Source organism: Eptesicus fuscus, chromosome 3, assembly GCF_027574615.1.
Source record: "Eptesicus fuscus isolate TK198812 chromosome 3, DD_ASM_mEF_20220401, whole genome shotgun sequence".
In the NCBI taxonomy this organism is placed as follows: Eukaryota; Metazoa; Chordata; class Mammalia; order Chiroptera; family Vespertilionidae; genus Eptesicus; species Eptesicus fuscus.
In genome coordinates, this window is record NC_072475.1 from 57,565,153 (window position 1) to 57,687,048 (window position 121,896).

The following is a 121,896-nucleotide window of genomic DNA, read 5'->3' on the forward strand; positions in this document are numbered from 1 at the left end:
AAAAAAGAAGGTCAGGGGGAGGCACAAGATTTTAAAGAAAAACAAACACCTGTATGATAAAGAGTAAAAAATTAATATGTAGGTAAAATACTTCATACTTGATAATGATGAATATTAGAAAAAGACTAGTATTGATTTTTTAATAGTAGTAAAAAAACAAATAATATAAAGTTTGTCACCTTTGACATTTTCAAGAGTACAGTTCAGTAGTGTTAAGTATATTCACATTATTGTGAAACAGATCTCCAGAACCTTTCATCATGCAAATCTGAAACTCCCTGTCCCCCTGACCCCCACACTCCTGCTCCCATCAGCCCTGGTAACTGTCATTCTACTTTCTGTTCCTATGAATTTGCCTATATTAGTTCTTTGTATAAGTGGAATAATACAGTATTTATCTTTTTGTGACTGATTTCTTTCACTTGGCATAATGTCCTCAAGGTTCACCCATGTTGTAGCATGTGACAGGATTTCTTTCCTTTTTAAGGCTGAATAAAATTCCACTGTATGTGTCAATATTTTGCTTGTCCATTCATCTCTCAATGGACATTTGGGTTACTTCCGTTGTTGGCTATTGTGAATAGTGCTGCTGTGAATATGGATGTGCAGATATCTTTTCATGACTCTCCTGCTGAATATTTTTGATGAAAATTGAGATAAAATAATCAGGTGGTGTTTTTTTTTTTGTTTTTTGTTTTTTATGAAGAATTTACATAGTGAAATCTGAAGAGATGAAAACATTTTGGTAGAAATTTAAAAAATATTTTGGAACATTTTGAAGAGCTTTATTGAGACACCATTTTTTCTAGTACTAACTTCACTTAAAATATAGATTTACTATTCCTTGCTTTAGGTTTAAGACCAGTATTACTTTTGAACTTATAACTAGTATTTATGAGCCACTTTCTGGTTAATGAATGGATTAAAGTAGGGAAGAGGGGTAACTGGGCAAGAGTGTTAAGTGTAAGAAGATGGGACGAGGATGGTAGCTGTCCAGCATGTAACTGTCTCCCATCCCCAGGTGAACTTGCTTGGGAGTTCACTACCAAATCAAGTATTGTTATTGGCAAGATGAAGTCATAACAGCCTCAACATTTCTGCTTGTGGTATCTTCAGTGGCACCATCTTCTAGGCCTTGAAATTCAAAGGGTTTTTAAACTATACATCAGTTTACTTAAGCATTATGTTACGTTTCAGGAGAATTATCTTAGTTTGTATTGACATTTTAAAATAGTGACTATAAAATGAAAAGTTACCTTTGGTGTAAATTTTACCATTTGGTATTTAGTCATTTTGTTAAGTAGTACTTGCATAATTCCATTAGTGTTCAGTATTTTTCTGACATGGCCCAATGTTCATGATTTGTTACCCTAATATCTACCATTTCTAATATCTACCATTCCAGAGGTTTTAAAGTTTCCTGTATGTATATACAGTAGTTGTCAGGCTGATGAAACCGTCATAGGTGTGTGTGTGTGTGTGTGTGTGTGTGTGTGTGTGTATCATGTGTGTATATATATGTGTGTATGTATATACATATACATTATATCTATATCTATCTATATATATATATGTACTGTACCACTACAGTGAGTCTGTGTATTGTAACTTTTTAAAAAACATATTTTTATTGATTTCATAGAGGAAGGGAGAGGGAGAGAGAGAGAAACATCAATGATGAGAATCATTGATTGGCTGCCTCCTGCACGCCCCCTACTGGGGATAGAGCCCACAACCCGGGCATGTGCCCTTGACCAGAATCAAACCCAGGATCCTTCAGTCCACAGGCAGACGCTCTATCCCAGGGGTCCTCAAACTTTTTAAACAGGGGGCCAGCCGAAACCAGTTTGGCTCAGTGGATAGAGCGTCGGCCTGCGGACTCAAGGGTCCCAGGTTCGATTCCAGTCAAGGGCATGTACCTTGGTTGCGGGCACATCCCCAGTAGGGGGTGTGCAAGAGGCAGCTGATTGATGTTTCTCTCTCATTGATGTTTTTAACTCTCTATCCCTCTCTCTTCCTCTCTGTAAAAAATCAATAAAATATATTTTTAAAAAATAAACAGGGGGCCAGTTCACTGTCTCTCAGACCGTTGGAGGGCCGGACTATAGTTTAAAAAAAACTATGAACAAATTCCTATGCACACTGCACATATCTTATTTTGAAGTAAAAAAAAATAAAAGGGCAAAAACACCCGCATGTGGCCCGTGGGCCGTAGTTTGAGGACGCCTGCTCTATCCACTGAGCCAAACCAGCTAGAGCTGTATTGTAACTTTTGATTTACTCTGATATCACCTTCTGAAAGTTTTTGAATAAGATTGAAAACTATTAAATTTAATAGTTCTTAAATTTTTTATTAAAATTTATATGTGAGTTCATTTTAATTTCAGGATCTTTGTCTTTGTTGTATTCTATTAACATTAGGAGAGTATTCTGGAAACGTGTGTTAGTACACGCAGACCGAGGTAAAGGCCCCTGACTGAAAATCTACCTCTGTAAGCAGAGGGCAGGGAAAGCCTGAATGCTACCAGGTACAGAAAATTACTTTATGTGCTCAGAACTATGGCCTGTTCCAGGAACCAGCACCAAGTGGGAGGCAGGGGAGGGGTGCTGACTTACATCAGAATGAACATGGATTACAATCAGACGGCCTCTAAGGGGGGGTCTGTGCTAAGCAATCTGTGTTCTGGCCCATGTCCAGCTCTCAGGTCCTGCAGTGGTCACATCATGGAGCAGTCTCTCCTCCACCACGTGGTATATTTTCCTCATTCTTGTCTTGAATTCTAAATCTCAGGTACAAATCCACGCCAGCTATTGACTGAAGCCGAATTGCTAACAAATTCAGAGAAATTAGATTTCAAATTATTTTGTACTTTCCATTAACTAAAGAAAAAAATTATTGAGAAAAAGGCATTTTGCTTTTTGATGGTGTATCATTATCTCCAAAAAATTAGTTATTAACCACGCTGTAATAAATTGCCTGAATAACATGCTACATTTAGAGGGAAGAGAGACTGTTGTGCAACACCTAGATCACTGATCTGCTTTTTCAGCGGTTTCTAAGCCATCTAATTAGACATTGCTGCTTCCTAGAATTTTAGACTTAAACACACTTATCCTTTAAAGGCTGTCAAGGTTGCTTCACAATTTATATAGCTCTTTGCAAATACTGTTGGCATGGAGTAACTGGTGCATCCCTAACTGTTTAATTAATACAGTATAGATTGCATTCTTCTGAAAGGAGATTGTAATACTTAAATTTGTTAATTTAATGGCCCGGTTCATTGTTGATTAAACTATCAGAAACCAAAGTAGTTTTATCTCACAACGAACTGGTTGTCTTATTTCACTGATAGGCCTGAAATTCTGTAAATATGCTGATTTCCTATTACAGGGAGCATCCTATTGCTCTGCACTGTATACGTTTTATAGCACTTTTCATTCATTTAGCAAATATTGGAACATTTAATCTGTTCCAATCACTGGGCCAGGTGTTTTAGTTTTTAGCGTCTCCTATTTAATAGTTTCTGGGATTTTTTTTTAGATCAGATCATTAAATAGTTTAAAATTTTTTAACATTATGTTAGAGATAAATGTACTTATTTTCTTTGAAACTGTTCTGTCAAAACACTAGACATGTTTTGGGAACTTTCAAGCCATATGATCTATCAGCTCTGATTTAAGATAAGCAGAATTAATAAAAACCCAACCCCAAACAGACTGGTGCTTCTATTTATCTCTGTCCTTTAAATTCCTAGAAGTAAAATGTTCAAAGCTGGAATATCTTATAACCTTAGAACTGACAGAATGCTACCGTGGGTTAGACCAGCCATGATTCCTCCAACTTAAGCCACAGAGCACTTTATAGGAATGTTAAAAAAAAAAAAAAATGAGCTTAGTAAAGTGTAAAGATCTTATTGGTTTTATTCAAAGATTCATGAGTCGGGCAGCATCCCATCTAGCAGATAGAAAGGAGCTCCAAGAAGCTGTACAAAATGAAAGACTTTTATAGGCACAGGGGAGTGGGAACAAGGAAGTTACACTAGCAAAACGTGGATTGGCTGTGGCAAGGTCATTTTCCTTTAGAGATGTCAGGGTCTATCATGCAGATTGCCTTGCCAGTACTAACCAGGTGATTCTTTTTTTTTTTTTAAATATATTTTATTGATTTTTTACAGAGAGGGATAGAGAGTTAGAAACATCAATGAGAGAGAAACATCGATCAGCTGCCTCTTGCACACCCCCTACTGGGGATATGCCCGCAACCAAGGTACATGCCCTTGACCGGAATCGAACCTGGGACCCTTGAGTCCGCAGGCCGACGCTCTATCCACTGAGCCAAACCGGTTTCGGCAACCAGGTGATTCTTGATTGGTTCAATGTTCCATTTCTATGAGAGCTGAAACTGTAATTAAGTTTGAGGTTGGTGACTTGGGGCTTAACATAAGCAACTCCATTTTGAGCCTGGTGTCTTGTTTTTAATAGAGAATATATGGTTGTCCTTGAAAACGATAGCTTCAGAAGGCGAGATGTTATACCAGTTATGAGCTAATAACAGTGTATTGACTATAAGAGTTAATTTTTTTTAATATGAAAGGATTCAGGAAGTGGAATTTGGCTGGTGGCTCAGTGGCACAAAGATGGACATCTTTGCATTCTTTCAGCTGACATTGCAATTTCCTGGGCTGTTCTTTTATCTCTCAAGATGGCTAACCCTTACGCTGTTTCCCAAGCCAAAGATAGGAGAGGAGGATAAGGGCAAAAAGGATGACTCGCAACTTCCAGATGTATCTCTGCAAAGGGGTCTAAGAAATGTAATTTTTCAGCTACTCCCAATGACCAAAGTTCTGCTAGGAAGGAAGAAGAGAATGGTAAGTTAGGCAGCCAGCAGCCTCTACTATTAACACCTCCCCCAACACATATACGATGCAGGAACCAAACCATTCCTCCCTCCCCAACAGCTCATACGGATTTATTATCTATCAGTCGATCTAAAGCTTTCCTGCACCTATTTATCTTTTCCGCTTATATTGTCTCCTGAGATTTTGGTGCCAGTGTAAGTCCCTCCGTTTTAATTCTCTGGTATCAGGATTGTGCAGTGGAAAGAGCCCCGGACTGGGAATCGGGAATGGGACCTATAGTTTCAGTTCATCACCAGGGTGTTGCCCGTTGACATCTGAGCTTCCATTTCTTCCTTCGGGTAGTGGTAATAAAATATCTCCTCTGCCTTCTTAGAGGATCAGATGTGCATTTTTATTTTAATGTATATAGAACTATGTGGCATATTTCTCCATCTTTACCATCTCTGCCTTCCTCATTGCCACTTCTTGTTCAGGGCCTTGTTATCACACTTCTCTCTTGGCTATTGCAATAGTTCTCTGAGTCAATTCCAGTCCTTACAACTCTACAGATTTCTACATAGCCCTCATTTTTATTGTTACTGGACATACGTACCATGGGGGAAATATTTAGTTATACTTTTTACTCTTAGACACTAGGTTTATATTTTCCGATTTATTTTGCGGTAGTAGATATTTTATATGTATGTACATACATATATTACAAATGTTTATCTCATGATTATTTTGTTAAAAGTAAATTCCTGAGTTACTAGGTTAGTGGGTGGTTCTTTGAGACTTCTGCTTCATTGTCCCAGTTATTTCTCAAAGGATAGTTCTAATTTTTATGCCACAAATGAGAGAGTATTATGAATGTATTAATAGCTTTTCATACATAGTCTAGCAAAACTTTAAAAATATATAATAGCCCTAGCTGGTTTGGCTTAGCAGATAGAGCATCAACCTGCAGACTGAAGGGTTCTGGGTTTGATTCCAGTCAAGGTCATATGCCTGGGTTTCAGGCTCCATCCCCAGTGTGGGGCATGCAGGAGGCAGCTGATCAATGATTCTCTCTCATCATTGATGTTTCTCTCTCCCTTTCCCTCTCCTTTCCTCTCTGAAATCAATAAAAATATATTTTTAAAAATTGTTTTAAAATATAATAAAAATGCAGCTTGTCCATTTTCATGCACATGGAATCTGGCCCTACAAGTCCTGGAAGATTTGGTGCACTGCAATCTGGTAACCTTGTATGTATAGGCCAGTATGAGTTCAGACCTTAAATGTGCATTTATCATACATGTCAAAAGTGGTAAACATCTCAAGGAAAGATAGAAACATTTTTTTATTCCTCGTAACATCCTGTTTTCTTTAACAGGGTACTTCAAGGTCATTTGAAGATAAAGTTGGGGCCTGGCTGCTATGGCTCAGTGTTTGAGCATCGACCTATGAACCAGGTGGTTATAGTTCGATTCCTGGTCAGGGCACATTGCCGAGATTGCAGGCTCGATCCACAGTATATGGGGCGTGCAGGAGTCAGCCAATCAATGATTCTCTCTCATCATTGATGTTTCTTTTTTTTTCTTGTAACAGCTTTATTGAGATATAATTCACATACCACACAATTCACCTATTTAAAATGTATAATTCAATAGTTTTTAGTATATGTAGAGTTGTGCAACCACTAATCTACTTTCTATTTCTATGGATTTTCCCTATTCTGGACATTTCATATCAATGAAATCAGACAATATGTGGTGTTTTATGACTGACTGACTTTCGCTTAGCATAATGTTTTCTTCAAAAGTTCACCTATGTTGTACTATGTATTAGTACCTTGTTTCTTTTTTTTTTTCTTTGTTGACTAAGGTGTTACATATGTGTCCTTACCACCCCCCCCCCATTGCCCTCCAACTCCCCAGTCATGCCCTTACCCCCCTGGTGTCTGTGTCCATTAGGCTTATATGCATGCATACAAGTCCTTTGGTTGATCTCTTCCCCTTACCCCCACCCTCTCCTACCTTCCCTCTGAGGTTTGATGGTGTGATCGATGCTTCTCTGTCTCTGGATCTGTTTTAGTTAATCAGTTTATGTTGTTCATTATATCCCACAAATGAGTGAGATCATGTGATATTTATATTTCTCTGACTCTGACTGGCTTATTTCACTTAGCATAATGCTCTCCAGTTCCATCCATGCTGTTGCAAATGGTCAGAATTCCTTCTTTTTTACAGTAGCGTAGTATTCCATTGTGTAGATGTACCACAAGTGCTGACAAGGATGTGGAGAAAAAGGAACCCTCTTGCACTGATGGTGGGAATGCAGACTGGTGCAACCACTGTGGAGAACAGTATGGAGTTTCCTCAAAAACCTAAAAATGGAACTCCCATTTGACCCAGTGATCCCACTTCTAGGAATATATCCCAGAAACTAGAACCACCAATCAGAAAGGATATGTGCACCCCTCTGTTCATAGCAGCACAGTTTACCATAGCTAAGATTTGGAATCATCATTGATGTTTCTATCTCTCTCCCTCTCCCTTCCTCTCTGAAATAAATAAAAATATATTTTAAAATCAAAATAAATAAAATATATTTTAAAAAGATAGAGTTGGGGCTTTTTTTACATCGAGACCTAAGAGTGTCTCTCCTTCCTCACTCCATGTAGTCCCCAGCTCTTCTACCTGCCCTTACCTCTCTAAGCTTCCATACCGATTTCCTCCTCACTTGGAAGCCCTGAGTATGGAGAAGGTGACACACTGTTATCAAATGTCAGCTGCTGAAGGCTTAGAGCTTGCTCACTTTCACCATGGGTTTAGGAAAGGATTCTGAGTTTTTGCCCTTGTCTAAGAAAGGAAATCAAATTGACTTAAATTTTCATTTTCTTTCAAAGTAAGTCTTATATTCAGACAAATTACTCAAGTTCCTCAATGAGTCCTGCCCCATTCCTCATTCTTTTATCAGAAAGTTTATAAAAAGTTGGATGATGGGAGAATTTGGATTAGTTATGAGCTTTTCTAAATTTTTTTGAATTAAGTGTAATTACAGATTACTTAACTGAAATACACAATTTAGCTGATTCAGAGAATCATAAATATATGTTTTGGGGGTCAAAGTATGAAGCATTTTTTTACCTTTCCCAGAACACTTTCATCTTAACACATTGCGGATGGATCTTGAGAATTCTCGATTCATATTACACAGTGTTTTACAAAGTATCATTCTTTAAAAAGGTATTAGCTTGTAAGCACATGTAATAACTTCAAAATGCAATGGGTATTTAATTTTAAAGCGTGCCTTTAACATTTATGTAAAACGTTTTTGTACTTGTTCAATAGAAATTTATCTGGCTACTGGGTAAAGCTAGCAATAAAACTACTGATCCGCAATGTGTTTAACATATCTTTAAAGATAAATTTACTTACTCTTTTATTTAGCAAACTAGAGGCCCAGTGCATGAAATTCGTGCACGGGGGGTGAGGGGGGGTGTGTCCCTCAGCCCAGCCTGCACCCTCTCCAGTCTGGGACCTCTTAAGGGATGTCCCACTGGGATCGGGCCTAAACGGGCAGTTGGACATCCCTCTCACAATCCAGGACTGCTGGCTCCCAACTGCCCTCCCCTGTAGCCCTGGTCTCCGCCCCCCCCCCCCAACTGCTCTCCCCTGCAGGCCTGGTCCCCTCCAACTGCCCTCCCCTGCTGGCCTGGTCCCCCCCAACTGCCCTCCCCTGCTGGCCTGGGTCCCCCCCAACTGTCCTCCCCTGCTGGCCTGGGTCCCCCCAACTGCCCTCCCCTGCAGGCCCGGTCCCCCCCCAACTGTCCTACCCTGCAGGCCTGGTCCCCCCCAACTGCCCTCCCCTGCTGGCCTGGGTCCCCCCCAACTGTCCTCCCCTGCTGGCCTGGGTCCCCCCGACTGCCCTCCCCTGCAGGCCTGGTCCCCCCCCAACTGTCCTCCCCTGCAGGCCTGGTCTCCCCCAACTGCCCTCCCCTGCAGGCCTGCCCCCCCAACTGCCCTCCCCTGCTGGCCTGGTCCCCCCTCCCTAACTGCCCTCCCTGCTGGCCTGGTCACCCCTAACTTCCTACAACTGCCCTCCCCTTCAGGCCATCTTGTGGTGGCCATCTTGTGTCTTGGTATGATGGTCAATTTGTATATTACTCTTTTATTAGATAGGATACTAATATTTACTGTCCTATCCAGAATTAACATCATATAATTCTGTGGAATTTATTGAAGTACTCAGTTCTTAGCACCTATACTCTTTATAAATGTAATTGAAGCCAATGATTATTTTTTATTTTTACAAATATTTTATTTATTTAGTTAGTTAATCCTCACCCAAGGACAGTTTTCCATTGATTTTTAGAGAGAGTGAAACATCTATGTGAGAGAGACACATCGATTGGTTGCCTCTCACACACACCCCAACTGGGCCTACAACTGAGGTACATGCCCTTGACCAGTGTCAAACCTGTGACCCTTCAGTCCATGGGCTGACACTCTATCCACTGAGCCAAACTGGTCAAGGATTAACCCTGATACTCTTCCTAGCACATTTTTAAAATTCTTTTAAAATCTTTCAATAAAAGTAATTTCTCTTTTCCCACTGACTGATATATTTTTATTAATTCAGTTGGTTTTGGGGGCATAGATATGTGATAGGGCATGTAGAATTGTTGCTGACTCCAGCAATTCTGGTTGTTCTAGAGTAGTTTATATCAGCTTTTCTTGCATTATCCTCTGTTTAGAAAATAATATTTTCAAAAAAATTGCATCTTTTAAAATTTAAATAGTTAGAAAGCCTTTTTAAAAAACATTTTGACATTAAAAATTGTATTTTCTAACATTTAAAATTTAATATAATTCATTGATGAATTATGGTTGTTTGATATTCATATTTATACTAGAGGCCCAGTGCACAAAATTCATGTATGGGGGCAGGAAGTCCCTCAGCCCAGCCTGCACCCTCTCCAATCTGGGACCCCTCAGGGGATGTTCGACTGCTGGACATCCCTCTTGCAATCCAGGACCACTGGCTCCTAACCACTCGCCTGCCTGCCTGCCTGATCACCCCTAACCTCTCTGCCTGCCAGCCTGATTGCCCCTAACTGCTCTCCCCTGCCAGCCTGATTGTCCCTAACCGCTCTCCCCTGCAGGCCTGATTGCCCCTAACTGCTCTCCCCTGCTGGCCTGATCGCCCCTAACCGCCTCTGCCTTGGCCCCCGCCACTGTGTCTTTGTCCAGAAGGATGTCCGGAAGATGTCCAGTCTAATTAGCATATTACCATTTTATTAGTATAGGTTTATATGATCAGTAATAAGTGAAGTGTAATTACACAAAAGATTTGCTATAATAAAAACGATACTAGCTATTTTTCCTATTACATGAAATAACTATAGTTACTTATCTGTTGCTCTATTTATTTCTCTTCCTAGATGAATATGTCAAACCTTTCACACCAGAGAAAGCAAAAGAAATTATCATGTCTTTACAGCAACCTGCAGTCTTCTGTAATATGGTTTTTGATTGGCCAGCACAACACTGGACTGCTGAGCACCTTTCCAAGGTCCTTCATGGCAAGCAGATACGATTTAGGATGGGAATGAAAAGTACAGATACAGGTAGGTATGATTACCACAAGTATTCATAATAATAATGTCTCTTCAATAGCATTTCCACATTCCCAGCAGTGTGTTCTTTATCTCTAGAAAATCCTTTATTTCTAATTCTCCTTTTGACCATTTTCAGATAGAGAATATTTTATTAGAAGTTTTAGGACAGTTTGTGTTAAGATTTTTTTTTTTAACCCTTTGCACTCGCTTGCTTTTTTCTTGATTCCTTTATTCTAATGCTAACCGTGTCGAGTCACACTCGACATCCAAGTGCAAAAGGTTAAAGAATAAACAACCTATCCTCATCTACATATATAAAAGCCTAAGTGATCGTCTGACTGACTGCCCATCCGACCTGTAGCTATGACACGCAATGACCACCAGAGGGTAGATGCTTAATGCAGGAGCTGCTGAGCTGTGTTGACTTGGCAGCTGCAGTTCTCAGATGATACACCCGGAACCGGAGAGGAGGGAGCCCGATTCCGGGGTGCATCACCCGAGAACCGCCCTCTCGCAATCTGGGACCCATTGGGGGATGTCAGAGAGCTGGTTTTGGCCCGATCCTCACAGGCCATACTGAGGGACCCCACCAGTGCAGGAATCTGTGCACCAGGCCTCTAGTATAAAATGTTTTTGTTCAAGTATGTGGCAAGTGCTTAATAAATATTTGTTAATCTGCTATTATTTCTGTTCCCACATGACTGAAATGACCAATAGTAATCTAATAGTTGCTCCCACTTTTGACTTGCATAGAATGTGTCCTTTTATGTGTGGCTTCAGGCACTATTTTATAGTGCTCAGTCTTGGTTGAAATTTTATCTCTCTGCCTTATCAGCTGCCTGACCTCCATTGCAGCTAATATGTAAAGCTATTTTCTTATTCTCTTAAGCAATTAGATTTTGCCAGCTCCCTCTTCTTCCCTGAAGACTTGTAATGTTTTGATTTGTTTGCCTTATGGTCAGATTGCACAATTATTGTTACCTCTCAGAATCCTATATAATAAAAGGCCAATATGCAAATCGACCAAACGACAGAAGGACCGGTGGCTCTGAAGCACACTGACTGCCAGGGGGCAGACGCTCAACGCAGGAGCTGCCCCCTGGTGGTCAGAGCTCTCACGGGGGGAGCGCCGCTCAGTCAGAAGCCGGGCTCACAGCTGGTGAGATCAGTGGTGGTGCCAGGAGCCTCTCTGGCCTCCACAGTAGTACTAAGGCTGTCTAACTGCCAGCTTAGGCCTGCTCCCCCTGGCGGGCCTAAGCCGGCAGTAGGACATCCCCTGAGGGCTCCTGGACTGCAAGAGGGTGCAGGCCAGGCTAAGGGTGCAGGCCGAATTTCGTGCACTGGGTCTCTAGCAGTTAATGTAAGAGAAGGATATCATTTCTAATTAAAAGGAGTCCACAACATTGTCTGGCTTCAGAATGTGTGTTTAACTTATATTTAAATATGGGCAGGTTTGGTAGTCTAGAAATTGAGCGTTTTAAGTATTGCTGTGAGGTGACCTATGAATCTACTAATTGAGACAGAGTTTAAAAAATTATCCATCTTCTCAAAGCATCTTTCTTTCATGTTGACCTTCTAGTAGATCTCATAGAATTATTCGGTTTTTGGTGTCTAGACTCTCCTTGTATTCCTATGACAGAATGAAATGTTTTTGCTGTATTTTTTAAATTAAATGCTAGACCAGCAGCAGCCACATAAAAATCAGCATGTGCTTTTTCCTTCTTGATTGTAGTCAAATAAATCTTCCACTCATTGAAGACAATAATTTGGAGAGAAATAGGATGTAATTTTAATTTTTTCCCCATCCTGGTTAGACTCCAAATACAATACTACTACTAATAGCTAACAGTTATTTAGAGCTTTTATGTCAGTCACTGGTCTAAGTGCTCTATGGATATTAACTCTTAATCTTATTCAGACTTATAGATGAGTCACAGTAATTTGACATTTTCAAGTTGATAATTAAGCATAAAAGAAAATAGAAAGTCTTTGTGGTTGTGACAACTCCTTTGAGTTTTTACTAAAGATATTTTGTTCTTTTTAAAAATTAAAATAAAATTCACATAATGAAAATTTCACCATTTTAAGTATACAGTGGTTTTAGCATATTCACCATGTTGGGCAACATCATTACTATCTAATTAATTCTAGAACATTTTCTTCGCTCCATAACGAAGCCCAGTACCCCTTTAGTAGTCACCCTCTATTCTACCTCACCGCCAGTCCCTGGCAACCACTAATCTTTCTGTTTTTATTGATTTGACTATTCTGGGCACATCATATAAATGTAATCATACAATATTGTGGCTTTCTGTGCTAGTTTCTTTCACTCACATAGCATGTTTTCAAGATTCATCCTTGTCGTAGCATGTATCTGAACTTCATTTATTTTTATGACTGAACTAGAGGCCCAATGCACAAAATGCGTGCATAGGTAGGGTCCCTAGGCCTGGCCAGTGATCAGGGCTGATGAGGGCCTTCCAGCTTCCAACAGGGGCCTTCCTTTGTTCCACGTTGCCCCCTGGTGGTCAGTGCACGTCATAGTGAGTGATCAGTCTCCTGGTTGAATTTCCACAGGGACAATTTGCATATTAGGCTTTTATATTTATAGGTATTCCATTATGTGTATATATCACATTTTGCTTATCCATTAATCAGTTTCTGGCCGTTTGGGTTGTTTCCACTCTTAGGCTATCATAAATTAGGCTGCTATGAACATTTATGTACAAGTTTTTGTGTGGACATATGTTTTCAATTCTCTTGGGTTTATACCTAGAAGTGGAATTGCCAAGTCATACAGTAACTCTGTATTAAACCTTTTGAGGGACTGCCAAACTGTTTTCCAAAGCAGCTGAACCATCTTACGTTCCCATCCCAATAAAATGAGTGTCCGAGTTCTCTGTCCTTGCCAACACTTACTCCATTTTTTATTCTGGCCATTCTAGTGGGTGTGAATTATTATCTCATTATGCTTTTGATACACATTTCCCTTGACTAATGATGTTAAGCATCTTTTCATATGCTTATTGACCACTTGGGTATCTTTTTTGGAGAAATGCCTATTCAGATGCTTTGCCCATTTTCTAATTGAGATGTTTTTTGCTTTTGGGTGGTTTGTTTTTTTGTTTTTTGGGTTTTTTTTTTTTTTTTTTTGGTCTTTTATTGTTGAGTTATAAAAGAGTTCTTTATATATTCTGGATACTAAATCTTAAAGTTATTCTTTGAGTATAAATGCAATTCTGCCATCTGCCTCAAGCAATAAGAGAGCTGACTCGGAGTCAGCTTGCATGGATTCAAATTTTGGCTTACTGTGTGATTTTGGGTAAGTAACTTAACTTCTCTGTAATAGATTAAGTGTGTTCATATACATAAAACATTTAGAACAGTGCCTAGCACATAGTAAATGCTCAATAAATGTTATTTAAAAATAAATAATTTAAAAATAAAAATATGACTCGTTTATTGTAGAGAATATTGAAAAAAAATAGGAAGATCCAGAGAAATTAAAAAGCACTTGATCCTATTACCAAAGTGTACATATGTCCATATACGCCTTTTTGTCTTTTAAAAATAATGTATTAATGTTCATAGCCTGCTTTTCTTTTTTACTTACCATATTCTGAGCAGCTTCTCTTAACATTAAATGTGACTTTTAAATGGCCACCTAATATTCCATTATATGATAGTACCATGATGTATTTTTTAAATTCTCTTATTTTGATATTTAGATTGCTTAGAAGTTTTAAATTTTTAAATAGGACTGTAGTAAAAACTTTGAAAATAAATCTTGTCCACGTTTGTGATTATTTCTCTAGAATAGATTTCTAAAAGAATCATGAAAGGGATATGACCATTATCATCAGTAGCAACAATACTCATGAAGCTTCTTAACACAAGAACCCTCTGAGTCATTTGGAATGCCTCTCTTAAGTGGTGTCCCGTGATTTGATGACTTACACCCTAAATATCTAGTAGCAACCTGCTTCTCTCTTTCTCCATGGCCATCCTCTAGATGGGGTTACCCTGCTTTCTCTCCTCCCAGAAGCCTCATCTATAGTACCACTGCACCTCCTGCTCTCCCTACCTAGGCTATTCTTCTTCATACTGAAACCAGAGACAGTTTTTGTTTTTTTGTTTTTCTTGAAACTCATCTTATTTCTCTGCTTAAACACTTAAATGGCTTCTCATTACCTTTAGGCTAAAGGTCAAAATTTTGTTTTGGTGTAGAAAGCAGTATTTGTCTCATCAGCTTAATCCCTCTTCCTGAGCTCAAGCCAAACAAGCATTTCTGCATTTTTTGTATTTCCAGAGATTTGTTTCTTATCTCAGGGCCTTTGTGTCTGTAGTCTAGCCATGCTTCTCTCTGTTCCTCTTTCCCCTTACTCCACCTTTACCTAGTTAATTTCTCTTCTTCCTTCAGATATTAGCTCAAATGGCATTTTCTCCTGGAAGTCTTTCCTGACCACATCTCCCCCCTTACCCCCAAATGTGTGATTCTTAAATTATCTCAGAGCACCCACTATTTCTTAGTAACATTTAGCATAGTTATAATAACTGATTAGTTATGTCAGTAATGAACTGTTTTAAAGTCTCTCTTCCCATGAAGAAGTTCACTTTCTCATGGTGGACTGAGCTCCTAATGGACATTCAGATATTTGTGTGGGGTGAAGAATGAAAGACCTCTGATACTACGGCCCAGCTCTTTGCAGACGGCACTTTTTAAAAAATAATCTTTCTTGGGATGGTATACACACAATACAACATACAGATGATATATTATAGACTGTATCCTGAATAATTATTTTTAATATATTTTTTTATTGATTTCAGAGAGGAAGGGAGAGGCAGAGAGAGAGAGAGAAACATCAGTGATGAGAAGGATTCATTGATTGGCTGCCTCCTGCACACCCCCTACTGGGGATTGAGCCCACAACCCGGGCATGTGCCTCCGACTGCAATCGAACCCTGACCTGGTTCATAGGTCAACCACTGAGCCATGCCAGGCAGGCTGAAACCTATATAATTTTATTAACCAATGTCACCCCAATAAATTCAGTTAAAAAGAAATGAAAACAATTTTGCTGATAGGTGAAAAATAACATCTCATGAGTTTAATTAACATTTCTTTGGTTGCTGGTGATGTTGAACATGTATTCATGTTTAGTGGCAATTGTATTTTCTTTCTGGTAATTGTTCTTTGACTATTCCTTATTGGGCTTTCATGTTTTTGAGGGTTGTTTTTTTTTTTTTTAAATAAATTCCTTACATATTAAGAACACTGTATTTGTTACTGATCTTACCAGACTAAAGGGGTCCATTTGCCAGCACCCATCAAAACCCAATAAGATGTGACCAAGAGTTTACAGCAAAGAAAGTAAAGATTTATTTAAGGAAATGGCACAAGCCCGCAGTCACAGGTAAGCTAGTGCTCTAAAACCTGGCTCCAGGAGGCACCACACAGGGACAGATTATGTATGGGGAAAATTAGTAATCATGGTGATTTGGGGAGTTGGGGTTGTAGGCTCTTCTGATTGGTTGGGGGCAACGTAGGGAGTAGTTGATCATTGTTTCAGGTCCTGAGGTCAGCCATTGTGTTGTTCTGCCTAGCTCAGTGAGGGTGTGGCCAGTGGAGTCCTCCTGCTTTTATGGGCTGGGGACTGAAATACAACTGAGGTCAAGATGTGTGGATGGTTTTACCACAGCTCTGTTTCTGTGGTCAACAGACTTGAGGCTTCATTCTTAAGACAGTTGATGCTGACTGGAGTCTGATGTCCTAAGGGCTTAAGCATTAGAAAAAGAGAGAGGATTGGCAGAAAGGAGAATGGATCATGTTAAAGAATTGCAGTTTCTACCTGGATACACTAATGTGTTTTCCACGTTATTATTTGCCTTCTGATTTTGCTTCATTTTTTTTTACCTTTTTTATATAGTCAAATCATATAATTCATTAATATTTTTAATCTTATTTATTTAGAAATTTCTTCTTGTATCCTGAAAATAAATATTTTTTAAAATATGTATATTTTTGTATTTCAGAGAGCGAGAGAGAAATATCAATGATGAGAGGGAATCATTGATCAGCTGCTTCCTGCATGCCCCCCACTGGGGGATTGAGCCCCCAACCTGGGCATGTGCCCTGACCAGGAATCAAACCGCGACCTCCTTGTTCATAGGCTGTCGCTCAACACTGAGCCATGCCAGCCAGGTCTGAAAATAAATATTCTAATATTTTTTAATAGCTTAATGATTTCTTTTTATATCTTACTCAATAAAAGCTTTCTTTCAGAAGAGCATTTCACTTTGTTGTTTAACAACTGAATCAGCCAATAGTAAGGATAGTTTTTAGTTTTAAGGTTAAAACTGTGTCTTTTTATAAAAAAAACTTAGAATATTTTACTATTTTATTTAAAAATGAGTGATTACGCCCCTGGGTCTGGGTGAGGCCACGCGCCCCTGCGTCCGGGTGAGGCTGGGTCCCGGGCCCGGGTGAAGCCGCACGCCCCCGGGTCTGGGTGAGGCCGCGCGCCCCAGGGACCGGGTGAGGCCGCGCGCCCCTGGGTTCGGGTGAGGCCGTGCGCCCCTGGGTCCGGGTGAGGCTGGATCCTGGGTCCGGGTGAGGCCATGCGCCCCTGGGTCTGGGTGATGCTGGGTCCCGGGTCCGGGTGAGGCCACGCGCCCCTGAGTCCGGGTGAGGCCACGCCCCTGGGTCCGGGCGAGACCAAACCAGAGGGAGTCAGACCTGCATTACCACCATTTGTCCACCATCCAGAACTGAAAAGTCAGTGCTGACATGTACACATAAGGAACTGGTGGACATTGAAATTGGGTCTCAAAAGAACTGTTGGTCCAGAAAGAAACTCACTACAGACTGATTCATTTGCCTGTCAGCATAACTATTATTGCTCGTCTCACATTCGGTCCTTATAAGTATATTTCTAGTAACACATGATCTCACTCATCTAGGGGAAATGATGAACAACATAGACTGATGAACAAGAACAGACCCAGAAACAAGGAGGCATCGATTGGACAGTCGGGCCTCAGAGGGAGGGTAGGGGAGGGTGGGGGTAGGGGGGAGAGATCAACAAAAGGACTTGTGTGCATGTATACGAGCCTAACCAATGGTTAAGGACAACAGGGGGTTGGGGGCATCCGTGGGGAGGGGTGTGGGATGGGAATGGGGGGATGAGGACAAATATGTGACACCTTAATCAATAAAGAAATTTTAAATAAATAAATAAATAAATAAAAATAAAAAAAATAAAAATGAGTGGTTAATTTAGTAGTGTTTTTAAACATTTTTTATTAAATTTATTGGGTGACATTGGTTATAAAATTATATAGGTTAATAAAATTATACAGATTACAATTCTATAATTTATCTGCATATTGCATTATGTGTTTACCACCCAAAGTTCAATCTCTTTTATCACCATATGTTTGATCCTCTTTATCCTTTGATACCTCCCCTTTACCTCCCTTTTCCTCTGGTAACCACCATACCATTGTCTGTGTTTTGAAGTTTTTGTTTGTTTGTTTTATTTGTTCATTTGTTGCTTCCAGTTTTATATCCTGTACTAGAGGCCCAATGCATGAAATTCATGCAAGGATAGGCTCTCGTAGTCCCGGGGCGGCCCCGGCTGCCTCAGAGGCCCTGGCTGCCCAGCCACACCCGCTTTTGCCTGGCGCTGCCTGCATCCGCCGCCACACCCCCCTGGTTCCCCAGTTCCGCAGAGTCCCCCCCGCCCCCCAATCAATCATTCCCACAGAGGATAGCCTGGGCCTCCCTCTTTGGGGCGATCACGGAGCGCGCCCCCCCCCCCCCCCATCGATTGTCCCACAGTAGGTGGCCTGGGCCTCCCTCTTTGGGGTGATCGTAGGGCGATGATGGGCCCCCGACCAATCACATCGCACCCGCTTTGGCTGGCCTGGTGCCAGTGCGTGTTTAGCATGGTCATCTGGAAGGTCGTCTGGACAGTTGTTCTGCTGTTCGGTCATTCGGTCGATTTGCACATTATGCTTTTATTATTATAGATATGAGTTAAATTCATATGGTTCTTGACTTTCCTGTCTGACTAATTTCGTTTAGCATGATATTCTCAAGACTCATCCATGTTGTTGCAAATGACAGTATTTTATCTTTTCTTATGGCTGAGTAATATTCCATTGTATATATGTACCACAATAGTATTGTGAAAGTTGTAAGTGATTTTAATTATATAGCAAGTGCAAAATTAATTTTTTATTAATTGAAAAGATAGTTAACATTTTTGGTTGAAATTATCTTTATTTTTTAAAAAACAATTTTGGAAAACTGTTTCAAATACATTTAAAGTTTGGTTCTCTTACTTTGCAGTTCCTCAATTTGAAACTTCATGTAGTTACGTAGAAGCTACACTTGAAGAGTTTCTGACCTGGAACTGTGACCACTCTAGTATTTCTGGACCATTTATAGATTATGATTATTCCAAATTCTGGGCTTATGCTGACTATAAATATGTTGTCAGTCTATTTGAAGACAAGACAGATATTTTCCAGGTAAGTCAACACATTCCTTTTAATCATGATATTAATTTGTTCTTGAGGAAAGATCACAAATTAGAAATTCCCTGGTCCCATTTCCCTCACTGTCATTTTCTCTCAAAAGAGGTTCACTGTGGGTGTTGAGTATTTTATCCACTCTAGCCAAAAATATTTGTTCAAGAGAAGCCGAATATTGGGCACACACACGAGCAGCCTTCTCACTGTTTTTCTACTCAACAAATTTCCTATGCACTTTCTCCTGTGCCTTTAAACAGCTCCTGAGCTAGTTTGGAGTCAATTAGAAGCACAGATTATGTATAACACTTCATTTCCTCTGACCTACATAGAAGTTTTCGTTCTGTTGGTGAGACAGAGGTACAGAACTGATTACATGAAGAAGCATTCCAAGCTGCTGCTTCCATCTCTCCCTGTTTGGAGGGTTTAGTGCAGATTTAAGGCCTGGGTCAGGTGCTGGGCTCCCACTTTATTGTTGTATTTGATTGTAGGAGTCCTGCAGAAGTGTGGGCGTACTTGCAGAAGTAAGAATGTGGAAGTTCTTTGCCATGTGTTGACATAATTGACAGCAGAGTTTGCAGGCTACAATATCTTTTCCTTTTAAGTGTTTTCTACTGCCAGTTTATTTTGTGGAGTGATTTTGCAAACTCCCTGCTCTGATTTCTGGGTGTCTTATGCCTCGGGCATGAATGGGAGTAGTCCCTGGAAGTTGTTAGGATGACTTTGCCTTGCCCACAATCAGGTCAAGGCTCCAGAGTCCTTTACCCTGCCCATCCTTTGTGGAGAGAAGTCTTAGCCATCACTGCAGGCTATTCACCCCCCTCCTCCCTTCCTGCCCATTACCACCACTCCCTCTCTGGACTTCCCTCTCACATAGGCTGTAGCCCTTGGACTCGTGAGAAGTTTTTAATTCAGCCTGTGTGTGTGTGTGTTTTTTTCCACTTTGAATCAAGGTGTAGATGCTGATGCTTACATAATTACTATGATACAATTGTTAATACTTTGTAGATTTCTTTATTAAATTTTTAAATGCCTTTTGGTTTTTATTTTAAAAATGAAAACTATATCAGCTGTTTCATAATTGTTAGGTGAGGATATATTTTTATTCTCATAACCATGAAATAAATCCATCAGTTTTAAAAACATTTTGTAGATGCTGTCTGAATCCAAAGTCTATACCAAATCTACTCTTTACTCATTTTTAAATGATAATTTTGAGGTAATTTTTTTCTTACAATTTTAGTTGTGATCGCTTTATGGATATTTAACCCTAGACCTTTTATATATCATAGTGAACTTTTAGAGTATTTCATTATTATTTCTCATATCCCCCACCCAATCTGTAGATTAGATTAGTACTTTTTTACTCTAAATTTCAGGCGAAATGTTGTGTAATAGTAATACTTCTCAAGTACTTATAATTGATGCTTTTCTAAGTGCTTTACATTTATAATCCTCACAGTAACCCTATGATATAATAATTATCTTTATTTTAAGAAAAATGAGGCACAAAGTGGTTAAGTGAAAAAGCTTTTGAAAATATACAACTAAGAAAAGAATAACCCAAGCTGTCTGCCCTCCAACCTTTAACTGCTTCACTGTATGCCTCCAGAAAATACATTCAGTTCAGTGGGAACTCTACAGAATTTAGGAATTCCATTTATGCTCAGTCTAGGCTCACTCTGCCTTGGATAAATCTCTGATCTGACCCCATCAGTTGTATCTGTCTCAGCCCAGGCATAACAGCACTGGGCATACATGTATCCAGTCCATTAAGTGTGGACATAAAAGCAGTCTTTTGGCAATGTGCTGGAATTCTAATTGAGCCCTTATAAAATCTGATCATTTTAGTTGAATGAGTTTTCTGTCAGCTCACATTATGGTGATTAAGTCTCTGGATTAGAACAGGCAAATCTGCTATGAAAAACCAAGTCTATTGAGATTATATTATTTTTTAGCTCAGTTTTCTGAGTACCAAGTCTTCTTACATCAGATACCAAAGTTGTTACCATTTTTCTTTTACCGCTATAACTCATTTGGCCACTTAGTCTTATTTTTTTTTTTTTTTTTTTTTTTTAATTTCTTTATTGATTAAGGTGTCACATATTTGTCCTCATCCCCCCATTCCCATCCCACCCCTCTCCCCACGCATGCCCCAATCCCCTGTTGCACTTAACCGTTGGATAGGCTTATATGCATGCATACAGGTCCTTTGGTTGAACTCTCCCCCTCCCCCCTCCCTCCCCCTACCCTCTTCTATCCTCCCTCTGAGGCCCGATAGTCCGATCGATGCCTCCTTGCTTCTGGTTCTGTTCTTGTTCCTCAGTCTATGTTGTTCATCATTTCCTCTAGATGAACGAGATCATATGTCACTAGATATATACTAATAAGAACTGAATGTGAGACGAGCAATAATATTTATGCTGACAGGCAAATGAATCAATCTGTAGTGAGCTTCCCCCTGGACCAACAGTTCTTTTGAGACCCAATTTCGATGTCCAGTAGTTCCTTATGTGTACATGTCAGCACTGACCCCTCAGCTCTGGATGGTGGACAAATGGTGGTAACGGAGGTCCGACTCCCTCTGGTTTGGTCTCGGCCGAACCCAGGGGCACGGCGTCACCCGGACTAAGGGCACGTGGCCTCACCCATACCCAAGGGGCGCGTGTTCTCACCCGGGCCTGGGACCCAGCCTCACCCGGATGGATCCAGGGGTGCACGGCCTCACCCGGACCCAGGATCTGGCTTCACCCGTACCCAGGGATGCTTGGCCTCTCCCAGACCCAGGGCCACTTGGGCTCACCTGGGCCTAGGTGCACGAGGCCTCACCCGGATCCAGGGACACATGGTCTCACCCGGACCCAGGGACGCTTAGCCTCTCCCAGACCCAGGGGCACGTGGCCTCACCCGGGCCTAGGTGCACGAGGCCTCATCCGGATCCAGGGACACATGGTCTCACCCGGACCCAGGAACGCTTGGCCTCTCCCAGACCCAGGGCCACTTGGGCTCACCCGGGCCTAGGTGCACGAGGCCTCATCCGGATCCTGGGACACATGGTCTCACCCGGACCCAGGGACGCTTGGCCTCTCCCAGACCCAGGGCCACTTGGGCTCACCCGGGCCTAGGTGCACGAGGCCTCATCCGGATCCAGGGACGCATGGTCTCACCCGGACCCAGGGACGCTTGGCCTCTCCCAGACCCAGGGCCACTTGGGCTCACCCGGGCCTAGGTGCACGAGGCCTCACCCGGATCCTGGGACACATGGTCTCACCCGGACCCAGGGATGCTTGGCCTCTCCCAGACCCAGGGCCACTTGGGCTCACCCGGGCCTAGGTGCACGAGGCCTCACCCGGATCCAGGGACGCATGGTCTCACCCGGACCCAGGGATGCTTGGCCTCTCCCCGACCCAGGGCCACTTGGGCTCACCCGGGCCTAGGTGCACGAGGCCTCACCCAGATCCAGGGACACACGGTCTCACCCAGACCCAGGAACGTTTGGCCACTCCCAGACCCAGGGCCACTTGGGATCACCCGGGCCTAGGTGCACGAGGCCTCACCCAGATCCAGGGACACATGGTCTCACCCGGACCCAGGGACGCTTAGCCTCTCCCAGACCCAGGGGCACGTGGCCTCACCCGGGCCTAGGTGCACGAGGCCTCATCCGGATCCAGGGACACATGGTCTCACCCGGACCCAGGGACGCTTGGCCTCTCCCAGACCCAGGGCCACTTGGGCTCACCCGGGCCTAGGTGCACGAGGCCTCATCCGGATCCAGGGACGCATGGTCTCACCCGGACCCAGGGACGCTTGGCCTCTCCCAGACCCAGGGCCACTTGGGCTCACCCGGGCCTAGGTGCACGAGGCCTCACCCGGATCCTGGGACACATGGTCTCACCCGGACCCAGGGATGCTTGGCCTCTCCCAGACCCAGGGCCACTTGGGCTCACCCGGGCCTAGGTGCACGAGGCCTCACCCGGATCCAGGGACGCATGGTCTCACCCGGACCCAGGGATGCTTGGCCTCTCCCCGACCCAGGGCCACTTGGGCTCACCCGGGCCTAGGTGCACGAGGCCTCACCCAGATCCAGGGACACACGGTCTCACCCAGACCCAGGAACGTTTGGCCACTCCCAGACCCAGGGCCACTTGGGATCACCCGGGCCTAGGTGCACGAGGCCTCACCCAGATCCAGGGACACATGGTCTCACCCGGACCCAGGGACGCTTAGCCTCTCCCAGACCCAGGGGCACGTGGCCTCACCCGGGCCTAGGTGCACGAGGCCTCATCCGGATCCAGGGACACATGGTCTCACCCGGACCCAGGGACGCTTGGCCTCTCCCAGACCCAGGGCCACTTGGGCTCACCCGGGCCTAGGTGCACGAGGCCTCATCCGGATCCAGGGACGCATGGTCTCACCCGGACCCAGGGACGCTTGGCCTCTCCCAGACCCAGGGCCACTTGGGCTCACCCGGGCCTAGGTGCACGAGGCCTCACCCGGATCCTGGGACACCTGGTCTCACCCGGACCCAGGGACGCTTGGCCTCTCCCAGACCCAGGGCCACTTGGGCTCACCCGGGCCTAGGTGCACGAGGCCTCACCCGGGTCCAGGGACGCATGGTCTCACCCGGACCCAGGGACGCTTGGCCTCTCCCCGACCCAGGGCCACTTGGGCTCACCCGGGCCTAGGTGCACGAGGCCTCACCCGGATCCAGGGACACACGGTCTCACCCAGACCCAGGAACGTTTGGCCACTCCCAGACCCAGGGCCACTTGGGCTCACCCGGGCCTAGGTGCACGAGGCCTCACCCAGATCCAGGGACACATGGTCTCACCCGGACCCAGGGACGCGTGGCCTCTCCCAGACCCAGGGCCACTTGGGCTCACCCGGGCCTAGGTGCACGAGGCCTCATCCGGATCCAGGGACGCATGGTCTCACCCGGACCCAGGGGCGCTTGGCCTCCCCCAGACCCAGGGCCACTTGGGCTCACCCGGGCCTAGGTGCACGAGGCCTCACCCAGATCCAGGGACACATGGTCTCACCCGGACCCAGGGGCGCTTGGCCTCCCCCAGACCCAGGGCCACTTGGGCTCACCCGGGCCTAGGTGCACGAGGCCTCACCCAGATCCAGGGACACATGGTCTCACCCGGACCCAGGGACGCTTAGCCTCTCCCAGACCCAGGGCCACTTGGGCTCACCCGGGCCTAGGTGCACGCGGCCTCTCCCGGATCCAGGGACACATGGTCTCGCCTGGACACAGGGGTGTGTGGGCTCTCCCAGACCCAGGGGCGCTTGGCCTCGCCCGGGCACGGGATCCAGCGTCATCCGGATCCAGGGGCACTTGGCCTCACCCGGACCCGGAGTCCGGCCTCACCTGGACCCAGGGGCATGTGGCCTCACTTAGACCCAGGGACGTGAGGCCTCACTTATACCCAGAGGCGTGTGACCACACCCGAGCCCAGAGGCGCGCAACCCCGCCCGCACCCGGGTCTCAGCGGGGCCCCGTCTTCCCGATCCCAATTCCTGCCGGTCAATCCCCCCTCAGCAATTCCCCTGGCCATCCTTCCAGAGCTCCAGTATGGCTGCTTCAGAACTCGTCGGGCGGCGGCTCGGCGAAGCTCCGGTGCACCCGGTGCATGGCGGTGGGCCAGTCTGGCGTCGCTGCGTCGGCCCTTGGGTCTGCATCGGTGGCTGGTCGCCGAGCATGCGCACCTGGCCGCTTCCGGGGCGTTGAGATTCTTGACGGACTCAGAGGTCAGCAAGCGCGGAGTCTCCCACCCCATGTCTCATAGGGGTTCGTCTGTCCGTGCTTGGCTGCCAGTGGAGCCGTCCCCTCAGCCGGAGACCGCCGGGGGATCTGCGCCGAGCACGTTCCAGGCCGCTGTTGTATCGCCTGAGCCTTAGTTCTTTTGTGTCGCCTGAGCCGTAGTTCTTAAAGTGTGGTCTTTGGGTCACCGGCATCAGCATCATCCCACATCCCCCTCTTTTATTCTAGTTGTAGAGCATCTACTCAGCCAGCCCTATGGTGGTCTTGGATGGTGTCTGCTCTGCTCTCTTGTCGTAGTCTCAAAGTTGTTGTGGTAGGCAACAATCAGGCTTCCGCCCTATGCCTCCATCTTGGTCCTCCTTTGTATAGTTAAGTCTTGATTGTTGTTGGTGTCACTGGGGGGGCTCTCTTTGTCTATAAAGGAAGAGTTGCTGTGTAGGAGACACGTTTATGGGCCGGGTCTTGGTGCAGCAAAGCTTTGGCGCTCACTGAATATTCCCGTTGAATGTGTCCCTTATGCACGTGGTTGAAATCTGGTGTCATCTCCCACAGACCACCAGATGCCCTCGTTTCTGGGTCTCCAATGGGGTGTAGATCAGCTACTGCCTTAGGCACTCAGCAAGGGTTACAGCAAAAACTGTAGTTTCTTCCTCCTGTCTGAGTGGCCCTGGAGCAGTCCGACTAGAACAGCAGATCATCTGGTCCGCTGCCAGAGGGCAGGCCATCCACATGCATAAGCCGTTGCTTGGGGCGCAGGTGTGCCTGCAAGATTTGCGGGGCAGGTCTTCAAAACGTGCGGGGCGGGTCCCAGGGCGGGGCGGGGTCTCAGGGCGCCCACAGGCCATGGTGCGGCGAGCCAAGATGGCTGTGAGTCTGGTCCTTCTGCCTTCCACGTATCTAAGTCCCCGCGTTCCGCACTCCAGCGCAGCAAACACTGATTGCTGGGCGCACCTCCGCAAGAGTCCCGCCTCTCCCCGCAGGCATCTGGGTCTCCCGGGGTTCGCCAGAAGATGGGTTTCAGGGTGATGGAGAGCCAATCTCCCCTAGGTTTGGAACAAAAGCCCCTCTCCCCCGCCACCAGCCAGACCCACGCACCTCCACACCTCATCCCCTCCGATTTCGCTGGGTGCGAGGCAACAGAACAGCCCCTAACCTCCGCCGCCATCTTTTTCATACTTCCCAATCTGTACCTCTTAATCCCTTCATTTCAGTCAACTCTACTGAAGTCTAGCGCCGCTGGGAGGTGCACGGAAAGGGCGCCCGGGCCTCCATCCAGTGCGCGGTGCGCGCGTCCCGCGGAACCAGGCGCGCGAGGGCCACGCGGCTGGGACGGGCGCTGGGCGGCCGCCGAGCTCCAGGCACCGCCATCGCCGCGTTCCGGACGTCGCCGCCGCGGCGTCCCCCCAATTTATACTTCTTAATCCCTTGAAATCAGTCAACTCTACTGAAGTCTAGCGCCGCCGGGAGGTGCACGGAGAGGGCGCCCGGGCCTCCGTCCGGTGTGCGGGGCGCGCGGCCCGCGGCACCAGGCGCGCGGGGGCTGCGCGGCGGGGACGGGTGCTGGGCGGCTGCCGGGCTCCGGGCGCCGCCGCTGCGGCGGCGTCCCCAGCGTCCCGGGCCGGGTGGCCTGCGGGGGCGGCAGAGTTGCGAAAGTGAGTGAGTTTCCCAGGGTTTCGCCCGGAATGGGGTTCAGTGCAATCGGAGCCGGTGCTCAGTGCACTCCGGAGCCTTTATCTCCTTCCTGCCAGTGAACTCCGGCCAGGTCATCAGCCGCCCCCTCCTCTCCGGTTCCATCCTCCCCGCAGGCGCGTGTGCTCGTGTCTCCGCCCGTTTCTCCATACCTCAGGCTTTTACGGCTTCCCCGACTGTCCCCGTGGCCTTCTCCTTCCCCCCAGCTGTGGGTATTTCAGTCCGCCAGCTCTCCTGTGGTTCTGGACAATGTCCGTTCTGACCTCTAGTTGTATTTTTGAAATTGTTGTGCCCGGCTGCAGGTTAGGTGTTTAACCTATGCCGCCATCTTGGTTTCTCCCCACTTAGTCTTATTACTTATTATTTCAAGCATTCATCTGTCTGTCATGGTAGGTAGGTAAACATTAAAACTCATCAATTTTTAAAGTATTAATTCATTTTGAATAAACTCATTTGTGAACATAAGTAACATTTTAATGAAAATAACCATATTCAAACTTTTTTTAGTATGTTCTGAGAAGAGTGGTATTATTTTACATTTTTGTAAGTCTTTTTAATGTCTGCCTTAATAGAAGACAGCTGGATTCTTCTATCTGTTTCTTCATTCAGTCTTTGGTAATTTTTTGATTTGAAGAATATCTTACATCATGCATATGCAGTTGAAAATAGTTTTTTAGCAGCCTTTTTAGATATTGTGGGTTTTTAAAAATACTCTACCAAACTTGACAAGGAGTAGTTTCTCAAAAGATTTGTTTGTTGCAGTAGAGTCTGAACCCATAATCACTGAACTCTTTGCACTCTCACAATAAACTCCATTGGTCTATCTTGTATAGAATGGAGCTTTTATAATACTGTTCATCAGCCATTTGGAAGATACTGGTTTATTGTGTTATGTAGATGTTCCAACTATTGACACATTTCTGTATGCATCATCAAAAAAAAAGTGATTTGCTAATATTACCATTCTCATCAGAAAGACTTTTAAGTATTAGGAAGCTTTCAAGTTTATGGGTTTCAGGATACAAGTTTCCAAAATCATTATCATTCTGTTCATAATATTTCCTTTTTCTTTTCTTTTTTACATGTTAAAATTTTATTTACAAAGCTGATTTGTTGTACAAAAGGTAAAAATGCTGTTACAATTTTGGTGTGACTGGAAGCCACAGACGGTTGACTCACCAATCACAGCTATCCACACTACAGCAAGAGTCTTACTCGAAAACCTAACAGTGCTTACAATTTTGTTGGTATGCAGTCCCCCAGTTTGGTGGTGAATTTCCAAAAAGGAATAAATGGAGGAAGGCAGTTATTATTCAAAATATTTTCTAATTTTCCTTGTGATTTATTCTTAGACTTATGAAGTATAATGTTTAGTTTCCAAATATTTGGAGGTTTTCTAGCTTTCTGTTACTGATTTCCAATTTAATTCCATTATAATTAGAAAATATACTTTGTATGATTTCACTCCTTTTAAGTTTATGGTTTTATGGCCCAGAATATAGTCAGTTTTGATAAATGTTCCAGGTGAACTTGAAACTAGTGTGTATATTGTTGTATTTTATAAATATCAGTTACGTTGATTGTTCAAGTCTCCTGTATCCTTACTAATTTTCTGTGCACTTTTTCTGCCCATTACATAAAGAAAGGTGTTGAAATTTCCCAACTGTAATTGTATATTTGTTTCTTTTTCAATTAAGATTGGTCAGTTTTTGTTTTGTGTATTTTGAAACTATTAGATTCATGCACATTTAGGATGATTATTTCCTGTCAATAGATTGAGCTTTCATCATGATGAAATGACCGTCTCTTCTGGGTTCTTCCTTGTTTTGATGTCTACTTTGTGTGAATTCAACTTTGTTTGATTTGCCTTTGGATTAATGTTAGCATCAAAAAGGAGTACTTACTATACATTCCATTTATATGGAACTAGAGGCCCAATGCACGAAGATTCATGCAAGAATGGGCCTTCCTTCCCCTGGCTGCCGGCACCACTTTCGCTCCAGCCAGAGCTGCCTTTCTGCCTTCCCACGCTGCCCAGAGGCCTGGAGCAGCTGGGGCGGTGCAGAACACCTGCATCGTTGCCATGGCGATAATGAAAGCGTCCTGCCCACCCCCGCTGCTTGGTGCCTGTGTATGCAAATTAACCCCCCATCTTTGTTGGGTTAATTTGCATACTCCTGATTGGCTGGTGGGCGTTGCGAGGGTATGGTCAATTTGTATCTTACTCTTTTATTAGTGTAGATTGTAGAATTCACAAATAAATAGACAGAAAGCAGATTAGTACTTGTCTAAGAATGAGGGAGTAGGGAGAGATGGGTTACAAAGAGTCACTGGGGAACTTTTGGACATGATCAAAATGTTTCTCATCTTGATTGTAGTAATGGTTTCATACTAGTATATATATATATATATATATATATATATATATATATACACACACACACATATATATATATATATGTATATATATATATATATATATATATATTCGCCAAATGGTACACTTAATATATATTCTGTTTATTGTATATCAATTATATCTCAACTAGAGGCCCGGTGCATCAGGTGGGGTCCCTAGGCCTGGCCAGCAATCAGGACCATTGGGGTCGTCTCGCCCAGTCCCGATTGGGGCCAGGCCGATTGGGGTCTGCCAGCCTGCAGGGGAGGGTCAGGGGGAGGGACCGTGGGAGGTTGGCCAGCTGCGAGAGGTTGGCTGTGGGAGCGCACTGACCACCAGGGGGAAGCTCCTGTGTTGAACATCTGCCCCCTGGTGGTCAGTGTGTGTCATAACGACTGGTCAACTGGTTGTTCCGGTTGTTCAGTCGTAATAGGTGCTTAGGCTTTTATATATAGACTAGAGGCCCAGTGCACGAAATTCATGCATGGGGGGGTGTCCCTCAGCCCAGCCTGCACCCTCTCCAAGGGATGGAGACTCCTCGAGGAATGTCCGACTGCCCATTTAGGCCCGATCCCACCAGACATCCCTCTCACAATCCAGGACTGCTGGCTCCCAACTGCTCGCCTGCCTGCCTTCCTGATTGCCCCTAACCACTTCTGCCTGTCAGCCTGATCACCCCCTAACCACTCCCCTGTCAACCTGATTGATCTCTGAATTCTCCCCTGCCAGCCTTTTTGCCCCCAACATCCCTCCTCTGCCGGCCTGGTCAACCCTAACTGCCCTCCCCTGCAGGCTTGATCGCCCCCCAACTGCCCTCTCTTGCAGACCTGGCCCCACCCAACTGCCCTTCCCTGCTGGCCTGATCACCCACAACTGCCCTTCCTTGCAGGCCTGGTCCCTTCCAACTGCCCTCCCCTGCTGGCCATCTTGTGGTGGCCATCTTGTGTCCACATGGGGGCAGGATCTTTGACTCTTTGACCACATGGGGGCAGCCATCTTGTGTGTTGGAGTGATGGTCAATCTGCATATTACTCTTTTATTAGATAGGATAGAGGCCTGGTGTGTGGGTGGGGGCCAGCTGGTTTGCCCTGAAGGGTGTCCCAGATCAGGGTGGGGGTTTCCTTGGGGCATGGGGCAGCCTGGGTGAGGGGCCTGTGGTGGTTTGCAGGCCGGCCACGCCCCCCAGCGACCCAAGCAGAGGCCCTGATATCTGGGATTTATTTATCTTCTACAATTGAAACTTTGTAGCCTGGAGCGGAACCAAGCCTTCTGCTTGCTCCATGGCAGCAGCCATTTCTGTGGGGATTTATTTATCTTCTATAATTGAAACTTGGTAGCCTTAAGCAGAGGCCTTGGGCTGGCCAGGGTGTGCAGAAAGCTTGGCTTCCTCCATCGCCAGGGAAACCCAAGCCTCCCTCCTGCTCTCTCCGTGGCTGTAGCCATCTTGGTTGGGTTAATTTGCATACTCGCTCCTGATTGGCTTGTGGGCATGGCTTGTGGGTGTAGTGGAGTGGTGGTTAATTTGCATATTGCTCTTTTATTAGATGGGATAGATAAAGCTATTAATAAAAGAATGCTGGACGAAACCAGTTTGGCTCAGTGGATAGAGCGTCGGCCTGCGGACTGAAGAGTCCCAGGTTCGATTCCGGTCAAGGGCATGTACCTTGGTTGTGGGCACATCCCCAGTAGGGGGTGTGCAGGAGGCAGCTGATCGATGTTTCTCTCTCATCGATGTTTCTAACTCTCTATACCTCTCCCTTCCTCTCTGTAAAAAATCAATAAAATATATTTAAAAAAAAAAAAAAAAGAATGCTGGAGACACTTTGGTTCCACTTCTTGATCAGCAGTTTTATTCATCATTATTTTTATGCCCTCACTGTCAACACACTGAAATAGCTAAGTAACACCTTAGTAGTATGATGAAAATAATTTTAACCTTACAGATCCTGTGGAAGGATCTTAGGGACCCCCTAGAGGGTCTATGGGCCACTTTGAGAACCTCTGGTCTACATCACTTCTGAAATTACTCTTTATTCCTTCAGTTCTGACTCTTTCTCTAATTACTTCTAAAACAGTTTCTTATGAAAATACATTAAAATAAATATTGAAATATGTTAACCCTTTGCACTCCCTTGCTTTTTTTCTCGATTCCTTTATTCTACTCGGGATTTAATTTTTTAAATACCCCAGATTTTACAAAGCACGGCAGTAGAATAAAAAACAGGAGTTTCTTTTCATACAAACTTATTTATTTGGATTTTTTTATATTTCAAATTATTGATACATTCAAAGAGTAATTTTAATCTTGATGCTAACTGTGTCGAGTCACACTCGACATCCGAGTGCAAAAGGTTAATCATGTTCACAAATGTTTCATGACTTAAAATTAAGGATAGAATTTAAGACTCTCCCCAACGTGACTGATGCAACCTTTCTGTCTAGTCCCTGTCTAGTCTCCTCGCTGAGTGCTGGGCCACTATGTTCTCTCTCACCTTCTGGCCTTTGCTCATGTTCTTCTCAGTTTCTCCTTATTAAAACTCTACTTCTTAGGGTCTGGCTAAGGTTCGGCCTTGGCTATAAAGCCTTCTCGACCACTTGCACCCACATCCATTCATCCCTTGCTTTCATTCCTGTTTTATTTGGATTGTTATTTAAATGGTATATTACATAGAATTTCTCTAACAACATTGTAAGCTCTTTGAGAACAGGGACTGTGTTTTGTACTTTTTTATTCCCCAAGAGTGTTATCATAGTGCTGAATGCAGTGGTCCTCCTTATCTACTGGGGATATGTCCCAAGACCCCCAGTGGATACCGAAAACTACAGATAATACCCCATATATACTATTTTTCCTAATCATACATACCTCTGATAAAATTTAATTTATAAATTAGGCACAGTAAACATTAACAATAATAATAATAAAAGAGAACAGTTGTAAAGTATACTGTAATAAAAGTTATGTGAATGGCTTTGGAGCCATTGTTAAGTTATGTAAGGGTTACTTGAACACAAGCATTGAACACAGTCTGATAACCCAGAAGGCTACTAGGTGTTTAAGGGTGGAATGGATAGCTTATGGAACGAATATACACTGGACAAAGGGATGATTCATGTCCTGGGCAGAACAGAGCCATTCTGTGTAAGATTTCATCACGCTACTTAGAAGGGTGTTTAATTTAAAACATGAGTTGTTTATTTCAGAAGTTTTTCAGTTAATATATTTGAACCATGGAAAGTGAAACTGCATATAAAGTGGGGTGGAACCACTGTACGTAATAAGTAATTGAACGATTACATAAATGTATTTTTTTCTTTTCTTATTTCTTGTTTTGATATTTCTTTGGTCTTTAGGGCCCTTCAAAGAATGTTTTAACTTAAACCCCTAGCTTCACCCTTGTCAAATTTCCTGTGGCTTCTAGTTAATCAATTATAGCATTTGTTAATTTTAATACAAAATTCTTAGCTCTCTTCAGCCTTCTATATGTTTTATAAGTTTTTACTTAGCTCTACTTAAAGTTTCCATGTATTAACCATGTTATTTCACAAATTAAAATCATCCACTGATAAACATGCAATATACATACTGTTAAGTACACTGGCAAATATACTAATATGATTGGAAAATGTCCAGTGATCAAAATTAGGATTTTGAGCCGAAACCGGTTTGGCTCAGTGGATAGAGCGTCGGTCTGTGGACTGAAGGGTCCCAGGTTCGATTCCGGTCAGGGGCATGTACATTGGTTGCGGGCACATCCCCGGTAGGGGGTGTGCAAGAGGCAGCTGGTCGATGTTTCTCTCTCATCGATGTTTCTAGCTCTCTGTCCCTCTCCTTTCCTCTCTGTAAAAAGTCAATAAAATATATTAAAAAAAAAAAAATTAGGATTTTGAACCTTAACTGACTTTCATGAGCAGCAAATGAAATTAATAAGTCTCACTATTTTTTAATTATGTATCATATCATTGACTAATCTAAGTAAATCATTTATTTGAAACATTTTGTGTTCTACTTCCCAAGGAAGGTAGGGAATTTGTGACATTACCATATAAAATTTCTTTACCTCTGATTCATTAGGTAAGAATGACAGGTGTGTTACCTTTTATAATTATCAATATGTATCATCACAATTGAAGCTATTAAGAATCAATATATAGCAAAAGTGATTTTGCCCCAAGAATGTTTTTTAGGTAGGTTCCATGTTATGTTGTGATTCAGATTAGCTATTGAGAGTCCGGAAGTTTGTTAAGTCACCAGGACACAGAATCCCAAAATGCAATACGTGGAAGATTAGTTCTATCTAACTGTCTTGGACTTTACTGTATAACATAGTTATGAGAGTATGTTGAAATTGAACCAGGCAGTTTAGTGATGATTAAAGGGGTTTGTTTGATGGCCAGCGATGCTTTCTGATGAAACAAATTGGAATGTAAGAATTTGGGTGTTTACCCAAGCCTACCTGTTTTCTGTTTATGTTACTTAAGGTAATTTCCTAAGGAAAAAAAGAGCCGTAAGTACTTGCTAATTTGTAATGTCCATTTAAGGGTTGTTTGAAATTTAAATTGAAATATTTATTCTTTATAAGTTTTACATAGTTTTTATTGTTAATTAAGAGGTCAAAGGGGGAAAAGGGAACATATGTAATACTCTCAACAATAAATATTTTTTTAAAAGTTCCATTCTTATTGTTTTGGCCAGTATTAGGGTTTTTTTCTTTATTTTATTTAGATGTAAGTTCATTACAGAATTATGTATAATCAGTTTGCCTACATGCATTTATGATCTAGACATGGAGAAAAATAGAAGAAGACAAGTTTTAATTGATAGACTCAAATTAACCGTGATCACAAGTTACCCAAATAGCAATGGTATAAGTTAAGAACAAATATTTTTGAATTGTGGTGTTCTCAGAACCTCTATTTGGTATGAGCTATTATAAGCTCATTTAACCTGTTTGAACCTTTAGCTTTCTTATATGTAAAACAGGAATGAAAGTAATAATACATATGTGAAAATATTGTTCAAATATTTTATGAAGTACTGTATCGTCTTCTAGAACTAAACAATTTAAGAATTATTTTTGGTGATTGGTTTACATGGTAGGCCAAAAAAGCCACCTTCTCTCTATAAGCATCTTACCAGTTTTTCTTCAGTTCTCTGGTTAAAACTAAAATTATGAAATATTTGGTTACGTGCCAACATTTTCAAGTGATTCTGCAACAATTATTTAACTTAACTGGAACAGTTATAGGAGATACTAAGGATAAAAATAGACCTAGTTACCTACATCAATGACTGGGCAGTTTTTTAGCATTTGCTGTGCTCACTGTTAGCTACTAGAGATGCCAACTTGAATGAAGTTGGGACTTTAATGTCGATTGCAGAAGCCAAGCCTTAAGGTAGAAACGTAGTAAATGTTCTATTAGAGTTTAATACTGTTTTTGACATTACTCTATCACTTTAATGTTGTAATACTTTTAGGATATTATACATGATCAAGAAAATTGAAGCATATACATTTTCTTGAATTTTATTTATTACAACCAGATTTTTAGTCTCTTATTTGTTGATGGTGTTGGGGGATATTTTTAATTAAACCATGTTATAAAACTTTTCCTCGTTATTGTTATGTAGAATCCAGTTTCAAAATATTGTGATAACAGAAAGTAGGTCAGTGGTTGCAGGGGCTGAGAGTGGAGGTATATAGATTAACTGCAATTCTTCATGTAATTTAAGACAGCAATTTTTGGCAGAAGAGAAAATAAACTTGTCTATATTGTAGGAAGAAAATATAGGTTCTTTTGGAAGTTATAGGAAAACAGATAGTGTTTTTGTAGTAAGCAGTTAACATGATACTTGCTGTTTTCAGGGGGCGGTGTTACAATAGAATTTTCTGGATAAGATGATTTCTAAAGACTTCTCTGGCCCGATTGGCGTGACTCAGTGGTTGAACGTCATGGTTCGATTCCCAGTCAGGGCACATGCCTGGGTTGTGGGCTTGATCCAAAGTGGGGGCGTGCAAGATACAGCCAATCAATGATTCTCTCTCATCCTTTATGTTTCTGTCTCTCTCTCTCCCTTCTTCTCTGAAATCAATAAAAATATATTTAAAAAAAAAAGACTTCTCCGGTGCTTGAGGTGGATGTGAGAATAGATTCCAGGGTGGATCACCCCATCAATCCCCTGTGTTGGTTTCACTGATGTCGTTCGTGACCTAACTGGGTCACTTGTTTTTAGCAAGACTTGAGGCTGATTTCTCCTGGGTCTATATTGATTTCAGGCATTTGGCTACCTGTAAGTAGCTGAACTCAATTGGTAAGAAAGACCCAACTCTCAAGAGCATGTGGGAAAAGAAACAAAATGCTGTCCGTTTCCTGACAAATTTACTTTGATTCACACTCGCTCTGCAACCCCATCACCCACCTCCCCAACTCTTCCTCCTCTGGTTTTTCCCAGCCAATATGCTGCTGAAATTTTAGATAGTTTAGGTCACCTTGATGTAATCCAGTGGTTCTCAACCTGTGGGTCTCGACCCCTTTGGGGGTCGAATGACCCTTTCACAGGGGTCGCCTAAGACATCCTGCATATCAAATATTTACATTACAATTCATAACAGTAGCAAAATTACAGTTATGAAGTAGCAACGGAAATAATTTTATGGTTGGGGGTCACCACAACATGAGGAACTGTATTAAAGGGTCGTGGCATTAGGAAGGTTGAGAACCACTGATCTAATCATTCCCAAACAATTTTCCTTTTTTAGTCATTATTATGGTAGATAAGAGGTCAGGGAGACCTCTTGTCAGTTTCTCGTATATTAACTCCCCTCAGCCCCCATCCTTTAGAAAATCTTTTTTCTGTGATTCTTTCTGAAGCAATGCTGTGGAACAGAATTTCTCACCTGCAGTCAGTGCTTCGACTCCCTCAAAGCATAAGAAATTTTATGTGTGCTTGCATTTCTCTGTGGATAGGGGTGTTGGCATTCATTAGATTCCCAAGGGAGTGTATCTAGAAGATTAAGAATCACTTAAACCAGCTGCTTCTTAGCTAAGGCAAAACCCTGCTTTTTGTTTTTATACTGCATGTCTTTAAGCTGCCTTTAGCTAAATTCCAGACTGAGGTGTGGTGACTTGTTCAGCAGGGACCCAGGTTCACTGGAAGCCTTCCCCAAGCTCCCTGCTGGGGACCAGGCATCCTTCTTTTGTTATCTGCTCACTTCTGTCAGAGCATCTGCCACATTATAGTGAAAGGTTCCACTTAAGGGGCAACTTTCTTTATTAGATTTGAAGGCTGGGCCTGTGTTGCATTAATGTTTGTATCCCAAACACCCAGTGTCATACCAACTATGTGATAGATGCTTATAAATGTTCCTGGCCTGAACCATTTACTCATAATCAGGCCACAGATTCTTCTCTTCTTCCCAAGCAGCCAGACTTATGAGCACTTACCCTGAGGCAGGTGTAATTTTAGGCTCTGGGAATGCAGAGCTGAGTCACTGCATGGAGCTTATGGGCTATAACCAGAAGACACATGACTTTTGCCACTCCCTGGAGCGGCTGCACGTGAGCCATAGGCATTTACAGTGGTGCTGACCTTGCAAAAATTCCCCCTTCTGTAACAGACGTTAGTTGTATTCTCATGTTCCGCTATTTTCATCACTCAGAACAAAAATGGAAATGCTCATTCTAATCTTCCTCAAAACCATCCATTAAATGTCTCCCCAAAATATTCTTTCTCTGAATACAGCTGTTAGTGGTTTGCCTCTAAAAATAGAAAACATAGATTGAAGATACTGATAAAAAGAAGTGTCAGCATTTAGGACCATGTTCTGTCCATGGAAGTGTTTTTTCTTTTGTTTTCTTAAACTCAGTAGGAAATATTCATGATTGAAAAAATGAATAAAACCAAACCTGCAAGCAGGTTCACTAATTTGCTCTCTTCTAGCTTATATATATTTTTTAATTCCATGGATTTGGTTTTATGTCAAACTAATGTGCAACACTACCATAAGAGGAATTGGTTGGTTCTTCATGGACTATAACTTTATTTTCAAAACAGGATGTGATATGGTCTGACTTCGGGTTTCGTGGAAGAAATGGACGGGAAAGTACATTGTGGATTGGCTCTCTGGGGGCTCACACACCCTGTCATCTGGATTCATATGGTTGCAACTTGGTATTCCAGGTACAAGGAAGGTAATACACATGCCCATGCATGAGAGAGTGTGTATGACTGTGTGCCTAGTGTACCTCTGTGTGTTGCACAGGAAGAGGAACCAGTACAGAGTGGGCGGTAGGACCTCAAGGTTTTAGTCCCAGCCCCGTCCTGTCAGCCTGCCTCATGACCAGGGCAGATCTCTTGACATCTGTTTGTTTCCTCCTTTGTGAAGTGAGGGGAGCAGTTGAAATGGTGGTTTCCATGTGAGTCTCCCAGCCATGTTCAGGATAGCCTTCAGAAAGCTGATCCTAGCGCTAGCCGGTTTGGCTCAGCTGATAGAGCGTCCGCCTGTGGACCAAAGGGTCCTGGGTTCATTCCGGTCAAGGGCATGTACCTTGGTTACAAGCTCCTCCTTGGCCGGGGGCTCATGCAGGAGGCAACCAATCAGTGTGTTTCTCTAACATTGATGTTTCTCTCCCTCTGTCTTTCCCTCTTTCTTCCACTCTCCCTAAAAATCAATGAAAAACTATCCTCTGGTGAGGATTAACAACAGAAAGCTGATCCTAGAATCTCAGTTCAGTGAGATAGTGCTCTGCTTAGCTCTTTTACATAAGAGTCGGCATGATGTTTAAGCTTTTATTTAAAAGCAGGAACACCTTTCCTTCAAGCCTAAACAAGTAAGAGCTGAGCAGTTTGCTGAAAGGAAGAGATTGCTGCCACCCCCAGGCCCCTGAGGCAATGCCAGGGAGCCTGGTTTGAGAACTGCTGGGCCAGAACTGCCTCTTAGTTTGTGCCTACCTGTAGACACAGTGAAGTATTTTTTTGAAACTTGGGTCAGTTTTATATCTTCATCTATCTGTGGACCCTAAGAGACGTAAGAGCTAAGTCAGGTAATATTTTTGATAGCCCCTGGTTCTAGGAGTTATGTAGGAATGTAAGTGTTCCTGCCGTTGGGGAGATGTATTCCGGCTGTTGTATGTGCAGCCTTATCCTCCTAGTTAATGATTCCCCATTCTCTTCTCCTGGCCTTTCAGGGCTTTTATAGGGCAGCACAGAGGGAAAAGCAGAAAGAGTCATAAGGGTCTTGCCTCCCAGGCAAATACTGCTTATTCTCTGTTCTTTCAGCATGCCGAACCACGAGAGCTTTTTGAGCAGGGTTTGACATGCTGATTGATGTTTTCTGATTAGCAAAAGAAGGATGCATATGTGTTACAGTTTAAGCCAAGCCAAGCAAATTGTATGGCATGGTTATCATTATCGCTCTTCCTTCGGTAAACACAGCTATGGAGCAGAGCTAGGAGCTGGTACCGGGAGAGGTCAGGAGAGCTGTGACCTAGTTCTGGCTCTCCCATTGACACTAGCCCAGTGGAAGATCCGAGCACGTACTGGGTCCCTCTTCCACTACTTTGCAAGTGAAATTAGACTGATGATCTCTTAAGAGTCCTTCCAACATTCTAATCATACTAAATACCCTACATTTTTCTAAACTAGTCCTAGGTCCAATGGAATGGAGCAGCTTTATCATCTCTAAGATAAACTGAGACCTGAGTGTATACTCTCTAGTTTGAAAATGGCAGACAACTGTTTCCCAGTTCTTTTTTGTTGTTGTTCTTTTTAATATCTCTTTATTGAATTCAGAGAGGAAGGGAAGGAGAGAGAGAGATAGAAACATCAATGATGAGAGAGAATCATTGATTGGCTGCCCACCCGCAACCCAGGCATGGGCCCTTGATCAGAATCGAACCTGGGACCCTTCAGTCTGCAGGCTGATGCTCTATCCACTGAGCCAAACCAGCTAGGGCTGCTTCCAGTTCTGAAAGGACATGACGGCCCCAGTGGAACTGCATTGGGTCATGAAAGGGCTTCAGGCTTTTCTCAGAACTCGTGTGTTTTTCTACCTGTCTTTCTCTTTACTTCCCCACCAGTGTATTTCTGTCTCTCTTTGTTTTTGACACTTGCTCCTCCTTTACCTCGCCTGTCTTCCCTCTATTGGCTGGAAGTATGGGTGTGTCTGGTGTGTAAGTTAAAATTTATCATCACTATTTTTTTTTAAATATATTTTATTGATTTTTTACAGAGAGGAAGAGAGAGGGACAGAGAGCTAGAAACATCGATGAGAGAGAAACATCGACCAGCTGCCTCCTGCACACCCCCCACTGGGGATGCGCCCACAACCAAGGTACATGCCCTTGACCGGAATCGAACCTGGGACCCTTGAGTCCACAGGCCGATGCTCTATCCACTGAGCCAAACCGGTCTCGGCTATCATCACTATTTTTCAAAAATGTTTAAAGTGACTGAAACTTCTTACAGTTTTCTCTTTTTGAAAACTCCTTTGTTATACTATACTATATTAGTTATGTGGCATCATTTATGCATTTGTCTTCCTTAATGGATTAACATAACAAATGTTTAACTTAAAAAATTTACAACCCAAACAGGAAGAAGTCTGGAAACTACTTGGAGGATAAAACTACAGGTGGTTACTCTGGATAAGATAAGAATACAGATATCTGAAAGGGTGGGGATTGTTGTGAGTAGCTCTAGAATGAGGAATAGGAACAATTTCTGAGGACTTGGATTTGGGATAAGAAAGAATGACCTTTCAAACTAGATCCTGTCCCAGGAAAGGGCTGCCTCAGGGCATCATGAGATTATTCTTTGCTTCCTGCCCTCCCTCCACCAGGTTCAGCAGAGATGCCAGCACTTGCTGAGAGGTGGGCCAAGTGACCACTGACATTGCTCCTCTATTGCTTTATGGATTGTATGAAAATGAGTAAAAACCAATATTTACTGCGGCCTTCTTACATGTTTTGTCTCAAGTTCAGAGTTCTAATTTATGTCTTCTTTGTTTAAATTAGGAAAAGATGGCATCTCTTTCCCCCTGAAGACACTCCTCTCCTTTATCCAACTAGAATCCCTTATGAAGAATCTAGTGTGTTTAGTAAAGTCAATGTTGTCAATCCTGATGTAAAACGTTTCCCTCAGTTCCAGAAAGCTCGAAGACATGTGGTTACACTGAGCCCAGGACAGGTAATGCGGACGCTGAGACTTGTCTCAAGTCCTAGGCCACGTGCCTCTCCCTTTCCTCACCTTCCCCTCGTACTGGTACAGATAAGAAGGGTTTCTTCCTTGGTGCTCTGCTATTGGAAGGTAGCTTTTCCAGCTGTAGGCTTCACATACACACTTCTTTCCTTCTCAGGGCATGGAAAGATGGGAGGGATCACAGCTCCTCCTACTGGTAAAGAAGAGAAAGTACTTTGGAGGAAGACAGCTCTCAAAGTCCTTTTCTTTTTTTTCATGTTAAGAGCAAGTGTCAAGGCATGGGTATTTGAGCACTTCTGGAACCTTTATTCACGGTTCATATCTGTTCAACCGTGCTGGAACCCAGACACATACCGTTGCAGTGCATCTAGGGGCAGGGGCATTACAGAGGCAGAATGATGTGCTTTTAAGCAAGAGTGGATGTTGCTTTTGTAACTGTCTCTGAAACATTTCCAAAGTATGGTACCTGGTGCTGCTACCCAGTAGGGAAAATCACCTTTACAACACTGGCATTGGCTGTCTGATGTCTTATTAACAACTTGGAAGGTCTGCTTAGTCTCTTACAGAGTTTACTCCCTCCCTTTTCCCTCTCTCCAGCCTGTTTCCCTCCGTTGTCCCTTTTCCCGGCTCCTTTCCTGCCTCCTTCCTACGTGAGTACTCCAACGCAAACAATGTCACTAAGTTGCTTCCACCCACTGGTGGTTACTCCCCTTCACCTTACCCCCCACCCCAACCCCTGACAACCACTTACCTATTCTCTTTCTGTATAGATTTACCTGTTCTGGACACTTCACATAAGTGCACTCATGCAGCATATGAGCTTTGAGAACTGGCTTCTTTCACCTAGCATAATGTTTTCAGGGTTCATCCATGCTGTAGAATGTTATTAGTACTTCATTCCTTTTTATGGCTGAATGTATTCCACTGTATGGGGATCTATTTTGTTTATCCACTAATCAGTTGATGGACATTTGGGTTGGTTCCACTTTTGGGCTATGATAAGTAATGCTGCCATGAACATTCGTGGACAAGTTTTTGTACATAACTACTTTTCAGTTCTCTTGGGTACATATATAGGAGTGGAATTGCTGGGTCATATTAATAACTCTGTGTTTAACTTTTGGGGGAACTGCCAAACTTTTTCCCACACCATCTGCTTCATTTTATCTTCCCACCAGCAACATCTGACGCTTTCAATTTCTCTACATCCTCACCAATACTTGTTATTTCCCTTTACTGTTTTTATTATTGTTATAAAGATGCTAGTGGGTGTGAGTGGTTATAATTCATTTTCTTCTTTGATTTTAATAGCCAAATTTGAATGAGTGTTTTTGTCTATCATATCCATTTTCCTTACATCCTGCTTATTTCTTAATCCACTACAAACTGGCTCTCTCTCTTCCTACCTTACTGAAAGTATACTCTGTGATGGGACATTCATGACCTCCTAATGACAGAATCCAGGGGTTGTGTTTAGTCCTGTTCCACTGAAAGGGGCTCTCTTCCCACCTCCCAGCTCTGCTTGGCCACAGCGAGTGCCACCACTTTCCTAAATCGGAAGCCCACAAGCTTGAGGCCCTCTCCATGTGTTCTATTCAGCCTTCCGGAGGAAATCTCGTACTGAGTCTGGACAAGTGCAGTCCTCCTTAACTCTTCCCGTTGCTTTTTTCTATTATACTTCCTATTTAAATCTTAACATTTAATAATTGGACTATTGCAAGAATCTCTCCTCCTTCCCAGACTCTGCCATAATGTCTCTGTTTTAACCATCCCCTTACTCAGTTTCTCAGCCACTGCCAGTGCCAATAGGATAAAATCCAGACTGTGTGTTCTCATTTCAGAGCCCTCCACAGACCCTCGCCTAACTAGCTCTCCCACCTCACCTCTCATTACTCCTCCTGCAGTGGTAAGACAGGCCTACTTGCTGTGCCTCAACAGCCCCACCTCCCTTGTCTGTGCCACTTCCTCCTCCTGATACGTCCTCATCCTTTTCTCTGTCTAAACTCTCTACCAGCCCTGGTTCAAATCACACTTCCTCCATCCGGGATGCCCCTGACCTTAGTTCGTGCCTGCTTCTCCCACCTTTGAAGTTCCCTTGCACCAGTGTCCACTCATCTAATTCACCACTTACTAGTATACCACCTTTCTATGTACTGCTTTTCCACTGGCTAGGTTTTAGACTGAAGAGGCAGAAACTATGTCCTATATTTTTACCTAGGCCCATTCTCAGAATTCATACCATTACTTTGCAATGGAAAGGAGGAAATATTAGAATCTCAGAATTCTTTACTAAGTCTTAGATGTAAACAGATAAGGTCTTGGATTAAGGAGAGTAGAAACTGGAGGAGCTAGCAGTGTCCTTTGTAGAAAAGATGAATTTGTCAATAAAAAAGGAAATAAAAGGATTGTGGGTTTTTTCTTGTTTTCCTTTATCACAGAAATATCACTATAATTTCATTTGTATTACTTCCTTTTTTTAGTATCTTCAGTTGGGCTTTTATTTTGATTCTGATATAAAAATAAAATGTCCTGGGCTTGTGCTAACCATTCTTTATTTGGTTTTCAGGTTCTGTTTGTTCCCAGACACTGGTGGCATTACGTAGAATCCATTGATCCTGTCACTGTCAGTATAAACTCGTGGATTGAATTGGTACTTTTTTTTTCTTAATAATTGTATTCCCTGCTTTTAAGATACACAAAGCCTGTTTCTAAAACGTGGTGATTAATTTTAACCAATATTCCAGTATTGCTTTGTGTTGCTGTATCATAAATTACATGTTCTGTGCTCTGTGGATGGATGTTGAGGGTGGAAATAGGATTGTTAGTGATGTACCATTCTTTCTTTTAAGGGCACACACTGGGCCTTGAGGTTGGCTTGCAGGGTCTTTTCCCTTGACCAGTGTTGTTAGATTGTGTGGGCCTGGCTGGATCTGCCACGCATGTCTCATGTTGCCAGTCCCATCTCACACCATCTGGACCAGAAATACTGCTTCTTGATTTCAGGGCTCTCATAACTAGTTGGATAGTCCCCAGTCCTGGCTTATGCATTTTCTCAAAGCAGAGTCGTTCGGTGCTAGGTTTTTATCATTTCATTTCTGCCTGAAGCCTTTCCCTCCAATACGCTATGCTTAGTCCTGGTTGCCTGTTCTACTTGACAATTAAAATGGCTGCCCATTTGGCTCAAGTCTATCTCTTCTACCCAAGGCCTTGATTGCATCTATACGCTCTCTCACCAGAGGATTTGACTGCACCTGTGCCCTCTTTAACCTCGGCCTTCACTCCATCCCTGCTGTGCTCTCCAACCTTGGTTGCACCTCCCCTCTTTGGCAGTTGCATTCCCCCCTCAGTCGGGCTCTTCTTACCCTTTGGTAACGGAAAGGGCTCTGGTGGAACACACATTAGTAGGAAGCTGTGTTGTGTGAGCTTAGAGCAGAGCTGTCACCCTTGGGAGTTAGGTGCGAGGTGGGGCAGGAGATCAGTAGACTCACCGAAGTTCTGCTTGTGGCGTGCTGAATTGGAGTTGGAGCACATGCCAAGGCAGAGTCCACGGAGTCCGCGTCCACTCCCTGTTCCAGTCACATCTGCAATAGCCCCAGCAGATGCTGCTTCTCCCGAGGCAGCTCATCCTGTTGTTGAACAGTGGGCTTGTCATCTGCCTGCTTATAGCCATACCCATTATTTCTGAAACTATACACACTTTTTTCTTTTCTAAATATTTGAGGATACATGCGATGCGTCCCCTTAATTTTTTCAAGGCTCAAGAGCTCTGCTTTATTGCACGATGTTTTTATGTGACTTTCTTTTCAGACGCTCCACCATTTGGGCTGTAGACTTGGAATTAGGTAGACTTAAGACACAGGTCTATACCTCTGTTAGCTGTCTAACCTATATGGTTACTGAATGCCATGAAGCCTAAGTTTCCTCACTGGTAGAACAGGGAATATAATTGCACTCACTTCAATAGGGTGGCTGTGAGGTTTACCTAATAAATTGGGCAAAACATGTATAAGCATCTAATACAGTGTATTAGATGGGAAGTATTTAAAAATAGAAATTGCCGTGAGGAGGAGAAAGAGCTGCTATGCCAAGCCTAGCCCTCTTAATGTTCGGCACCTAAAACTGAAAACCAGTGGGCCTCATTTGGTACAGCATAAGATTTCTACCTCACCTGACTTAGATCCTCAATTTCTTCAGTACTGCTGATCATACTACACTAACTTTTTTAGTAATCTTATCTCACTTGCGGTTCATATCCAGCTCTACAATACCCATGCTTTTCCTTACATGATCAGTTGCCACATCAGATTGCCCTTCATCCTGAACTTGTAAAGCTGGTTCTTTAAACCTAAGTCCTATTCTTTAGTCATCTCTCTTGGTTTTCATCATGTCGATTCGGTTGAGCATTCCAGCTTCCCAAGATAATTTTGAAATTGAGTCTTATTTATGCTTTTAGTGAAACTCCTTCAGGCTGGCTTGTGCCCTTTTGGTATGTCACCATTAATCTTTGCAATTATCCTTGCTCTCTGGTACATAATAGACACCCAAGGATTGCTTTGTACTTGCCGTGCCCCAAACTTGGAAGTCAATAATTTCTCCAAATGGCCAAGGTTCCTTTTAGGGGGAATGATATTTAGAAATCCAGATTTGCGCTCTACGGCTGCTCATTGCTACTGGTGTCACTGTTTCCAGACTCTTTAAGTGGCGAAGCTAGTATGTGATACAGGTAGATAGATGATTGATTAGTTGATTGATAGATAGATAGAGATATACCTATACTTCTAATTCAAAGTTAACATTATAGGGATTTTTCTTATTTTATTTCTTTACTTTTATCTCTTCTCTTATGCTGAATTTCTGGGTCCTTAATAACAGTAACGTATTTACTTCTTTGTTTTATCCACCAATGTTTTTTCAGATGTCAAATTTACAATTCCAAATTCTAGTACTCATATGTGACTTTCTTTTCAGAAACTATAAAACTTGTCAGTAAAATTTAATATTTTCTTGCATCCTTTTTATCGTTAGACTATATCCTACTAACTGGGTACAGAGTACTATTTTTAGTAGCCATCATGACAGAATCCTTTTCATTTGTGATTATGTTACTGACTTCAGTTTTTGCTCTTAAGGCCTGCAACTGATTGGATGAGGTCCACCCACATTGTTGAGGACACTGTTCATTATTTAAATTCAACCAATTATAAATATGAATCACATCTAGAAAATATCTACACAGCAACATCTCTGCCAGTGCTTGACCAACACCTGGCACCATAGCCCAATCAAGTTGACTTATAAAAATAACCATCACATATGGCAGCTCTTATGTTGAACCTTTTGAGGGACTGTCAGGCTGTTTTCCAAAAGCAGCAGCACCCTTTACAGTCCCACCAGCAGTGTAAGAAGACTCTGGATCCTCCACAATTTTACCAATCTTCTTTATTATACCTATCCTAGTGGAAAGTGGTGTCTCATTGTGGGGATTTGCTTTTTAAAATTTAGTATTATGGTTCTAAGATTCATCTGTGTTGTCACATGTAGCTGTTCATTCATTTCACTGTGGTACATTTTCTTGTGTTAATATACCACAATTTATTGGTTCATTGTTCTATTGGTGGATACTTGGGTTGTTTACAATTTTTTACTTTTATAAATAGAATATTCTTGTACAAAAGTACAAGTTTCTCTAGAGAAAAGTGTGTATCTCAAAGTGGAATTGCTGATCTGTAGGGTATATAATACTCAAGCTTACACGATAATGCCAGCATGTTTTCCAAATGGCTCTTATCAATTTGCACTTCCATCACCAGTGTGTAAGATTTCTGTCTGTCTGTGCACATTTTTCTACCACTTGCAATTATCAAACCCTCTTTTACTAGTTTCATAATTTATATTTCCCCTGTTTTTAATGAGGTTAAGCATATTTTTATGTTTATTAGTCATATAATTGTTTTTTATTGAAATGCTTATCTTCATGTCTTTTGCCATTTAAAAAAATTGGGTCGTTTTCTTTTTTTTTCAACTGTGCAGATTCTTTATATATTCTAGATATTAATCTCATATCGATTATACTAAATGTTACAGGCATCTGGTTTGTTTTTTCTTTTATGTGTTTGAGGAACAGAAGTTAATTTTAATACAATTTCTCATTAGTGCTATAGTTTATATTTATTGTATCTTTACATTTTTACATTCTTGTGGCTAAGCAAGTTTATATGAAATTTTCTCCCATTCCTCAAACAATTAGCATATCAACCTCTATAGCAGGGGTCCTCAAACTTTTTAAACAGGGGGCCAGTTCACTGTCCCTCAGACTGTTGGAGGGCCGGACTATAGTTTAAAAAAACTATGAACAAATTCCTATGCACACTGCACATATCTTATTTTGAAGCAGGACAGGCAGCGGCGGCAAAAACACCCGCATGTGGCCCGCGGGCCGTAGTTTGAGGACACCTGCTCTATAGGGATTATTCCTCCATATGTAACACTCTTTTTTTTTTTGCTTGAGACATGTCAGAGAATGGAAAAGATTGGAAAAAAAAACATCACAAGGCAGTTCATACTCAAGGCCTATGCCTTATAGACAGGATATATACTTAAATTTGGTTAGTGAAATATTCTACAGCTCTTCCAGATGTCAGATGATAGTGAACTCATAAAAAACTGCGGTCTGCCATTCCTTCTGCAACAAAGCTTATGTTGACGAGAACAGAACACACAATTAAGGGACTGGACTCTCTGTTGTAAGCCATGAGATAGAGAGACAAATGAAAAAGTGATGTTTTTATCTCAACTTAGGAAGAGGACCACCAGGCTCGGGTAGAAGAGGCGATCACCCGCATGCTTGTGTGCGCCCTGAAAACTGCAGAGGACCCACACAGTACCAGGGCTTGGTTAAACCCAACCGAGGTAGGCCGCTCCTGGTTTCCATCGTGGCAGTTGGTATTCTGTAATAAATCAACCCTGGCTAGATTTATTTTCCAATTTATGTAACCACTCTAAAAGACTTCTCTTTTTCCTTAGGTTGAGGAAACATCCCATGAAGTCAATTGTCGCTACTTAAATAGAGCCGTTTCTGCCCTTTTTGATCATTACAGAACATCTAAGACAGCAGAAGTCCAAGCACTCAGAACAAACGGGGAGCACATGAAAAAGGAAGAATTCAACGTGCACACCCTCGTGGAGGGAGAGCAAACAGGTAGCCAGAACGTAGCCTTGGGAACAGTAGGAGAGCAGGCAGCAAGTCCCTTTGGCCCTGATCTGGTTCCCGTACTCCCGAGTTCTGAAGCACCTCCCGCAGAAACAGGAGGCATGTTTAAAAACGATGGCAAAGGCTTTGTTGGCAAAGACGGAGAGCACTTTGACAAAGTGCACTTTACCAAGAAGCAGCGGATGGTGAGTGGACGTGAGAATGAAATGGTTGAACAGATTGTTTCAAATAGTACTATGGCCCCTTCCCAAACATTCATTTCTACAGATGACTTACTGGACTGCTTGGTGAATCCACAAGTAACCAAGATAGTGGCACAACTTTTGATACAAGGAAGAAGCTTGTGATTGTAATAGAAAATGACTTTTTAAATAATATTTTAAACATATTTTTAAAATAGTATAATTTTTAAATAAAAGATGAAACAATGAAAAGTCTGTTTGCATCGGCTTGTAAATGTACTTGTTCTTACCTAGTTAAATTTCAACCTCTTGCCACCTTCTTGCATGCACATTGCTCTTTGCCCAAACTGACTCTTTGTTATTTGTGAGGCCTTCTTTCTGAGCCTTTTTTTTCCCTCTCCCATCCCTATTTCTCCTCAGCCTATTTCAAATGTAAGCCCCAAGTGTTCTCAACAGGGAATAATCTCTCCATCAGCCTTAAGAGGGATAGCCTGCTGCTTGTTTTGTAATAAAGTTTTATTGGAACACAGCCATGCGATTTGTTTACATATTGTCTATGGTGGTTAGGGTTGTAGCGGCAGAGTTGAGTAGTGACAGAGACATTATGGCCCACAAAGCTGAAAATCTTCACTATCCCCTTACAGAAAACAAAAATTGCCAACTCCTGGCCTAATGCATCCACTGGGTAGATTCTAGCCTTGACCTGAAGTGATCACACTTCTAACACCTGCAGAATTCTCGCAGTTAATCCCTGTCATCCAGGGCAGGATACCAGTCGGGAGAAAAGTAGGTGGGGGTCCAACATGGAAGGAACTGGGACATGTAGGAACACCAGTCCTGGGAACAAAAAGGCCTGGATGCTACTGATGCCCAAAACTGACTAAAAGCTCGGTTTGGTGAAATTGATCCCATTCATTACATTTGCAAGATCTGGGGATAATTATTGTCATTACTCTCTTAGTAAGAATTTACAACTTAGAAACCATATTGATCTCTGCGTAACCACTTATGAAATAAATACATAACCAAAGATAAAGTCACCTTTTTGATGAGCTCACTACTGGTCCCATCCTTCTCAGTCTTCAGATTGAAACTATCAGTAAATCAAACAAACAAAAAAACTGCCTTCCAGGAGAGAGCCGGGGAGGGAGGTGTTGTGTGAACATGACAGGAAAGGAGGATCTGGAAAAAACCCTTCTGTAGCACTTGCCACCATCTGCCACTTGCCACTTGCCACTATATATTTACCTATTTATTTGATTGTTGTTTATCTTCCCCAACCAGAACCTCACAGCATGAGGGTTTAGACTTTGATTATTGCTGTATTCACAGATCAGTGACCAGAATATGGCAGGTGTTCATTAAATATCTGACTAAGTGGGTTATTCTTAAAAGGATGCCTTGTTGGCAATAATTCCTCAAATACAATGGGTTAAAGAATGTTTTAGTCAAGGGTATGATGTCCATGAACTTTAATAGGTGTATCTCTATTTTTAAAAAAATATATTCTATTGATTTTTTACAGAAAGAACGGGAGAGGGATAGAGAGTCAGAAACATCAATCAGCTGCCTCCTGCACACTACCTACTGGGGATGTGCCCACAACCAAGGTACATGCCCTTGACTGGAATCGAACCTGGGACCCTGCAGTCCACAGGCTGACGCTCTATCCACTGAGCCAAACAGGTTAGGGCGATATGTGTATCTCTATTGCAGAAATAAACATATCTTTGGCTTCAAAAATTTTATTTTTTATGTTTGTTACTCCTTTGACCACTGTTTTTCAAGTTGCAGGCTGTGACCCATTAGTGAGTCATAAATCAATCTAGGGGGTGAGAGCAGCGTGTGTTTTTTAAATGGGACATAATAGATAATTTCAGTGAATTCAATAGTAAATGCAAGTATTTTGTGAAACTTTGCAGGAAAAGTATTTTTTTCAGGGTAAATATATTTCATAAAACTTTTCAGTTATGTCTGTGTGTGTACTGAGCCTAATATAAAGTGTAGTTCTTAATGTAGGTCAGAAACATTTGAAAGTTGTTCTGAGACAAAGCATTTAACTCAGAGGTTATAGTGTTTGACATGCAGAGCTGGAAACAGTTAAGACATTGGGCCCAGATGGTGTGGCTCAGGAGTTGAGCTTCGACATATGAACCAGGAGGTCATGATTCGATTCCCGGGCCAGATTGCAGGCCCGATCCTCAGTGTGGGGTGTGCAGGAAGCAACTGATCAATTGATGTTTCTGTCTCTCTCTCCCTCTCCCTTCCTTTCTGAAGTCAATAAAAAATACAGTTTTAAAAAAATACATTTGTATGAATGGACTGGAAGTGTAAATAGGTAATGGGAGATAATTTCCTGACTTCAAATAAAGATACTATGATGCAGCAAGAGATCCTGGCTATCTGCAAAAGGGTAGCCTGAGAGAGAAGAGAGTGAAGGGGGAGGCTGTCAGCCACCTGGATACCTCAGTCCCGTTCATCCTCTGTTTCTCAGGTGAGCTGCCTGTGTGAGTGAAATCAATTATTAAAGCACTGACCCTGGAGCAGTGGTTCCCAACCCTTTTTTGGACATGCCCCACCTCAACATCTCTAAAACCTGATACCCCCCCCCCCATCGTGACATATTATTATTCAAAAAGTGAACTCCTATTCACATGGAGGAAGCTTAAAAAGCCATTAGCTTCCAAAGAACATGGCATCCATGAAAGAGAAAAACAAAAGAATGAAAGGACAATGGAAGTACTGAGGAAAAAATCACTAAGAAATTGTTTAAAAATAAAAATAATATGAAGTGATATGAAAAAAATAGCAAATAAAGTTTCAAAACAAAGACAACTGAAATGCATAAATATGTCACAATATATATTTATATACTGTGTATGAGGCCCCTAGAACCATAAGAAATGCAAAAAATTCACTGTCAATAACTCATTCTCGAATTGCCCCCTCCCCTAAAAATCAAATTGCCCCCCTGTGGGGTGTGTGCCCCACGTTGAGAACCTCTGCCCTAGAGGCTAGAGGGATAAAGGAATACAAGCTCATCCTGTGCCTAAAGTCACAGTAGGCACAGTGGCTACAGCCTCTGAGCTTTTAGGGGCCCACAAAAATGTTTAGTTTCTTTAAAATATATATATATATATAATCCATCTTCGATTACATTCATGTTTATATCAATGCAGTTGCAACGTACAAGTTTTAATTCTTAATAGAGTAAGAGACGCACAAAGGCTAAAGTGCCTGGGCCCATGAAAGTCCTAAGTGGCTGTGGGAACCCGGGGTTGCAGAAGCATTTGAGGTGCTTGCTGAAAATGCAGATTTCTGGGCGCCCTCTACAGCTACAGAATCTGACTCCTTTGGGATGCGCCAGGATTTACAGTCTCAGCAGACACCCCAGGTGACTTAAATACCAAAAACCTCTGACCAGGAGTTGGCCACTGTGACCTATCTCAGGCTCAAGGTGGGCTTCTCCAGCGGGGGCCCCTTGCTGGGGTCAGTTTGCCCTTCAGGTTTACTGAACTAAACCTGCGCTGGGCCCTCCCTGTAATTTTTAGCCGATTTATTTTTTAAAGAGAGACTGTTTTGTTTCAATCCTCACCCGAGGATATGCTTTTTATTGATTTTTAAAATTAATTAATTAATTATTTATTTATTTTTTTAGAGAGAGAAGAGGGAAGAGAGAGAGAAACATCGATGTGAAAGTAAAACATCAATCGGTTGCCTCCTGTATGCACCCTGACCAGGGATCGAACCCACAATCTCAATATGTGCCCTGACTGGGAATCAAAACGGGAACCTTTTGGTACTCGGGACGACACTCGAACCCATTGACCCACCCTGCCAGGGCTCAGCCGAATAGTATTACTACTCTGAGGACCCTCTGATGCTGTCATATTTAACTGTGGTCTTTCTCAGCCGTGGCCTGTGTTCATCATCAAGCTCTCCTGTATCTGCCCTTGAGGATAAAAATGTTCACCACCAAATGACATTTTCCAAGTCTTTTATTCAAAAAGCAGATACATGACATATTTCTCTTCATTGGGGATAACTTAACATTTACTGACTGGATCATTATACCTTGATTCAATGCACCCTGACGGTCAGCCTTGCCCTAAGTTAACCAAACCACTGGAGGAACAGCAATAGAGAGCGGGCCTCTCCTTTTTTCTTTCTTACATTCATGGTCAAGCCCTAGTTGAGATGCCAGTGCCCAATCCCCTTACCAAACAAAGAACAACAGCAAGAGAAATGCCCAGATGTCTATGTTAATGAAGCAGCCACTGTGGCCCTCTCAACCACCTACCTCTACTTGAAGCTCAGGTGCTGTTCCCCTTGGTCAGGGAAGAGCGACCCCTGGTGTCGGAGTGCACCATCTGCACAGGCTTTGCTGGCCTCAGCTGACCTCAGCCTACAGAGCTTCAAATGAAAACTAGGATAGAAACCAGAGCCAGAAGGAAAAAGTGAAGGAAACATAAAAGCGGTTCGCAGATTAGCTGAGATGTTCCTGGATTAGTAACATTCATCTAGAGGCCATGACCTGTCATGAGAAGCTTGATGACACAGGGACCTGATTCTGCTGGCTCTGAGGGCCGTTACCTAGGTGACTGACCTCAGGCAAGGAAGCTGCTTGCACTCTGAGCATCAGTTTCCTCAGCTTTAAAATGGGGATATAATTCTTACCTCACATGATTGTTTGGGGAATAAAATTAGTACTGTATTTGAAAGCATCTATTATACTATCTGGTACAAGCTAAGTGCTCAATAAGCAGTGTTTGAGCCTGAAATTTACCTAGGGAAAAGTTAAAAAAGAAACTTTCCTTTACCGTCCAACAGATCCTGAGTTAGCAAATTAGCATTATATTTCATTCCTTTATTGTGTGTATTTGCTGTAAATCATCAAAAGCTAGGCTTCCAAAGAAAATATGCCATTTAACAATCTTAGAATTCATTTCATCTTAACGTAACAGAGGGTTTCACACTAAAAATGTAGCAGGCATTATCCTACTGTTTCCACTGGGACAAAATGTGCACCAATGAGGAGTTATAAGAAGGCAGATTTGGACTCAACATTGAAAGGACCAACTGAGGCCAGGCCTGCTTGCTGCACAACTCCAGGGGCCACGATTCATCTACACAACAAGGCAGACCCCAGCCCTGGGCTGGGCAGGGCCCAGCTGCACTGCAGGCCCAGAGCCCCAACTACAGTCCCTCTGTCACGGGCTGGCTCATGAAAACGAAGTTCCCTATCACGGAATCTGTTCGATTTGAGGCAACATGACAATAAGTCAAGGATGTAGAAGAAGTGGTTCCTACTTGGATAGGAGTCTGACTAGACATTTTCAGTCCTTTTGTTTATTTGTTTGTTTTTTTGTTAATCCTCACCCAACCAGGGCCTGGGCCCGGGAGGAGCCTGCAACTAAGATACGTGCCCTTGACTTGAATCAAACCCAGGGCCTTTTGGTCTGCAGGCTGATGCTCTATCCACTGAGCCAAACTGACTAGAGCGACCTTTTTACTCTTAATTTGTTTTTTTTTTTTTTTAATTACATATATTTTATTGATTTTTTACAGAGAGGAAGGGAGAGAGATAGAGAGTTAGAAACATCGGTTAGAGAGAAATATCGATCAGCTGCCTCCTGCACGCCCCCCACTGGGGATGTGCCCGCAACCAAGGTACATGCCCTTGACCGGACTCGAACCCGGGACCCTTCAGTCCGCAGGCCGATGCTCTATCCACTGAGCCAAACTGACTAGAGCGACCTTTTTACTCTTAATTTGTTTATGAAATATTTCATTGGAAAATCCATAGGACTTCAGACCTCACTCCAGGAATAAAATAAATTGAATAAGACACCATCTCTGCCCCAGGAAAGAATGCAGTCCACTCACTCAGGAAGTTGTGCTCCCCACAGTAATATGGCATCCTGACATGGTAACAGCTGTCCCCTTCAGTGGCAGCTGAAATTGCATAGCTGTGCCCTCGGCTTTTAAGATTAAGGCTTTCCTTCCCTTCCTAGAAATATAAACCTGTTCTCTTCTTCTACAGTTTTGATGCCCATGGTTGTGGACAAACAGTTGTAACTAAATTAATTTAAATTCTAAAATTTATTGAATTCAAGAAAAGGTCGCTGCAGTTATGAAAGCGAAACTGAAGAAAGTCTGATTTCAGTAACAAGGATCTTTTGATCTTAGAATAATCGGTTAAGAGAAACAAAATCTAAAACGTGTGTACGTAGTATAGATCAGCAATTTTCAACTGGTGTGCCGCAATACTTTTATAACATGCAATACCTGACTAGTCAGGGACACTGACCTCATTTCCCTTTGATTGTCAAGTTAAAAAATGACAACAGCCACCCAGTTGGTGTGGCTCAATCACTGAGCATCAACCTATGAACCAGGAGGTCATGGTGGTTCGATTCCTGGTCGAAGCACATGCCCAGGTTTCAGGTTCGATCCCCAGTGTGGGGCGTGCAGGAGGTAGGCTGATTAATGATTCTCTCTCATCATTGATGTTTCTCTCTCTTTCTCTCTTCTTTCTCTCTCTATTTCTCTCTTTGTCGCTCCCCCTCTGCCTGCCTCTTTGAGATCAATAAAAATATATTTCTTAATGACAATAGTCAACCCTATAGCTACTGGTGTGAATGAATAAAAATTATACTGGGTGTTGTTGTTGTTTTTTTGTCAGTTCAGCCAAAAATATATATTTTTGGTGTGTCATAGAATTTTAGTAATTAGTTTATTGTGCCATGAGATGAAAAAGGTTGAAAATCGCTTGTGTAGATAAATAATGTCTTCAGTGAAGGATACCAAAATGTTATGTTTTAAAAGTAATCAGGTATTCTGGGTAAGCCTGGTAGTCATAAAATACCACAAATAAATTTGGAGTGCTCACATTATCTGTGACAGTATCATACAGGTCAAGGGGATTTTGAGGATTCTTTGGAGGAGGCACACGTAATGAATGATTTCCACGTGCGTACAATCCAGTAAGCACACGCACATAATACACATGCTTTTTCCCATTTGCGTCTGGTCTGGAGTAAGTATCATTGGCAGAATAAAGGGCCTGGACAGCAAAGTAGGTTCCCTTTCCATATGCCACAGCTGTGAAAAGAAAAACAACATTTTTAATATTGGTCTATAATTGGATGTATTGACTCAATATGTCAAATAATGTTAATATAATGTTCAGTTCTCTCTAAAGCCTCTTAAAAAATTGTGTGTGTTTTAATTTTAATAAATCACTCCTCCACCTCAAAGGGCCAGTCAGTCCCTTTGGGATGAAACTTAGTGAGTCTGACCTGAACCGCTGGCTGTACCCTGGCCATGAGCCATGAGGGACACAGTGCAATCCGCGGGATCCCTGAGCCAGCTTGGCTTCTCTTGGATGACACCTCCTTTGGAGCAGCCACGTGACGTACTTTCTTACCATTCTTTCCTGCATAACTGCGGTTAAAGCCATGTTGATTGACATGTGGCAAGGAGTCAGCATCTGTCCCATGGAAGAGCAGCTTCTCATTTTGTATATGGCCATTCTTGTCATCCATGGTTTTTTTCTTTGTCTGGTACTGCTTCCAGAGACTTGGATTCTGGATTCTCTCAATCTGCAAATCAATAAGGAAAAATATTCTGTCAGTGCCAAGGTCCTAACGAGGAATCAAACAAAAAACCATTTGGTGTTCCGGATGGCATTCCAACCAACTGAACCACCTGGCCTGGGCATGATCCTATTTTTTATCAGTAAAAATTAAACAGCAAATTCAATGCCAGATGGCAGCTCTCTGCATTCGGAAATCTTTTTACATCCAGTGCTTCACAAATCAGGCCTTGGGGAAAATGTTGTTTTAATTTTTAACATATTTTCTGCACCACATGCAGCAAGCAATATTTAGGATCTTGGGCGACCAAGGCAGTAATCACTGCTCCTGTTGCAGTGTACCCCACTTTGTCCCTTTGCCTCTCTCCTCTTCAGTCCTTTTAAGATATTGGTTTACCTAGCCAAGGTCTAACCACGAGAGAAGCACTAGAGTGTCTAGACAAGAAGGAAGTTAATTAATGAAAATGAATCTCTCATCCAATTGGAAGAGTGGGGCATGAATCCTGGTGGCAGGGAATCTGGCTGTAGACCAAAGTGGCCATGCTTGGAACATGGTATTGGGCTGGGTCGTCTTGCTCCTCCTGGGAATCCTCCTCAACCAAGATATCCCTCCCTCCCAATTAAAAGCATGCCACACGTGGGTGTCAGACCAGCCCATTCTGCACCTCACCCCTCCTACCAGTCTCAATGTGCTTTCTTCTTTAATTCTCTAGTTGTAGGACTTCCATTCAGCCAGATTTCAGGTGGTTCTGAATGATGGTTTTTCTGTACTTTAGTTGTAATTTTGATGTGGTTGTGGGGGGATGTAAGTGCCAGCGTTCTCCTTTGCCACTATCTTGGTTTCTCTCTGGTATATATCTCTTAGGACATTTCAAACCTGTTTGAATTATTATGTGCTTAACTACATGAGTAAACAGAATGGGGGAGAGTACCACAACTGGGGCCTAAAGGCACTGGCACCCTTGAGTTGGCAGCAGAAGGGTGACAACATAATGGAGGAACCCAGGATTCCAGGCCAGGGCAGTGAATAGCAATGTAGTCTGGCTGCACAGCTCAGGGAGGCCAGACTGAGAACTAGGCCTCTGACGTCTGGAGCGATGCTGACTTTGGTGCTCTCTAGTCATTTAATATATAAATGCACTTGTCCCAGGTTCACTCTCATTGGACCGAATCTCTTGGGAGAAGCAACTGGATTTCATCAGAGCATCCCCTCACATGGGTGTTTGGGGCGTGTCCCCAGTTCTGAAGAGCAGTTGTGGCAGTGCAAATAGAAAGTAAAAGAAAGTTTGCAAAGAAAGAAATTGTAGACCTTATTGGCACAATCATTATTATGGATGAACAGAAGGAACTCAAAAATCTCTAACTTTGGGGATCAATAGGGTAAAAAGGAGACATAAGTAAAACTTTAGACAATAAAAAAAAATCTCTTGCTTTACTCAGGGAGTGGTGAAACCAAGGTCAGAAAAGAGAAGGAAGGGGAAGATAATTACTTAGAGATCATGAGTTAGGTTTTAGGAAGTTGATTTAGCAGACAGATAATCAAGTGGAGATATTTTTATTTTACTGCGAATATGTTCTAGAGCTAGAGTCAAAGTTACAGGTTGGTGATATGTTGATTTGAGAGCTATTTACATTGACATAATAGCTGCATCCATGAACGTAAAAACATTCCCTGGTGAAGTGCAGAGACAGAAGACCAAAGTATAAACCCTGTGGGTAAAGCTAGGATGAGGGTTTTGGAGTAGAAACAGATACCAGTGATAATTAAAGGAAAATTAATTAATAAAGAAGAAAACATCAACATATTATTGCCATAGAAGGTGGGAAAGAAAGAAAACAAATTTCAAATAGCAATATTAATTTTTAAGAGTAGGAGATGCCAAAATAAATGAGATGAACAGTGAAAGGACTAGTGGGTTTACTAAGGAAGCAAGCACTGTTGGCCAGTGAACAGTGGGGCAAAGGCACATAACCCAACCCTGAGGAGCCTTCGCCGGTCTCTCTGTGGTGGTTTGCTTCTTACCAACTCCAACTTTGAAGCCATATCTTTACATTTTAATTAGCTTGCTTCACAAAGAAAGTATATGTCGTTAGTGTACTAATATCATATTGCAATCTATTATTTACATTATAAAAGGCCAGGGGCAATTACATCCTAAATGACCAGACAGATGACTGGTCACCAGGCAGGCAGGGAGGCGGGGGGATGGGTGGGGTAGCGTGGGGGGGAGGGGCGGGGGAAGGAGCAGGGCAGGGCAAGGCGGGTGCAGCGAGGTCTTTAGCCTCTGGCCTGGGGCCGTTGGAGGTCTAATGACTTCGCTGCTGCCTCAGTAGCTATGGGTCAGGCCCAGAGAAAGGCCAGGAGATAGGCCCAGAGACGCTGACTGGCATAGAAATGGAGCAATCAGAACCTAATTTGGGTGAACTGCGAAGGCAGAACCTAAGGTGGGGGCTGAGGAGGGGTTTTAAGGGCAACAGCTGTTTGGTGTAAGGTGTAAGAAAGTAGTTCAATTTTTTAATGACCAGTTTGGAAGTACACTGAGTGGCCAGAATATTATGATCTCTGAACGCATAATAATCTGGCCACTCAGTGTATATCCTATATAATAAAAGGCTTCGACCAGGAGGCAGGCCAGCCAACCACCCATGTCCCCTCCCCATTGCCAGGCTGGCCAGACCCCACCCATGCACGAATTCAAGCACTGGGCCTCTAATATATATACATATAGTGCACATGGCTAGCTATCAGTCCAGATATAGGGATTATGTATTTTTGTCTGCCAAGAGCATCTCTTCCTGCTGAAAAATGCTTTCTCTCCCCCCCATTTAAGCAATCTATTTATACTAATAAAAGGGTAATATGCTAATTAGACCCGGTCAATCGGCCATCTTCTGGACATCCGAATTCCTTCCAGAAAAAGCCATGGTGGTGGGGGCTATGGCAGAGGCAGTTACGGGCGATTCGGCTGGCAGGGGAGGGCAGTTGGGGGCAAGTTCAGGCCAGCAGGGGAGGGCAGTTAGAGGCAAGATCTGGCTGGCAGGGGAGGGCAGTTAGGGGTGATCAGGCAGGCAGGCAGAGGCAGTTAGGGTCAATCAGGCAGGTAAGCGGTTAGGAGCCAGTGGTCCCAGATTGCGAGAGGGATGTCCAATTGGAGAGGGTACAGGCTGGGCTGAGGGAAACCACCCCCATGCACAAACTTTGTGCATTGGGCCTCTAGTTTTATAATAACTGACTCAAAAATCTCAGTCTTAATGTCTCAGGAATTTTGGGGAGATGAGTAAAATCTAGAATTTAAAATCTAATTATCATGAAATATTCTAATTCTGTGTTAAAAATATGTTAGGAAGTAAATATAAATGTATTTATCCAGGAACACGATACGCCTTATTTCCACCATTAAGAAACTCCATGTCATCAGAATGCTTACCTTCTCTATCTTGAATTGTGAGCAGGTCAGATTGAAGGCATCTGCCACTTTTCTGTATTCTGGTTGACCAGGCTTTAGCTCAACCAGACAGACACGCTGCTGCTTCATATCACTCCAGTGTCCAGGGATCTCAACTGCAAAGTAGACATTTGAGGGCACTCTGCACCCGGGAAGGCTCATCTACACAGTCCCCCTCCCTGGTATGCTTCAAAGAACTGAGTATCATGTGTGCTGTTGTTTTACAATCTCCTGATTCAATGTATTTAATACATTAATTATATTTCGAGGAGAATGTTTTCCAAAGCATGGACTACAAACCACCACAGAACCAACGGTAATGCTTATTAAAACACACACACACACACACACACACACACACACACACACACACACATCTATCAAATCAAAATCACTCAGGAGTGAAACCTGTGTGCCTACATCTTTACAAGTCTTGATCATGCCCAGATTTGAAAACTGCTGGTGTAGTATGACTAGACTGCATATTCTGCTCAGTCTCTAATCTGTCATCCTACCTAATAAAACAGTAATATGTAAATTTATGCGTCTGGGTGAGGCTGGGTCCTGGGCCCGGGTGAGGCCACTCGCCCCTGGGTCCGGGTGAGGCCATGCGCGCCTAGGTCCAGGTGAGGCCACGCGCCCCGGGGCCTGGGTGATGCTGGGTCCCAGGTCCAGGTGAGGCCGCGCCCCTGGGTCCGGGCGAGACCAAACCAGAGGGAGTCGGACCTGCATTACCACCATTTGTCCATCATCCAGAACTGAAAAGTCAGTGCTGACATGTACACATAAGGAACTGGTGGACATTGAAATTGGGTCTCAAAAGAACTGTTGGTCCACAAAGAAACTCACTACAGACTGATTCATTTGCCTGTCAGCATAACTATTATTGCTCGTCTCACATTCGGTTCTTATAAGTATATCTCTAGTGACACATGATCTCGCTCATCTAGGGGAAATGATGAACAACATAGACTGATGAACAAGAACAGACCCAGAAACAAGGAGGCATTGATCGGACTGTTGGGCCTCAGAGGGAGGGTAGGGGAGGGTGGGGGGAGGGGGGAGAAATCAACCAAAGGACTTGTGTGCATGCATACGAGCCTAACCAATGGTTAAGGACAACAGGGGGGTGGGGGCATTTGTGGGGAGGAGTGTGGGATGGGAATGGGGGGATGAGGACAAATATGTGACACCTTAATCAATAAAGAAATTAAAAAAATAAAAAATAAAAAAACAAATTTACTGCACCTTTGCTACACACAAGCCACGCCCACTGACCACGCCCACTAACCAAGCCACACCCACCATCCAATCAGAGCGACTATGCAAATAAACCCGACCAAGATGGTGGCTAATTTGCATACATAGGCGCCCTGAGCTGACCCCCTGCATCGGATTGCAGGGAGCTGGGGTCTGCTCTGGCACCAGACCGAAAGCTTCTGCAGGAGGCTTTTGGCCTGGAGCCGGAGCAGACACCCAGCTCCCCGCTTTAGGTGGATGATGGGCATGGCGGACACCCAGCTCCTCGCTCTGATTGGATGGTGGGCATGTCGAGCGGACCCCCTGCCATCGATTGCAGGGAGCTGGGGGTCCGCTCCTGCCCAAGAGGCTTTCGGTCTGGGCAGAGCAGACCCCAGGTGGGGGGAGGGGGGAGGGGGCAGGGGCTGAGCCGGTGATCAGAGGGAGCTGGAGAGGCCTGCCCAGGCCTAAAGCTTCGGCCAGAGGCTTTAGGCCTGGGCAGGGCCCAGCCCTCCATTGGTGTGAACTATAGAGGAAACACCTTTTCTGACTGCACATTGGCTAAGCTTCCTGTATGCCACTGGTAATATTCTTAGTAACTTGGGTAATAAGAATCCAAAAGGTTGATCTAGGGTTTTTCCGCCACACTTCTGGAGAAAAAAATGAAGGTCCGCTGCTGGAAGGCTAAGAAATGTCATACCTGCCCTAGCCGGTTTGACTCAGTGGATAATGCCTCAGCCTGCAGACAGCAGGGTCTGGGTTTGATTCTGATCAAAGGCATGTACCTACGTTGCAGGCTCCTCCCTGGCCGGGGGCCAGATCAGGGCTCATGCAGGAGGCAACCAATCAAAGTGTTTCTCTCTGTCTTTCTCTTTCTCTTCCACATTCTCTAAAAGTCAATGGAAACATACCCTCAGGTGAGGATAAAAAATAAAGAAAGAAATCTATATCCTATGAAAGACACATCTTGAAAATGCCTAAAGAAAGTTGTCATTTTTTTCTTGGTGAAGGGACTGGAGTCCATGTTGATGAAAACACCTTGGTGGCTGCGGTGACTGACAGTGGCTGCAGCAGTGGGGTGATGGGGCTGGTGCCTTCCCCTGACCAGCCCGGTTGCCTCCCACAAAGGGAGGCCAGACTGCAGCTTAGGTACGCTCCCTGTGGGGCGCGGGCCTAAGCAGTCAATAGGACATCCCCTGAGGGCTCCCAGTATGTGAGAGGGGGCAGGTTGGGCTGAGGGACCCCCGACCCCCAGTGCATGAATTTCGTGCACCGGGCCCCTAATAACTCAATAATTTAACAATCAATTATTTCCCTGTGATGTTTTAAATAGTCACTATTGTCTTCTTTACAAATGCAAGGATTTTTGCTAGAGCTCCCACCACAATGCCATCCACATCGGTTCTTTTGTTATTCTCCACAACATCCTTAAGATTTCAGTGGGTGGTGAGTTTTGCTATGTGGCAGCTCTATCTCCTCTTCTGTTAAAGTTTTATTCTTGAGTTCTCATTGTCCCAGGGTTGGTCAGGGTGTGAGGAATTCATTCACACTGATCTCCCAAAAGATGGAGAGAAGGTACTGAAAGGGAAGCCACTTTTACTAGTGTTCAGTGGGGGACTTCTGTGGTTTGAAGTCTGTCTCACCTCCATAGGAGACAAGCATTCCCTTCTCGGAAGCAGATCCAGTCACAGAATCTGAGGCTGCTTCCTATGTGTGTGTCTAGGAACTTTATTCTCAGGGCAGAGGAGGAAGTGACTTCTGGGAGATCCCGCAGGCTCCTGGGCCTCTCTGGGTACCAATCACAGAGGCAGAAAGTGCCCACTTTCTGACAGGCTGTCTTCTCCCTTTTCTTCTAAATAAAACCTTGGGCCACTTTTCTTTTAAGCCCATGGCTGTCCCTCTCCTGCCTGGAGCAGCTATTACCTCCCAGAAGAACTGGCTCTAGGGAGCTTGTGAACTACAAACAGGCGAGGTTTGGCTATGGTACCACTAAGATGGCCATCCTCAGGATGTTGGGCTCACCCAGCCTCTATTTTCCCCACCTTAATGTAAACTCCATGAGTTTTCTATCTTAATACAAAAGTCACTTGAATTTTATCGACTTGACTACAATTTTGATAGATATACAAGATAGTGTTAAGCTCAAAGTAAGTGTAAAATAGTGGAAAACAAGCATGAAAGTTTGACTCACCTTGAGGTTTCGCGATGCGCTGAATTTGTAAAGTGTGTCCGTTTGCACCTGTAGCAATGCAGGTTTTCATGTCCACCGTATAGTTCTGATTATTAATTTGGACATCAACTGTTTTTCCCTGTTTTTTTCTTGCCTCCTCCAATTTCATATTGGTTATTTTGTCAAAACTACGAGAAGTGTTGTTGTCGTCATATTGCCATTCTACAAAGTCAGTGATACAATCTGCTCTGGATTCCTGCTCTTTGGCTGATCTAACTGTCTTGATCATTTCCTCTACAGCATTTCTAGCCTGTTCCACATCTCTGATAATTCCTGAAACCTTAATCAAAGGTTTCTGATGGTCCAATTCCACGAAAATATTCAAGTCCTTCTGCAGCTTATTCAATTCCTGATATTCCTTTTCATCAAAGTCTTTGATACATTCCTCTGCACTGGTGTAAAGACTCTGTTCCTTTTCCATCAGATTCTGTAGGCAGGAGACGGCGTTTTGTACACACGTTTCATTTTCACCACACACCTGAAAAATTGCTGATTCCGTTTTCTTCTCCAAAACCAAAGGCTTTCGTTTGGGGGGAGGTTGCTTTGAGAAGCCCAAAAATGCTAAAAAAGGAACACAAGGGAACGCAACAATTGTTTTGGATTTAAAAAGAAAAAAAATATTTAGCTCTTAGCTATTTCTCCCTTTCTTTCTCCTTCCCTCTCTCCCTGCCTTCTTCCCTTCTTTTATAGTTGCTGTGCTGTATATCGAATTTCTAGGACTTATTAATCTTATAATTGGAAGTGTGTACCTTTTGAGTACCTTCACCCATTTGCACACCTCCCACCATCCCACTTCTGGCAACCACCAATCTGTTCTCTGTTAGAGTCCACATATTAGATTTATTATATATTATTTGTCTTTCTCTGTCTGACATTTCATTTAGCATAATTCCCTCAAGGACCATCCATGTTGGTGCAAATGGCAGGATTTCCTTTTTTATGACTGAATAATATTCCATCACCAATGAAGGATTAGACCAAAGGAGGTTTACAGTTGCTCATATGGAAAATAATACCATAATTTATAAGTAATTATTCAAGAATAAACTTCACTTTCACATACTCACAACTATAAACCTACTTTTCCCCCACCCTGTATATACCACATCTTCTTTACCCATTTATTTTGCCAATGGACAGTATGTTGTTTCCATGTCTGGGCTATCTCAATAATGTTTCAATGAACATGGGGGGGGGCAGATATCTTTTAGAGATAATGATTTCATTTCCTTCAGATAAATACCCAGAAGTGTAACCACTGTATCATGTGTTATTTATAGTTTTAATTTTTTTAAGAATCTTCTACTATTTCCTATAGTGGCTGTACCAGTTTACATACCCAGTGCACAAGGATTCCCTTTTCTCCACATTTTTGTCAACATTTATTTCTTATCTTTTCCATAATAGCATTCTAACAGGTGTGAGATGATATCTCATTATTATTTTGATTTGCATTTCCCTGATGATTAGTGATGCTAAGCCCCTTTTCATGTACCTGTTGGCTAATTGTATATATTCTTTGGAAAAATATGTCTATTCATATCCTCTGCAAATTTTTTAATTGAATTGTTTGGTTTTTTTCATTGAGTTGCATGAGTTCTTTATATATTTTTTATATTAACACCTAATCAGGTATATGACTTGCAAATAGTTTCTTCCATTCAGTAGTTTGATGGTTTTCTTTGCTATACAGAAGCTTTTTTGTTTGATATATTCATACTTGTTTATTTTTGCTTTTCGTGTGTGTGTTTTTGGTGTCAAAGCCAAAATATTATTGTCAATACTGATGTTAAGAAGCTTACCCCTTATGTTTTCTTTTAGAAGGTTTATGGTTTCAGATCTTACATTCAAGTCTTAAATCTATTTTGAGTGGATTTTTGTGCATGGTGTAAGATAGTGGCAAGTTTCATTCTTTTGCATGGCTGTCCAGTTTTCACAATACCATTTATTTTAGCATATGTGCTACTGAAGTGAGTGCCCAACACTATTTATTAAACAGACTATCCTTTGCTCATTGTATATTTTTGGCTCCTTTGTTGTAAATTAATTGATCATATATGCATGGATTTATTTCTGGGTTCTCTATTCTCTTCCATTGATCTGTGTCTGTTTTTATACCAATACCCTACTGTTTTGATTATTACAGCTTTGAAATATACTTTCAAATCAGGAATTGTGATGCTTCTAACTTGATTATTCTTTAAAGAGAATTTTTTGTGTGCTATTTTTGGGTCTTTTGTGATTCCATACATTCTTTGCAATTGTTTGTTGTATTTCTGAGAAAATTGAATTTGAATTTAGCACTGAATCTGTAGATTGCTTTAGGAAGTATGGATAGTTTTACAATAATAATTCTTACAATACATGAGCAAGATAAATAAGTACCAAGAATATAATGTACAGCATGATGACAATAGTTAACACACCTGTATGATATATATGAAAACTGTTAATTCTAAAAGTTCTCATCACAAGGAGAAAAAATCATTTTGCTTTCTCATTTTAAGAGATGTATGAGATGATGGATACTAACTAAACATATTGCAGTAACATATGTAAAGTCAATCCATTATGCAGTACACCTTAACCTGTGACGTATATCCATTATATCTCAATAAAACCAGGGGAAGCTAATAAACTACCACAAAAAATATTGTAGAATATTAGCTATTTCTCATGTGACCTCATTATTAGAAACATGCATTTCATAAAAATCAACAACTCACATGCAATTTTAGACATTATAGACTGTGAGGGAACCTGGGAGCCTTCTCTTTGTTTCATGTTGGCACAAAAAACATCCATTATTTGAGGTTGAAAGATAACAACTTTAACTTTTTTCACAGACCGGGCAAGTCCTTTCTGGATAAAGTCTTCAATGGCATCCATTATGGCTTCAGCAACCTTGTCTGGGTCTTGTTGAGCACTTCCTGGAAAGGCAAATAAAAATGACTAGCAAAATAAAGATCCAATTGAAAAAAGCTGAGGATTAAATTAGTGATTCTAATTCTAAGAGAATGAATCCACACACCCCAAATTTTTCATCTCCATGGACTTTTCTAACAATCCATCAGCAAACACTTTTGAAGCCCTAGATGCACTGGAGAGTTTTTGTTCCAAGGATGTCAAGAAGCCAACAGCCCCACAATGAAAAAAGGAAATCTAACTTTTGATGTCTGATGTTCATATTTGCTCTATTTACTGGATTCCAGCTCATTCTGTTTCTCTGTGTTACAAAGCACAGTTTATCTTTCTTGGCTCTCTAGTGTTCTCAAAATATCCGAAGTGAAAGATACTAATACATATTGAAATATCATGCTCTTTAAAGACCACAGCAATTTTTTTTTTCTTTATCATCACTTGACTTTACACATGTGTCCATTTTCTTTGGGGACTTGATTTATTCTAAGAGAATTTTGTAAGACACCTAGAGATCTAAGCTATTTGTTATCATCTATACTCTTTTACATGCAAGTTATCCTTGAACCTCCAGGAAGTCTTTCTTCCCACACTTGGTGAGATTTTAGCTGAGTAGCAGGATTCAAGGTTACCATCTGAGAGGGTCATCTCCTAATTAAGCATGCTCCATACCTTTTTTCCTCCAGCTTACTGCCTTGGTAAGATCATGGCAAGTTCCTTGAAAATTCTCATAAAAAACCATGGTAGCAGTCCCATATGAACAGCAGCTATCACAGTGGGTGGGGGAAGGGCAGGTAACAATGTAAAAGTCCCCTAACAAACCTGGTGTGAGAAACTAAGGGCCCACTAGGTTTATCCCCATTGATGGTGCCCACCATTATCGCAGAAATAAGATAGACTTGGCTCCGTGGACAATTGTGGGAATGTAGACAAACCCCACATAAAACTAACCAAGAAGGTTTGTTCAGGTTTTTGTTTTTTGTTTTTAATTAGATGAGCAGGGAAAAAGGGAAATTCTCCTTTGCAAAGCTATGGTTATCTCATGATATTTGGAAGAATTCAAATAGGAGTGTTTAGATATAGTCACTCACTTTCAACAAATATTTAATGTGTCCCATCAAAAGCTAGAAGCTCATCTAGGCACTTAGGATACATGTCATATAATATGTAAAGATGAATGGTGTTCAATAGGTGAAGTATGGAAAACTGAGGGAAAGTCTACAACTGTGTAATAGGCGTGTGATATGTGCAACCTCACCTGGTGTGTTCAGGGAAATAGATCTGTTTTTGAGAAAAATAAGTCTGCAAGGCCTACCATGCCAGTGGTGGGGGGATAGGAGGCACTGGGGTACAGAGCGCAGGTCTAGATAGGAGGCTATAATAAAAAGTTAGGCAAAGACAAGAATTGAAGAAAAAGGGGTCAGAGCAAGGAGATATTTAGGAAATAAAGTCAGGAAGACCTAGGGACCAACTGCCTGTATACCTGGCATATTGTTGAAGTATACATGTACCTTCTTTTCCCACCCGCACACCTTCATCTGTATATCATGGGCACACAGTACTGCGGTTGTTTCTTTACATGTCTGTCTCACTATGAGCTAGGTGCTTCTTGTGGACTGGATCCTTTTCTTGGGCATCTTTCTATCCTCCAGGCTTCTGCCTGGTGCCTGGCACATAGCAGTCACTCAGAAAACATTTAATCAAACTAATTAATAAACTAATAAACATGGGAGCGATAAAGAGGGTAGAGACAAGGATTCTAAGTAGAAAGTGATGTAATCAGTGATATAACAGGAAGGGAAGGTTTTCTAGGGAGAAGGCAGTGAATTGGGTTTGGAGTTTTCATTGAACTTGAGGTGCTTGCAGGAATCAGTGACCACCCATTCTCTCCCTGAGGCCAGATATCTGAAGGTACTAGGTAGAGGGCTTCCTTTTGGGCCAGAAGCTGTCTTGATCCCTCCCAGCCAAACTCAACTCATAAACACAACTAAGGGAGAAAGCGTCCCCATCTGTTTGTCTAGGGACCAGCTCAGGTGGTGATAGAGATAAGTAAAGAAGATAAGCAAGGAGATCTTGCTAATGTGCTGTTATTTGTGCAGAACAACACTGCCATCAGGTCGATAGAAGAAACAAAAGGTTTGCAGTAATGCAGAAATACTCAAACATGCATACATATGTATACAAAACTAAACCAGCCTCATTTGCTTGTTTCTTTTTTGACTCTATCTGGGTACTCCCTTGGGCAAGTCTATGCTAACCCTGGGCTGCCTGCTTTTTTGGCCCAAATAAAGTTAAGATAGAAACACAAGACCAGAATAAAGAGGAAATAGTAAATGGAGACAAAGACTAGACAATCATTAAGGGGTATTTGCAAGACATGATAGATGATAGAGAGATAGGTAGAGATAGAAAGAGAGGTAGGTAGGTAGGTAGGTAGGTAGGTAGGTAGGTAGGTAGGTAGATAATTAGATAGATAAATAGATAGATAGATTGACAGATGATAGATTACATGTTGGCTGATGTGAAAGTGACAAGGATGGGTAAGTTTATTGAGGCTAAACTTTTGGAGGGCCTACCAGACCAGTGCAGACATTCAAACTTCGATTCCTGAGCAATGGAATGATCAATCCAGTGTTGAGTGGTCCCTCTCTGGAACCAGTCAACTCCATTCCACATCAAGCCAGATGGAATTTGCCTCCCTGGACCACCTCTCTTAAGGGAGATCAAGCAACAATTCCTATTCAATGCATACTAATAGAACTCAGATTCCTGGGAAAATAGCTAAAAAAACCAACAACAACAAAAAAAACCTTAGTAATGATAAACCAAAGCCCATCTTTTTATATGGAGAATCAATCACACAATCATTATATAGTCAGAGGAAAACAGGAAACTTGAAAGAGGCAAGGAGGCTGAGAAGAGAAAGGTGGTGAGTTGAGTGTCTGACCCATTAGAACCCATTGGGTTAAGGTGACTGGACTGAAAGGTTTCTGTGCAGAGATGCCCTAAGGCCAACCTGCACAGCCACTGCTCAAGAGGTGAGAGAAGAGGCTTGGCAATGCTCACCTGGGAGTCAGTTACAGGGAGGTGGAAGTCGATGCACTGATGTTCTCCATGGAGAGGGGATGGAGGGGAAGGTTAAATACTAAATAATGGGGGATATAGAAGAGATGAAAAAAGAGAAAGGAACAGGTGAAAAGAGAAGGAGGGATGGCCATTCTTTCTCTTTGCTCCTTTCCCTTCCTCTCTCTTCTCCTCCATATTAGAGCGCAGATGCCTTGCTCCTTCCCTCAGTGACTGCCTTGGGGTGAGGAAGCTGCCATTCCTCAGACTCAGCATCAACTACATTCTGATCAGCAGGAAAATTAAGGGAAAAGGGACACCTAAGAATTTAGCCTTGAGAGGCTACCAACCTGTCCCAATGGCTGGGAGGCAAATGGTGGAGTGATTCAATTTTTCACACTCTTGCAAAACACAGGTAACTGATCTCTTGACATCAGCTCCACCATCGACATGAATAATATTCTTGCACTTCAGTGCTCCACCATCAGTAATTATATAACCATTGTTGTGCTGTTGAGCTAAGAAACAAAACAAAAAGTTGAAAAATCAGATGCTAAACTTACTCTCTGACTGTTTACAAAGCAAAATGTGTGCTTTGGCAAATAAAGCATTTTGTGCCAATAAGAGACTCCTGAAATATTACCTCTGATGAATCTTTCTTGCTTACCTTCTCTTTTTAGCCATGATCTCACTTTTCACTCCTCTTCATTTCTAATTCTCTATGAGTGGAATTCTTTAGTAAAATGTATGATTTTAAGATTAATATGTTGTTTCCCTCTCCACAGCCTCCCACATTCAGCCTTCCACTTACTCTTTAGGACCGAAAAATAGCATAGTGCCTTACCTAGGCGAGAACATTCTATTTCCACATTTTGTCCAGCCTTTTCCAAAATTGCTTTGGAGACCCCTACATGAGAACATCAACATATTTACAAACATGAGTAAAAAATCAGTACAGTACACTTGGATCAGAATGATTGCCTCATTATCTAAAGGCTTTCCCCATCATTAAAGGATTCTTACAACCTGGGCATTTCTGATCACAAAGAAGGAAAATTCATGAAAAAACAGTTACCAATTATAAGAAACCATGTCGAAATAATTTCAAACTTATTAATTCATATTATTAAGCCAAAGTTGTAGAAACCAGTTTGGCTATAGCAACTGTAGAATGGTTTGGTTATAGAAACCCTCCTTCATGGGATCGACTGTGACCATTACTGTAGCAAAAATCCTACAAGTACCTGCTTTGTGATTAAATGTCTTTGTTGTTGAATTTACAATCACATCTGCCTCTTCTTTAGCAATATCTCCAGTGGCCACCTGGAAGGTGATGGGGCCAATTTTCATTTCATGCACTCCTGAACCAGGGCTGGTAACAGTCCCATACAAACCTGAAAGAAAAGAAAAAATGGAGTTAATAATCAAGTTAACAATAGCAAGAATGACTTAAGTCTCATGCTCCTCACATGTGTCCCTCCTATACTTCTCTCCCTCTCCATCCCAAGCCCTGTATCTCTGGCCTTTAACATGGTTCTCACCCTTAGCCCCAAGGACAGTCTGTTTCTGAAAAAGCATTATAAAACACTAGAGCCCTGGTGCACAGATTTGTGCACATTGAAAGGTAATTAATTAGAAGGTGGCTGGGGGGCCAAGACTGGGCAAGATGTGCTGGACATACCCTGGAGCCAACCTCCCGAGGTCCCTCCTAGACCGGCTCCACCTGGGGTAGCGCTGTGACTTGAAGGGCATCTGTAGAGTGAGCGGGGTCCCTTTGGTCGGTGGGGTCCCGCAGCCTGGCCTGTGGGGATTTGGTCCAAAGCACTCTCTCACATATCCCAAGGGGTCCTAGATTGTGAGAAGGCAGTTCTCGGGTGACACACCCGGAATTGGGCTCCCTCATTTCTGGTTCTGGGGTGTGTCACCTGAGAACCACCACTGCCAAGTCACTGCAGCTCAGTAGCTCCTGCATTGAGCGCCTGCACCCTGGTGGTCATTGCACGTCATAGTTACCAATCGGATGGTCGGACAGTCAGATGGTCACTTAGCCTTTTACATACATAGAGAAAACATATCAAACGTGGCCTTCTGGTGCTGGCCAAGGTGAAGTCAGCCCACTAGAGCCTATCTCTCCAACTGAGTACAATTAAAACAAGGGGCAAATACAGTATCTACTGACTGAGGACTGAAAAGTAAGAACAGCAGGCAGACTGGGGAGGGGAGACAAAACCTGAAGAGGCAACCTGGAAAGCGGGGAGTTTTGAAATTTTCCTCTTTTCTCTCCCAGCTTTGGAACTGCACAAGGAGCACAGGTAGCAAAACTCTCAGAGGATCCTTGTGTGGGGCCAGAGAATCAAGAAAAGTGGGAACTCTGAGCTGAAGTGTATGGCAGGGATCTTCCTTATTTTCCATATTTATTTTTTTAAATCCAGGCCCTGCCCACAAGGTGACCCCAGTTGCAGAACTCCATAGTGGCACCACAGGGAGTTAAAGCTCTTAGAGATGTTCTGTATTTCTGTCCAGAACATCCAGGAAAAAGGGCCCTTGTGGTCTGAAAAGTGTACGTGGCTGGGTGTGGGAAATCCCTGTTATTTTTCTCTCTCTCTCTTCTCTCTCCCCACTTTGCCCAAGGACAACCCTGATCACACAAAGTTATGTGGCAACAGAACAGGCAACTTAAACTCCAAGAGAACACTGTCTCTCTGGGGAGAGGCCTAGAGAATGGGCTCCTGCGAGCCAAGAGTGTCTTTTCCATAATAGCATTTTAACATGTGTGAGGTGATATCTCATTATTATTTTCATCTGCGTTTCCCTGATGATTAACGATGCTAAGCACCTTTTCATGTACCTATTGGCCATTTCTATATCTTCTTTGGAAAAAATATGTCTATTCATATCCTCTGTGCATTTTAAAATTGGATTGTTTGGGGTGTTTTCTATTGAGTTGTAGGAGTTCTTTATATATATTTTTTATATTAACCCCTAATCAGGTATATGACTTGCAAATATTTTCTCCCATTCTGTAGAAAAATATTGATGGTTTTCTTTGCTCTGTAGAAGCTTTTTTGTTTGATATATTCCCACTTGTCCAGACGGATGTTAAGAAGCTTACCCCTTATGTTTTCTTTTAGATGTTTTATGGTGTCAGGTCTTACATTTAGGTCTTTAATCTATTTTGAGTGGATTTTTGTGTGTGGTGTAAGATAGTGGCCAGATCTATCCTTTTGCATGGCTGTTCAGTTTTCCCAACACCATTTATTTTAGCACTAGAGGCCCGGTGCATGAATTCATGCACAGGTAGGGTCCCTTGGCCTGGCCAGCGATCAGGGCCGATCAGGGCCTTCTCACCCAGTCCTGATCAGGGCCAATTGGGGCCGGTCCCCATGGGGGAGGCCAGACGCAGGGAGGGACTGCAGGAAGTTGGCCTTGGGAGTGCACTGACCACCAGGGGGGCAGCTCCTGTGTTGAGCGTCTGCCCCTGGTGGTCAGTGCGCATCATAGCAACTGGTCAACCAGTCATTCAGTGGACCAGTCATAATGGTCACTTAGATTTTTATTTATATAGATATGTGCTACTGAAGTAGGTGCCCAACACTATTTATTAAAGAGACGACCCTTTCCCCATTGTATATTCTTGGCTCCTTTGTTATCAATTAATTGACCATATATGCATGGGTTTATTTCTGGGCTCTCTATTCTTTTCCATTGATCTATGTGTCTGTTTTTATACCAATACCCTACTGTTTTGATTACTGTAGCTCTATAATATACTTTCAAATCAGGAATCATGCCTCTACCTTTTTTATTCTTTCTCAAAATTGCTTTTGCTATTTGGGGTGTTTTGTGGTTCCATACAAACTTTACAATTGTTTCTTGTATTTCTGAGAAAATTCCATTGGAATTTTGATAGGGATTGCACTGAATCTGTAGATTGCTTTAGGAAGTATGGATAGTTAAACAATATTAATTCTTACATACATGAGCACATAATATCTTTCCATTTATTTTGTCTTCTTTAATTTCTTTTATCAGTGTCTTATCAGTTTTACCTTCTTGGTTAAATATATTCCTAGATATTTTATTCTTTTTGATGCAATTGTAAATGGGATTGTTTTCTTAATTTTTCTTTCTGATAGTTCATTAAAGATTAGCCGATGCAAGGTGGACAGAAAAAGACAAATACTATAAGATTTTACTTACAACTCTAGCCAGTTTGGCTCAGTGAATGGAGTGTCAGCCTATAGACCAGAGGGTCCTGGGTGGATTCCAGTCAAGAGCACATGCCCAGGTTGTGGGCTCGATCCCCAGTAGGGGGGCATGAAGGAGGCAGCCGATCCATGATTCTCTCCCATCATGGATATTTCTCTCTCTCTCTCCCCCTCTCCCTTCCTCTTTGAAATCAATAAAAATATATTTCTTAAAAATCTCACTTATATGTGGAAGCTAAAAAAACAACAACTCACAGTCATAGAAAGAGATATCAGATTTGTGGTTACCAGAGGTGGATTGGGAGAAGGGGAAATTGAAAAAAGAGGTCAAATGTACAAACTTCTAGTTGCAAGATAAATAATTACCAAGGATATAATGTACAGCGTGATGACTATAGTTAACATCTATACTAATAAAAGGGTAATATGTTAATTAGACTGGGAGACCTTCCAGGAGACATTCCGGATGTTCTTCTGGACAAAGCTATGGTGGCGGGGCCAAGGTAGAGGTGGTTAGAGGCCAAGAGGGGAGGGCAGTTGTGGGTGATCAGGTTAGGATGGGACGGCAGTTGTGATCAGGCTGGTGGGGGGTGGGGCCATTGGGGGTAAGCAGAGCAGCAGGGGGCCAGTTGGGGGCTAGCAGGATGTCAGTGGGGGTCAGTTGGCAGTTATCAGGATAGCAAGGGGGGCAGTTTGGAATGAGCAGGCCAGCAGCAGGGCAGTTGGGGGCGAACAGGCCAGTGGGGAGGGGAGGTGAGGGCGAGCAGGCTAGCAGGCAGAGTCGTTAGGGGCAATCAGGCAGGCAGGCAGGCAGGTGAGCGATTAAGAGCCAGCAGTCCTGGATTTCGAGAGGGATGTCCAACTGCCAGTTGAGACCCGATCCCTTTAAACCGGCAGTTGGACATCCTTTGAGGGGTCCCAGATTGGAGAGGGTGCAGGCCTGGCTGAGAGACACCCCTCCCTTCTGTGCAGGAATTTCGTGCACTAGGCCACTAGTACCTGTATAATATACATGAAAGCTGTTAATTCTAAGAGTTCTCATTATAAGGAAAAAAAGATCATTTTGCTTTCTCATTTTAAGAGATGTATGAGATAATGGATACTAACTAAACATATTGCAGTAACATATGTAAAGTCAAACCATTATTCAGTACACCTTAACCTGTGACGTATATCAATTATATCTCAATAAAACCAGGGGAAGCTAGTAAACTACCACAAAAAATAATGTAGAATTTTAGCTATTTCTCATGTGACCTCAATATTAGGAACATACATTTCATAAAAATCAACAACTTACATGCAACTTTGGACATTATAGACTGTGAGGGAACCTGGGAGCCTTCTCTTTTTTTCATGTTGGCACAAAAAACATCCATTATTTGAGGCTGAAAGATAACAACTTTAACTTTTTTCACAGACTGGACAAGTCCTTTCTGGATAAAGTCTTCAATGGCATCCATTATGGCTTCAGCAACCTTATCTGGGTCTTGTTGAGCACTTCCTGGAAAGGCAAATAAAAATGACTAGAAAAATAAGGATCCAGTTGGAAAAAGCTGAGGAATAAATTAGGGATTCAAATTCTCAGAGAATGAATCCACACACCCCAAATTTTTCATCTCCATGGACTTTTCTAACAATACATCAGCAAACACTTTTGAAGCTTGAGATGCAGTGGAGAGTTCTTGTTCCAGGATGTCAAGAAGCCAACAGCCCAACATTGAAAAAAGGAAATCTAACTTTTGATGACTGATGTTCATATCTGCTCTATTTAGCGGATTCCAGCTCATTGTGTTTCTCTGTGTTACAAAGCACAGTTCATCTTTCTTGGCTCACTAGTGTTCTCAAAATATCCAAAGTGAAAGATACTAATACATATTGAAATGCTCTTTAAAGACAACAGCAATTTTTTTTTTCTTTATCATCACTTGACTTTACACACGTGTTCTTTTTCTTTGGGGACTTGATTTCTGCTAAAATAATTTTGTAAGACACCTAGAGCTCTAAGCTATTTGTTATCATCTATACTCTTTTACATGCAAGTTATCCTTGAACCTCCAGGAAGTCTTTCTTCCCACACTTGGTGAGATCTTAGCTGACTAGCAGGATTGAAGGTTGCTACCTGAGTGGGTCATCTCCTAATTAAGCATGCTCCATATTTTTTTTCCTCCAGCTTTCTGCCTTGGTAAGATCATGACAAGTTCCTTGAAAATTCTCATGAAAAACCATGGTAGCAGTCCCACATGAACAGCAGCTATCACAGTGGGTGGGGGAAGGGCAGGTAACAATGTAAAAGTCCCCTGACAAACCTGGTGTGACAGACTAAGGGCCCACGAGGTTTATCTCCATTGATGGTCCCCACCATTATCGCAGAAATAAGATAGACTTGGCTCTGTGGACAATTGTGGGAATGTAGACAAACCCCACATAAAACTAACCAAGAGGGTTTGTTCAGGTTTTTTGTTTTTGCTTTTAATTAGATGAGCAGGGCAAGAGGGAAATGATCCTTTGCAAAGCTATGGTTATCTCATGATATTTGGAAGAATTCAAATAGGAGTGTTTAGATACAGTCACTCACTTTCAACAAATATTTAATGTGTCCCATTAAAAGCTAGAAGCTCATCTAGGCACTTAGGACACATGGCATATAATATGTAAAGATGAATGGTGTTCAATAGTTGAAGTATGGAAAACTGAGGGAAAGCCTACAACTGTGTAATAGGGGTGTGATATGTGCAACCTCACCTGGTGTGTTCAGAGAAATAGATCTGTTTTTGAGAAAAATAAGTCTGCAAGGCCTACCATGCCAGTTGCGGGGGGATAGGAGCCACTGGAGCAGAGAGCGCAGGTTTAGATAGGAGGCTATAATAAAAGGTTAGGCAAAGACAAGAATTGAAGAAAAAGGGGTCAGAGCAAGGAGATATTTAGAAAATAAAGTCAGGAAGACTTAGAGACCAAATACCTGTAAACCTGACCTTTTGTTCAAGTATACATGTACCTTCTTTTCCCACTCGCACACCTTCATGTGTTTATCATGGGCACATAGTACTAAGGTTGTTTCTTTACATGTCTGTCTCACAATGAGCTAGGTGCTTCTTGTGGACTGGATCCTTTTCTTGGGCATCTTTCTATCCTCCAGGTCTCTGCACCGTGCCTGGCACATGGCAGTCACTCAGAAAACATTTAATCAAACTAATTAATAAACTAATAAACATGGGAGTGATAAAGAGGGTAGAGTCAAGGACTCTAGATAGAAAGTGATATAATCAGTGATATAACAGGAAGGGAAGGTTTTCTAGGGAGAAGGCAGTGAATTGGGTTTGGAGTTTTCATTGAACTTGAGGTGCTTGCAGGAATCACTGCCCACCCATTCTCTCCCTGAGGGCAAATATCTGTAGGTACCAGGTAGAGGGCTTCCTTTTGGGCCAGAAGCTGTCTTGATCCTTCCCAGTCAAACTCAACTCATAAACACCACTAAGGGAGAAAGCGTCCCCATCTATTAGTCTAAGGACCAGCTCCGGTGGTGATAGAGATAGGTAAAGAAGATAAGCAAGGAGATCCTGCTAATGTGCAGTTATTTGTGCAGAACAGCAATGCCATCAGGGCATCAGGTCGATAGAAGAAACAAAAGGTTTGCAGTAATGCAGAAATACTCAAACATGCATACATATGTATACAAAACTAAACCAGCCTCATTTCCTTGTTTCTTTTTTTACTCTACCTGGGTACTCCCTTGGGCAGGTCTATGCTAACCCTGGGCTGCCTGCTTTTTTGGCCCAAATAAAGTTAAGATACAAACACAAGACTAGAACAAAGAGGAAACAGCAAAGGGAGACAAAGACTAGACCAGGCGTCCTCAAACTACGACCCGCGGGCCACATGCGGGTGTTTTTGCTGTTTTGTTTTTTTACTTCAAAATAAGATATGTGCAGTGTTCATAGGAATTTGTTCATAGTTTTTTTTAAACTATAGTCCGGCCCTCCAGCGGTCTAAGGGACAGTGAACTGGCCCCCTGTTTAAAAAGTTTGAGGACCCCTGGTAGACAATCATTAATGGGTGTCCACAAGGCATGACATATGATAGATAGGTAGAGATAAAGAGATAGAGAGATAGATAGATAATAGATTACATGTTGGCTGATGTGAAAGTGACAAAGATGGGTAAGTTTATTGAGGCTAAACTTTTGGAGAGCCAGTGTACACATTCAAACTTCACTCCTGTGCAATGGAATGATCAATCTAGTGCCAAGTGGTCCCTCTCTGGAACCCGTCAGCTCCATTCCACTTCAAGCCATAGGGAATTTGCCTCCCCTGACCAGCTCTCTTAAGGGAGACCAAGCAAAAATTCCTAATCAATGCATAGAACTCAATGCATACTACTAGAACTCAGATTTCTGGGAAAAGAGCTCAAAGAGCACAACCTTAGTAACGATAAACCCAAAGCACATCTTTACATATGGAGAATCAATCACTCAATCATTATATAGTCAGAGGAAAACAGGAAAGTTGAAAGAGGCAAGGAAGCTGAGAAGAGAAAGATGGTGAGTTGTTTCTGACCCATTAGAACCCACTGGGTTAAGGTGACTGAAAGGTTTCTGTGCAGAGATGCCCCAAGGCCAACCTGCACAGCCACTGCTCAAGAGGTGAGAGAAGAGGCTTGGCAATGCTCACCTGGGAGTCAGTTACAGGGAGGTGGAAGTCGATGCACTGATGTTCCCCATGGAGAGGGGATGGAGGAGAAGGTTAAGTACTAAATAATGGGGGATATAGAAGAGATGAAAAAAGAGAAAGGAACAGGTGAAAAGAGAAGGAGGGATGGCCATTCTTTCTCTCTGCTCCTTTCCCTTCCTCTCTCTTCTCCTCCACATTAGAGAGCAGATGTCTTGCTCCTTCCCTCAGTGACTGCCTTGGGGTGAGGAAGCTGCCCTTCCTCAGACTCAGCATCAACTACATTCAGGTCAGCAGGAGATCAAAGGGAAAAGGGACACCTAAGAATTTAGCCTTGAGAAGCTACCAACCTGTCCCAATGGCTGGGAGGCAAATGGTCGAGTGATTCCGTTGTTCACACTCTTTCAAAACACAGGTAACCGATCTCTTGACATCAGCTCCACCATCGACATGAATAATATTCTTGCACTTCAATGCTCCACCATCAGTAATTATATAACCATTGTTGTGCTGTTGAGCTAAGAAACACAAAACAAAAAGATGCACAATCAGATGCTGAACTTACTGTTTGTTTACAAAGCAAAATGTCTGCTTTGGCAAAGAAAGCATTTTGTGCCAATAAGAGACTCCTGAAATACTACCTCTGATGAATCTTTCTTGCTTACCTTCTCGTTTTAGCCATGATCTCACTTTTCACTCCTCTTCATTTCTAATTCTCTATGAGTGGAATTCTTTAGTAAAATGTATGATTTTAAGATTAATATGTTGTCTCCCTCTCCACAGCCTCCCACATTCAGCCTTCCACTTACTCTTTAGGACTGAAAAGCAGCATAGTGCCTTACCTAGGCGAGAACATTCTATTTCCACATTTTGTCCAGCCTTTTCCAAAATTGCTTTGGAGACCCCTACATGAGAACATCAACATATTTACAAACATGAGTAAAAAATTAATACAATACACTTGGATCAGAATGACTGCCTCATTATCTAAATGCTTTCCCCATCATTAAAGGATTCTTACAACCTGGGCATTTCTGATCAAAGGAATAAAAATTCATGAAATAACTGTTAGCAATTATAAGAAACCATGTCAAAATAATTTTAAAATTATTAATTCACTAGAGGCTCAGTGCACAAAATTCATGCACGGAAGGGGGTCTCCCATCCAGCCTTCACCCTCTCCAATCCAGGACCCCGTGGGGGATGTCCGACTGCCAGTTTAGACCTAATCCCGGGGATCGGGCTTAAACCAGCAGTCAGACATCCCTCTTACTATCCTGGACCACTGACTCCTAATCGCTCACCTGCCTGTCTTCCTGGACATCCCTAACTGCCCCTCCGCTGCTGGCCTAATAGCCCCTCACTGCCTCTGTGTGCTGGCCTGATTGCCCCTAACTGCCCCTCCCCACCAGCCAGATGGCCCCCAACTGCCCCCTCTCTGCAGGCCAGGTTGTTCCTAACTGCCACTTCCACCAGTCTGGTCATCCATTACTGCCCCCCTCCCTGCTGACCTCATTGCGCCCAACTGCCCCTCCCTCGTCGCCCCCAATTGCCCCGCCTGCCGACCTGGTTGCCCTTCACAGTCCACCCACCAGCCTCATCGCTGCACGCAGCCTGTTTGTTCAGTCATTTGGTCATCCCTCACCGATCCCTCTGCAGGCCTGGTCATAGGCAGCCATCTTGTGAGGGCATGAGGGTTAGTTTGCATATTGCCTCTTTATTATATAGGATATTACAAAGCCAAAATTATAGAAACCAGTTTGGCTATAGCAACTGTAGATTAGTTTGGTTATTGAAACCCTCCTTCATGGGATCGACTGTGACCATTACTGTAGCAAAAATCCTACAAGTAAAGTACCTGCTTTGTGATTAAATGTCTTTGTTGTTGAATTTACAATCACATCTGCCTCTTCTTTAGCAATATCTCCAGTGGCCAGCTGGAAGGTGATGGGGCCAATTTTCATTTCGTGCACTCCTGAAGCAGGGCTGGTAACAGTCCCATACAAACCTGAAAAGAAAAAAAAAAAGGAGTTAATAATGAAGTTAACAATAGCAAGAATGACTTAAGTCTCATGCTCCTCACATGTGTCCCTCCCATACTTCCCTCCCTCTCCGTCCCAAACCCTGTATCTCTGGCCTCTGACATGGTTCTTACCCTTAGCCCCAAGGACGGTCTGTTTCTGAAAAAGCATTATAAAACACTAGAGCCCTGGTGCAAAGATTCGTGCATATTGAAAGGAAATTAATTAGAAGGTGGCCGGGGGAGAAGGGTGCAAGACTGGGCAAGATGTGCTGGACATACCCTGGAGCCAACCTCCTGAGGTCCCTCCCAGGCTGGCCACACCTGGGACAGCGCTGTGACTTGAAGGGCTTCTGCAGAGTGAGTGGGGTCCCTTTGGTAAGTGGGTCCCTCCAACTTGCCTGTGGGGATTAGGCCAAAACCAGCTCTCCCACATCCCCCAAGGGATCCCAGTTTGTGAGAGGGTGGTTCTCGGGTGACACACCCCGGAATCAGGCTCCCTCCTCTCTGGTTCTGAGGTGCGTCACCTGAGAACAACTGCTGCCAAGTCACTGCAGCTCAGCAGTTCCTGCATTGAGCGCTTGCCCCCTGGTGGTCATTGCACGTCATACCCACCGATCGGATGGTTGGACAGTCAGATGGTCACTTAGCCTTTTACATACATAGAGAAAACATATCAAATGTGCATTTCTGGTGCTGGCCAAGGTGAAGTCAGTTCATGAAAGCCTATCTCTCCAACTGATTACAATTAAAACAAATACAATATCTACTGACTGAGGACTGAAAAGTAAGCAACAGCAGGCAGATTGGGGAGGAGAGTCAAAACCTGAAGAGGCAACCTGTAAAGAGGGCAGTTTTGAAATTTTCCTCTTGTCTCTCCCAGCTTTGGAACTGCACAAGGAGCACAGGTAGCAAAACTCTCAGAGAATCCCTGCGTGGGGCCAGAGGAGTGAGAAAAGGGGGCCCTGTGAGCTGAAGAGTATGGCAGGGATCTTCCTTATTTTCCATATTTATTTTTTTAAATCCAGCCCTGCCCACAAGGTGGCGTCACTTGCAGAACTCCATAGTGGCACCACAGGGAGTTAAAGCTCTTAAAGACATTATGTATTTCTGTCCAGAACATCCAGGGAAAAGGGCCCTTGTGGTCTGAAAAGTGTACATGGCTGGGTGTGGGAAATCCCTGTTATTTCTCTCTCTCTCTTCTCTCTCCCCACTTTGCCCAAGGACAACCCTGATCACACAAAGTTATGTGGTAACAGATCAGGCAACTTAAACGCCAAGAGAACACTGTCTCTGGGGAGAGGCCTAGAAAATGGGCTCCTGCAAGCCAAGAATGTGAGGGGAGTTCTGCTGAGGGGATAGCTGGAGAAGGTGACCCCTGTCCTGTGACAAACGGGAATAAATCCTAAGCCCACCCCGGAGCTGCACATGGGGGAGCCGTCCCCAGCAGCACAGCAAAGGCCATGAGAACTGAAGTGACATGGGAACGCTGCCCATAGAAGGTGACACAGAACTGTTAGGATGAACTTCACTGCCTGACTGTCTGCTAAAACAATTACCATTTTCCAGGAGATTTTTAACAAGACCCAAGTGTCACAACATAAAAATGAAAATAACCAGCCTATTATCCAAAACTGCTTGTCATACAAAGAACCAAGAAAATGTGAGCAGTTCTCAAGGGTAAAGAAACTCAATATAGATGCTTTTGTCAAGATGATCCGGATGTTGGACTTTTCAAAGACTTTAAAGTATCTACTATAAGTATGCTCCCTGAGGTCAAAGTAAATATATTTGAATGAATGGAAATGATTTTGAATGAGTGGAAAAATAGGAGTCTCTGCATAGAAATATAAATTATAAATTAAGAATTAAATGAACATTTTAGCACTTAAAAATGCAATATCTGAAATTTTAAAGATTCATTGGATAGACTCAACAGTAGACAGAGAAATGAGTCTTGGAGGTAGATCAATAAAAATTATCCCATCAGAAGAACAGAGAAAAGAAATATTAAAAGGAAAAAAACAAACACAAAAACAGATCCTCTGGGACTGGCAGGATATTATCAAAACGTTTAACATTCATGTTATTAGAGCACCAGAGGAGATGAGAGACAAGTGCAGGGAAAGTATTTGAATAAATGACTGAAAAATTCCCAAATTTGACGGAAGACATACATAATGAGATTCAAGAAGCCTCAGAAAACTCCAAATAGGATAAAGCCAATCATGTAACAGCAAATTTGACAGAGAAGAAGCATTTGGTTGGTATTGTCTCTTTAAATGTGTCTATTTTCAAAAACACAGGTCACATCATCCTTAGAAAATAGTAGCCTCATCACTACTTAAAGCCCTCTGTACAGATCATCTACCTTGGATTGCTTAATCTTCTGTTCAAGATTGTCAATCATGGCCAGTGTCTTGCATGCCTGGGTATATGGAATATGATTTAATATCTCCTTTCTCACAAATAGATTTTTTTTTCATAAAAATCATCACTGCCATTTTTCACTTATCACTATAGTCATTTAACAACTAGAAATAATTTCTTAATTTAATATTTTTTCTGAACCCCAAAAAAGAACAACAAAAAAAATTAAAAGAAATATAGGAAAAATGAAAAGATATCTTTACTGAACCTTGTGTGTTCTGAGCCTTGGGAATGCTGTCACTGATGGAATTTCCATTAGCCCTTCTGTGAAATTCATCTGAAAATGCCTGGAAACACAAAGACAGTTTTCATTACTACAATCCTTAGTAGATGAATGAATTTGATTCATCACAGCTTTTGATCATGCATGCACAAATACTGATGAGAGAACAATTCTCAAAGTATTGTTATTGAGGGAGGAACCAAGATGGCGGCATAGTTAAACAACTAATCTGCTGCCTCACACAACAATTTCAAAAATACAACTAAAAGACAAAAACGTCTACCACCCAGAACCACGGGAAAGCTGGCTGAGTGGAAGATTTACAACTAAGAAGAGAAAGAAGCACAATCGCTGAAAAGCTGAGGTACGGAGGCACGCGAATCTGGCCGGTGGCGGGCGGCTGGGTGCGCGGCTTTTCTTCAACCCGCAGGGAGACAAGCTCCCGATCACTCTGAAATCCAGTTTCTGGGGACACTCGGGGGACCCAGGCACCTACGGGGAGAAGCTGGACTCTCGGCCATCGGGTCGGAAAGTGAGAGTGACTTTTTTGCAGTGGTGCGCCCAGCAATCATTGTTTACTGCGCTGGAGCGCGGGGCGCAGGGACTTGGAAACGTGGAAAGGCAGAGACGGCTGACGGCAGCCATCGCTGTTGGCCACGCCCCAGCCTAGTGACGCCCTGAGACCCCACCCAGCCCTGAGGCCCCGCCCTGAGGCCCCACCCCGCACATTCTACAAACCCGCCCAGGCTCCACACAGTGGCTTTTGCATATAAATGGCCTGTTCTGGAGCAGCTTAACCAACTGCAGCTCCAGTCAGACTGCTCCAAAACCGCCCAAGCAAAGGAGGAGAAAACTAGCCCTTGCTGTAGCTCCTTCTGGGGGACACAGTACACAAGGGTACACCAAGAGTGTCCACCTCAAGTAACTGGGAGGCTGACCCGTTGAACCAATAGGACACCTAGTACACAAAACTACCCTACCAACTTAGGGAAGCAGAGAATATGAGAAGGCAAGGAAACAGATCACAAACCAAAGAAATGGAGGAGAACAAGCGACTGGACATAGAGTTCAAAACCACGGTTATAAGGTTTTTCAAGAATTTCATGGAAAAGGCCGATAAATTCAATGAGGTCCAACTAGAAATTAAACATACACTGACTGAGATAAAAAATATTATACAGAGACCCAAAAGCAGACTAGAGGATTGCAAGAATCAACTCAAAGATTTGGAATACAAAGAGGCCAAGGACACTCTTCCAGAGAAGCATGAAGAGAAGAGAATTCAGAAAGTTGAAGATAGTGTAAGAAGCCTCTGGGACAACTTCAAGCGAACCAACATCAGAATTATGGGGGTACCAGAAGAAGAGAGAGAGCAAGATGCTGAAAACCTATTTGAAGAAATAATGAACGAAAACTTCCCCCACCTGATGAAAGAAATAGACTTACAAGTCCAGGAAGCACACAGAACCCCAAACAAAAGGAATCCAAAGAGGACCACACCAAGACACATCATAATTAAAATGCCAAGAGCAAAAGACAAAGAGAGAATCTTACAAGCAGCAAGAGAAAAACAGTTAGTTACCTACAAGGGAGCTCCCATACGATTATCAGCTAATTTCTCAACAGAAACCATGCAGGCCAGACGGGAGTGGCAAGAAATATTCAAAGTGATGAATAGCAGGAACCTACAACCAAGACTACTCTACCCAGCAAAGTTATCATTCAGAATTGAAGGGCAGATAAAGAGCTTCACAGATAAGAAAAAGCTAAAGGAGTTCATCACCACCAAACCAGCATTATATGAAATGCTGAAAGGTATTCTTTAAAAAGAGGAAAAAGAAGAAGAAAGATAAAAATTATGAACAACAAATACATATCTATCAACAAGTGAATCTAAAAGTCAAGTGAATTAAAAATCTGAGGAACAGAATAAACTGGTGAACTTAATAGAATCAGGCATAGAATGGGAGTGGATTGATAATTCTCAGGGGGAAAGGGGTGTATGTGTGGGGAGTATGGGAAGAGACTGGACAAAAATCATACACCTATGGATAAGGACAGCGGGGGGGGGGAGGTAAGGAAAGAGGGGGGGGTAGGAACTGGGTGGTGGGGAGATATGTGGGGAAAAAGGAGAAACAACTGTAATCTGAACAATAAAGATTCAAAAAAAAAAGTATTGTTATTATCATTATATATTTTTAACCTTTTGCACTCGGATGTCGAGTGTGACTCGACAAGGTTAACATTAGAATAGAGGAATCGAGAAAAAAGCAAGCGAGTGCAAAGGGTTAAAGTTATGAAAATACATATATTATTTCTACAAATGCATCCCATGAAAATTATCAAAGATGGGAACAAAGATATAAATACAAAAATATTCATTACAGTGCTATTTATTAAAATCAAGAAGAAAATAAAACAGTTTAAAACCAGTACAGAAATAGTTAAATACACTTTAGTATATCCCTGTGTTAAAATATTTAGCAGCCAGCAGGAATTACATTTTCAAAGAGTAGTTACTGGAATAGGGAAGTACTCATTTTACATTATTAAATTAAACTCTCCTATTCCAGGAGGTAGGGGGTATGCTGAGTTCATTCTTACCACATCCTTCAGTTGTATTTCATCCTGACAATCTTCTATTTATAGGACCACAACTGTGCTTTTATATTATGTATTAAAATTTCTGTGTTCATATGGAAGGAAATCCTATAGATTAAAAGAAGGTTAAGGAGGAACCAAGATGGCGGAATAGGTAAGCACCTAAACTGCTACCTTGCACAACAATTTCAAAACTACAACTAAAAGACAGAACGGACATCATCCAGAACCACAGTATAGCTGGCTGAGTGGAAATTCTACAACTAGAAGGAAAGAGAAAAGCTCACGGAGAATCAGAGGAGCTGCAAAGGGCGGAGGTACGGAGACACGCGCGCAGAGAGGAAGGGCGGCTGAGTGCCTGGCTGGCTTTCTCTGGCAGGAGGGAGAAGGAAGCTCCCAACTGCACTGAATGCCAGTTTCGACTGCACTGAACCCCAGTTCTGGGAAACAGGCTCATACAGGGGGAGTCTGGACTGTCAGGTAGAGAGAAAGGCACACGGAGACTCGGGGGAGCCGCGGAGGGCAGGGGTCTGGAGGTGCGTGTGCAAGTGCACGCAGAGAGGACTGACTGCTGAGGTTGCCACTGGCTTTTCTAGTGGGAGGGAGTCGGAAGCTCCCGACTGCACTGAACCCCAGTTCCGGGCAAGCCCCTGGGGACCCAGGCTCTTACGGGGGGAATCTGGACTGTCAGGGGGAAACTCAGGGGAGCCATCAAAGACAGAAGTCTGGAGGCACACGTGCAAGTGCGCGCAGAGAGTACTGACTGCTGACTGTGCCGCTGGCTTTCTCTAGCTGGAGGGAACTGGAAGCTCCCAAATGCGCTGAACTCCAGTTCCAGGTGAGAATCTGGGAATCCAGATTCATTGGGGGAGAAACTGGACTGTCTGGCAGCGGGCAAAACTCAAGGGCGGCTTTCTCTCAGAGGTGCTTGCAGCGATTACTGAGGGACACTGAGACCCAGGGGCTTCATAGGGCAGGGCTGACGGGAAGCCAAGACTGTCTGCTCAGGCCTGAGAGTCCGCCCCATCCAAGCTGAGCACAGAGGCTTTTGCAATTTTGTAAGTCTTGTCTCATAAGGCTGTCTCCAGCACAGAAGTTCTCCCAGTGTAGACACAGCTGATCCTCACAGCCAACTGGCCTGGAGGTCAATTCCTCCCAGCGATACCAACAATAATCAAGACTTAATTACAACAAGGCTGTACACACAGTCCACAAAGGGGTGCACCAAGAGTGTCCACCTCAGGTAACTGGGGAGGCCGAGCCACTGGGCCATATAGGACACCTAGCACACAAAGCTGCCCTACCAACTCAGGGAAGCAGCGGAAATGTGGAGACAAAGAAACAGATCACAAATGAAAGAAATGGAGGAAATCAAACGACGATATAGAGTTCAAAACCACGGTTATAAGGTTTTTCAAGAATTTCCTAGAAAAGGCCTATAAATTTAGCGAGACCCTCAAGGATATGAAAAAGGATCAACTAGAAATTAAGCATACACTGACTGAAATAAAAAAATATTATACAGAGACCTAAAAGCAGACTAGAGGATTGCAAAAAGCAAGTCAAAGATTTGAAATATAAAGCAGTAAAAAACACTCAACCGGAAAAGCAAAATGAAAAAATAATCTAAGGGGGGTCCCAGAAAAAGAGAGAAAGCAAGATACTGAAAACCTATTTGAAGAAATAGTGACCGAAAACTTCCCCCACCTGGTGAAAGAAATAGACTTACAAGTCCAGGAAGCACACAGAACCCCAAACAAAAGGAATCCAAAGAGGACCACACCAAAACACATCATAATTAAAATGTCAAGAGCAAAAGACAAAGAGAGAATATTAAAAGCAGCAAGAGAAAAACAGTTAGTTACCTACAAAGGAGCACCCATACAATTGTCAGCTGATTTCTCAACAGAAATTATGCAAGCCAGACGGGAATGGCAAGAAATATTCAAAGTGATGAATAGCAAGAACCTACAACCAAGGTATAAACTTAAATAAAGAGGTAAAAGACCTATATGCAAAAAAATACAGGACACTGAAAAAAGAGATAGAGGAAGATATAAACAGATGTAAGAACATACTGTGTTCATGGATTGGTAGAATCAACATCATTAAAATGTCCATACTACCCAAAGCAATCTATAGATTCAATGCAATCCCCATTAAAATACCAATGGTATATTTCACAGACCTAGAATGAACTCTCCAAAAATTCATCTAGAATAAAAAGAGACCCCGAATAGCTGCAGCAATCCTGAGAAAGAAGAACAAAGTAGGGGGGATCTCAATACCAGATATCAAGCTGTATTACAAAGCCACTGTTCTTAAAACAGCCTGGTACTGGCACAAGAACAGACATATAGACCAATGGAATAGTATAGAGAACCCAGAAATCAACCCAAACCACTAATGCTCAGTTAATATTTGACAAAGGAAGCATGAACATACAATGGAGTCAAGACAGTGTCTTCAATAAATGGTGTTGGGAAAGTTGGACAGATACATGCAAAAAAATAAAACTAGACCACAAACTTACACCATACACAAAAGTAAACTCAAAATGGATAAAGGTCTTAAACATAAGACAGGAAACCATAAAAATACTAGAGGAATCCACAGGCAGCGAAATCTCAGACATATGCCAAAGGAACTTCTTCACTGATACTGCTCCTAGAGCAATGGAAAATAAAGAGAAAATAAACAAATGGGACTACATCAAAATAAAATGGTTTTGCACAGCAAAAGAAACCATTAACAAAACAACAAGAAAGACCACTACATGGGAGAACATTCTTGCCAATGTTATCATTGATAAGGGTTTAATCTCCAACATTTACAGGGAACTCATACAACTCAACAAAAGGAAGATAAACAATCCAATTAAGAAATGGGTAACGAACCTAAATAGAAACTTTTCTAAAGAAGACAAAAGGACGGCCAAGAGACATGAAAACATGCTCAAAGTCACTAATTATCCGAGAGATGTAAGTCAAAACGGCGATGCAGTACCATCTCACACCTGTCAGAATGGCTATCATCAACAAATCAATAAACGACAAATGTTGGCGGGGATGCAGAGAAAAAGGAACCCTCGTGCACTGCTGGTGGGAATGCAGACTGGTGCAGCCACTGTGGAGAACAGTATGGAGTTTCTTCAAAAAACTAAAAATGGAACTCCCATTTGACCCAGTAATCCCACTTTTAGGAATATATCCCAAGAAGCTAGGAACATCAATCAGAAAGGATATATGCACCCCTATGTTCATAGCAGCACAATTTGCCATAGCTAAGATTTGGAAACAGCCTAAATGCCCATCAGCAGATGAGTGGATTAAAAAACTGTGGTACGTCTACACAATGGAATACTATGCTGTGCTAAAAAAGAAGGAATTCCTTTTTGCAACAACATGGATGGAACTGGAGAGCATTATGCTAAGTGAAATAAGCCAGACAGAGAAAGATAAATATCACATGATCTCAGTCATCTATGGGAAATAATGGACAACATAAACTAATGAACAAAAACAGATCAAGAGACAGGGAATCATCGATCAGACTGTCAAACCTCAGAGGGAAGGTAGGGGAGGGTGGGGGTAAGGGGGAGAGATCAACCAAAGGACTTGTATACATGCATATAAGCCTAACTGGTGGACACAGACAACAGGGGGATGAGGGCATGAATGGGAGGGGGGAGATAATGGGGGGATGAGGACAAATATGTAATACCTTAACCAATAAAGAAATTAAAATGCAAAAAAATAAATAATGATATGGGGCCCTGGCAGAGTGGCTTAGTTTGTTGGAGTGTCGTCCTTACACCAGAAGTTTATGGGTTGGGCACATACTTAGGTTTCAGACTCGATTCCTAGTAGGTGTGTGTATGATGTTTCTCTCTCACATTGGTCTCTCTCTCTCTCTTTCTCTCTCTCTCTCTTCTCCCTTCCTCTCTCTCTCTCAAAACAAAACTCAATAAAAAGATTAAAAATAAATAAATAATTTTAAAAATAATATGGGAAGAAGGGCAATAAATGGAGATAGAGATAAGACATATTAGCCATAGGTTAATAATTGTGAAGATGAGTGATGGCTATAAGAGAGTTTATTATACTATTTTGTTTATGTTTGTACATGCTTGAAATTTTCCTAAATAAAAAGCTAAATTTTTTTCTATATCCATAACTGTCCTTGAAGATTGCCATGCTACACCTAGTCTACAGTGCTCTTTTACTTTCCTGCATGGGAAATACATGAAAGAAACAACCTGTTCAACCAAGAAGACATTGGATACCATTAGGGCTCAGTTGACGAAATAACCAGAAAAGAGTGAAGCGGTACCTGAATATTCCCGTGATCGCTCGGGTGCAGCAGAAAGCAAACCTCTTGTAAAACTGTTGATTGATTGTTGCTACTATATTTGAACACTTCCGAAATGATCAATTCAGCAATAACAGTCTTAGGAAACCCCAAATTGCCTGTTCCTATGGCTAGAAACGCAATTGAGTTTAAGTGCATGTTCTCAGTGATTTCCAAACATTTTCTGACTATGTCTCGCATGATCTGAAAAGTACAAAGCACATCATTATACATTTTTATTTTTATTTTTGCCTAGATATGGGAGTTGGGACCAAAAAAAGAGAATTTAGCAACTTTGACTGTGATCTCTTTCTGCTTTTGCTTTCAACAAAAGGCAGGCTACGGGCAGTCAGAAGGGGAAAGAAAAATACAGGAAAAGGAAAAGAGAATGTAAGAAACCCTTCAAAAAGATTCACATGCACTCAGCAATGAAGGAAAGAAGCAAAGCAACTACTGTTCTAATCCTTCAGGCTCTTCCATTCTTCATGCCCGCACCCTGCCTTGCTCACTAAAGATATGCTATCTTTGGCTGGCCAGTGTGGCTCAGTGGTTGAGCATCGACCTATGAACCAGGAGGTCATGGTTCAATTCCTGGTCAAGGCACATGCCTGCATTGCAGGCTCAATCCCCAGTAGGAGGTCATGCAGGAGGCAGCCGATCAATGATTCTCTCTCATCATTGATGTTTTTCTCTCTCTCTCCCTCTCTCGTCCTCTCTGAAATAAATTTTTTTTAAAAGATGTGATATCTTCAATAACTCTTCCTTATCTTCAATGACTACTCTTCAGAAGCAGTCAGCTACACTAAAAGAAAGGGCCATAATGATGGAAACTGCCAAGAATGTGAAGTTATTGCAGAAGAGAAATAGGGTGCAATCTACATTTTATTGAAAAGAGAACAAAAAAGGTACCCAATTTCGCGGAGAATTTAAAACCAGGCCTCACCTTGTATGAAGATGTATCGCCATCTTTCCAGCTCGGAACCACCACGTGAAGCACTTGGTAAGACACACTCTGACCAGTGGTTTGAAGAATCGTGCCCACATCAACAGCTATCCCTTGTGCAGCTTCGTACAATTCCTTCTGGAGATTTGGCCCAGCTTTTGCCAAGAGGGCCTGAGAAAGGGGCCCACTATTAAGGTTGAGATCCCAAGGAATGGAGTTGACAAGAACATCAGCCTAAAATCAAAACCAACAATTTGTTTCAAATTCTAACAAAAAGCATTCATCAAGGATTACTGTATTTGAGCCATTGGACTTGGCACAATGGGGACAACTAAAGATGACTGTTTTCAGAGACAAATACCACCCAAGACAATGTGTTATTAGATACTTATTTAAATTACACTCCAGGACAAAAGAGAGCTGTCAAAAAGTGGGGTCACTGAAGGAGCCAGAGGAAGTGCCATCGGTGGCCAGTGAGGACCCGCTGCGTGATGGGGGCCCTTTGGGAATAGTTGGAGCAGGCAGGGAGAGACGGGGAAATCATTCAGAAGGGGGAACGCATGCATGGAGGATGTGAGCTGTTGAACTGATAGAGTGGTTCTGCAGCAAAATGGTGCAAGCCAGGCTGGCAATGTTACCGTGGGGGTAGACTGCAGAGGACCTCAAGTGCCAGGCCACCTGGACTTCCCGACAGACAGTGAGAAGCTATGGAAGCGTTTCCAGCAGGACATGTGAGCAGATTAATCAGCTAGAGTAGGACACCAAGAGAAGAGAGGAGAAGGCATGTGACTAAATCCTTTTCAAAGCTGTCCTGCATGGGTCACGGACGAGCAACACACGGCAGGTACTGTGGCATTGGAAGCCAAACCTCTATGGGAGAAAAAGGAATGGAAGAAATATCTTACTACTTAGTGTTCAAGATGGAAAAGGAATGCAACTCATCCCATTACTGACTCTCGGACAGAGTTTCTTGTGTATGTATGTGTTGTTGTGGGGTTTTTTAAAATGAGAAACAAAATCATTTTATAATATTTTTGAAATAGTGCCTGAACAAAATCCCATCGTGCCTCTACCATTTGTTAGCTGTGAGAGTTGGGCCAATTACTTAGCCCCTATAAGTCTCATTCCTTAATCTCTTAGAGGAGAATAATAATCCTGAAATCTACCTCATGGCGTTGAATGAGAAAACACAAGCCAAGCACTTAAATACTGCCTGGCACATACTAAGTAATCATTATTAGCAATTATTCTTGTAATTATCATTTAAGCTTATTATATAAAGAAGATGACCCACAGAATGAAAAAATATTTGCAAATGATAATCTGGTAAGGGATCCAAAATACAAAAAGAACTCTTAAAATTCAGTAATAAAAAAAGAACCCAATTGCCCTAGCTGGTTTGACTCAGTGGACAAAGTGTCAGCCTGTGGACTGAAGGGTCCCAGTTTTGATTCCAGACCAGGGCACATGCACAGGTTGCAAGCTCCATCCCCAGCAGAGGGAATGCAGAAGGCAGTGATCAAGGATTCTCTCTCATCATTGATGTTTCTATCTCTCTCTCTCCCTCTACCCTCCTGTCTGAAATCAACAAAAAATTTTTTAGAAAAGATAACCCAATTTAAAAGAGGCCAAAGGATCTGAGTAGGTATTTCTCCAAAGAAGATAGGCAAATGGCCTTCCCTAGGAATCTCTCCCCAGGCCTGCCCACAATCCTCAAAGTAAGGAAGGAACATCAGGCACAGCAGGGGCTTCCAGGGCTATTCCCATTACTTAGAGCCTGTATTGAAAAGGTTGTTAAAAATGTTTTTAAAAAACACATCCCACCCCGGCAGACCTACAATAACTGTCCCCACATAATACTCACACCACTTCCAGGTGCAGTTTGGACTTTCCTTCCCACAGTTTCTTACTGGTGCTGGGTGCTCATTGGCCCTCAGACTCAGGCCTCCAGGCTCAACCTGGTTCAGCTCCATTGACAAGATTCCTTTCTTCTGTCCCCACTCTACACTCTAACTTTCTATATCTGCTATCAGTAAATTTGATAGGAAATTAACCTCAGATTTGCCAAAATATGACAGGAACGAAGGCCCTGAATAAATATAGAGAGCCTTGTAACTGTAAGCTATTATTGTGGATTTTCACATTTACTGGGAACCTGGTGATCTGAATACACTTCCAGGTCCCACACATAACTGGCCACTCTCTATCAGTAAATGCTGTGGTGAAGTGGCCCAATTTTCTAAGGAAACTTGTTTCCAGGTCAGCATGGAGAGCATGGGGTTCTCCCCCTAATTCTCCCTTGATCCTAATCTTCCTTTGGCAACAGACTCCCTAGAGTTGCAGCACCTTGTGGGTGTTCTGTAAAAAGGGACACTCACCATAGCATATTGCACATCTCCTTTCACCAACAGGATCCTCAGACCGCCTGGGCACAGCAGCATTTGTCTGTTCCCATCATCGTTTCTCGGGCCCGGCTGGACTCCTGCTGGTACACTGGGCAGGGAAGCAGTATCAGGCTTGTTGTTTTTAAACACAGTTTTCACAGTTTCAGCAAAGGCCTCAACAGTCTTCTCAGCTAAATCCACAAGGTAAACCTCTTTCAAGGTGCATCCAGCCGAGTTATACTGGAAGGTTTCCTTGATGGCCAAAACAATGGTCTCCACACACTGGGATAAGGGAAAGCCACCGTCTCCAGAACCAATGGCAGGGATGGCTATGGATTGGTACTGGAAATTATCAGCCAAATGGAGACTTCTTTTCACGGCATTCTTTAATTGTAACAAACACCCCAGGACATCATTGCTGTCCCACTTGGGTCCTACTGCGTGGATCACCTGGTGGTATGGGAGCTTCCCTGGTTTCGAGATGGTGGCATGGCCAGTTGGGACCTTACCCTTTTTCTTCACTATCCGGTCACAGTCTGCTTGGAGCTCAGGGCCAGCTGCCTTTGAAAGAGCAGCAGCCAGGCCCCCACTGAGACGGAGGTTCTCATTTGCGGCATTCACCACCACTTCAACAGGAAACCGTGTCAAGTCGCCTTGCTGTACAATCAGGGAGACTCCAGGGGCCAATTCTGTCCGACAGGAGCATTTCTGCCCATCACTGCCACCTCCCTCCTTCTGTTCTTCATTCTGCAGTAGTTCCACAAAACAACCAAATGACCGTACCTCACGTTTGTAATACCATGATTTCTCCTGGAAGGACTGGCTGGCTCCTGGCTTATCAATACTGATGCTTTTAACACAAACTGAATCCCTGGCTTGCTTGAGGATGTTCATTCCCTCTAGGACTTCGGCCTTTGAGCCAGTTAGTAAAATGCCTTTTGGTTTGTTCCTAGAATTGAAATCTACCTGAACATTTAGCTTGTTCACCTTTATCTTTTGCAAGAATAGCTTCTTCTCTGCCTTTAAATAATCAATAACTAAGGGAGGCTTTACTTCAAGGAATCTCTCTATTTTCATGTTTTTTTCCACAAAGTCAGAAAGGATGTTGTAGATTTCATTTACTTCTCTCACACAGCCTGCAATAATGACCTCAGCTGTGGTTCCTGAAGTTAACTCATTGATCATTACAGTCTTTGAGGAGGAATTATTTTTCTTAGGCAAATTATTAGTGATGGCTTTCCATCTCTTGCTGTTAAGAACTTCCCTGTCCTCAATGTCTATGCGCTTATAACTTAGGGCACTGACCATTTGCTTTTCAGCTTCTACCAGAACTTCAGAAGAACAGCCGGTTAAGAAAACAGTTGTGCCCTCTAGCTCATAAACTGCAAGTATTTTCTTAGCTATCAAAAGAGACTTGGAGAGTTCTGAACAGTCGACCTGTTGCAAAAACTGGAAAACCTCAGGGGGAAGCTGAATGCTTTTCTGAACCATGGTGTACATCTTTTCCTGGACTTCACACTTTGCTTTAAACACATCTATAGCGAGTCCTTTAAAGCACATGTGTTGGGTGGCTTTGTCATAAAAAATCTCCATCTCTGGGTACTCCCTGCGGAGACGCTCCTGTACACCGCTGTGGCACAAGAGAGAATACTTTCTTGGAGAAATGGCCACTTTCTCCTTCAGACTTTGCTCTTCTCTTTTAATTTTTTGAGTGGCGTTTTCTATTAATTCCTTGATTTGTGGCTCAATGTTTTCTACATCCTCTGATTTCCCCACTAAGGTTACAATCCCCATATCTGTATCAAACTCAATCAAAACTCTTTCATTTCCTAAATCATTTTTCATGATGTCCCACACTACTGCTTCCACTTTAAATGGGGTGACTTTAAATCTAGACCTGATGCCGAAGAAGGCTGTGGAAGCGTCTTTCTTCCAGTTCTTGATTCTTTTTCTTCCTTGATTGACTAAGGTGGCTGCAGGTCTGATGGTAACTTCACAATTGAGTGGGGACCATGTTAGCTCACAGTGAGAATGTCTCACTTCTTCATTTATCTCCTCAATCAGATGACTCCTTTTGTGTATGAACTTCCATAAAGAAAGATCCAAAGATTCTTTAAATGGTGCTGGAAGCTTGATGAGAGGCTTCTCCGTTCCATACAAAGCTGTGCCCAAAGAGGTATAGTATGGGAACACGGAGAGCGGCATATTATTGAGGTCAAGCTTCTTGGTCATGATGGTGTCTAACACTTAAAAGGAAGGAAATAAAATAAAGTAATTCCAGGGTAATATGTTTCAAATGAAAACAAACAAACAAAATTCTCCTGTGTATGTGTGGGGGTCAGGGAGGGGGAATCCTAGTGTCTGTAGAACTTTGCTGTTACAACATGGTATTAAAAGAGCAGCTCTACTCTCAAAGTGCTCAAATGTAAGTTGATATGTATTAACACTGCACAGGTTCCCTTGTGTAATGGAGTAATTACTTTCTGGCCAAGATCACTGTCTGGTGAAACTCTGTTATGTAAATTCTATTTTCTGTTTTTCTGATAACACTGATGTATCACCACCAGGTGAAGAAATAGATATGACTTTGGTCACCAGCATGGGGGTACTGTTTGCCCCAGTGTAAAGCATATTCTGGTGCTTAAAGCCAACCTTGTCTAAGAATCATGCTATGTGCTGTTTCTTGTGCCTCTCACAATGTTAGGCTTCATAGATGACTCAGATTCCATTATTACTTCCAAGGGGAGGAGCATAATAATAATTTTCATAGCTTACTAAGTGTCAGACACCATTCTAAGTGCTTTACATATATTTAATTAATTTTATCCTCATGACAACCCTTTGAGATAGAGACACTATTATTATTATCACTATTTGCAAATGATAAAACTCATTTTTTAGGCTACTAAAAATTAGATAAATCAAATAGGGTCCTGTAGACGGTAAATGTCTGAGCTAAGATTTCAATCAGTGTCTGTTTGACCCCAAAGCCCACACCTTTGCCCTTCTACCAGGGGTTCCAAACCAAGGTCATCTTCAAAATCATCTGAGCACAGCCCAGAGACTGATTCAGCAAGTCCTGCACCTCCCCCATCCCTGCTACAATCAGTCTCTTGATACTTTTACTGGGCATGTCTGTGTGTGGGTGGGAGGATACTCATCTCCCCAAAACTCATTTTGTGGTAGTTATTAGACAGGTACAAGGAATCTAAGAAAGAAAGGAATTAGAATGAATTCCAGTAACAATTTGGATTAAAATAGCATCCTTGTGAAAAGATGTAAAAATAACTTCACTTGTGATTATTGGATCCTAGGCTTTGAGCCAGACATAATAAAAAGAATATGGCTCAGAGTTCCAGACACATAGCCTCAACTTCCCCATGTAGCCCCGTACACGCTACAAGCCTGGGCAGTTCCAGTGACCAGAAACTGACTGAGCACCCACCATCTGCCAAGCACTTTGCAGATATAATTTCATTTAATCCTCAATGTTCCTGTGAGATAAGTAATAGCAGGAACTTTGTTTTACTCATTAGAAAACAGAGGACTTGGTGGGTTAAGTAACTTGTCCAAGATCACAAAGCTAGTAAGCACCAAAGCCAGATTTGAACTTGGATCTATCTGATCCAAGAATCATCAAAGAGACCTTAATTTTCCATCCCATTTCATCTTCTGTAAAGAAAGAGTAACTAAATCTAACCATGCAGATTATTATGGGGAATCAGTCAGATACTATGGCAGAAAACAGCAAAAAATCTCACGTTCAACAGGTGTTTAATAAGGGTCCCCTTCCTTAAGATTTTGTGAATCAGATTTGGGGAAATTGAACCAAATAATTTCAGAGTGAAGTGCCTAACATTCATCTCAAATAATCTACATATAAAACAATGCTGCTAAGTAAGTTCTTTTCTTAACCTATCTTTATCTACAGTTTGCCTCATTATTGATAACCCACCGTAAGTAATGAAATATCCCACAAGAAAAATTCGTGTTATAGGTGAATAGGAAACTGGGAAAAAGTGGAGAACTTAAAAGCATTGATTATGGGCTCAGACTGCCAAGGTTCAAATCCTGCCTCTGCCACTTACTAGGTGTGCAACCTTGGTCAAGTGATTTGACCTTTCTGTACCTCAGTTTCTTCATTTGTAAAATAAGGATTACAATAATAGAAATGCCTGTAAAGCTATGTCTATAAATCCACTTTGTAGCACTCTGAGAGCTCTGCAAATGTCCAGAGTGAGAAAGGGAAAGTCAGGGTATCTCAGACCCTGGAAAACTGGGAATGAGCGAGGTTAGGGAGGAGGCATGACCAACATAGTCAGATGGTTCAAAGATGTCAAATGAAATGGAACCTTTGAGAGGATCCTACTGTTCACAGATGTAGCTTGGGTGTAAAATAAGCCTCGCCCTAACCGGTTTGGCTCAGTGGATAGAGTGTCGGCCTGTGGACTGAAGGGTCCCAGATTCAATTCCGGTCAAGAGCATGTACCTTGGTTGCGGGCACATCCCCAGTGGGGCGTGTGCAGGAGGCAGCTGATCGATGTTTCTCTCTCATTGATGTTTCTGACTCTCTATCTCTCTCCCTTCCTCTCTGTAAAAAACCAATAAAATATTTTTAAATAAGCCTCAATTAAATACTTTCTATTATTAGTGGTACCCAGGTAACTAGGCATTCTGAGGATACACCCAACTACTCCATGCCCTCAAGATGTTCAAAAGCCCCAAAGTTGTCAACTCCCACTATTGGTTGGGAGCTAAGTTCTAGGGTAGACAGCTTTATGTAGCTCTCTACCTTTGCCCAAGGAACACTAGGTCTTTCATTCAATTTAAGCTAAACCATACCTTCACCCCACTTTCTCCAACTTATAAAAGCTAAAGGGAGGTTCCTCCAAGCACCCCATGAAGCAATTTATCTTAAGTGGGTGGCATATCACATGATCCTATCTCATGCTCCCCCATTTAATCCCAAACAGGTTTCTTCTTTCCCTAAAAAGTCAGGTTCCCTGATTCCTCAGCCTTGATCTCTGAACATGAATGGAATCTCCAAGCCGACTTTCCAAGTGTCTCAGAGAACTGTCAATTTATGTCTACCAATCCCTCAGGAGTGCTTCTCTAAGGTTCAGGTGGACAAAGTTTCCACAAGGTCACTGCACCCACTGATCATGTGAAATCGTCCTTATTAACTTCTGAATGATGACCCTGACAGGGGAAAGGAGAAGTAGTGATACTTTCTAGGAGCTTATGCGTTTCTGAATATTTCTTTACCTAAACTTGTTGAAATTAACTTGAGAATTTTTGCCAAGTGTACAGATAAAAAGCAGATAACCTCTTTTTTTAGCACAGTATTTCCAGGATTCTAAGAATTATGTATTTTTCAGTTGTCATAATTACAGACTTATGAAAGAAACTTTACATCTTTCAAAAATGTGACATTACTTCTTTAATGTTTGAATCACAGGACACATTAAGTAAAATATCCCAGATGAACAGGATGCCTAATTGGATTACCAAGGAAATATATGAATAAAAATAAAATAATCAGAATTCAACTGATAACTATAATAATAAGATCTGCTAACATATTTAAATTATGCCAGGTAAAGTGTACAAAATCAGGCTTTTAGACATTACCTTTTCTGTCAAAAAATTCTATCAGAGCTGAACTCTCTTCAGGAAAATATTCAATACTGACAACTCTTCCCCCTCCATTTTGAGGATTTTCAAATAAACATTTCAAATTATAGGAGTCAACACCAGGTGGCAGGTTTTCAACTCTGATTGTTTTTGTCATTTCCAAAAGTCTTGGAGAGAGCTGAAGTTGAGTCACTGAATGGTGCATAACACAATCTTCAACAAATTTCATGGCATCTGCAAACCAAAATTAATCAATCAGAAAATTATGATTATATCTTTACTAGAAGCTAGAAGCCCGGTGCATGAAATTCATGCATGGGGTGGGGGGTTTCCTTCAACCCAGCCTGCACCCTGTGCAATCTGGAACCCCTTGAAAGATGTCCGACTGCCCTCTCAGAATCCAGGACTGATGGCTCCCAACTGCTCACCTGTCTGCCTTCCTGATTGCCCCTAACCACTTCTGCCTGCCAGCCTGATCACCCCCTAACCATTCCCCTGCCAGCCTGATCAACACCTAACTGCTCCCCTGCCAGCCCGATTGCCCCTAACTGCCCTCCACTGCTGGCCCGGTCACCCCTAGGTGCCCTCCCTTGCCAACCTTGTTGCTCCTAACTGCCCTCCCCTGCCGGCCTGGTTGCTTCCAACTGCCCTCCCCTGCAGGCCTGGTCTCCCCTAACTTCCCTCCCTTACCAGCCTGGTTGCCCCTAACTACCCTCCCTTACTGGCCCAATTGCCTTAACTGCCCTCCCCTGCTGGCCTAGTCGCCCCTAACTGCCCTCCCTTACAAACCTGGTCATTCCTAACTGCCCTCCCCTGCAAGCCTGGTTGCCTTCAACTGCCCTCCCCTGCAAGCCTGGTCCCCCTCAACAGCCCTCCCCTGCAGGCCTGGTCAACCCCAACTACCCTCTCCTGCAGGCCTTGTTCCTCCCAACTGCCTTCCACTGCTGGCCTGATCGCCCACAACTGGCCTCCCTTGCAGGCATGGTCCCTCCCAACTGCCCTCCCATGCTGGCCTGATCTCCCACAACTGCCGTCCCCTACTGGCCATCTTGTGGCACCAATCTTCGACCACATGGGGGCAGCCATCTTGTGTGTTGGAGTGATGGTCAATTTGCATATTACCTCTTATTATATAGGATATTATACAAAAAACTATCTGAATATATAGAGATAAAAAGGGGAGCTAAGCACTCAATTTTTAGGTGCAAGATTTTAATTCCTAAATGTGAATTTACTTGCCTAAAATTCCCAGTCTCTGAACAATGATGCATCTATGAATGTCTTACCACAGAGTTGTGTCCCTACCTCTGCTCATAGCCTGCTCCAACCCTCCTTGATATAACCACCTGAGTACTCTCTACTATTCAAATTCCTCACTTCACCACTTTCTCAAGTCTTTCAATGGCTCCCCATTACCTGCAGGCATGAGTTCACACTCCTGAGCTAGGTGAAATATGTCCTTTGCTATTTGACTCCAAACTAATTTCTAAATATCACTTCTGGTTATTCCGTGCCATTCATTTTATTTTCATACTGCCACAGAAACTAGTCATTATTATGAAAACCCATTCTCCTTTGCCTTTGTTTATATAGTTTCCTGTGCTTGAAATGCCCTCCTCCAATTTTTTATCTTGGTCCTATTCCTCTTTCAGGACTCAACCCAATTATCTCTTTCAAATAAATAAATATTGATGCTGGGCCCACATTGTATCAGGCACTGTGCTAGGAGCTGGGGAGAGAGAGTGAGGAATATAACAAGTTCTTGAACATTCACCTTCCAGGAGGGAGGAAGTCTTGAAAGCAAGCAAGTGGTCTATTGTGGTATCACATGAGGCCGGAAGACTAACATTGGCACTCAGACAAGGATTCCCAGAGTAAGTAGTCACCAATCTGAGTTTTGAAGGATGAAGAAGAGTTTACCAGATAGATAAGGGAGGAAGCATTTCAGGCAGAGAGAACAGCAATGGCACGGAACATAGTATATTTGGGACCTGACAGCCTGGTACTGCTGGAGTCTAAGCTTCATAGAAGGACATAGGCAGGGCAAAGCCACGCTGCCTTGTTTGGGTCCCCTTTCCTCCCATTCCCCACAGCCTGCTGTTCACAGCCAAGGGAGGCAGCTTTTCTTGATCTTCACTGTTCATTAATGTATTGGTTTCCACCCTGCCCCATAGGAGTTCCTCAGAAGCAGGGACCAAGAATTTTTCATCTCGGCAACATCAAAATCTCGTATTACTACTACAGCACCTAGACATGTGCACATAGTAGGCATTCAATATTTTTTGCTCAAAAAATAAAACCCCAAAATCAAGTCCATCTACTTTTACCTGTATGAGAAATAATCACAAAGTTGAATTCAGAATAACTCCCTTATTTAGTCCTTACCATGTTCTTACCAGGAACTATGTTAAGAGCTTCTCAAACATTATTTCTTTAATTCTCACAGAAACCGAATAAGGTAGCTATTATTATCCCCATTTTATAGGTGAAGAAAGAAAAGCACACAGGTGATAGTAACTTGGCCAACCCCAGATAATTACTTAAATGTTGAAGCTAGAATTTTTACTTAATGGCCTTGCTCTTTCTTTTTTTATCTTCACCTGAGATACGTTTTTGTTGACTTGAGAGAGAAAGGAAGGGAGAGAGTGAGAGAAACATCAATGTGACAGAAAAACATCAACATCGAACCCACCTTTTGATGCACGGGATAACATTCCAACCAAGTGAGCCACCTGGCCAGGGCATGACCTGTGCTCTTAATGAACCATTCCACTGCCACAGCTATGGAACAGTGAGGGCTTGGAACTGGAAAATGTCCCCATTTGTCTGGAGATGGCTCTTCCAACTCACAGACTCCTCCCACAGACCTCAAAGAGCACTCATTTTCTGCACCACATGCACGTACTCTCCCTGCATATGCGGATGACCATGAAAACACTGAGAAGATATATGGTAAAGGGGATAACAGTACAGGCTGGATAGAGGTATGCTGCCAGGGTTCAAATCCAGTTCTTCATTTATTAGCATCTCTGAACCTCTGTCTCCTCAGGTGTAAAATGAGAAATAATAACAATCATCTCAAAAGATTGTTAAAAGGAACAAATCAGTTAATACATGTAAAGAGCTTAGCATAGTCCCTGACTTAGAGTAACAGCATTTGAGTATTTGCTAGTATTATAATTATTACTTCATGGTAACACAGATCAATATTTACTTCTCTCAATGAGGTAACACGTGGAAACACTCACTTTAAGATCCTTGGACTTCACTTAGATTTTCATTTGGGTGTATCCTCTTTCTCTCTCTCTCTCTCTCTCTCTCTCTCTCTCTCTCTCTCTCTCTCACACACACACACACACACACACACACACACACAAACACACACACACAAACATACACACACACATACACACAAAACTCATACAATAAATTTAATTTATTAAACATGCCATAATTTGGATTCACAACAAAATTGCTTCTCTTTCAAATAAAAAAGGATCTATATTGACTTGGAGTCCTCTCTTACCAGCTCCTAACAAGAGTCAAACTTTCAGAGACATTCCATTAGCTGGGTGTCCCAAATCCCAAAGTGCTGTGCAAAAAAGACCGAAAAGAAGGGTCACTTCATCTTACCTATGTATTTTCGAAAGGTAACTACGCCAACATCAAAATCTCGTATTACTTCCACTTGGAAATCATCACTGGACAGGCCACTTATGTTCTCCACCAACAAGGTTAGCGTAATGTCAGTCACATTTGCTTTGAGATTTTCAAACGCAACCAAAGAGGGAATATTTTCACATCGCTCTGGGATATCTTCCTTTTTTTCTGATCTTCTGTTGACAGACATTTGTGTATCTTCTGATGCATCTGATTTTAGGAATAAAACAGAGGTCAAGATGTTATATTTCTCTACCGTGATTTTAACAAAGTAAATTATCATAAGACACTGTCTTCTTTCCTTCCCAACCTCTTAGCTAACTCAAATAAAAACAGATCTTAAAAGGTTTTTAGCATAAAGGAATTATGATGATGATGTTCAATTTCATTACACCTTTTTCTGCTGACATATACTTCTATCACAGCACCATAGTATAATTATTGAACTCAGTTTCTCAAAAGCAAGGAACATGTTTATGCATCCTGGTATTGCTAGCACAGGGTATATACTTGAGGCTCAATGAATGTTCGTTGAATTGGAGATTTAGTGTTTGGACCACTGGAAGAAAGCAAGAATATCTGATGATGCCGAACATGAGCACGATCTAACACTTTATGCTCTGAAAAGCAGTACTTCCCATCACTGAAGAGAAAAAAGATGCTTGCGCTGAATGACTAGGAGATACACAGAGAAATTAAAATGGCTTAGAGGGCTACATGTGCACATCAAACTCAGTGAATAGCAATCACTCCAGCCAGCTTGTTCCTCCCCGTTGTTGACCATAAGTGAGTTATACATATACATAAAGTCAGTCTCACTTTATGCTTAATCCAGTGCAGTGAAGCATGATGGGTATAATAGGATCTTTAGACATTCTCTGCACAACTATTCAGTTGGAGCCCTTGTTATGTTGAAGGTACTGGATATGTGGAGAGGGGTACATACAAAAAGCATTAGCTAAGGAACTTATTTTTCTAATGGAGGTTTTCAAGAAAAATGAGAAGAGAAACTGATATTTGTAAATGTTTATTATGGCAGAGTAAAATGTCATATGCTTATCAAATTCATTTTGTTTTCTTTCTGGAATATATTGCCCAGACTTCCTATAGTTAAATTCCTATAGTAGGGTTGGTGTGGCTAATGGAATATGGGAAGAAGGGGTGAATTCCACTTCCAAGCATAACCAATACGTGTCTCCTTCATATGGATCTCCATTCTCTCTCTTCTTTAAAATTTTATTTTATTGTTTAAAGTATTACAAATAGTACTACATATATCTCCTTTTTTTTCCCCATTGACCTTCCCCCAGCCTCTCCTATCTCCTGGAACATGCCCTCATCTCCCCGCCTCCCCCAACCCCTCTGCCCAGTGTCTTGTGTCCATTAGTTGTGCTTATATGCATGCATACAAGTCCTTCTGTTGATCTCTTTCCTCCACCTTCCCCAACACTCCCCAGCCTTCCCGCTGTAATTTGACAGGATGTTTGATGCTGCGTTGCCTTTGTATCTATCTTTTTATTCATTGGGTTATAATATTCTTTATTTTCCATAAATTAGTGAGATCATGTGATGTTTTTCTTTCATAGTATTCCATTGTGTAGATATACCATAGTTTTCTAATCCACTCATTTGCTGATAGGCATTTTAAGCTGTTTCTAAATCTTAGCTACTGTAAATAGTGCTGCTATGAACATAAGAGTGCATATATCCTTTCTGATTGGTGTTTCTAGTTTCTTGGGATATATTCCTAGAAGTGGGATTACTGGGTCAAATGGGAATTTCATTTTTAGTTTTCTTAGGAAACTCCATACTGTTTCCACAGTGCCAGCACCAGTCTGCATTCCCACCAGCAGTGCACCAGGGTTCCTTTTTCTCTGCATCCTCGCCAGCACTTGTTGTTTGTTGATGATAGCCATTCTAACAGGTGTGAGATGTTACCGCATTGTCATTTTGACTTGCATCTCTCAGATAATTAGTGACTTTGAGGATGTTTTCATATGTATCTTCTTTCTCTCTTCTTTCGTAAAGTATCTATTTAGGTCAGTTGCCCTTTTTTTATTGAATCGTTTATCTTCCTTTTGTTATGCTGTATGAGTTCCCTGTAAATGTTGGAGATTAAACCTTTATCCGTGATAACATTGGCAAATATGTTCTCCCATACAGTGGGCTTTCTTGTTGTTTTGTTGGTGGTTTCTTTTGCTGTGCAAAAGCTTTTTATTTTGATGTAGTCCCTTTGTTTATTTCCTCTTTAGTTCTCATTGCCCTAGGAGCAGTATCGGTGAAGAAATTGCTTCAGCATATGTCTGAGATTTCTCTGCCTGGGGATTCCTCTAGTATTTTTATGATTTCTTGTCTTATGTTTAAGACCTTTATCCATTTTGAGTTTATTTTTGTGTATGGTGTAAGTTGGTGGTCTAATTTCATTTTTTGCATGTATCTGTGCAATTTTCCCAACACCATTTATTGAAGAGACTGTCTTGACTCCATTGTATGTTCATGCCCCCTTTGTCAAATATTAATTGAGCATAGTGGTTTGGGTCGATTTCTGGGTTCTCTATTCTATTCCATTGGACTATATGTCTGTTCTTGTGCCAGTACCAGGCTGTTTTGAGAACAGTGGCTTTGTAATACAGCTTGAAATCTGGTATTCAGATCCCACCTATTTTGTTCATCTTTCTCAGGATTGCTGCAGCTATTAGGGGTCTCTTTTTATTCCAGATGAATTTTTGGGGAGTTCTTTCTAGGTCTGTGAAATATGCTGTTGGTATTTTAATAGGGAGTGCACTGAATCTATAGATTGCTTTGGGTATTATGGACATTATAATGATGTTGATTCTACCAATCCATGAACATGGTATGTTCTTCCATCTGTTAATATCTTCCTCTATCTCTTTTTTCAGTGTCCTGTAGTTTTCCGTGTATAGGTCTTTTACCTCCTTAGATAAGTGTATTCCTAGGTATCTTAATTTTTTTGGTGCGATGGTAAATGGGATTGCTTTTTTAGTCTCTCTTTCTGTAAATTAACTATTGGTGTATGGAAATGCCATAGATTTCTTGGCGTTAATTTTGTATCCTGATACATTGCCGAATTCATTTATTAAGTCTAATAATTTTTTGATGGAGTCTTTAGGGTTTTTTATGTACAGTATCATGTCATCTGCGAATAAGGACAGTTTTACTTCTTCTTTTCCAATTTGGATGCCTTTTATTTCTTCTTCTTATCTAATTGCAATGGCTAATACTTCCAGTACTATGTCAAACAGGAGTGGTGAGAGAGGGCATCCCTGTCTTGTTCCTGTTCTTACGGGAAATGGTTAGTTTTTGCCCATTGAGTACGATGTTGGCTGTAGGTTTGTCATATATGGCTTTTATTATGTTGAGGTATGATCCTTCTATTCCCACCTTGCTGAGAGTTTTTATCAAGAAAGGGTGTTGGATTTTGTCAAATGCTTTTTCTGCATCAATTGATCTGACTATATGATTTTTCTCCTTCAATTTGTTTATGTGATATATCACGTTTATTGATTTGCGAATATTGTACCATCCTTGCATTCCTGGGATAAATCCTACTTGGTCATGGTGTATGATCTTTCTGATGTACTGCTGGATCTGATTTGCTAGAATTTTGTTGAGGATTTTGGCATCTATGTTCATGAGGGATATTGGCCTATAATTCTCTTTAATTGTGTTGTCTTTATCTGGTTTTGGTATTAGGGTGATGCTGGCTTCATAGAAGGAGCTTGGAAGTGTTCCTTCCTCTTGAATTTTTTGGAATAATCTGAGGAGGATAGGTTTTAGTTCACCTTAAATGTTTGGTAAAACTCCCCTGTGAAGCTGTCTGGCCCTGGGCTTTTGTTTGCCGGAAGATTTTTGTTGACTGCTTCAATTTCTTCCATAGTTATTGGCCTATTGTGATTTTTAGATTCTTCCTGATTGAGTTTTGGAAGGATGTATTTTTCTAGAATCTGTTCATTTCCTCCAGGTTGTCCAATTTGTAGTAATAGAGTTGTTAATAGTATTTTTTTTAAAACAATCCTTTGTATTTCTCTGGGGTCTGTTGTTATTTCTCCTCTTTCCTTTCTGATTTTGTTTATTTGGGTCCTCTCTCTTTGCTTCTTGGTGAGCCTGGCTAGAGGTTCATCAATCTTGTTTATCCTTTCAAAGAACCAGCTCTTGGTTTTGTTGATCTTTTGTATTGTTTCTTTGGTCTTTATGTCGTTTATCTCCGCTCTGATCTTTATTATTTCTTTCCTTCTGCTTACACTGGGCTTATCTTGTTGCTCTCTCTCTAACGCTTTGATTTGTAGGGTTAGGTAATTTATTACCATTGTTTCTTGTTTTTTTTGCAGTAGGCTTGTAGAGCTATGAACTTCCCTCTCAAGACTGCTTTCGCTGTGTCCCATAGATTTTGGATTGTTGTGTTTTCATTGTCGTTTGTTGCCATGATGTTTTTTATTTCTTCTTTGATCTCTCTGGTAACCCAGTCATTGTTTAATAGCATGCTATTTAGTCTCCAGGTGTTTGGTTTTTTTAGATTGTTTTTATTGTAGTTGATTTCCAGTTTTATGCCATTGTGACCTGAGAAAATGATTTATATGATTTCTATCTTCTTGAATTTGAAGAGACTTTGCCTGTGGTCTATCTTTGAATATGACCCATGTGCACTTGAGAGAATGTATATTCTGCGGCTTTGGGGTTAAATGTTCTGAAGATGTAAATTAATTTCATCTAATCTAGTGAGTCATTTAGGAATGATGTTTCTTTGATGATTTTTTGTTTTGAGGATTTGCCCAATAGTGATATTGGGGTATTATAGTCCCCTAATATGATTGTATTGCTGTCATTCTCTCCCTTGATATCCTCCAGAAGTTTTCTTTTATGTATTTGGATGCTCCTGTATTGGTTTACGTATATGTTTACCAGAGTTATTTCTTCTTGTTGGATTGCTCCCTTTAGTATTATGAAGTGGCCTTCCTTATCTCTTGTTATGTCCTTCACTTTGATATCTAATTTGTTAGATATAAGTATTGCTACCCCAGCTTTTTTTTCATTTCCATTTGTCTGAAAACCTTTTTCTCTCTCTTCACATTCAGTCTGTGTTCAACTTTTTTTCTGAGGTGGGTTTCCTGTAGATAGTTGATATATGGGTCATGTTTTCTTATCCACTCAGTTACCTTATATCTTTTGATTGGGATATTTAATCCATTTACATTTAAAGTTATTATTGATAGGTACTTTTTTGTCAACATTTTTATTCTTTACCCATGTGTTCCTTCTTCACTTTAAATTTCTTCTTTTTACAGCAGACCCTTTAGCATTTCTTGCATTGGTGGTTTGGTGGTAATAAACTCCCTTAGTCCTTTTTTGTCTGAAGGTTCTGATTTCACCCTCAATTTTGATTGACAGCCTTGCTGGGTATAGTATTCTTAGATTGAGACCCTTCCTTTGCATCATGACTTTGTATATTTCATTTCATTCCCTTCTGGCCTGATGTGTTTCTGTTGAGAAATCAGTCACTAGTCTGATGGAGGATCCTTTGTATGTAACTTTCTATCTCTCTCTGGCCACTTTTAAGTTTCTTACTTTGTCATTCGTGTTTATGATGTGCCTTGGTGTCGGTCTTTTGGGCTTCATTTTGTTTGGGACTCTGTGACCTTCTTGGATTTGTGTGAGTGTTTTCTTCCCTATATTGGGGAAGTTTTCTGTCATTATTTTGTCAAACAGGTTTTCTGTTCCTTGCTCAGTTTCCTCTCCTTCTGCCACCCCTATTATGCGGATATTGTTTTGTTTTGTGTTGTCCCAAAGTTCCCTTAGGCTCTCCTCCTGCTTTTTAATTATTTTTCTAGAAGCTGCTGTGCTCTGGTATTTTTTCCTAACTTGTCTTCTAGCTCACTGATGCGGTCCTCTGCTTCTTCTAATCTACTGTTGATGCTTTCTATTGAGTTCTTTATAGTAGCAATGTCATTTTTCATTTCTCCTTGGATCTTCTTCATTTCCTCTTGGTTCTTGCACATATTGTTGAATTTGTCTTCCATTCTTTTCATACACCTTATGACCATTTCTCTGTATCCTTTTTCTGACAGGTTGCTTGCCTCCATTTTGTTTACTTTCTTTTCTGGTGATGCCTGCTTTTCTGTTATATGCAGGTTGTTTCTTTGTCTCCCCATGATCTCTCTTCTCCGGTGTTTGGTTATGTAGTTCTCTCTCTTCTGCATTGATTTAAAGGCACAAAATACAACACAACAAGGCACAGCACACAAGGCACTGAATACAAATGTATTCATGATACTAATATTTAGCAAATAAAGGTGACCACCTGAGAAAATAGAATTAGAGGATAAGAAAGAAAGAAGAAGAGAAAAAAAAAAGACAAAATAGAGAAAAAAAATGAGTGCAAAAATGAAATTGGGAAAAGAGAAAAAAGTAAGAGAAAAGAAAGAGAATAAAAAGAACAGGGAAAAACTATTTATATGGGGAGAAAACTCCAATAGAACAGCCAGTAATCCCAACAAATGTCAGCAACAAATACCTAGAGATGAATGCAAACTACAAACAGCAACTAATATCAAATGAGGCGAGGGAAAACAGAAGCAAAAAACAAAGAAAACCAAAACAAAAAAAAAAACAAAAGGAAAAAGCGAAACAATCTCACTAACAAGCATAAAATAAACCAATATAATCAACAATCAAGCAAACAACAACAAAAGGACAGAGAGAGGAAAATTTTGGTTAGTGGAGAAAGAGAAGAGAGGGGTGTGTATGGACTTAGAGCAGGGGATTGGAAATTAGATATATAAGTAGGGTGAAATTTAACAGGGGGTAAAAAGAAGGAATAGGGAAAATCTAAAGCAGGAATAGAATAAGAGAAACAGGACAACAAAAGGGGAAAAATGAGGAAGAGAGTGTTGGCATAAAGGTAAAGTTGAGATGGAGTAAAATGATGCTAAAGGAAAGTTGAAAATAGAATGTAGAGCACTAATCCCAAAATAAAATAAAGAGAAAATAAAATGACACTTTAAAAAAAAGATAAAATAGTAGTAGTAATAATACTGATTAAAAATAAAAATGTAATAATTAAAAAGGTAAAATCAAGTGTGGTAAAAAGAAAAAAAATAGTTTCTTAAGCAAAAGCTGAAAAAAATAAAATAAAAACAAAAATATGCAGTAGTGAAGGTCATTCACTTCCTCTACTGTTCTGTTTGGCACATCTGTTTCCTAGTCAGGACAATATTAAAGTTCCCTGTCCTCCACTGCTCCTCAGTGTTGTAAGCCACTGTCCTGATTTTCATGCAGGCAGTACTTCTTTGTTTCTTATACTCCTTCATTTGTGTTTACGCAAGAGTCAATTTGTGATTCAACCCCTGGGTGGCAGTGTTTCTGGGTGGACCTCCAGGTATAAGTCCTCTCTAGCTAGTGCTTATATTTTCTTTTCCCTGTCACACTTAATACTGGTTTGAGGGAATGGGCTACCACAGAGCTGGTTCTCTGATTGTTCTTCTCCGCTCTAATCCCCAGGTTCCTCAAAAACAACTTTCTCCTGCAGTCTCTTAGAGTGTCCCCAATTGGGTGATCCTATGTTCTGGGCTTAGTAATCAAAAGCAAGGATTTAAAGGGGGGAAAAAAAAGAAAGAAATAGAAAAAAGAGCCAGAGTAAGTGCGTGACTTTCACCCTCGGGCGCTGCTCAAAAGTCTGTGCAGTCTTTCCCCCCTGGCTCTAAGCTGCCAGCACACTGTTAATATTTTTAGGCTGCCATTTTGTGCCCAGTTCAGCTATGGGTCTCTTTTTAGAGTTTCCTACTGTTAGCAGCCCTACAGATCCCCGTCCACACTTACGGATCACACTAGCCTCAATGGCCACAGATTTTTGTGGGCGAAGTCTTCCCCAGATCCTCTAGCTCCCATGGTGTGCGTTTCTCTCTCCTGCCTGCATCACAGGCCTCACCTTTTCCTGGGTGAACTATGACCTTTCCATAAGAAGGTGCAGAGCTCCTCCGAGTCTGCATATTCGCGTTGCTTGGGGACCCGTGTTCCTGGTTTCACAGCTGTTCCCTGGGTGGTGTTGTTGTAGATTCCGGGATTTTTAGACTTCTGATAACAAACACTCTCCCCTCCAAGATGGCGCAGTGTCCGCATCAGAGCTGGTTACTCCGGGAGGGATTTCAGTAGCAGTGGAGGCTGCCCGGTCAGGGAAACCCTGTCTGGCAATCCCCAACAGTCCCTTGGCGTATAGCTTTCCCTCAAATCACAAATAAACATTCCCTGTATGACCACACACACTCCTTTCGTTCTCTCACTCACGCACTTTCTTGCTGTCTGCCTTCCTGTCAGCAGCCATCTTCCCAATCTCCATTCTCTCTTGCAGTGACCTTAGAGGCCATGTGTCAAGGAGCCCTGGATTCCCAAATGACTGCATAAAGCACTCTGGACTCCACCCACCACCCTAGCTGCCAACTACACTGCACTGTGATCTGGGGAGTTGTTTGTTAGAGCAGTTAGATCACGCCAACAAATACACACACACACACACACACACACACACACACACACACATGCCAAATAAAAAATAGCTTGAGGATTCAATAGCAACATAAACTAGCATGCAATGAGACAGGTGTGACAAACCAGAATGAGTACTAGGCTGGGGGTGAGGCTCTATGAGTTCAACCCCTGACTCCACCACTCTTTAGCCAAGTCACCTTGGGCACATCTCTTAATTTAAAAGTGAGACTACTGGATTGAGTGAATGATAAGAGCCTTGCTAGCAATATAGTTTTATCATCCCACTATTAGAAACTTTGTCAAGAGAGGCATTGCCATATAAACAGCACCAATAATTAAGTCAAGATTCCAGGAAAGAGAGATAAAGGGATTGGCTGGCTTGGAAAGGCTTTAGAGAAGAGGAGGAATCTGAGTAGATCTTGAAGGGTCTATTGAATTTAGGAAGAGAAAAGTGGGGTAGAGAGTAAGTACTGTGAGCAACAGAGTACAGGCAGAGTATCGTGTTGTGCCAAACTATTTAGGAAATGGTGTTCTGACCAATAAAGCTCAAGGAGCTCTCATGTACAGAGATGTAAAAAATGAGGCCAGAAAAGTCAGCTTCAGCCAGAATGTGGTCTGGACTTTATCTTGCAGTTGGTGGTAAGGTGAGCCAGGGAAGGTTTCTGTGAAAAAGATGACCAGATATCCAGCAATACACAGGACTGGTCAGATTTAAGGAGAAGAGAGACATCAGGTACAGAGAGACTAAGCAGGGTATCCCTGCCATGCTGGATTTGTAAAGTAATAATGGCGGCCTGGGCAGAGGGAGGAATGAATGAGACCAACATTTTTGAAAGCTTAAAGAAAAGACAAATTTCTAGTAGGTGATGGGCAAAGTGGTTATGTACTTGAAGAGAAGTCAAAAAGACAGAAGAGGGCACTGGTTTGGAGGCAGATGACACACATGGCTTCAGACACGTTGGCGCTAACAAATTTTCCAACAGAAAGGTCAGACACAGCTCTAGGATTTAGAAGAGGGTCCAGGCTTGAAATACAGACTTGGAATAAACAGAATTTGCTGAACACAAGTGACCAGTATTTCTCTGCACTTGTTCGTCTCTTTTCTTCTAGTTCTTCCACTTGCTGGTTTCCACCTTTGAGGCCCAACCCAGATCAGCTTGGCCTGAAACAGGACCCTGGCTTAGTGCTCATATCCCCTGATGTTGGTGTGTGCCTTTCCCTGCTCTGTCACTGCCTGTCAATCTTTAACTTGAAGCTATGGGTTTCAGGCATGCCTAGTGCCTTCATGGTGCTGTGTCCTCTGCTCTCCTCATCCCTTATATGTGGGACCTACAAGGTAACCACCCCCCATGCTCATTTTGCTCACCATTCCAATGAATTTCTAGAGTTCTGACAATGGCCCCATGTTCTCATCCGAGTGCCATTTTCAAAAAGAGGAAGTTGCAAAAATCTAAACATGTTCTCAATACAACTTCCACTTTAGAAGAACATATTTACACATTTTTTGGAATTTTCTTTTCCCTAACATCTGAATATGTATCACTTTATCTCTCTTGCTCAGCCATTCAACACATTTCACCATTTTCTCCCCTTTATAACACCATGCTTAGCCCAGAAAACCAGTTGCTTCTTTAGTAAATGTCAGGTGCTACAGGCTAACACCCAGTCACTAGTTAAGCAACAGACTCCACAACAGCCACTAGGTGTCGGGCTCTATCTTACAGCAGATGGGACAAGAAGAGCTGCTGCTGGTCTGGAGGGTTGCACCCCAACCTGCACCCAGCATCAGAAGCTTTTATCCACGGAGGACCCACACCTTCCTGTAGTGGCTCCTGAGGACAGCACTTTCCACACCCAGTGCTCAGAAACTGATTTAGCCACACACAGCACCCACTGATACATCATGTACTTTCTTCTCAATAGCTGCTTGGGCACAAGGGGTTCTAAAGGTCAGTTCATCACCTTCCCCCAGGCATCTCTTGGCCCTCCCCTCAATTGCAAGTTGTCTCCCAGTCCCCACAGAGAGACCTGTTTCCATCCTCCTGACCTGAGCCTTAGAGCTCAAGTGGCTGCGAGTACTGTATAAAGAGGATGCATCCCAAGCCATCGCCAAGCTGAGGAAAACCTGCCTGGTGAAGTAAAGAAGGTAAGGATGATGTCTACAAGTGCCATCTTTAATCAAAGCAAAACTGCCTCATGAAGGCCAGTCATCTCAATTGAGACTTTACCTGGTTTTTTGGCATGTTCTTTGGTCTTGGATTCCTGAAATTCAAACAATAAAGTAGCATTAATAAATTACCAATAATGCAAAATTTTTTTATATTAAGAAAATGTGCCTGAGACCAGCATAGAGATATAGGGTCAACAAACACAATAGTGAAAAATTCCAGCAATAATGCTTTTGAATGTCCCCCAGATGTAGTGGCACCTCCACTTACTCAGAACAATGTATACCAAGTGTCCGGGGCATGGGGTAAGATCTACATCTTTCCCCCATTTAACATTTATTGAGTCTTTCCTATGAACACTGTACCATTTGCTTTACACAGGTTGTCTCATCCAACCCTCACAACAATCCTACAAATCAACAAGGTAGATACTATTACTATACCATTTTAGGAAATACTTAGTACATGCAGTATGAATTGCTATCTCCTCAAAACAATGTAAAAGTAAAACAAATACAGCAAGTTCCAGGTTAAGAGCAACCCAAAATTTTATGTCTCAAACCTCCCTTATTATAACCCCAAATCTTGACTTTTCCAAAAGTGTCTAACATCGAAGAAAAAGTGCCTCCTCCTTCATTATCCCATACCTATCCCACCACATCTGTAAGTTGCATTTCTCACAGCAGTTTGATTTATATTTTTTGTTCCACTAGGTGTTCCTCATTGTGCTTCCCATCCCGCACAACTTGGGAGAACAGCCTACTTCCTGGCTACTCGCTCCTTTACTTACATTTGCTGGAATTTTCTCCTTAGAGGCATCATGGACTTCATTTGGAGCTGGAGGCAACTTGACGGTTAACTTCAATGTTCCTTTTCCTGGCCATGCTAACTCGTGGTTCTCTCTCTCCAGAACGTTCTGCCGAACTGAAATACCAAAAAAAGAAGAAGGAGGAGAAAGAGAAGGATAACTGTTAAGCAATCTTTATTAACAAAATTATTATGTATTTCCAAAGGCTTTGTCATCATTAATCAATTACTCAGTCATTTCCCCAAGAGAGGCCTTATGTGATAAAAAAAAAAAGAAAAAAGTTTAGCAAACAGACATGGATTTGAATTCTATCTTTAAACTTATTTTTTTTTATTTTATAAATCTTTATTGTTCAGATTGTTACAATTATTCCTCTTTTTAGCCCCCATAGCTCCCTTCCACCCAGTTCCTACCCCACCCTCTGCCCTTACCCCCCCGCACTGTCCTCATTCATAGTGTACGATTTTTGTCCAGTCTCTTCCCGCACCCCCACACCCTTTTCCCCCCGAGAATTGTCAGTCCACTCCCTTTCTATGCCCCTGATTCTATGATATTCACCAGTTTATTCTGTTTCTCAGAGTTTTAATTCACTTTATTTTTAGATTCACTTGTTGATAGATATGCATTTGTTGTTCATAATTTTTTCGTTACCTTTTTCTTCTTCTTCCTCTTCTTAAAGAATACCCTTCAGCATCCTATCTAATAATAGACAAATATGCAAATTGACCACACCTCCGACAAACCCACAAACCACGCCCACAAGCCACGCCCATCATCCAATCAGAGCAAGTATGCAAATTAACCCAAACCAAGATGGCTACAGCCACAGAGAGCAAGGTTTCCTAGGTAACAGAGGAAGCCAAGCTTTCCATCTGCCCTTGCCAGGCCTAAGCCTCCACTCAAGCTACAAAGTTTCAATTATAGAAGGTAAACAAATTCAAACAAATGGCGGCAGAATGGAGCTTGAGAGAGCAGGCCAGGGTTGCCGCCAGCAACAGGGGAAGCAAAGCTTTCCACACACCCAGGCCGGGCCCACCCGCTTAAGGCAACAAAGTTTCAATTATAACCCCAACACAAATGGCTGCCGGCCTCGGAGGGAGCCCCAGGCTTGGCTCCGCTCCAGGCTACAAAGTTTCAATTGTAGAAGGAAAATAAATTCCAGATACCAGGGCCTCCGCTTGGGTTACCAGGGGGCGTAGCCAGCCTGCAAACCACCACAGGCCCCTCGCTCAGGCCATCCCACGCCCCGAGGGAACCCCCACCTGATCCGGGATGCCCTTCAGGGCAAACCAGCTGCCCCCCACCCCTGTACCAAGCCTCTATCCTATCTAATAAAAGAGTAATATGCAGATTGATCATCACTGCAACACACAATATAGCTGCCCCCATGTGGTCAAAGATCCTGCCCCCATGTGGACACAAGATGGCCACCACAAGATGGCCAGCAGGAGAGGGCAGTTGGGAGGCACCTGGACTGCAAGGGAGGGCAGTTGAGAGGGACCAAGCCTGCAAGGGAGAGCAGTTGGAGGTGATCAACCCTGCAGGAGAGGGCAGTTAGGGGTGACCAGGCCAGCAGAGGAGGGAAGTTGGGGGCAAACAGGCTGGCAGCAGAGTGGTTAGGGGGTGATAGGCTGGCAGGCAGAAGCAGTTAGGGGCATTCAGGAAGGCAGGCAGGCAAGCAGTTGGGAGCCAGCAGTCCTGGATTGTGAGATCGGGCCTAATCGGGCAGTCTGACATCCCTTGAGGGGTTCCAGATTGGAGAGGGTACAGGCTGGGCTGAGGGACAACCCCCCTCCGTGCATATATTTCGTGCACCGGGCCTCTAGTCTAATATAATAATAGACAAATATGCAAATTGACCGCACCTTCACTACACCTAAGCCACGCCCACCAGCCAAGCCACGCCCACCAACCAATCAGGACAAGTATGCAAATTGCCCCAACAAAGATGGCGGCTAATTTGCATATCAAGACAGTGTCGAAAGAAGCCAAGAGCTGCAAAGGGGAGTAAAGCTTCGAAGAAGCAAGCAAGCCAGGGGGGCGGGGGGAGGAGAAGGGAGGAGCGAAGTCAGGGCCGTGGGCGAAGGGAAACGAAGGCGGGCTGGAGGAGAAGGCGGGGCCGGCGGCAAGGGCGGAGCGGAGGCGGGGCCGGGGGCGAAGGGAAACGAAGGCGGGCTGGAGGAGAAGGCGGGGCCGGTGACAAGGGCGGGGCGGAGGCGGGGCCGGGGGCGAAGGGAAACGAAGGCGGGCTGGAGGAGAAGGCGGGGCCGGTGACAAGGGCGGGGCGGAGGCGGGGCCGGGGGCGAAGGGAAACGAAGGCGGGCTGGAGGAGAAGGCGGGGCCGGTGACAAGGGCGGGGCGGAGGCGGGGCCGGGGGCGAAGGGAAACGCGGGCGGGCTGGAGGAGAAGGCGAGGCGGGCGGCAAGGGCGGGGCGGAGGCGGGGCCGGGGGCGAAGGGAAAAGCAGGCGGGCCGGAGGAGAAGGTGAGGCGGGCGGCAAGGGCGGGGCGGAGGCGGGCGACAATGGCGGAGCAAAGGGAAACGCGGGCGGGCCGGAGGAGAAGGCGAGGCGGGCGGCAAGGGAGGAACGGAGGCGGGGTAGAGTGCAGCAGGAAATCCCATTGCAGGAATTTTCCTGCAACGGGAAAGCTAGTTTCATATAATACTGGTTTGGTGGTGATGAACTCCTTTAGCTTTTTCTTATCTGTGAAGCTCTTTATCTGACCTTCCATTCTAAATTATAGCTTTGCTGGGTAGAGTAATCTTGGTTATAAGTTCTTGCTATTCATCACTTGGAATATTTCTTGCCATTCCAATCTGGCCTGCATAGTTTCTGTTGAGAAATCAGCTGACAATCTTATGGGTGCTCCCTTGTAGATAACTAACTGTTTTTCTCTTGCTGCTTTTAATATTCTCTCTTTGTCTTTTGCTCTTGGCATTTTAATTATGATGTGTCTTGGTGCGGTCCTCTTTGGATTCTTTTTGTTTGGGGTTCTCTGCACTTCCTGGACTTGTAAGTCTATTTCTTTCTCCAGGTGGGGGAAGTTTTCTGTCATTGTTTCTTCAAATAGATTTTCAGTATCTTGCTCTCTCTCTTCTTCTGGCACCCCCATAATTCGGATGTTGGTATGCCTGAAGTTGTCTCAGAGGCTCCTTACACTATCCTCATATTTTTTGGATTCTTTTTGCTTTTTGCTTTTCCAGTTGAGTGTTTTTTGCTTCTTTGTATTTCAAATCTTTGACTTGGTTCTTGCGTTCCTCTAGTCTGCTATTAGATCTCTGTATATTATTTTTTATTTCAGTCAGTGTATGTTTAATTTCTAGTTGGTCTTTTTTCATATCCTTGAGGGTCTTGCTAAATTTATCAGCCTTTTCTAGAAAATTCTTGAAAAACCTTATAACTGTGGTTTTGAACTCTATAGCCAGTCGTTTGATTTCCTCCATGTCTTTCATTTGTGCTCTGTTTCTTTGTCTCTGCATTTTGGCTGCTTCCCTGAGTTGATAGAGTGGCTTTGTGTGCTAGGTGTCCTATGGGGCCCTGTGGTTCAGCCTCCCCAGTTACCTGAGGTGGACACTCTTGGTGCACCCCTTTGTGGGCTGTGTGCACAGTCTTGTTGTAGTTAAGCCTTGACTGTTGTTGGTGTCCCTGGGAGGAATTTCTCTCCAGGTCAATTGGCTGTGAGGATCAGCTGTATCTACGCTGGGAGAACTTCTGTGCTGAAGACACCCTTATGAGATAAGACTTGCAAAAGTCTCTGTGCTCAGCTTGGATGGGACAGAATCTCTGGGTGCAGCAGACAGCCTTGGCTTCCTGTCAGTCCTGCCTTAATAGACCCCTGGGTCTCAGTGTTCCGCGGTAATCACTGCATGCACCTGTGAGAGAAAGCCACCCTCGAGATTCGCCCGCTGCCAGACAGTCCAGTTTCGACCCAAATGAGTCTGGGTTCCCAGAGTCTTGCCTGGAACTGGAGTTCAGTGCAGTCAGGAGCTTTTGTCTCCCTCCTGCTTGAGAAAACCAGCTGCATACTCAGTTGCCCTCCCTCTCCTCGCCTGCGCCTCCAGACCTTGGCTTATGCAGCTCCTTTGAGTCTCAGTGTGCTTTTCTCTTTCCTGACAGTACAGTTTCACCCCGTATGAGTCTGGATCCTCAGAGTCTCACCCGGAACTGGAGTTCAGCGCAGTCGGGAGCTTTTGTCTCCCTCCTGCTTGAGACAGCCAGCTGCATACTCAGTTACCAATCCGCTCCGCATGCGCACGTCTCCATACCTCAGCCTTTTGCAGCTCCTCTGAGTCTCAATATGCTTTTCTCTTTCCTTCTACTTGTAGAATTTCCACTCAGCCAGCTTTCTTGTGGTTCTGGATGATGTCCGTTTTGTCTTTTAGTTGTAGTTTTGAAATTGTTGTGCGAGGCAGCAGTTTAGGTGTTTACCTATGTCGCCATCTTGGTTTCTCCTCTAAACTTATTTTTTTAACCTTGAGTATTTCCAAAGCCTCAGTCTTATTGTATAATAAGCAATTAATAAAGATTGTATTATATGGGTGTTACGTGGATTAAATTGAAGAAACATAAAAAACTTTAATATAGTACCTGATACTCAGTGGGCACTAAGAAAAGGAGCAATATTTATTGCACAGTAAAGGAAATAAAGTTGTTTACATCATGGTGAGCAGTGGAAATTAGCTGCGGGGACATGGCATGATGAAAGCTAAGTTTTAAGAAGGTGACTCGGGTAAGCAGTAGCAGAATGGCCTGGAGCATAGTTTAAAAGTTTTTCAATCAATTCTTTAACTTGTGAAGGAAAAAGCCTTACATCTTATAATAAAAGGAAAAGGAAAAAATGGATGGAGAGATTAAAAATAAAAATAGCACATCAGGCAGCTGGACTGTAGTGAGGAAAAAAAACTGAACAGTGAACATAAGCAATCAAAAAACCTGGATCAGAATTCCAACTCTAGGTGAGTGACATTGAGAAACTATCTGAACTTCTCTTAAATTAGTTTTCTCACTCAAACCAGTGGTCTGTGAATGAATTTTGTAACACACACAAGAGGTATGCAAATGTACGTTATAAGAAGAGGCAGGCAGAGAAAGAAAGGCAAAGTTAGTGTATCTCAGACTGTGGAGAATGGAGAGTGAGTTTAGAAGAGGAGATGTGGTCGACATAGTCAGATGGTACAAAAATGTCAGGGTGAAGGGGAACCTTTGAGAGTTCCCTACTGTTCACAGTGCAGCCCTGCCATGCATGTTGGGTTACCATGTTGCATTCTGATATGGTTGGCCTGATGAGGCCAAGGATACAGGTAGGAATCTTTCAAAAAGAGGGGCTTAAATAGCTTTCCCACCTCAACCATCCATGGAAGGGTAGGATGCCAACTGGATGAAACAGTCCCCCAGAAACAATATAAGAAGAAATGCCGGACTCCAATTTCACTCTTTACGGGAGGGAAGATACCTTCACTGAGACTCCTAAGGGGCTGCCCTAAGCTTGAGTAAGGACTGGAGAATAACCCGGTTCCAGAGAGGAAGCTAAGTTGTGTAAGCCAGGTTGTCCAGAGTCATGGACCTCTGTGATTGAAACCCTCCTTTTATTATCCCCCACACTTTGGTAGTCATATCCATATCTGGATATCCACATTTAAATGTGTCAGCCTGGCCCTGGCCAGTATTGGTCAATGGTTAGAGTGTCAGCCCTCACACCAAAGGGTCATGGGTTCGATTCCCAGTCAAGGGCATAGGTTGCAGGTTTGATCCCCACAGTCAGGGTTGAATGCAGGAAGCAACCAATCAATGTGTTTCTCTCACATTTATGTTTCTTCCTTTCTCTCTCTCTTTCTCTTTCTCCCTCATTCCTTCCAATCAATGAAAAAAATATCCTTGAGTAAGGATTCAGAAAAATAACAATAAAGTAAAATAAAATAAAAGTGCTAGCCTGGCTCGGGCTGGTGTGGCTCAGTGGTTGAGCATCGACCTATGAACCAAGAGGTCAGGGCACATGCCTGGGTTTTTATTCTAGCTCCTCATTAATATGTCTATCTCCCTCTCCCTTCCTTTCTGAAATCAATTAAGTTATTTTAAAAATAAATAAATGTGCCTTCCTGTTTGTGTGCAATATGCATGGGCACCACTACTTCAAGAGGGCAGATGGCAGCAAGATCAGTAAGTGCTCCCCAACAAGGAAAAGGTGAATCTGGGAGGAATAAGGCTGAATCTCTGATGTCCAGCCACCCAGACCTATGTCCTTTGTGCACTCATCTCAAACCATCCACATTTGCTTTTATTAATGGGTTTCCTCACCCCAAAGAGACTGACAATAATCAGGAGCCAAATTATGACCAGAGAGAATGATAAATGTACACATCCAAAAATCTTCCAAGTCAATTTACACTCATCTTTTCAAAAATTCAATCAACTATATAAAAGTAAGATGCAGCTTCTCAATAGTTCGGGTGTGCTCTACCATAATTTCCACAGAGAAATGCTGGTGGGCTCAGCCTGATTATGTGAATTATATGACTAAAGTCGTGTTACACGACCAGCCTGCACCTGCTGAGGCCACTTCCTGGTGTGGAGGGGATGGGTCTCCCTGTAAAGACAAGCTCTCCTGCCCTAGGACTGCCAGGGCAGGTCATTCATTGTTAATAATTTCCTGGCAACTTGCTGCTGAGAAGGCTGTCTTCTGATAGTAAACCGAAACTGACTGGGACTTTCCACTCCCCAAGAACTTTGACCATAAAAGGTCATCAGCTGCACAGATTATGAGATGTCTGTGCTGGGGGTAACACAAAGGGGTCATTGGGGCAGCCTGGGGGTGAAGGTATAGGGTCGTGGGCTGAACAGGTGAAGGAAGAAGCCTGGCAGGAGACTGAAATTGGTTCTACTTTGAGGGCTAGAACAGAATGATGTTATCATCACAGAATTATATTTTGCACTGGTTATATTTTTATGCTGTTTGTATTTCCTATAATGGGCTCCCATTTTGTTCATCCAGGGTAATCAAACACCAGGATTCTCAAACTTCAGTGCTTTAGAGTCACCTAGGGTGCTGGTTCAACGAGCTGATGCCCTCTCATCCACCCACACTCAGGGCTCCTGAGTCTCTAGGACAGAGCTGGGCTGTGTCTGTTTAACCTGCTGAGGGTTAATGACATGCTAAGGGCCAGAACCATGGTGATGCTAACAGTTGGAATCAAAGTGGTAACATCTCTTGAGGAAATGACTGACATCATACAGCTGCCCTTCTGTGCATTCCTTGGTGAAATTAATCCTTGGAAAACTGTGTACCTTGTTTCCATAAAGCTCTGAGCCAAGCAGGTCTCCTGTCTCCTGCCCCCTGCCTGCCTCACTTCTTTCACACAATCTGTGCACCCCTTTCCTCACTGGGTCTCCTCTTTCCTTTCAGGATCCTTGCTTAAAGCTTTCCAGTTGCTCTCATGGCCTTGTAAGCCTCCTTGCCTCTCCTCTGGCCCAAATGCTTCTCAAATCCAGGGAAGGAAAGCGGGACTAGGGGTTGTCCACATCCTCTCCTGTGAGATTCCAATGGAAAAGGTGTGAGCTCTGGGAGTGTCTGGTCACCTGCCTCCCCGTAAAGAACATAGTGGGTGTCCTAAGCAAGCAGATGTTTTGTATTTGTCCTCGCCCTTTATTTTTTCTTTTGTTGTTAATCCTCCCCGGATGATGTTTTTTCCATTCATTTTTAGAGAGAGTGGAAAGGAGGGAGAGAGGGAAGTAGAAAGAGAGAGAGGGAGAGAGAGAAACTTTGATGTGAGAGAGACACATCAGCACTGGATTGAACCTGCAACCTATTGGTGAAACGGCCGATGTTCTAACTACTGAACACACCAGACAAGGCCTCCCCTTTTCGTAAACTGTAAAAGGAAGCTCAGGAGAGAACTCAGCTGCTCAACTGCCTGCGGGGCAGGGGGGGGGGGGGGGGGGGGGGGGGGGAGGAACTTCCCCCTCAAAAGCTTAAAACTCTCAACCTCCTTCAACCCAGTCTGAGGACCAGCCTGAAAGAGAGGGACAGGTACCAGCAAACTTCCAACAAAGACAGGTGATCAGGAGCAAGCTGCCATCTCCCTCCAATAACCCCCTCTATTTCACCCAGGCAATGTGATTTTCAGCAGGCCTCTGCCCCTCCCCAGGTGACCCCAGAACCACTGGGCAGCTCCCTGACCCATGGGGAAATCTCATGACTCCTCCCATTGCTTAGCCCCTTTCCTCCCCTAAAAATTAACAGAAATAAGAGGGGCTCTCCCTCTCCCTCCCTCTCAAATGGAGCACAATGGCGCACTGCCCATTCCCACAGGATCAGTCACCAAATCCAGAACAGCACACAAATATGTCCCTTCCATCCCCACTGACTTTCATTGTTAAGGACTCACTTGTCCTCACTCAGAATAGCTGCAGGAATCTCTTCAAAGGTCTGATTTCCATGGTCTCTCCCAACAGAAATCAACGTACCTATTTTCAACCAAATGTATCTCCCTAACCTATATTTGGGCTTTTATCCCGTGAAACTTTCTCTTCCCTTAAAATCGTGTTCCCATCAACCTGGGGAGTTCTAGAACTGCTGCCTTAATAGGCAGAAGACCCAAAGCGCAAGAGATGCAACGCTGCCATTAGCACACTGTGTGTTAACCCATTAACGCACCGAGTAGCCTTGTCAAAGGAGGCGAGTGCCCGGGCTCTCAGCGCCTTTCCTTCTACCTGGCGCGGTTCTGCCCCACCTGCCACCTCCCAGAGGCCGCACCGCTGAGTTCCAGGAAGCGCAGGGCAACCCGCCCACCCCCAACTGCTGCTGCTGGAGCCGGTCCGCTGCGCGCCCCAGTCCTCCTGTCCCCGCAGGGAGAGCCCCATGGTCTCCCCTCACCCCGGCCCGGGTCCCGCTCACCTTCAAGCAGGTGGAAGAGCACCAGGAAGCGGGCCGGGCTGCCAGGTTCCTGTCGGACCTCACACTCCCCGCCTCCCGATCTCTTCGGGCTCTGGAAGTACAACTGCAACTTGGTGGTCAAGCTCTTCGGGGGATCGGGACCCCAGGACCCCTCGACCAGCAGCGGGAAGTAGCCGGGCGCAGCCATCCTCAGCCCTGTTTAGGGCGAGACTGCTAGTCCTACCCCAGCTCACAGCAGTTAACTTTGCCTCTTTCGCTTTCCTTTGGGGGGGAAGGGAAGGGGACTCCTCCCTGCTCTAAGGTTACTGCCTTTGGCTGTAAACAGCAACCCCAGATTTGATGAGTCACCCCCACAAAACCTTCACTTTCCTCTGGGGCCCAGGGCAAAGGCCATCCAGGTATTTGGGTGTACACGGGTCCCTAAACTCAGGGCTCATTTGCCACACACGTAAGCCACAGGTGAAATCAGCAGCTTTTTCTGGGAGCGATTATC

General features: G+C 42.8%; 2 protein-coding genes across 7 annotated transcripts in view; one reads left to right on the forward strand and one right to left on the reverse strand.

Annotated features, from left to right (window-relative positions):
* Window positions 1-47,953, forward strand: part of HSPBAP1 (HSPB1 associated protein 1) — a 53,060-nt gene extending 5,107 nt beyond the window's left edge. For 2 of the 6 annotated variants that reach the window (XM_008155523.3, XM_054713925.1), the window contains exons 2-8: window positions 10,267-10,452; window positions 18,800-18,981; window positions 36,889-37,025; window positions 39,849-40,020; window positions 42,599-42,682; window positions 46,831-46,941; window positions 47,056-47,953. In XM_008155523.3, coding sequence (XP_008153745.3) covers window positions 10,267-10,452; window positions 18,800-18,981; window positions 36,889-37,025; window positions 39,849-40,020; window positions 42,599-42,682; window positions 46,831-46,941; window positions 47,056-47,589 — 1,406 coding nt within the window. In that variant the 3' untranslated portion in view covers window positions 47,590-47,953. Of the gene's footprint in view, window positions 1-6,213; window positions 6,293-10,266; window positions 10,453-18,799; window positions 18,982-36,888; window positions 37,026-39,848; window positions 40,021-42,598; window positions 42,683-46,830; window positions 46,942-47,055 lie in introns of all 6 variants that reach the window. The other 4 variants (XM_054713924.1, XM_054713923.1, XM_054713926.1 and 1 more) reach the window with 4 other exon arrangements.
* A 6,237-nt stretch (window positions 47,954-54,190) lies between these two features.
* LOC129148584 (protein mono-ADP-ribosyltransferase PARP14-like) lies at window positions 54,191-121,646 on the reverse strand. The gene is made up of 17 exons (XM_054713918.1): window positions 121,404-121,646; window positions 112,496-112,629; window positions 111,766-111,799; window positions 101,012-101,248; window positions 97,376-97,612; window positions 91,739-93,990; window positions 89,361-89,594; window positions 88,400-88,621; window positions 81,452-81,530; window positions 69,163-69,312; window positions 68,763-68,825; window positions 68,269-68,436; window positions 64,663-64,866; window positions 61,898-62,497; window positions 58,450-58,583; window positions 54,854-55,028; window positions 54,191-54,528 (listed from the first exon to the last, which is right to left on the reverse strand). The coding sequence occupies exons 1-17, from the start codon at window positions 121,588-121,590 to the stop codon at window positions 54,239-54,241; spliced, it is 5,400 nt and encodes a 1,799-aa protein (XP_054569893.1). The 5' UTR covers window positions 121,591-121,646; the 3' UTR covers window positions 54,191-54,238.
* Window positions 121,647-121,896: the final 250 nt, after the last annotated feature.

Excerpts from the sequence above, each read along its gene's own strand:
- LOC129148584 (XM_054713918.1), bottom strand. The coding sequence starts at position 121,590 with ATGGCTGCGCCCGGCTACTTCCCGCTGCTGGTCGAGGGGTCCTGGGGT. Across the intron at positions 112,630-121,403 it reads GCTCTTCCACCTGCTTGAAG|TTCGGCAGAACGTTCTGGAG; the intron begins GTGAGCGGGACC and ends TTGGTATTTCAG. Across the intron at positions 64,867-68,268 it reads CCTCCCAGCCATTGGGACAG|GAAGTGCTCAACAAGACCCA; the intron begins GTTGGTAGCCTC and ends TTGCCTTTCCAG.